At 37.7% G+C, this 144,179-nt stretch overlaps 1 protein-coding gene, 1 non-coding gene and 1 pseudogene across 2 annotated transcripts; 2 read left to right on the forward strand and 1 right to left on the reverse strand.

Annotated features, from left to right (window-relative positions):
• Nucleotides 1-15,930: 15,930 nt before the first annotated feature.
• LOC129241763 (uncharacterized) lies at nt 15,931-86,027 on the reverse strand. Its single transcript, XM_054878265.1, has 3 exons — nt 85,140-86,027; nt 31,326-31,500; nt 15,931-16,585 (listed from the first exon to the last, which is right to left on the reverse strand). The coding sequence occupies exons 1-3, from the start codon at nt 85,327-85,329 to the stop codon at nt 16,399-16,401; spliced, it is 552 nt and encodes a 183-aa protein (XP_054734240.1). The 5' UTR covers nt 85,330-86,027; the 3' UTR covers nt 15,931-16,398.
• Nucleotides 86,028-119,131: 33,104 nt separating this feature from the next.
• Nucleotides 119,132-119,332, forward strand: LOC129243220 (U2 spliceosomal RNA). The gene has a single exon (XR_008582263.1). It is a non-coding gene; the product is annotated as a U2 spliceosomal RNA (small nuclear RNA).
• Nucleotides 119,333-120,239: 907 nt separating this feature from the next.
• On the forward strand, nt 120,240-120,423 carry LOC129243199 (U2 spliceosomal RNA; annotated as a pseudogene).
• Nucleotides 120,424-144,179: the final 23,756 nt, after the last annotated feature.

Below are 144,179 nucleotides of genomic sequence, written 5' to 3' on the forward strand. Positions count from 1 at the left end.
TTTCAACTCACTTTGCGTGATGCGAGATACTGCGTGCTTCTGCTTGGAGCACAACTGAGTGCTTTCTGAAAATCAACATGCAGGATTTAAGAGAGCTCCAATTGGATGCATGACACAAACGGATTAACAAATGTTAACAGAAAAAAACACTATTTTGCATATTTAGAGATTTCCAAAATGAGATTTTACAAAGAGATTCAGTTTTCAGACAGCCTAAAGTAAGGGCGCCGTAGTCGAATCGGTTGGTGCGTGACTACCATTCAGAATTCAGAGAGAACGTAGGTTTGAGTCTCGGTGAAATGCCAAAATGAAGTGTTTTCTAATAGTGGTCGTCCCTCGGCAGGCAATGGCAAACTTCCGAGTGTATTTCTGCCATGCAAAAGCTCCTCATAATAAATATCTCCCGTTCGGAGTCGGCTTGAAACTGTAGGTCCCTCCATTTGTGGAACAACATAAAGACGCACCCCACAAATAGGAGGAGGAGCTCAGCCGAACACCCAAAAAGAATGTACGCGCAAGGTTTGGAAGCGAATGGCAGTCACGCGGAACTAACTTACTAACTAACTAACGGAACTATTTATATTTTCTTTGATATATTGTGCATTCAACAAGTGATTTTAATCGCTGATAGAAGCAGGTGTTGTTAATAAATAAAATGGAATCTTCGAACGCGTACAAGAGGCATATTTTGTATTTTTTTTATAAAAGCGGTAAAAATGCAACAGCTGCTGCTGCAGAAATAAACACGGTTCACGGAGAGAATACCGTCAGTGTAAGTACTGCGCTAAAGTGGTTTTCAAAATTCCGAAGTGGTAACTGCGCCGTGGAGGATGTCCCACGCGCTGGCCGTCCTGAAGTTCTTAATTCTGACGCCTTGCTCGAACTCGTGGAAGCTGAGCCAAATTTGACGGTCGATAGTAATAGCTCAGAGGTTAAATTCATCGCATGAAACAGTACACAGGCACCTGGTTCAGTTGGGAAGGGTTTCAAAGTTAGGAAAATGGGTTTCGCATAGGCTTTTCGTCGCCAACCTTCAGCTGAGAGTGAATGTGTGTTCTCAGCTGCTGCAGTGGCTTGAAAATGAAAGTTTTTTGAACCGTATCGTTACTGGTGATAAAAAATGGGGCCTTTGCAATAATCTTGTTCGCAAACGCCAATGGTTAGATAAAGATGAAATACCAGAACCGACCCCTAGAGATGGGCTTCACACCAAGAAGATTCTCCTGTCTATTTGGTGGGATATGACCGGTATTGTTTATTATGAACTTCTGGAACCAAACCAGACGATAACTGCTGATTATAATTCCCATCAGCTTTCAAACCTGAATGAGGTACTTAACAAAAATCGACCGTCTTTAGTGAATAGACGCAAAGTTTCGTTTCACCACAACAACCCAAGACCTCATACCGCAAGGCAAACATTAGGCAAGCTGAACGAGCTCGGATGGGAGCTAATGCCGCATCCACCATACTCTCCGGATATTGCACCTTCTGATTATCACCTTTTTCATAGATTTCAATCACATATGAGTAACAAGAACTACTCCTCAAAAGAGGCTATAAAAAGGGATATCGAAACGTATTTTGGCTCCAAGGACAAGCAATTTTTTGAGCAGGGAATTAAAAATTTGCCTAAACTATGGGAAGACATTGTAAATAATGAAGGAAAATATATTATTGATTAATAAATACTTTAAACATCTTTTTTATTAATTTTAAAATCACCATTAAAAAACGTACGAACTTATGGACTGACCTGATAGTAAATTTTATGATTCCGGAGAAAGCCGCACTTTTTTTTACTGGGGCAACTCAACGTGAGATGTATTTGTATATATGAGGAGTGCATATTTTAGAAACAGTTCGCATATTTATATATACTTATGCATATGCATTACTTTCAATAATACGCCAAACATTTTATCAATATTAATATTGTTTCTAAACCTTGCGCGTTTTTCTTCGTTTTCAATAAATGAACCAAATGACCACCATAAAGAAAATATAAAGCTTACCGTAATAAGCGATTAAAATTACATTTATTATTATTATTATTGATGACATGACGACTTTCACTGAAAAAAATTAAAGCAATCACAATAATTTCATTAAATTAACCCTTTGAATGTGCGCGTGGACGCAGGTGACCACAAATTATTCCCATGGCCAACATTAGCTGGCACGCACTCAATAAAAAAGCAAGCCTACATACTTAAATATAGGTTTTAAATATTTGTTTTTTTTTTCTGCAACTTAAATTGCCGCTTCGCTGCGCGTCGATTCGTTCACCGGCACCGCTTAACCCAATTTGTATGCAATTGTGCGAGTTGATTGTTTGATGTACTCGAACATAAAAATACTGCATACCGTCAGCGTCAAAGTAAAGTGTACACCACGTATTGGTAAATTTTGAGTACTTATTTATTTATTTTCTAATTTTAATAATTGTTTCATAAAAATATAGTTCATACTACAACCAGACAAATTTACTTCAAAACTTCAAACTTTTTACTGGGAGTTTTTAGAATATTTTTGGATATGCATTTTAAAGGGTCCCGGTGGGCTAGAATTTTCAAAAAATTAATTTTTGGTTTTATAATATTTCGAAAGTATGGGCTTCTAAGAATATACTGTCAAATTTTTGGAAGGATATTCCCAGTATTCTCGATTCTTCCGCCGTTTTAGCAGGTAGAGTCAGATTCGTCACGCGACCACTCTCAAAACTCTGGTGTTGTCACAAAAAAAAAACACTTCCACCCAATCATCTGAAATTTTTATATGTTGTTCACAACATTATGGCTATCGCCCGTACTAGAATCATATTATTATTTCAGTTATTTCGTATTTTTTTTTATTAATATAAAAAACTGGAAAACCCCTATTTTTAGAGTGTGAAATTCAAAACCGCGCCATTTTGTGATTTTTTTATTATTTTTTTCTATTAGCGGGACATAGCTACAGTCATTGTTTTTCCTTGTTCGCTCCTCTTGGGAGCATAGGGCCTCGAAAAGACTCAGTATTGCGATGGTTTCGTTAATCTGTTTTGATTTTTGACGGGGTAGGTGATTAGCCTGCCGCTAACAGCCCTAAGTAGTGGGAATGCCTGTCGTTACTTAGGAACAACGCATTCTTACTGCTTGGAGCGCCATCTGTGTCTTACATTTTTGTGGCAGAAGGATCGCACAGATGGTTGAGGACTTCGCTAAATTTCGTGTGTATGTGCTATTACCGCGGTCGCCCGCTTCTTCGTGCTGGCGCCACTAATGCAATGTGTAACTGTGTGGTTTTATTTATTTTTCGATTGTTTTAGCAGCCACAATGGAAATAATGGGCAGACTATTGTGCGGGAGTAAGAATGGGAAGGATATAGTTTTGGGGTTGAGGAATGGAATTGGAAGATGTTTTTTTTTTGTGGGAACAGGGAAAGGTAAATATGGAAAAGTGCGAGGACCGTGATTCGAACCCACAATCTCTGGGATGGCAGCAACGCTAGACTACCGAGACCGCCTACGCTACAGACATACTGATGAATAATTTTTTTGGTTTTTGTGTTTCAGATAAATAGAATAGCCAAATTGGACAACACCGTTCAGGTCCAATTTTTCGGAAGGGTCACCTTCAGCGCCATTTTTAAAATTATTAAAATTAAAATGTTTTTTTTTTTTTAATTTTTGTATGTAAAAGAAGTTAGATAGAAAGCCTAAAAATTTAAAAATCGTTTTCCATTTTTTATTGAAAACAAAAATCCTCAAAATACGCCAAAAGATCATTATAGTTTGGGATAATAACGTGGAAATTTCAATTAGGACAAAAATCACACTGATTTTTAAGAATTTTTTCTAGGCCCGGTCTCGTGCATTTTCTCTATTTCACGGATTTTCCACATTCCGTCAGCAGAAAAAATTGTAAAAACTTAACGCGATTTTTGAGCCACATAAAACTTGACTTTACTATACTAAAATTCAATGATTTATAAAACTGCATACCCGGAATTTGTCTACAAATTTTCAGTAGGGTAGGGAGTTAGGTAGGGTGGCAGTCCCAATGACACATTTAGACCTGTCGTAGATCCATTGTGATAGCAATAGAAATTACCCTTACACCGTGGGTTCCTTTTTAAATCATCCTGTAGCTTTAATAAAGGAGCATAGGTCCGTTAGTTTCAGATGCGCTATGTCCGCTACATCAGTTAAAAACGCATTACCGAGAGTTCGCAGTCTCCTTCTGACTAAGCCTTCTGGCGTGGTTTTCTATTCAACAATGACCAGTTAATACTCCTATCATGTTGTTGTTGTTGTAGCAGCAACTTTGTCCCATCAGTGTAGTGTAGTCACAGGTCGTCTTCGTCTAGTTCTTTTTACGGTAGGCCTCGGAAACTTGCTGTTTCGACAGGTTGGGTCCAGAGGGAGAGGAAGGTTAGATGAGTGGGTTTGCCTTCACATGACGGACATATGTTTAGTATGTCGAGGTCGATCCTGGATAGGTAGAAGTTTAACCTGCTACAGTATACAGAACGTAATTGTGCCAAGATTACACGGGACTCTTAGGGAAGTTGGAACTCTTCGTCTGCAATGGGTGGTGGTTTGACTCCAATGACGGCATTTGGGGGTCGGGAGCTTAAGAAGGTGGTAAGAGTCTACCGATGAATGCCGTTAATTGTTTGTATGTACACTGTCTGATCCAGTTTTGTCGGTCCTGGGTCTCGTCCGCGTAGTTAGGTGCCTCCTGACATGTCTGGGAGCTGGCTCAGGCTCAAGCAGGTGTCCGCAGGAACAGGAACAGGAGCTTGCTGAGCAGTTTATTATGCTCCTTTACAGGTAGCATATGATCCTCGTCATGTAGATGTTGTAGTGAGGAGATCAGTAGACATCCTGCCGCAGTTCTAATGGCAGTGTTTTGCCAAGTCTGTACCTTCGTCCACTGCGAATCACTGATTCCAGGGACTAGACAGGCCCAGTATAGTTTAAGCCGGCCGGCCTATTGCCTTAAATGTCGATAGCAACATTTCTTTGTCTTTGCCCGAAGTGCTGCCGGCAAGCGATTTGAGAACCTTGTTGCGATTTTGGACTTTAGTTGCAATAGCAGTCATATGAGCTGAGAAGGAGAGCAAAGGTAACTCCCAAGATTTTGGAGTTGTTAACAGTCGGAATTGGTGTGTCATAGACTTTTACTTTAAGTTGCATTTTGACTACCTTTGTCCAGGTGGTGAAGAGGGTCGCCGTGGACTTCGTAGGGGAAAGTTTTAGTCGTTTACTTGGCGCACAGGCCAACCCCTACCGTGTTTCTTGTAACTTCTCTGTTAAATCTTAACAAGCTTTTTGATCGACCGCTGTTCCATTTCGGCCATGTCTGTTTGCTTAGTGCGCATGCAGGGGAGATTTTTCCTGCTTGTTGATGGTTTCGCTATCTATAAGTAGTTTACAAGTGGCTATCCACTTGGAAATCAAGAGTTGTACCGATTCGAGAAAATTCATCTGCTTTGCAATTTCCTGCTATATCTCTGTGGGCTGGCACTCAAATAAGGTGTACTTTATATTATTGAGATACATCATTTAGTAGCTTAAAACTTCCTATGACTGTTTTTGATGAGTGCGTTTTAGATTCTAGCGCTTTTATTGCTGCTTCACTGGCTGAGTAAATGAAGACCTCATTCGTGGATAGTTCTCTCGTTTTTATTGCCGTAAGTCCATCTTTTATGGCAGGGAATTCCGAGATTTTCATAGTAAACCCCTTCACCTACTTTGTTATCTAATTGTGAGCCATCTATATGGATGTTTATTCAATTATCTTTAAGAATAAGTCCATTATCTCATTTCTCTTTCGAAGGAAATACCGCGACGAAGGATTTATGTAAGTTAATATCCGCGGTCCTACAGAAATCCGTTGTTTCTCAGTAAAAAGTATGAAAAGTTTTATTAAAAATTCAAAGCTTTGTTTCATATGGTTCTTGATGTAGAATGAACAATATTTTTTAGTAAAAAATAATTGAAATTACAAAATAAATAAATAAAAAATAAATAGTCAAAACTTACCAATATGTTGCGTATACTTTATTTTGACGCTGACTGTAGGTATGTCCACACATAATTTATGTTATTATGTTTCTCTTCAATTAAATTGTTTTGCCCGCATTATTTGTCCAATTGTGACAGCGTTTATCGCTCTTCAATCTATTTGGAATGGAAAATTTACATTTGTTATACATTTTTCTAAAGTTTTTATTTGTTTTGTTTTAACACTTAATTATGTACCAACGAATTATTCAAATGGAAATAATTTGATTTTTAGGTCTACCGCCAAATGATGACACTTAAAGCGTTCAATGATTATTTTCAATAACGCAATCGAAAGGCGGCATTAAAATTCAGTTCATTTAGGTGAATTCTGGGGCTGATTAAAGTTTCACAGTGGCACATTTTGTACTCTGCAAATTAATACCCTTTACCATACGACCTCACTGAACTTAATTGACTTACATCCAAATGTGGTAAGAGCTTCTGTAATTTAAGCCTTTGAAATTTAAACCTAGTTTTTGAAATATTCCAAGTAGGAACGAAAGTCCCACCCAACTTATTTCATATAAAGGTGGAGTACCCACAGAAGTCCTAAAGAGATCGCGGAAATGCGTCCACAAGTCTTATTAGACATGTACAACGCCTAGCTAAGAGAAGGAACTTTCGCAGAAATCTGGAAAAAGGAGCAGCTCATGCTAATAAATAAGGGGACAAGTCTACAATAGTGAAAATCGCAACTGTCATAAATAGCGTAGGAGCAGCGTAACTGGGCAGTATGCAACCCAAAAGCATGCATAGTCCTCCTCACCACCTTAGATTTAAGGAACGCTTTCAATAGCGTAAGGATCAATTCCCGGTCCCGACTTGTGAAACATTAGTAATACCAAGATATTCAATATAAAAATGCCTGGTAGTACCTTTCTAGACGGATTCGCAGACGATATCCCAGCAGTCATCACAGCACGAAACCTTGAAGTGGCTAGATTCATGTGGGCTCAAATTAGCCAAACTAACCAATAAAGCCATCCCGTTAGAAGTTAGCATGCAAACTTGCTCAAATACGCTAACCACAAAAAAAGTTCTAAAGTACCTAGGCATACGACTGAACTCAAGACTAACCTTCTGAGAGAGCAGAGAAAGCCGCTAAGATGGCTTCCCTACACAGTAGACTGTTGGCAAACATAGGGGGATCAATCCACAGGAAACCAAAAAAGAAAAAAAATTGTGGCTACTCCGTTCTCTTATATGAAGCTGAACTGAGCAAATGCGCTAAAGGTAAATCACCGATGCAGGCTCTTAGCATCGGCACAACGAACAGCAACCCTGAGAGTTGTATCCGCCTACCGCACAGCATCAGGCCCAGCTGTTAAAGTAATAAGCGGATAGATTTACTAGCTTTTGAAAGAAAAGTTTTTTGGGCATTAAAGAAAGAGGGAATAGAAGAAAGAGTTAGTAAACCTGAAGCGCGCCAAATATGGGATGAAACGCTAAAGCTATGCAAGGATTGACGAAAACACGCAGATGAGGAACGGCCAGCCTCATAATAGACGTCGCACATCGAACAGCAGGAACTTCGGTGAAGTAAATTTTTATACAAACCAAATCCTCTCGAGGCACGGGTATTTCGGAAAAGACCTGTTCAAATTAAAGAAAACCGAACACCCTACAGGCATATTTTGGGATACCTCCGCAGGTGATGCTGAACACACATTTTTTCAAGGCATGCGTTGGGAATAAGAACGGCGCAAGCTGGAGAATGCAGTTGGTCATATACTTGTATACTGAAAATGTAATAAACAAGATGCTAAGCAGCGAGGAAACGTGGGAGATCATCAGTGGTTTCGTGGAAAGAATTCTCCATATAAAACATCGGGACCTGGACACAGGCAGATAGGCATATATCTTTGTAATGAGGCAGATCGAACGCCACTCTGAAGTAATACGAAAGCGGTTCCAGGAAAGACGACGGTTCCAAACGAGTGGGAGATTTTGAGTCCCCAGACATACCATTGCAACGACGACAGCTTTGATGAGACATTTCGCATTTTCATGCTTTAGGCATTTTAAGCCCCTTCAGCCGCAAAAAAAATTTTTTATAACTTTTTTTATGTTTATTTCTGATATACTTTATTCTGTTTTTTTTATAAGAGGTGTTATTTTGTTATTCAATTGTGCATCTATTCACTGCACAAGTGTGACAGATGACTTAAAAAAATAAAAAAAATAGCGTCTAGGAATTATTCACTACTGACATATGGGCGCCACTTCTGATGTACATTTATATCAAAATTTTCTTAGTAGCGCAAAACTGGCCGAAAGGAGGTTTGTAAAAATTAGCTGACCAAATTTTGTACCATTTCAAAGGAGGACTTCTTCAACCGCATAATTGAAAAAGTTCATAAAAAAATAAGTTATCGAAGAAAATAACGCAAATTTGGCATAAGTCAGATAATTTTTATTAAGTTAATTTCGTCGAAATAAAGTAAATAAATGCTCGGCACTTTCTGAATGACCTACAGCACGCGACAAACGAAAGCACGTCATTATTTTGAACAATTTTTACTATTTTCTTCTTTTTTTCATACCAGACTTGAGAGGCTGCAGATCGACAAACCTGGTATTACCTGTCATGTCCGACCGACTGTCACAGATCCTCCGGTCATTAAGCAGAAGGGACTGTAGGTAGCTGGTTGATTTGATGACGGGCCAGTTTCTATGGACGAAACACATGGAAATGGTAGGCATCTCAGACTGTGCACTCTGCCCAGCATGTGAAGAGGAGGATGAGACCGCAGACCACTGTCTATGGGTCTGTCAGGCCTTCGCTCGAATCATGCTTGAGGTCTTTGGTACTGATATGTTAGGAAGCGACCATCTTGGCTCCTTTGCGCCACAAGATCTGCTCAGATTTCTTCGGAGGTCGGGTAGATTTAAAGAAAATTAAGAAGGGTACACGAGTGCAGTACAATGGACTTAATGTGTCTGAGTGCTGTACTTGCTAGGCGGTCCCGAAAAAAAAACCAAAAACAAAAAAGCCAAAAAAAAAAATCTGTATATATAGGTAAATAGAATTTTCAAACTTAAGAAAAAACACTAAAATTTGTATTTGAATTTGCAGCATTCCACAAACTTTTCATCACAAATCACAGTTTTAAATTTGAATTTCTAAAATGATTTTCGGTATGCTGTTTTATAGCTTATGGAGTTTGAATACAATAATGTGCAAATTTCAAGTGACTAGAAAATCGCGTTAAATTTTTAAAGTTTTCTGCATATATTTTATATATTTTTTTCCACCCTACTTACATCAGTGTAGTCTCAAATTTGGCCAAACTTCCTTGTTACGTAACACAGAAATGCATAATTCCAAAATAAAAACCAAAAATGCTGATGCTCAGAACACCCCTAATAGATCAGTTTGTGTATACACAGTACGTCTATGCCTGTTTGAGTGTAGTCATCTAATTTGCAACCAGTTTGTTCACTGCTAACTTCAAACTACTTCATCAAAGTCAACGTAGAGCATAAATATTATTGCTCAAACGTCAGCTCAATCGCTAAAAATGTCAAAAGTCATTCAATGGATGCGCTCGACGAACTAACGATCAAAAGCATATAATGGGTTTGCTACCAACAACAACGGCTATGGGTTAATAAACTAGGAAAATACAAATCACAAAAAACTACTACAAAGCCAATACAGAGAAAAAATTGTATGTGCAATACTAGCTTAAAGTACCTATAACAAAAAACACAGGTTAAAAAAAGCAATATTAAGAATTAAAAAGTTCGCTAATAATAAAATAATTCCATATTTTTAAGGTAAAGGAAAATAGAAAAAATTAATTTATTTCTTTGAATTTTAGAGAAAATTAGAATTATAATTTGCAAATAAAGCCTTTGTTATACGTTAGACCTCCGGTTGAACTTCCACTGCAAGGTAAATCAAAATACTCGATGTTGTCCCAAAACGGCGGTACCTAAAATTTTATGCCGCCTCTGAACTACCGACGGTTGCTATCAGAACCCCTTTTTCATTGTAAAAACGCCCTAGAGAGTTTTCTATTGCCCACCGCGAATCGACTCTTATTACAAAAAAAAAATTTCATTATTTGTTGCTTTGTAGTGGTCATCGAGCATGAGATCAACCGTCTGCTGGTCTCGCGCTGAGCTACTCGATCACTTTAGCGGCCTCCAAATTTTATGAATGTGAATCATAAAAACCAATTTGAAAAGGCCTCGCTGACAGCTGCTTCAATGGTATTTACATGCATTTAATTACATAGATACATAAACGCAACACATCCGCAATTTACCATTGTCAATTATTTAAATTAGTCTTTTATATTATGATATTCTATTACAAAACGGAAAAGTACAATAATAAAATTCATATTTTAGGAAGTTGGCATATTCTGTAGGTCAATTGAAGAGCATAGGAAATGCATTTGATGACTTGGCCAATTAATATAAAAACATACGTACATACTTATTTATCCCAGTGACCGCAGCTGCTGAATGAGTTTATGCTCGATGCTGAGTCAAGTTCGAAACAGACTTTTGGAATGATGAAACAGTTGTCTTCTAAGTTGCTCCTAAGTGCCTTGACCAATCTCCGAGTGAATTTATGTCAGGGAAAATCTTCTTAAATGCAAGAAATATCTGTCGTTTGGATTCGTTATAAAATTATAGGACAACATCAAGACGCACACCACAAAGCATATAAGAAGTTCGCCCAAACGTCTAACTACAAACATATCAAGAACGATAGAAACAAGATTGCGCCCATTGATAAGGTGAGAGAGCTTTAAATTGCAAACAAGAACACACGAAGAAGAAGAAGTTCGTTTCTGTGTTGAATGAAGCCCCAAGTGGGGTCAGAGATCCATGGTGTGCTGTTGATGGTCTTTATTGTGCCAAGTTTTTCCTAAGCGATTTGCCAACACTTTAGCTTCCCAATCAGTGTTTTTGTGGGTGGTGAGCAGCTTCTCGCGAAGGGCGCTAGTTGTTTCTTTTTGATCGCGGGATCGCGCAGCAGCTGGACATTGAGTCGCTTATGCCTGCTGGGGTTGTACTTTTTCTTTCTGCATTTCAGCTTGATCTTGACGTCACCGTTAATTAGCTTGTGGTCGCTGTCTATGTCGGCTCCCCATCTGTTCCTGATATCAAGTAGCGAACCTCTCCACTTACGACTCACGCAAATATGGTCTATCTGGTTACGAGTCGTCCCACTGGGTGAGGGCCAAGTGTATATATGGATTTCCTTGTGGGGGGAGATTGAGCCACCAATGACAAGCTGAAACGCCTGGCACACATCAATTAGTCTGCCGTCGTTGTTGTTACGTGATCCGCAGCCATGCGGGTCCATGATTTGTTTTAAGCCAGAGTTGTCGTTGCCTATTTTCGCATTGCAGTCACCCATGAGGAAAGTTACCATATATCGCCTTTGCGGATGGAGCTAAGTGTGGCCGTTAACTGTGCGTAGAACTCATATTTGGCAGCACAGTCAGAGTCCTCTGTCGGCACGCAGCATTGTACGATGCTAACGTGCCGATGAGCGTTACTGCAGAAGCGTGCTAGGATTATGCGGTCTAATAGTACTTACTAGTCATCATTACTTGTTCTTTCCACATACTCTAGTTCCTACCACCATAACATACTAGCTCAATAATGACGATGAAACAAGATAACACCTTCCGGATTCGCTATAATGCCATCACTTATATACTATGTCAAATTCGGGCGTACCTATTGGAAGACCCTTTTAAAATATGTATATTGACTCACCCTCAGAAGTTTATGTCGAGGAATAACTCTACGTAATTGTAACTAAGGAAACTAAAAAGTTTTCTGCATAGTTCTGTTTGAAAATCCGGGCCCAAGGCAGGCCTACTTTTCTGGCTTACACGCTTTGCTTTACTTTGAAAGCCACTATGACCAAATCATACCAAGCGTAGTAGTCCTTAAAGTCTATCAAATGGGTACCAAGGGGACTCTGCTGATCATCCGCAAGTGATGGAAGAAGATAGCCTCACAGTAGGAATGTTATCAGTGCAAGTGACGCCGTCTCTTTAACCGGACCACTTATGACGCTTATCGGGCTACTGTTCGACAGGGTGGAGAAAGATAAACTTTTGGCCTCGGAGTGCTGGAGAGGGTTATAGAGGATGAGTATTCTTCCGATAAACTCGCCAGCTTATTACTCCACCCTGAGATTGTTGGAGCTTAAATAATCTTGGTACAGAAGCCGTGGCTGAGCAGTGGCAGTATTTCTAGACTCAGAACATAAAGACATAAACTGATGCCACATGACGAGACAGCTAAACCAGGATCCTGTATTGTGCGCCTGGAAGGCACCGTCAAAAATCTATGCGTGATGTCGGCCTATATGGCGTATGAAGATGAAGTGGAGCCACCTCCGCCACTGCTAAGGGAAACTCTGGCTCGTGTGAGAGGCAGAAAAAGACGTCATTATAGGTGCCGGTGCGTATTCTCACCTCGTCTGCTGGTTTGCATATTAACGCAAGAGATAAGTAACGTTTTTTCATTTCACTTTAAACGAAAATTTGTTTATTTTTCTTTATTTCTATGGTGAAGGAAGAGTTGGTTGACCTCAATTTCACTCTTTCTCGGATCAGTTCTCTCCTACCGAAACTGGGACAAAATATCCTATCCAAACACATGACTTCTGTACAAGTTGTCTAGACGAGGAAGAGACGATGCCGCACCTTCTGTGTCACTGTCCTGCTCTATCCAGACGCCATTTTGGGTAAAAAATCATTTAGTTAATTGGAAGATCTCGGCTCTGTCGAAATTAAGGATCTTACACAATTTTTGAAAAGTGCACATTGGTCTTAGGAGGGATAAGGGCTACTTCCCCACGCGGCATCACAATGAGCCATGAGCCTGAGTGTGTCCCGCAGTGGACAACCGCTTCAACCTAACCTAACCGAACCCTATGAACCTGAAATTGGGAAGGCTAAGAGGAACTTATGTAGCCTCTAATAAAGCGTGGAGGGCTGCCATGGAGCTGACGAATTTTCTGAAAAAGTTGCATACCCTTGGCGTAGTTCAGAGACGAATGGGGATGTTGTGCGATGAGCAAGGAAAAGTCAATACATTTACTTCTCGACGCTCATTTTTCGATGAATTCGATCTCTAGTAACATCAGCTGGGAAAGCACAGCTATACCCTTTTCATAGCTGTAGCTGCTTGTTATTTAAGTACGTTTTAAACGAAGACTTTCTTACTTGTAAAAGAGGTAGAGATCCCTCTTTTAGTACTGTGGAATGAGGACTCATTTCCCGACGAAACCAGTCTACAGTAACCACAGCTGGGGAAGCACACCAATCCCTTTTAATTTATGTATCCCATTGCTAGGGCCATTGGCTCATCCAAACCCTTCAAGCCGACTGGTGCCTCTGGCAGAATACCTGCAAAACTGCAGAGTTCTTTTGTCTTTTTCTACTGCTGTACTGGAAATGAATGACAGCAAGTTTTTATTTTTTTTTTTTTTTTTTGTTTTGTTTAACTGAAGTTGTTGAGTCATGAGATTCGAATTTATTAATTTATCCGTAAGTTAAAATATATGTATTTAGTAAAAAGCGTTGCGAATTTTGTGTTTTTTCAAAAATTATTTATTTATTCATTAATATCTATTTTGTCCCCTTCAAAGTAATCCCCATGAGATATTATGCTCTTGTGCCAACGTTTTTTCCACCCTTCGAAGCACTTCAAAAAATCATTTTTTTTATCTCGTTCAGCTCCTCCTTCGATGCCGCCTTTATCTCTCCAATCGTAGCGTAGCGTCGTCCTTTCATGGGCCTCTTCAGTTTCGGCAACAAGAAAAAGTAACAGGGGGCCAGATCTGGGGAATACAATAGCTGTGGCATCATTAGTGTAATGTTTTTGGCCAAAAAGTCGCACAGAACCAACGAAGTGTGAGCGTTATCGTGATGCAAAAGCCAATTTATGGCAAGAACTAATGATCCACAACGCCCCTGCAATCGATGAAAGCGGTAAGCAAAACTTTTATATTCGACCGGACTTGGCGCGCTTTTTTCGGTCTTGGTTTGTGCGGCAACTTCCATTAAGATGACTGAGCTTTGCTTCCCACGTCATAACCATAAACCCACAATTCGTCACCAGTTATGGCTCTCTGGGGCAAATTTGGGTCGTCGCCGACAGAGTCCAACATCTCATTAGCAATGTTCATGCGATGCTGCTTTTGGTCGAAATTGGGCAGTTTTGATACGAATTTCGCGGCGACCCGTCTCATGTCCAAATCATTGAAAAAAATCGAACGGCACGAGTCTGTCGATATGTCTAGGTCCTCAGCAACTTCTCTAATGGTGATTCCACGATTGGTCAATACCATTTTCTTCACTTCATCAATTTTTTCGTCTGTTGTCGAAGTTCTCGGGCGTCCGGCACGCTTTTCGTCGTTCACATCTTCTCGGCCTTCTGAGAACATTTTGTACCACCGATAAGCGTTGCTTTGGTCCAAAGTAGCTTCTCCATATGACACAGTTAACATTCGAAATGCATCCGCGCACTTAATTTCGTTTTTCACACAAAATTTGATACAGGTTCTTTGATCCATCTTTTTGAATAGGTATAAATCGAAGACGAACCGAAACACGTGCAAGCAAAGCAGCTGTCAACATAAACTGAACATTCAAAATGACCGAACTCGTTGGGATGAGTGAGAGACATGAGTACCAACATATCTTCACAAAAGAATCGAAATTCGAATATACGTAACCTGCAAAAAATTCAAAATTCGCCATACTTTTTGAACACAGCTCGAATATACAATATATCGGCTTAAAACTGCAGCTCCCTCCATTTGTGGACCAACATTAACACGCCCAACACCAAAAGGGTACACCCCTTTTGCCATTTATAGGTATATATGGAGCGACCTTCAGTTTTAAGCCAACTCCGAACGGCAGATATTTTTTATGAGGAGCTTTCCCATGGCAGAAATATACTCGGAGGTTTTCCATTGGCTGCCGAGGGGCGACCGCTATTAGAAAAATACTTTTTCTTCATTTTGGTGTTTCTCTCCTAATTCCGAATGATAGCCACGCACCAACCCATTCGGCTACGGCGGCCGTCTCTATGTTAAAATGAGCTGAAATATTTTCCCCACAAGAAGCGATAACACCAAGTCTTGAAAAATTAATAAAAATTTAGTTATATTTATTTCGCACACAAATATTTTATTTCATTGCTTTCTTTTGTATTGTTTTTCGTAATAATCGCTATCAACAATGTCGTAACTTTAAATCTTTAAATGAGAGGAAATTAGTAATTAAGTAGCTTAAATACCTTAAAGAAAAATTCGAAAATAATACAAAAATGCACTGGCATTCTCTTCCAATAAAATTTAAAAAAAATTTAAATCACGCAGTTTTTCATTCAATTAGACAACCCGCGTTTATCGATAAAATCTTGCCTACAAATAAATAACTATTGAAAAATATTTACAAAAGTTTTTTTTTACAAATTTATCCTAGTTGCTATAGTCTAGTTTAGGCCACTAATAAAAATTATAAGACACTTATTGCTTAATATTAAATATTTTAATTTACTTAATAGTATATTTCGGCCTAAACGACAGCTGCCTAATTGGACACAATTAATGTTTTCTCAGCAAGAGCCGTAAACCTGTATGAAATCCTCACATGAACAGTTTTTCTTAAATTCTGTAATTCTAAAAATAAAAATATTTAGTCAAACAAGTATGCGAATAAAAATAAAAGTGCATTGGTGGCGCAAAATTAATCATCGAACGCCAAACACACTTGACGATTGTGAACTAAACATCCACAGTATGCAAATGGTCAAGTAATAGAGCGCGTGAAGTTTTAAATAAAGGTTTGCAACACTCAAAATCATTTAAAAATCAATCATAGTAAAAAAATTATTTAAAACCAAAATTGGATGATTAATTTTGCGCCACCTTGATCACGCAGCGCAAGAAACATAAAGACTAAGAATTACTTAATTTTAATTCATAAACATTCATATACCTTAGCAACTATTTTAAATTTCTTAAAAGTCTCACTTAAATAAGCACATGAAAATGGTTCGCCTCAAGGGCGTATTGATGACTTTACACATACAACAGCGTACGAGTATAGTCTGACAGCTTTTCTTACTTCTTATATGTAACACTACATAAATATTAACTAAAGTTAGGCGTACGCAACAATTGCTCTCCATTCATTTGACTTTGACACTCAGTGGTTGATTGCTTACACATTTTTTTGCACACCTTTGCCTTGAGTTTTCGCTTGAGCCTTTCGTTTAACTCTGCATAGACTTTTTCCATTTCTCACACATCCTTTAGTGTTCACGTGCTTTTGCAGGCACACTCCTACAGTTTCACCTTATGCGATAGCTTCATCAGTTTCTTCGAACTTATTGGACAATTCGGCCATAGATTAGCACAACCCATGGGGCCGCTCTGATCATCGCCTGTGTAACGGAGTAGTTCACCCATATGGGCAGCAAAATGCCATTTACTCGGCGCTGTGTTCATTGCCAACGACATAGTTGAGGATCTAGAAATACAAACGAAAAGAAAGCAGAAATTAAATAAATAAAGTAAATAAAGTAACTAAACAATTCCATAAATATTAGCATAATTTTTCTAATTTTTCTAAATATGTCCTCAATTGCATTAGTTTACATTTAGATTAGATTCCATAAGAGGTTTTCACTTCGATCTCATAGCTTTTTGTGCCCTCTCACAGTACCTCATCTAGACTCAATTCTCTTATTAAACACAGGATAGGGCTGGGTTGGACTGAGCGTATGTGCACTTCCATTGGCTGCAATTGGCCAAGCGCTATAGCGCAGCATTCCAGCAGAAGGTGCATTCGAGTCTCCTGAGATTGAACAACAAGAGTCCGTAGACCAAATCCCTTCGCAAGTTAAGAAGCTAACTAAAAATAGTACGTAAAAGGCCCGTAATAGGTTCCAGAGGCTTTTTAGTACCACAGAGTGTGTAAAAAAATCTCAACTTTGTAAAGCCAAGTGGTTGACTCTGCAAATCGAAGTTACTCAAGCTTCCCTAATCGGCAATTCAGACCTCTTCATGGATTGCGCCCAATGATGTTAGATAAGTGCGTCATCCTCCATATCCTAATAATTTATAGAAAAGAAAAAAAAAAAACATGTATAAAGCATGTAATCTGACCATCACGTACAACCTTGATCCAGGGTTTTCGGAGCAACCGCCAAGTGGCAACTGATTTGAGATCTGCTTCTTCTGCCTCTGTACGTGTTTTCAATTTTATTTTTTTTTACAATTTTAATATGGATTTAAACATGCAATGACGAGTTTCTATTAAATTTTGCGTTAAAAATGAATTGAATGGTGCGAAAATCTTAGAAATGTAGGAAAACTATTTCGGTAATGATGCCCCCCAAAAAACAGCCGTTTTCGAGAGGCATGAAAACTTCAGAAGAGATCGTGAGTTCATCGATTACAACGACTGGTCAGACTGTACGATACTAGCAGTTTGTCGACATCGAAATGTGATGAAAACATCAATAAAGTATAATAGAAGTTGATCTATGGAGAGCTAGCAGAAGACCTAAGCAACGCTTAGGGACCCGAAATTAATGATTTCGGTTTGCGCCGTGTTGGATCTGAATTTCATGCAAAAAAGATACCAGGTTGATATCGTTTAAACAGGATTTCCACTTCAGAATCCGACCCAACAACCAGCAAACGCATCATCAACTAAAGACGAGTCGTGGGTTTATGAGTACGACACGCAATCTAGACATCAGGCGAGTGAGTGGAGAGCTCCGCATGCACCAACGTCAAACAAATTATGTCGTTTTCAGTCAAAAAACAAAGCGCTGCTCACGGTTTTTAATGGATTTCAGCGGTATTGTGCACACAAATTTTTACCAGAAGGTCAGCCGGTTAATAACGACTATTATGTGGACGTTATAAGATGTTTATATGAAGAAATTTACCAAAACGCACCGTCGCACTGTGCCTTCACCATCAAGGAATTTTTGACCATCAACAACCACCGAAATCCCCTGGCATGACTTACTGCAATTTTTTATTTTGTTTGACCGACTCAAAACAACTACGAGGAACGCGAACAGAATAGTTGAAATGAAATTCGAGGGCGGTTCAATAAGTACCCGTGTTTGATGACAGAGGGCGTTCCTGAGGGAAGGTGGCATTAGAATCGTGTGCTGCGATCTATAAAACGACGGCAAAACTAATTTCAGACTAATTGGTAGGTTAGTTTGGATTTCGCAACTATTCGAGTAAGACGTGGTTGGTAATTTTTGCTAAGATGGGAAAAGAGCAGTACAGAGGATATAAAAGCAAAGTTGGGTGCTATATATGGTAATGCTTCGCCATCTATGACCACAGTTAGATATTGGTTCAACAAATGCAAACTTGGGCGCATGTCTGTTTCTGATGACGAGCGACCAGGACGCCCGGCAGACGTCGCTACCGAGAAAATCTCTCAAAAAGTCCACGGCATGATTTTCGCTGATCGACGAACGAAAGTGCGCGAAGTAACAGAGGTCATAGGTGTGTCGACCGGAATGGCAATTAAAATTTTACGTGATATTTTGGCGATGAAAAAGTTGTCGGTCCAATGGGTGCCGCGATTGCTCACAAGCAACTGCAAGCGGATGCGGAAGCAATTTTTGTAGCAATTAAAAGAAATCCGAAGGAATTTTCGCGTTGAGTTGTCACCGTTGATGAAACTTGGATTTATCATTTCACACTAGAAATTAAGCAATAAACAAAACAATAGGGTTCTCCCGGTGAATCTGCGCCAAAGAAGGCGAAAACAGTCCCATCGGCCGGAAAGGTCATGGCGACGATTTTTTGAGATGCGAACGGCGTCAACCTCATGGATTTTTTAGAAACAGGAAGGACGATCACTGGACACTACAGTGAAGTATTGGACGGCCTTTACAAAAAAATTAAGTAGACACGGCCGCATTTGGCGAAAAAGAAGGTGCTGTTTCACCATAATAACGCACCAGCAGATTCATCCGGAGTTGACGCCGCCAAACTGCGTGAATTGCGTTATGAACTGCTGCCGCACGCCCCGTTTTCACCCGATCTGGCTCCCTGCGACTTTTTCTTGTTCCCTAACTTGAAGAAATGGCTCGCGGGAAAAAAAACACGAGGAAGTCATCGCCGAGATCGAGGCGTATTTTGGTAAGATCGACAAATCCTATTTTTTGGAGTGGTTAAAAAAGTGGCCGGAGCGTTGCGAGAAGTGTATCTTTCTAAAAAGTGCTATGTTGAAAAAAAAAAAAAATTTTTTTTTTTTTTGGAAAAATTGTGTGTTTTTTTCTAACACGGGTACTCATTGAACCCTCCCTGGTATATAAACTTTTAATCAAATCTAACCATGTTTAATTTTGCCTGTCATCTACTTGCGTACCACTACAAGTGCAAATACATCACTAGTGAGTAGTACGCATACCACAGTTTGAGAAACACTGCTCTGGCGGACTACATGAAAATGGGAAAAATATTTATCGGGCCTAACACTGGAAATAAAAGGCGCATAATTGCGAACTTCAGACGTTGGGTGAAAGTATAGTTACCTGGCGCTCGCTTTTGACGCCTAAACTTCACCTTTAACACTTGGCTGTGACGTGACTTCCTACTACTCGGAAATCGCATGCCAGCAAGTTCATAAGCTGTGGTCGTAGCCAAGTATAATTAGATATAAAAGGCATGAAATGAATTGTTGGCCAGCGCTTAGTTGTGGCTCACAATGATACATACATACACGCCATCCATGCACACATAACACACACACACACATACATGGCTACAAAATGTTATAAATTTTCCAGCTTCTGCTTTATAGCTGCTCACCAGCACTTCAAGCTGCGCGTATAGTTACAGACTTTGTTTAACTATATGTACGTATATAGGTGTGCATGGGTATGTATTTACACTTAAATGTATGTGCATATATAGGTGTAAGTATGTATGTATGATTATATAATATGAAGTATATATATTTATTTTAAGTTGCTACAATTTATTAAATTGTTTTTTCTTCGCATTTCTGCCACTGCGCTAATTGCGCTCAAGTCAAGTGCGAGGTTACTGCTACCAGCCAGTCAACCGGTTAGTCGCTAAGTTTATTAACAGTTTTTCTTGCTACACTCTAAACTGTAGGCAAACAATACGAAACCTCGATTTTTTTTTTTTTTTTGTATTATAATACAAAATGCATTTCCAGCGTCAATGGCAGCTGCTTAGCGATTTTACAGCACCTCGCCCATACTTACATAAATACATACGTGTGTACATGTAAAATGTGTGAGCAAATGCTTTACAAAGCTTATAAATTTGTTTGCATAGTCTAATGTAAGCATAACATTGCTCGCTCACATGCTAATCGCCGCCTGTTTTGTTGCTGTGTTAAATGTTTAAAACATTTATTTACCGTAACAATTTAGAACAATTTGCATACAATTTAATAAAATCAGCAACATGTGCTCATTACTGCTTCCTTTTTACAGTTTCTTCTCTGTTGAGCATTCATTGTTGTACTCCTGCGTTTAGTGCTTTACAATTACCATTCTTTCTATGCATACCTGTTTACAGTGGCGGACGTACAAATTCGACTGCAGAAAAAAATACTTTTTTTTATAAATAAGCGAATGTTTTTATGATTATTTTCTTGCAGTTAAAAGCCAAAAGGTATAGGCCGAACAAGTCTTGTGTATTTTTAGAGAAAAAGAGGTTGTCTGTAAAGTCGGTTTACTGACGATAGTTTAACGTGACAACGTCATAAGAAAATACTGATGGAATGGTTGCATTTTTCAAAAGAAAATTTTAATTTTATTTGTTTGATAGATATTTTGTATGGATATAGAGAAGGAGGTGAATGGAATAGCAATGGAATAGGTCAAGATACATTTACACAAACGTGAAAAGTTACGAAACATTTATCAAATTCATGAAAGATATGTTCAATTTCGATTGTGCATCAGACGTTAATAAGTCAACAACACTAAGAGGCACCATCATCGATTTGACCTATTTGTCCTATTCTCAACAGAGAAATGGTTCATTACCATGCACACAGGAAGAAGGCATATGCAAATACAAATATGTGAATTTATATACATATGCGCATATACATACCTATATATGCTCACTCAAGTAGGAGAGAGCCAGATGTCGAACGTTGCCGAAGGCGGGGGCCGATTGTGCTTGTTTGTCGTTCGTTCCGCGCTCTCGCTTGCAGTTCAAGCAAGGTAACGACGCATGAGCAAGATAACGACGCATTTTTTGGTGCGTGTAGCCGGCTACATCGAATTATAAGACGTTATTACGTCAAATATTGTACATTTAAATGAAAAAATATTACATCTCGTACCGCTTTTTTCAATTTTTTCTATTGTAAAGAACCAAAGAGTAGCTTTAAATATAGAAATATGTATTGACTTCTGCGTAAGCAATCACCACTACGAGGTGGGTTTAATAACTATCCGTGTTAGAAAAAAGACACCATTATTTTTCAACATAGACCCCTTTTACAAAAATACACTTCTCCCAACGCGCCGGCCATATTTTTAACTTCTCCAAAAATAGGGTTTGTCGAACTTTCCAAAATACGCCTCTGTTTCAGGAGGATAACTTCCTCGATTGAACTAAGTTTTTTCCCGCGAGCCATTTCTTCACGTTAGGGAACGGGAAAAAGTCGAAGGGAGCCAAATCGCTTGAATGCAGGAGGTGCGGCAGCAGTTCATAACGCAATTCACGCAGTTTGGCGGCGTCAACTCCGGATGAATCTGCTGGAGTGTTATCGTGATGAAACAGCAACTTCTTCTTCGCCAAATTCGGAGGTGTCTCGTTCAATTTTTGTGAAAGTGGTCCAATAACTCACTGTAGTTTTGTCCAGTGATCATTCTTCCTTTTTTTTAAATCCATGAGGATGACGCCGTTCATACTGTCTTCGCCTTCTTAGGATCCATCCGCCTTCGCCTTCTTAGAAATCCATTGTTTTGATAGTTGCTTAGTTTCAGATGTGTAATGATGAATCAATGTTTGATAAGCGGTGACAACTCGACACAAAAACTCCTTCGCATCTCGCTTAACAGCCGCATCCGCTTGTTATTACTTCGGGGCGACAATTTTTCCATCGCCAACTTATCACGTATAATATTTATAGTAATTCCGGTCGACACACCTATGACATCTGTTACTTTGCGCACATTCGTTCGTCGATCAGCGAAAATCGCGCCGTGGACTTTTTGATTGATTTTCTCGGTCACCATGTCTGCCGGACGTCCTGTTCGCTCCTCATCCAAAACCAGATTTCACCCACATTTAAATTCATTGAACCGATATCTAACTGTGGTCATAGATGGCGAAGCGTCTCCATAGACAGCATCTAACTTTGCTTTTATCTCCTCTCAGTTGTTCCCATCCAAAAACAAAAAGCGAGTTGCCGAACGATTCTGCTCTTTTGTCATCTTAGTGAAAATCACGAAACTTCTCTTACTCGAATAGCTGCCAAATCCAATTTCCTTCTGTCATCGTTTGATAGATCGCAGCACACGATGCTAATACCATCTTCTCTCAGGAACACCCTCTGTCATGAAACACGGGTACTTATTGAACTGCCCTCATAAGTATGTATGTATATGCTTAAATATTCTATCATCTAGCAATGAAGCTAGGTGGTAGATCGCCTTAAAAACATCCAAAGGGAACAGATAAGTACTAAAAAATTTTGAAGATAACCTTAGAAAAGTTGTAAAGTGTAGCCACTGTCAGTCTTTAAACACAAACTTACTATATGTCTGAATTTTCACATACGCCACTGTATGGACGTTTGAGTATTCCAATAATGGAATTACTATAAATATCGACAATTACGTGATCAACCTCAAGTATGTTATGGCGCTCTCACCTCAGTGTTTGTACAGTGTGATAATTGTTTCGCAAAAATAAGTGAAACAAATAACGGAATGACAATTTTAAAATCAAATAGGCTCACATATACATGCATACATACATTCACACATAATTAATGTAAAAGTCGACAAATAAGTCATTTCCATTTCATTTGTTTGCGCATTTGTAAATATGTAGATACGTCTCATGTACACCCGGAGGTACTTAGAACTAATTAGGCGATAGTGAGTTGTTACTACTGTCAGTGCTAATCTTAAGTACGTAATTGCATTCGATGTAGGTGAAGGTAATGACTGTCATTAGCCATGGGGAAGGTGAGCATGCTTAAAATTATTACGACTATATTTAAAAAGCGTTTAACAACTCAATTCGTCATTGGCATTGTGGAGGGAAAAATCGTAAAATATATGCAAAATTAGAACTGGCATGCCTGGTGCGCTTGGTTGTGTCATACCGGCTGTAAAATCAGGGTTTGTGAACTTAAAATTTATTTTACGACAAAGCTGTAGGATCACCATGTCTGTGAATTAGATATATTATAAAAAAATTGCAATCGATGACGTAGGGAGTTTAATAGAATGTACTTATAAGGCCATCTTTTAAATCTTTGTCTGCCTTTTTGTGTATTTAAATACGATAAAGTCCGAATCTAGGCTCATTAACGTCGCATACAAGGTACTATCAAGCGTACGAGTATTATGTGAGAAACTGAAGCCCATCGTCAAAGAACTGATTGGACTTTTCAGTGCAGCTGCAGGCCTACTATTGACCAGATCTTCATGATACGCCAAGTCCTGCAGAAAACTCACCAACGACAAATCAACACACATCACCTCTTCGTCAATTTTACAGCTGATTTCGATAGCGCAAACAGGAACGGCCCCCGCAAAACTTATACGGCTATGTAAAATGACGTCTAGTGCTACGGTAAGCTTCGTCAGGTGAGCTTTCAGACAGGGCGATTCGCTTTCGTGTGATTTCCTTAATCTCCTACTGTAAAAAATTATACAAACTGCAGAGTTAAACCGCTTTGGCACTATTTACCACAAAAGTTTCATGCTATTGGCGTATGCTGACGATATTAATATTGTCGGCTGGAACAACTACGCCGTATGTTCAGCTTACTCCAGTCTGGAGAAGGAAGCAGAAAAAGTGGGTCTTGCGATGAACATGGGTAAAACAAAGTACCTGATGTCAACATTCAAAAAACCCTCACGTCTTGGACAACACGTCACTATTGGCAACCACGAATTTGAGATGTTAAGGGACTTTGTTTAATTAGCAACCAGTGTAAACAGCCCGAATGACGACAGCCTAGAGATTAAACGATGGATAACCATTGTCAACAGGTGATATTTTGGGCTCAACGGGCACCTGAATAGTAAATTCCTCCCTCGAAAAACGAAAACAACGCTGTACAAAAGCCTAATCATCCCTTGTATATGGCGCAGAAACTTGGACGATGACGACAACTGATCAGAGAGAGCACTGGGAGCGTTCGAGAGAAAAATTTTCCGAAAGATCTTTGGTCTTCTTCAGTTCCAATCCGATGGAACAGCGCGTTGTATGAACTATATATGGACATGGACGTAGTTAAGTGTGTAAAAATGCAGTGGCTGTTGTGGCTTGGCCATGTCTCGAGGATGAACGAAAGTGCTCCGGCACGGCAATCCTTCGAGAGAGAACCCACTGGTGGACGACGAGGAAGACGAAGACCTAATCTCCTATGAGGAGATCAAGTGAGACATGACCTGGCAGCAATCGGAGTTACCATCTGACGCCAGCAGGCAGCGAACCGAAGTTGTAGTGCCATATAATATGTCTCTCATATCTCTCCGAATATGAGGAACCCAGTTTGGCGAAACCATCATTGGCGGATAGCGGAATTCTCTCTTTCAGACAAAAATAATATATAGTAACATGTATGTGCTGGACTTTAATCCGGACTAAACTTACTACCCTCAATGTCGTCGCGATCCTCTCCCGGAAGAAGCATTAGGTAAGTAAATCGTCGGGAGGCGGTGCTGCCCTAGTATCTATGTCAGTTACTCTTCACATGCCATCCGTCAAAAGTTGCATGCACTTTAATCTTGCCACAGTTTTGTTATTTTCTAAGCAAACCACCCCAGTTGGGCCCGCTCCCCACATCCCACAATACTTGTCTCACGTTCGGAAAATATGGGCCAATGATTCCTCTAACCATGGGACGCATCAAACATTTGATCTCAATTCATGTAAAGGCTATTTTTGAATGGCTTCAAGCTGCTCTTCAGCTCAAATACGGAAAATTTGCTTATTGACGTAGCCATTAAGCCAAAAGTTGGCCTCAGCGCTGAACACCATAAGTTGGCTTGCGCGCGCGAGAAACACATTTCACAGTAAACACGATTTTCGTAATATCAGGCCAGTCCATAAGTTCGTACGTTTTTTAATGGTGATTTTAAAATTAATAAAAAAGATGTTAAAAGTGTTTAGTAATCAATAATATATTTCCCTTCATTATTTACAATGTCTTCCCAACGTTTAGGCAAATTTTTATAATAATTCCCTGCTCAAAAAATTGATTGCCCTTGGAGCCAAAATACGCTTTACGCCTTTTTATAGCTTCTTTTGAGGAGTAGTCCTTGTTACTCATATGGAATTGAAGTCCACGGAAAAGGTGATATGTACAACATGCAATATCCGGAGAGTATGGTGGATGCGGCATTAGCTCCCATCCGACCTCGTTCAGCTTGCCTAATGTTTGCCTTGCTTTATGAGGTCTTGCGTTCTCGTGGAGAAACAAAACTTTGCGTCTATTCACTAAAGACGGTCGATTTTTGTTAAGTGCCTCATTCAGGTTCGATAGCTGATGGGAATAATAATCAGCAGTTATCGGCTGTTTTGGTTCCAGAAGTTCATAATAAACAATACTGGCCGCATCCCACCAAATAGACAGGAGAATCTTCTTGGGATGAAGGCTATCTCCAGGGGTCGGTTCTGGTGTTTCGTCTTTATTTAACCATTGGCGTTTGCGAACAGAATTATTGTAAAGGACCCATTTTTCATGACCAGTAACGATACTGTTCAAAAAACTTTCATTTTCAAGCCGTTGCAGCAGCTGAGAACACACATTCACTCTCTGCTGAGGGTTGGCGACGGAAAGTCTATGCGGAACCCATTTTCCCAGCTTTGAAACCTTTCTCAACTGAACCAGGTGCCTGTGAACTGTTCCATGCGATGAATTTAGCCTCTGAGCTATCATATCGACTGTCAAATTTGGCTCAGCTTCTACGAGTTCGAGCAAGGCGTCGGAGTTAAAGACTTCAGGACGACCATCCTCCACGTCGCAGTTACCACTTCGGAATTTTGAAAACCACTTTTGCGCAGTCCTTACACTCACGGTATCCTCTGCGTGAACAGTGTTTATTTCTGCAGCAGCAGTTGTTGCATGTTTACCACTTCTTAAAAAAAAACAAAGTATGCCTCTTATACGCGTTCGAAGATTACATTTTATTTTTTAATAACACGTGCTTCTATCCGCGATTAAAATCACTTGCTGAATGCACAATATATCAAAGAAAATATTAATAGTTCCGTTATATTGCGCGAATAATTTTTTGTACGCAAAAATCGTACAAAAGTGAAATTATGGGTAAAATACGCATGAACTTATGGACTAACCTGATGTATAGAATTGTACGATTTGCAAACGATTTTGAGGCGGTAAGCCTTTCCATGATGAAATGTCAATGCATACTGACAAAAATTTTGTATTCAGTTTGACAGTAGTCACGCGTGACCTGTCAAAAGCCCATATTGGAAATAGTACCGCCAATCTGATCATCCTTCGCAAAGATAATAGCATGAAAGGAGCTTTTTCAGAAAACATACGCCTGAAGAAGACAGTCGGTTAGTTGCTTACGGCTATGCCTTGCGTGAGTTGCTGTAAAGTTTTTCAATTCGGCAGTTATGGCTTGACAAAGGCATAAAAAATCAACTGAACTCGATCTCTAATTCATACTAATTGATAAGCCTAATAAAAACTCGCACCAACACCAGAATAAAGTAATTAAGAATCAGGAAGCCTTCGCAAATAATTTCAGTAAATTTATTCGCTTTTGACAGTATCAGTAATTAAGAAGCCTATTTATTGCCTATTGTAGGCTTAATTTATCATTTTGCATATAAAAAAATACCGTATTAAAAAAAAAAGTTCTATAAGCAAAAATTCTTAATTCCATGCAAAATGAGTTAATATTTCAAGTGAAAAATTGGCAAATCTATCAACTCCTCTCGCAGCGACTCGTTTCTTAATAAGGAAGTGAATTGATAATTCTGGTTTTTTGCGCCCACTGACATGAGCAGCAAATCATCGTATGTACGTACACATCTCTGTATATTTCTACTACATTTTATATTTTGCTAGTAATTAAATATTTAACTTTCAGTTTACTCGCACGCTTATTATTATTAATAAACCAGTTTAGTTTGAAATTCTGTAGATTTTTTGCTTGGCGGGCGAAAACTTTTTTTTGTTCTTTCCATTTACTGAAAGCAGCAAACACGTGTGTATACACAACGGAGATAAAACAAGCCTCTTGTTTTGCCTTTTTCAAGTATTTTAAGTGACTTTTGGTAAGTTTGCACAATAAATTAGCTTTCTATCCAATGTCAAATGTTTACTTTAAGCCGGTTCGCACACTTTTTAATCTAACACCCTCCTACGCTGCCGGTATCAGCCAACTAAATATTGACTATGAGCCATTGCTAATAACAGAAGTTCAAGGTAGTGTAACTGAATATTAGCAGTTTTGGTATTTTTGTTATATTATTCTTATTATTTTTCTCCCTTCTTCAGGGGCGACCACGAAGCTTAACTAAACTTATTACTATTTTTTGCTTTCATGAATTATAAAGCTGTGTTAAATGTTAATATAAATATTTTGTATTTTATAGTAAATATTTTCATTTTCCAAGTGCCGCTAATGAGTGCTCGGGCTCTACAAAGTAATTTGTTGAAAATTTCAGCTAACATATTACATACGAGGGGGGTTCAATAAGTACTCGTGTTAGAAATGAAGACACCATTTTTTCAAAATTTTTTCTTTTCATTTTTCAACATAGTCACCTTTTAGAAAGATACACTTCTGCCAACGCTCCGGTCATTTTTTCGACCCCTCCATAAATAGGAGATATCGAACTCTCCGAAATACGTCTGATGCTTTCCATTTCAATTCAACCGGGCTATTCGGGTCATGTTCTTCGATTTCGATGTAACTGAAATATGTTGCTCTCTGGTCAAAATAATGAGACACGTATTTTTTTGTTCGCCCAAAAACATTTTTTTTTTTCAAGAGTTATCGGCAATTTTGTTTTTCGACTCAAACTCGATTTTTTTTAATTAAATAAAAAAAATTTTTTTTTAAATGCCCATAACTTAGTCAAAAATAAGCCGATTTGAATGATTCTGGGTTCAAAATGATCGTAATTACTTACACAAGCGACTTCATGTAGAAACAATTGCAAAAAAGAAGCTGAAAATATTTTATTTTGCAAAAAACAAAAAGTGTTTTTATTCAAAAATTCATTACTCAAAAACAACGCATTTTAGCTACTAGGCATTCAGCTCAATTAAAGTATGAGATGTCCTTTTGATTTAGAAAAAGTTATAAAAAAAATACACTTTTTGATATATTGAATTTCGAAAAAATTTAAATTTTTTTTCTTTTTTGCTAAATAAAAAATTTTACTACTTTTTTGCAATTGTTTCTACATGAAGTCGCTCGTAATTACGATCATTTTGAACCCAGAATTATTAAAATCGGTTCATTTTTGACTAAGTTATGGGCATTAAAAAAAAATGTTTTCTTATATAATTAAAAAAAATCGAGTTTGAGCCGAAAAACAAAATTGCCGATAACTCTTGAAAAAAAATGTTTTCGAGCGAACAAAAAAATACGTGTCTCATTATTTTGACCAGAGAGCAACATATTTCAGTTACATCGAAATCGAAGAACATAACCCGAATAGCCCGGTTGAACTGAAATGGAAAGCATCGTCTTTGTCTCGGCGATGACTTCCTCGTGTGAACTAAATTTTTTTCCGCGAGCCATTACTTCACGTTAGGGAACAAGAAAAAGTCGCAGTGCGCCAGATCGGGGTAATACGGCGGGAGCAGCAGCAATTCATAACGCAATCCACGCAGTTTGGCGGCGTCAACTCCTGATGTATGAACTGGTGCGTTATCGTGATGAACCAGTACTTTCTTTTTCACGAAATGCAGCCGAAGAATGCGGTAGCTGATCTTAAGCCTACGACTAACTGACTACTGCAATAACTTTCAAGCTGAGTTTTCAGCTACAAAACAGGCTATTTTTTTGATCAGAGACTTGTCCGTTGTAGCAAAATCCGTCACTACCTGCACTAACAGTTGGTTGGTTGGGTGGTTAAAGTGGTGATTCATCTAAAATCCAACTAACGCTACCGCACCATTTTGTAATCTCATCCTCGTTTCCAACTTGTTAATGGTTATTTTCAACATGACTATATACAGTCTGTGCGGCTTAAGAACCTTATTAGGTTGTTGACGTTCGAGACTCTCGAAGAGTAGTTTGCTAAGGGTTGAAATTCTCTGCTCCCATAAGGCAGGCCATTCACAGAGGATTTGGAAAATTGTTTTTCTCTGGTTCCTTAAAATTGTAACAGTGTTCTTTGGCTGTCTGCGCTCCAGAAGCCACTTATGGCCGCCATGAGGCTACAGGCATCCCTTCGTTTCATATTTGCCAGTATTGACGTTTGTTTGTGGTGGTAGGTGGGTCATAACATTCTGCTAACTTTGCATGGTGTCTGGTCTCTCCATACTTTACGGAAATGCATTCCTGATCTGCAATAATGTTATTCATGGCAGATCCCTTTCTTGCCAGTTCATCCACTTTTTCGGGGATCCGGTTTAGGGTAACTTTATGGTTAACACTAGAGATGGTAAGGCTATTCCTACTTTGTTCCACCAGTTTAAGGGATGTAGTAACTGTATCCAGTTCCCGGATTGCAGCTTGGCTATCCGAAAGAATACCGATATTACACCTGAAAGAGGAGTTTGCGATTAGCAGCCTACAAGCTTCCACTATGGTCAGTACTTCCGCCTGGAAGACGCTGCAAGTATTGGGAAGACGCACAGAATTTTCAATTTTAAGTAAATGAGGATATTCTCGTATACCAGCTCCATCACCACAACCCATTTTTATACCTGTGTAGGCTGCAGTGTAGTTGTTTAGTAAAAGTCCCTCACTCCATTCGTACCGAGTTGGAAAAAGAGTAGCAAAATTAATATTGAATGTCACCGCTGGGATGATGTAATCAGTCCTCTTCGAGGTGAACTGACTTTGTCGTAATAATAGACTGGATTGACCATAAGCATGATACTCTGACAGTGAAGCTGCCAGAAAATCTCTACAGTGCAATCAAATTTCTTTCAAAGTAGCAATTGAATGTAAAGCAGGCTAAGCGGTGAACCACGAACTTTGTTTAAGTCCCTGCAAACAGAGAAGTTGGCAAGGAAGTCAACTCAGTCAAATATGGCCAGTAACTTAGTCGATCTCATTATCCTTAAGCAATCTATGCACCAGTGCAGTCTACATCGCGCAGGCCAACAGTAGATGGGAAACGCGTCCTACTTGTGAGGTAATTAGACAGGTTTAGCCTAGAAAGATCAAACGCGGAAGTCGGTCTCTCATCAATCTAGACCGATATTTTTTTATTACATTGGTTGGCATCATCACCGGCAAGGCCTAATAGGACTACATACGTACATGGGAAACGTTTGGGATTTTCCTCGAATAACTTCTGTTGAGACGCAGAGAAAGTAGAGAATATTAAACACTTTTTCAGACAATACCCCGCTCTTGCCACAATGAGACTTCGTTGTCTAAACTCTAACTTCTTTGAATATCTGGGAGACTTGGAATCTGCCACCAGCTAGAATTTTTCCTCATTTATCAAAGAAGTAAAATGGTTTCACTCCATAGGAAATGAAAGAGCTAGACTTCTACCCAAGCAATTGATATCACAATGAGCCTTCAAGCCTAAGTGGACCCATCTACGTTCTCATTGCGAGTGGCAACCACGGTAACCAAACCTAACTTAATACTATCTCCGAATCGTTGTTCTGCAAAACCCTCCGTCCTTTTTATTTCACAAAGCCAAGCACTAATTTCAAACACTTATCTGACACAATCTGATTCAAAAAGCAATAAAGTGAGCCCTTGGTCTTTAGTGAGTTTCTTTTCAAAGAAGTCATTGAGTCAATCTAACCCCAGCCCTGCCGCTCTTTGCCACTAATACGTAAAATCACATAAATAGAACCAGTCACTCACCTTATTAAGTACAGCAGATCCTTCTCCTTTTCAGTCAGCATATAATCTTGCTTGGCAGCCATTTCACACAACATTTTTGGCAGACAAGACTCCTTGATGGCATCTGTTAACTGTGATTTAAGCGTATTCTGCTTTCGTTGAAGGGCAACGGCAGAGAACTCATTGATTTCCGTATCTGAAAAGAAAAAAATATATAAGTTTATAATAAAATAAATAAAAAGTAAATATTTAGACAATTGAAAAAATAATATAATAAAAACAAATTAAAAGGCTGCTTTTCAGATAGTAAAGATAATAAATATTTCTTGCGGCAGAAGTTGGAAAGTATTTACGCTTCGTTAAGCAATTTAGCTTATTTTTCTTGAATTTGTTTAACTAATATCGAATAAGTGGGTGAAAGAGAAATAGGTAAGATGAAAACTTGTATGCGGAGGAGGAAAGGAACTTCTTCTTCTTGATTAGCGCGATAACCGCGTACTCGTTTTTGACCGAGTTTAACAAAGCACGTCAATCGTTTCTTTCTCGTGCTAACCGGCGCCAGTTGGGCACACTAAGTGAAACCAAGTCCTTCTCCACCGGATCTTCCCACCGCAGAGGAGGCCTTCCTCGTCCACTGCTACCACCAGTTGGTACCGCTGGTGCGCTAGAAGAAAAGGAACTAATGGCGGTAAAACCTGAGAGGAAGTGAGGCATAATAAAACTAAGCCTACAACAGAAGGTGGTGCAGCGTTGCCCTCAACGCCAACGGAAACATGCGAAACATTTCTTAAACTTTTCTCTGTTGATCTTTAGTGCAAGTTTCCAGACAAGTTGTGGTGTAGTAGGGTTGATTGCATGCGTATACAAGAATAGGTTAGGTTGGGTTAGGTTGTGTTGGGTTCCGATGGCTATCACTCCCAAAGGAATGCAAATAGACTAATTTCAGGTCATGATGACATATGAGCGGACTCAAATTTCATTTCCTTAAATTCCAAGGAGTTTTATTAGCGGTTATATGCACAAGATGCTCCCACTTCAAAGTGTTAGATAAATGTATCGAACCGGACTCCTGCAGGCCAATCTTCACTTTCGCATAATGCATTTGAACACAAATCCGCTCGCGAAGCGAATTGAACGAGCTCTTAAGAGGTATGTGCGGATAACTTGAACTACTTAAAAGGTGATGCAAATTAAATCATCTACTTGTGTTTTTGAATAAATTTTTTACTAAATAAAAAAACATATTTTGAATCACAAATATCTTTATTTTGACCTTCACGCGCTCCATTGCTTGTCCGGATTGAATACTGAGCTGTCTAGCTCTCAAGCGTCAAATATGGTTGATATACGACATAAAATTTGCAAAAATAATAAATCTTCTGATAGGGGGCTTAATTTTGCTCCACCTTCTAGTCAGTTACAAAAGGTACCCTGTTTTACACCCGCAAAAACTCTCATTCAGCCTCAGTTTTCGGCTACCAGGTTGGTTAGTTGGTTGAAGTGGTGATTCACCCAGAATGCAACTAGTGCTTCCGCACCATTTTGTTGCCACATCATCGTACAAACATAGCATACGGGCTATTGCTACACGACTATATCGAGTCTGTGTGATTGAGGTTCCTGAGGGTTGTTTACGGTTACGGCATCTATGTCAGCCAGCCTACCATGGTGAAGGACACTTACAGAGGAAGTGAAAGATAGTTTTCTTTATCTCCGGTTGATTATATGAAGGCAGTATATATTTAAATGAGGCAAGAGAGAGACTGAATTGGAGGAGGATTGTTGATGAAGCAATGGTCCACCACAGACTGTGAAGCTAAAAGAGAGAAAGAGAGTATATATTGTAAGTGGTGTCCAGTTAGAAGCCAGTTATCACTGTCGTGAGTCTGCAGGCATCCCTTCGTTTCATATTTGTCTATGTTGACGTTTATTTTTAGTTGTAGGTGAGCCATGTAGGCTGCCAGACCACCGAAAGTTTTTCAAGTTGAGTTTTATTTTCGTAGACTTAAAGTATCTATGCTCTGAGTTTCTTTGAGCCCAGGAAAATGAAGGAGGTCGGCGGTCTTCACTGGCCGGCACAATTTTACTTTTTTCTGAGTTCTTGTTCATCCAGAAGTTCAATAGTCAACTATGAATACAATATAATGAAGCAGCCCAAATAGCATCGCAGAATCTTGAAAGGTGAAAAATATTCTTTTAAGTTGAAACAGATTATTTCGCCTCTAAGAAATATCGATAATCAGCGCGTATTTTCCGCACTGAACCTATCCGCGTTAGCCATGCTTTTCCACAGCCGGTGCAGCTTCAATACGGAGTTATTTGTGGATCAAATTCACTTGAAACATTTTTATATTTTATCATAAATCAGCTTTTCAATTCAATTCTTATTAATCGCTTACTTTTTATTCAAATAAAAGCTGGTTTCCTAATGTTTTTAACAAAGATCTCAATAATATTTTTCGATATCATAGAATTCTTATTAATTTCTATCTTAACGGTATTTTTTTTTATTATTTTAGCAGACGAAACATAGCAAATTCCAGCAAACAAGTAAAAAACATTCTTCCGACTAGCAACTGACTCAGTCGAATTCGCTGAAAAACATACCCAACAACAAAAAAATACTATGTATGTATGCATTCAATATCCTGACTATGCGTATTTTTTAATGAATAAAAGATATAAAACGTAATCTTATTGCCAATAAAAATTTAAAAACAATTTTTTCATATGTTTTTATTCGTTCAATTCTATTCCTACAAATACATAGATATTCACGCATGTATTTAAGTTTTTAGTGGACTGCTACTTTTGCAAGTCATCTTCACTGTGAAAAAAAAGAAAAACTAGTTTGATACCTACCTTATGCAACTAATTGTAGGCACATCATATAAGAGCATATTTTTACATAAAATATAAAAGTATGTCACGTCTATGACAGCAATAAATTTGTTTAATGATAGACAGAGTTACATGGTACGGCATTAACATCAAATATGTTGTGTCATAGCTCACCATAACTGTAGGGATTTTCAATGTTGGGCTAATGACACTTATAAAATTGCATGTATTTCTGTTAAGAAATTGAGTTTTATGTTATGACATGAACCATCACATATGTATAACATAACTTGAATGTTTCAGTTTAGGATTTATTGCAAGTATATATGTTATGACATAAAATTGTATGTTGTGCCATATTTTTAAGGTTATATGACTTTTGTATAATTCTAAGTAAATTTTTACTAATACGGTAATGTAAGTTATCACTAACAATTTTATGTTTTACCATAACTTCAGATCACAAGCTTATGTTATGCCATATTTTCACTGTTACAAGACTTTTGTATTATTCCAAGTCTACTTTCAATAATAAAGTAATAAAAGCTATCAAAAACAATTTTATGTTATGCCATAACTGCAGCTCAAAAGCTTATTTTATGCCATATTTTCACTGTTCCATGACTTGTGTATAATTCTAAATCAATTTTTTATATAAGTTATCACTGACAATTCTATGTTATGCCATAACTGCAGCACACAAGCTAATGGCATGCCATATTTCTAAGGTTCCATGACTTTTGTATAATTCCAAGGGTATTTTTGTTAACAGAGTAATAAAAGCTATCACTAACCATTTTATTTTATGCCATAACTACAGCACACAAGCTTATGTCATGCCATATTTTCACTGTTTCCTGACTTCAGTATAGTTCCAAGTGAATTTTCATTAATAAAGTAATAAAAGGTATCAATAACAATTTTATGTTATGCCATAGCTGCAGCACAGAAGCTTATGTTGTATTTTATGCCATAGCTATAGCATACAAGCGTATGTCATGCCATTTTTTCCATGTTCCATGACTTTTGTATGATTTCAAGTCTATTTTCATTAATAAAGTAATAAAAGCTATCACTAATAATTTTATGTTATGCCATAACTGCAGTACACAAGCTTATGTCATGCCATTTTTCCATGTTCCACGACTTTTGTATAATTCAAGGTGTATTTTCATTAATGCAGTAATACAAGTTATCACTGACAATTTTATGTTATGCCATAACTGCAGCTTACGAGCTTATGTTATGCCATTTTTTCAATGTTCCATGACTTTTGCACAATTCCAAATATATTTATATTAGTACAGTATTATAAGTAGGAACTAACAATTTTATGTTATACCATAATGCAGTACCCAAGCTTATGTCATGCCATATTTTTAACGTTCCATGACTTTTGTGTAATTCCAAGTTTATTCCTATTAATAAAATAATAAAAGCTATCTCTCAGAATTTTATTTTACGCCATAGCTGCAGCACACAATTTTATGTCTTGCCATATTTTCAACGTCCTATCACTTGTGTGCAATTCCAAGTTTATTTTTATTAATACAGTAAACTACGTTATCTCTAAGAATTTTATCTTATGCCATAACTGCAAAACATAATTTTATTTCTTGTTATATCTTCAATGTCTCATCATCTTAGGAATTTATAAAATTGTGTTATCTTACATTTATATTCTATATTTATCAATACGTATGTATATACATATTTAGGTGTTGTTGGGTTTGAATGATTCTTTTATAAAATTATTCATTAACCAAACTTCATTAAACGAGGTATATTGGCACATTTCCATTTTAGTTCTTCTTCTTCTCCTTCTTCTTCTTCTGCATTTAATTCATGTAATTTGTTTATTTACATTCAAAACGAGTTTTTTATTCTTTCTCACACTTTATTAAGCTCAAGGTCGCTCTTTGTATTCTTTTTACAAAATAACAAGACAACGGTACTAATTTTTTTTCTTTTTTCATTTCAAGTAACATCTGAGCAAATATTTAACTAACCAGATATGGAGATGCTGTGGCATTTGCAGTTACTCTGTCATGGCGCGCTGTTCGCTTAAACTGGTTCTAAGTAAATAGATTCTTAATCAAATCGCGTGTTAGATTGTCTCTAAATTATAAATATTATTTGGAATTTTCCACTATTGGACATATGTTAGATGTTAATACTACATTTTTACACAAAAACCATATAGGCGAACGTATTCCACAGCATAGATTAATTATTCACTATTCCAGTTCCTCTGAAACAATTTATTTTTTACCAATGAATTCAAATCGAGTGTATGGGGAACAACATTTAACCCATATTTATCCATACATATAGACCAGAATATGAACAAAATATTTAACGAATATACAAACGCCACTAGCGATAAAATTTATGCAAATTATGCACTCGATTCGGGACATTGGTTTGCCCATTTTGCCATAATCAAATTTAAAAAAAGTACAAAAGTTTGTATGTATGAAGAAGGGGATATTCAAACAAAAGTGTAAGCGATGAATCACAAAGTGAGTATAATCTTAAAAACGATATATTTGGTGAGAATATTTTTAATGCATGCAAATCCTGCTAAAAATATCATTTATGTATAAAAGTGAAAAAATGTTCAGTTTCTTGGTATTTTTCTTTTCAACGTAACAACAATTATAACGAAGTAGATTTTTTGTTGCTCATAAGCTTTCGACCTTGAATGATAAATGACGTGCCACCTTTTGCTGTACGATGAGACATCAGTATTTGTGGCATGTCATAGAAAATATTGTATAATTTCAAAATAACAAAAAATAATGCATGGCATCCCTTATCGTAGACACTGCCTTTACAAGCTGCCTACACAGATTTTCTAAGGCATTCTCGTGCATGCAAATACTCCCATTTGCGCATGAAAAATTGATGTGCTAGCGGTACCCGCACAACAAACAGTGTCGACTGAAGTGATATATATGTAAATCAAGTTATGACAGATATCATAAAAACTATAGAATTCGCATAAATTGGCCAACCACCTTACAGTCCAGTCTTGGCTTCTAAGTACCTTTTCCGTTTTTCAAATACAAAAAAGGAGTTACAAGGAGAAAGATTTTCTCACCTTAGGGAGATGAAGATGGATGTGAAAAATCAGTTTTTAACACCTCCACTCACAAATGCCGAGTAGTACGTATAATAAGCATCACATAAGTATAAGAACAGATCATCTAAGGGTATATGGACGCATGAGTTAATACCCATCCTTACGATGTGGTTAGGAAGGAAGTTTTTCCCCCTCAAATGACTTACTCAATTTGTTGCAGGGCACAGGATATTTAGAAAATACCTCGATAGATTTGGCCATGACAATTCGCCAAACTGCCCAATCTGCAGGGAGAGTGAAAAAATCGTTGATCACGTCGTATTCCGATGCCCACGCTAAGCTTCCGAAACCTCTAAAATCATAAACGGAGAAAATATTGAGGATTTTATGCTGAAGCAGCTGATAATTGGCAGGGAATCTGCGTGCATGTAAAACACATATTCATAATGATCTAAGACTCGTGGAACTTAAAGTGGGGATATAAAAGGACTTTTAAATATCCTCGAAGACTTCCTACATAATCCCATTCTTCATAGGGTCGACATACTATCACCCAAACCAATACTCTTCAGAAACTTACAAGTTATTATTAACGAACGTACCGCCTGGAGAACTAATTCTATCAATTTCAAAGCTGGATTTCAGATATGGTTCACTGATGGGTTCAAATTGGAAAATGGTAGAGCAGGGGCAGAAATCAATGGGCCTAAATTAAAAAACTTGATTCCGATGGGACTCTACCCAACAATACTCCCGGCAGAAATACATGCCATTGTAATATGTGTGAGGGAATGTCTTCACAGGAAAATTAGAGGTACTCACATTTATGAACATACTTTCAAATAGCCAAGCGGCTCTAAAAGCACTTCTATCAACAACTATCACCTCCAAATTGGCTAATGATTCCCTAAACTTTTTCAACACGTTAGGGAATCTCAACACAATAATACTAGACTGGATTCCACAAGCTACGCTCACTAAGCAGAGTAGATCTGCGTCTTTTAACAGGATATCTTACAGGTCACTGCAGCCAGTGGTATAATTTAATTAATATTGGTCCATCTGAGACCAATGTCTGTCGTCTGCATTAGGCAGGCAAAGACTTCACCACCTTATTGCTACCATAGTATCTCCATACAATCTTTGGATCAACAAACCCAAAATTGAGCTAAAATTTTTTAAAGCCTAAAACTCTAGGATTACAAAAATAGGCCTAGCACAATAGATCAACTCTGGTCGCAGTGCGTAATGGCCTTCTAATAATAATAATAATAAGACGCGCGGCGATTCGTAGGTGTTAACAATAACTAGTAGCCGTTGAGCTAACCAGCGCCGCGAGGTAATATCTTCTTGGTAGTTCCGCGGGAGAGTGGTAGATTGTGGAGAGGTGCTTAGCACGTAGACATAGCTGTAAGGCTACTAGTCGTGCATACTACTATGAGATATCGTGAGACTTTCCTCTTCACGCGCTTCATCCCAGATAAAAACATAAACGCATAAGAAGTTAAACAAATCTCCTTTTAGATAAACTCTTTTGGGATTTTAAAGTAGGTTCCATGTAAGTAGGTGCTGATATGTTATGCCGGTGTGCCTAGGTCTTTAACTTGAGTCTACTGTGTGAACTACAATTTGAACTAATGTGTGGGGTGGAAAGATCGAAGCTAGAATTGCTAGATATTTTATAATATTTCTAATAATTTCAGGAAAATCCAATCCCATGAACTGTCTTCTTCTGCAGCTTCTACAGGAGTCAATAAAACGTGCCACCAACCTTTTCACAAAACTCTACATAATTCGTATTATAAGCTTCATTTCCTTCTGCTCAGCATGAAAAATGTCTGCCACCATCGCTTTCTACTCTACTCAACTTCTACTCTGCTTAACTTCTGCTCTACTCACTTGTTCTACTCTAGTCATTTAAGCTCCCCCGTATTGCACGTAGCAAGGTATCCACTTCTTCAAAATTTCCCTTTGTTATGAGCCTGCAGCTGGCAAGGTCTGCTCTCTTAGCTGGCAAGGCCTGCTCTCTTCCATTTCCTACTGCATGAGCGACCGCCAACAGCAAATGTTTTTCTACAATATTATTTATTCTTTCATGTCGATAGTGGACATCGGATCAGAAACCGATCACTTAGCTGCCGTTCTTGCATAGAATTAACATTCAAGCGTCATTAGCTGGTAATATTTACTGAAATTCCTCCAGGTGCCTTCGCCGATTCAAGCGTAAAAATTAGATTATATTTAAGCTTGTCTTCACAATAATAACAGTGTAAAATATTGCAAAATTTTTACAATGTATTAATTTTTTATAAAATTTTTTTTTTATATATTTTTATGTTTTTTTAATTTTTTTTTAATTTTTTTGTTTTTTTTTTAATTTTTTTTCAATTAATAGGACTATGGTTAAGTTCGTGCGGTTTTTTTTTCGAAATTTGAAACTTTATTGACGTAAAATGGTTACAAATTTAATATTCAAAGTATTGTCCATCGCTTGCTACTACTTTTTCCCATCTTTCTGGCAATTCACGGATTCCCTTTGTGAAAAATTCGGTCGGTTTTGCCGCAATCCACGAATCGATCCATTTTTTGACTTCATCGTAATTACGGAAGTGCTGGTCAGCCAGGCCATGTTGCATCGATCGGAAGAGATAGTAATCGGATGGCGCAAGGTCTGGACTATACGGCGGGTGGGGTAGGACATCCCATTTGAGCGTTTCTAAGTATGTTTTGACCACTTGTGCAACATGTGGCCGAGCATTGTCATGTTGCAAAATAACTTTGTCGTGTCTATCGGCGTATTGCGGCCGTTTTTCTCGCAGTGCTCGGCTCAAACGCATCAATTGTCGTCGGTAGACATCCCCCGTAATCGTTTCATTCGGTTTCAGTAGCTCATAATACACAACACCCAGCTGGTCCCACCAGATACACAGCATAACCTTCAGACCATGAATATTCTGCGCCGACGTCGATGTTGAAGCATGGCCAGGGTATCCATACGTTGCCCGACGTTTTGGATTGTCGTAATGGACCCACTTTTCATCGCCAGTCACAATTCGATGCAAAAAACCCTTTCTTTTGTGCCGTTGAAGCAGTTGTTCGCATGCCATAAAACGGCGTTGAACGTCTCTTGGCTTCAATTCATACAGCAAACCACTTCTGGCACGTTCGCTCAGCTAGAGCATGCTCACCATAAACTTCCACCAAGATACGATGACTTTCGGCTGCTTTTTTCTTCATATTAAAAAATTCCCCGCAAAAACACATTATTTGGCACGAAATTCGACATTTTCAAGTGTGGTAAAAATATTGTTGTTTACGCTTCAAATAAAAAACTTATACTGACGTTTGTGCCTTACGACAGTAGCTCTCCAATGAATGTTTGGAAATGTGGATCGATGGAATAATAATCAAGTTACGCCATCTGTTGTAAAACCGCAAGGAACTTATTCATAGTCCTATTACTTAAAAAATTTTTTCATAATTTTTTTTTCGTTTTTATTTTTATAAAAATACGGTTATATGTTGTCATTGCACAACTTCAAACTTTTTCAAAACAAAATATAAAAAAATCAGGAAATTTCCATTACAATTTCAAACATTTTAATCAAAATGTAAAAATATAGCCCATTTTTGTATAAAAATTCCAAGGCGACCACCATAACCGCATGGGTTGGTGCGTGATTACCTTTCGGAAGTGCGCAGGTTCGAATCTCCGGGAATAAGGTAACAAATTAAATAAAAAGTAGAGGTAAAAAGTAGAGGTAACAAATTATGTATATAAAAAGCTTTTTCTGATAGCGGCTGCCCCTCGGCAAGCAATGACAAACCTGCGAATGTATTTCTGCCACGAAAAAGACCCTCATAAATAACCATCTGCCATTCGGAGCCGGCTTAAAACTATAGGTCGCTCCATTTGTGAAACAACATGAAGACGCATGCCACAAATAATAGGAGGAGCTCGATCTAACATCCAAAAAGGGTGTAAGCATCAATTATGTACTATATAAAGTCCAAATTTGAAGCGGCGTTAAAACCGCGTCATGCACTTTCTCGATGTATATTTTTATGAAAAAAAAATATAAAAAAATTAAAAAGAAATAAATAAATAAACAAAAGTTTTCAATGTACCGCTTTATCATTATTGTCAACAACGCTGCAAATTCTTGCTTCCAGTGCACTCGTGCTTGAGATACGAAACGGCTTTGATAATTCCTAAGATTTCCTTAATGTAATTCTATCTTTGCTTTGACACTATTCGTGACCATTATGGATATGGCAAAGGTGGTATGCATTTCAATCAGAAGATCTATGGTGCCCGTTCGTGACCATCGGACCGTGGCAAGAGTTGTTAACTTAACTGAATTAACACCTAAACACTAAGAGCGTGACGAAAATGCTAAAATATTATGGGAAATATTAAAAGTAAATCATGCACGCTGCGACAAGAACAAAAATATAACTGACTTTAAAATAAAAGTAAATACTAAGAATAAATAAATAAAAATAGATACTTAAACACATAAATGAAAATAAGAATATTAGAAAAATCTTGAAAAATGTTTGCTTGCAATGAGTTTGGCACTGCTGTTCATACTCGCACAACAAACATCACTCACCACCAGCCAAGGCCATGAGTTCAAAGACCACACAGCGTACAAAGTACACACACATAAACACATGCACATACACACATGTATAAAGCTTATGCAGACAGTATTTTTGCTCATGTGCAAATACATATGGACAGAAGTATGAGTGTTAAGCAAAACCATTCTTGTCTATGCAAATTGGCAAACGAAACTCCAACTTTGACTTTGAACTTTTCACGAGTATACAGTAAAATTAAAGTTTGCACGTTCGCGAACGAGAATACTTTATCATTGATTTCCATTGTGATGCGAAATGACGTAGACTCTGTAGTAGTCAAATTTTAATTCGCGAATTATTATAATTCCTTTGTGTTGACTAACGGTGGTAGTAGGATTATGTTTGATTCTATAAACAACTAATTCTTTGAATTTATTATGTCAGCGCCACATGCGTAAACTAATCTGATATGTTAAGTTTTTTTTTTTAATATATGTATTTTATAATATTATGAACTATTCCATCAGAAAGCATTTAGTTTACCCAGAAAGTATTAAATAAGTTCCTGAGGCGGGCTATAATCAAAAGAGATTCAGTCATCTCGTAACTCTCCCTAAAAACACACTGAGAATACTCGAAATTACGCACCGGCATTCTCACAGATCGCTGCAGAGAGCGCAGCCATCTGCGCAGGCTGAGGATATGGTCCGCTACTGCAGTAGTAGTAGTTTCTTCGACCAATCGCGGGCAGCTCTAACACACCTTCTTCTCGAATGTGAAGCCATAGCGAGATGAAGGAGTAGACATATCGACCATAAGAAAAGCACATACGCTCAACCCAGCACAGCTAATATACAATTCAGATTTATTGAGAGAGCTGGGTTTGTATGAATTACTGTAATGAAGTAAGATGAGTAAGAGCACAAAGTCGAAGTGTAAGCCTCCCCCTTTTCATTCGTTCATTCAAGCCAGTGGGGAATAGCCTGTTTAACCCTTTTGCATCACCGCTCGAAATGCGCGCTGCACTCAAAAATCCAATGCACTCAGCTGATCGCCTCTCCATAATACCTTGCGTCGGTAAGACTTTTACTATTTGTTCTAATGTTACAGGATTAACAAAATTATTTAAATTCCTCAAACTTTTTCCTCCAAGGATTATTCCGTTCTTGCTGATAAGAGAGAGTTTTTGTTTGCGGATTATTCCGCCCTTATGGTGCAAAAGTGTGAGGGAATTCGCAAATCTCCACGCGCACTAAACTATGAATATTCGGCTCATGCGTGATATCCGTATTATTGAATCGGAAGTGAAACATGGCTTCTCTCTAACAACATCAATAGGCTACAATTCATCAAACACCAAACACCATCAGCAAATACGAGCTGTGGAGATCAACGAATGAGGAACCCATCCTTTGGCAAATCAAACGTAGAAAGTGGCGATGGATAGATCACACAATGAGAAAACCCCCAGATAGCATCACGAGAATGGCACTGGACTGGAACCCGAAAGGGAGCAGGGATCGCGGTCGACCAAAACACACTTGGAGAAGGTCGATGTTGCAACATCTCATGGGACGGTGCAAAACCAACAACCAACAGCAGAGAACAGTACGATAGAAGAGTCCTATGATCCCGGGAGGAATGAACAAGGAAAAATAAAATGGTGCAAAATTGTTAAGATTACTGTCATTCGCATCTGTACAGAATAGGTCTCTCTACTAAGACAGAGTGCCGACTTCATTTGCTGCGCGATGGAACGAGTCAGCCAGCACGTTTTATGTGAACATTCGACCTGACCTGGAGCTAGGCTGATATGCTTTGAGAAAAATTAAGGTGATATTATGGAATATAACTACTAAGGACTCTTTAGACTTCCTTTCATTTCATTTACTGAATCTATTATTATAAAGGGTGGTTAAGTTTCAAGGTCCGGTGTTGATTTTGAATCAAATACAATTTGTTTAGGAAATTATTGTCATTTCTCTTTACTATGATAATATAAGTATAGCTCAATTACGCATAGAACAAAATATTGGCCAATCGGCCGCCGCGGTCTCGGCGGCACACCTACAACGACCACCAAATGCAAATAGCTCCTTATCTAAAGGGTGGTTAAGTTTCAAAGCCCGGTGTTGATTTTGAATAGAATACATTTTTTTTAGGAAATTATTATAATTTCTCTTTATTATGATAATATTGGTATGACTCAATTACGTATGGAATAAAATATCGGCCAAATGGCCACCTCCATCCGATGGTCCAAATTTTCGATGACGCTGAGGGATAATTGAGTTTCTATGCCGTTAATGTGCCGAATTATCTCATCCTCTAGCTCTTGAATTGTTGCTGGCTTATCGACGTACATCTTTTCTTTCAAATAACTCCAAAGAAAGAAGTCCAACGGTATCAAATCACATGATCTTGGCAGTCATTTGACATCGCCGCGACGTGAGACTATTTGGCCATCAAATTTTTCGCGCAAAAGAGCCATTGTTTCGTTAGCTGTGTAGCAAGAGGCACCGTCCTGTTGAAACCACATATTGTCCACACTCATATCTTCCAATTCGGGTGCATAAAAAGTTCGTTATCACCGGCCCATAAACCGCACCAAACAGTCACTCTTTGTAGGTGCATTGGTTTTTGGGCAATCACTCTTGGATTATCATTCGCCCAAATGCGGCAATTCCGCTTATTGACGAATCCATGCCTCATCACATAGAAATGCCAGCAGATACATATCTAGTGGGATACGCAGACGATATAGCGGTGGCCATACCAGCCCGGGACACCGAGGACGCAGGAGGAAGCTGAACCAAATTAAGATAAGGACGCAAATATTGTATAGCAGTGAAATACTTAGGTAGTCAACTTGACTGCAGGCTCACTTTCTGGGACCAGCGAGGTATGGGGAATTGTGCTAAGCTACAGAGCTAAGTGCAAAACACTGGAGACTGTGCATCGAACAGCGACACACAGAGTTTCATCAGCCTACCGCACTATCTCTGGCGCGGCAGTCTTTGTGATCAGCGTGGAGATACCCGTCGACTTCATGGCCCTGGAACGCATGGATGCGTGAGACTCCAAGAGAAAACGCGTCACTTGCGTCACGGAGCGGATATGCCTAACCCTGCTGCTGTAGCAAAGCCGATGGGACACTGAACCAAGTGCCAGATAGACGGTGAAACTTTTACCATCAATAAGCAAATGGGACCACATGAACTTCGGGGACGTGAACTAGTTCTTAACTCAGTTTTTCTCGGGCCACGGAAACTTCCGGAGATACCTACTCCGCATGGGAAAGGTAAGCGATTCCAAGTGCATATACTGCGAAGCGCCAAACGATGACGCTGAAAACACATTCTTAAATTGCGACAGATGGCTCGCGGAAAGAAATGCTCTGCGGAGTGCACAGTACAACAAAGCGAAGCTGCACAGATAGAGACACAAAAAGACGAGCCTATAGCATGAAGCGGGCTACAAGCATGGTGGACCCAGACGTGGGTGAATAGAATTGATACATTTCATGGAAATCGTTCTGGGCCCTCCAGAAGTATAGCAGAAAGAGTCCCGGGAAGGGAGTCTCCCCAGAAGAGGAGGAGAGGTTGTTTCAGTGGCAACACCACTCGATGCAGTAGGCGACAGTAGCTGTAAGTGCGAAGGCAGTTGGAATCCGACATCAACCATCAAAACAAAAAATTAATAAAAAAAGTAGTGGAAAAATTTATTTTTTTCAATGACTTGTGTCTCAACATTATTAATAGCTCGTAATACTAATGCCCCCATAAATTTGTGATTTTCTGTTGAATTTTTAAATTGTAACTTTTCTTACACCATTAAACCAGCAACTGCATATTAAAAAGGGGTTAAGATTTTTTATTTTGTGAAGCATTTTTTATTTTCATTATTCATTATGGATTTATTTAAATATTCAATAAATTTCGATAAATGTGCATGCATTATAACTGTACATATCTATAAGATGCTGACTTGACAGTTTCCGTTCATTAAAATTCATTTTATTAATTTTCAGCTTCAGCTTTATGCGGCTTACAGGCAACAACCGCCTGAGTCAAAAAGTAAATTTTCGAATGCGGACTGAGAGCAGCTGTGTCAAAATTCAAAAAAGATCTACGTAATATTTTGTTCATCTTAATCCTTTAAATATTGCATTTTTGAGATATTAGCACATATTTTAAGCAAAATATACAAAAAAAATGTTTATCGTAATTTTTATATTGGCTTAACTCCGAAAACCAACTTGAGCGGTTATTGCTTGTAAGCCACTTAAGGTTGAAGCAGAAAATTACGAAACCAAATTTTAATGAACCAAAGAGGCCAAGTCAGCGGCGTACACATACATATGTACATATATATATTCATAAGTTAAGGGTGCCCAAATTTTCGAAGATCAGCGATTTTTGCCTGTCGTGCATTCGTTGGTTGGCTGCCTTACCAGACATCTCCATTCGAAATGAGTTATTGCATGCCAGCTGTCAATTTTAAAGCATGCGGAGCATTTATCGCAGATTTTTTTGGATTATGTGGACGTTCCCTTGCATAACTTTTTAAACAAAAAAAAAAAAACACTCTAGAATTAGAGTTAATAAAGAAGCAAGAAGATAAAATTCTACAAATAAAATATAGCTCAAAGTCGATTACTGAATTTTGGAAATTTGCACCAGAATCAAAGTATCCTGAATTGAAAAAGGCTGCTTGTGAATATGTGAATCGTTTTATTCGTAAACTCCAAACACCCATCAGTATTAACCAACCAGCATCTCAAAGATTTGCTGAGAAGTGCTGTCACAAATTATTCACCAAATTTGAAAGACGTTTCGCTTAAAAACGTCATGTCATCAGAGTATTCGAACTCAGGCACTTCACTTGCAAACAAACTGTAAGTTTTCGCTCAATTTCAAATGACATGTGCATTTTAAGTAGGTATGAAAAAATGTTGTTGGTCTGTTGCGCTGTGTCTTCACGGCGTGAACCTGAGTACTACTTCTCCGAAAATTTATGCACATTTCATGGCAATGCAATTTGTATAGATTTTGAAAGCCATTTCATGTGAAACGCGAACTTAGCGCTATGTTTTAGTCATTTAAGGAAGTCATGAAATGTCAATGAATAAAAATCGGAGCAACTCAGAAATTTTCACTAAGCCTTAACCTGTCAGTGTTTTTTTTTTTGTTTTTTTTTTATACTCCATTTCTTTATTGCGATCTGCCCTTTTAATATTAAAGAATATTTTTACTTAAAGCTATTTAATTCATTCAAGGGAAATTTTTTTGTATAGAATGCACCCAGTTATGCAGCCCTTTACAAGTTTTATGATAAATATTATTATTATTATTAGAAGGTCATTACGAACTGCGACCAGAGTTAATCTATTGTGCAAGGCCTGTTTTTGTAACTGTAGAGTTTTAGACTTTTTAAAAATGTTAGCACAATTTTGGATTTGTTGTTCCAAAGATTGTATGGAGATACTACGGTACCATTAAGGTGGGGAAGCCTTTGCCTGCCTAATGCAGGACATTCACAAAGCACATGTTCTGAGCTTTCTATGTCCATTTCGCAAAAGCGGCAGACATTGGTCTCAGATAGACCAATATTATTAAAATGATTCCTCATGCTAAAGTGACCTGTAAGATATCCTGTTAAAAGACGCAGATCTACTCTGCTTAGTGAGCGTAGCTTGTGAGATATGCGTTTTCTCGGACTTAGAAATTGTTTGATTTGATGCCGACCGGCATAATTTAGCCAGTGTGCAGCAAATTTCCTTTCCTCCCATTTCCTAAGAAATTCATTAATGTGACTTTTTGAGAGTCCACAGGAAGGCTCGGGACCAGTAAGTTGCATATTTGCTCGTCGTTTTGCAAGGTTATCAGCCATTCATTTCCCTCATGCCCTTCGAGTCCCCGAATCCAGCCTAGTATTACTGTGTTGAGATTCCCTAGCGTGTTGAAAAGGTTTAGGGAATCATTTGCCAATTTGGAGGTGATAGTTGTTGATAGAAGTGCTTTTAGAGCCGCTTGGCTATCTAAAAGTATGTACATAAATATGAGTACCTCTCATTCTCCTGCAAAGGCATTCTGTCACACATATTTCAATGACATGTATTTCTGCCGGGAATATTGTTGGGTAGAGTCCCACCGGAATCGATTTTTTTAATTTAGACCCATTGATTCCTGCCCCTGCTCTACCATTTTCCTATTTGAGCCCACCAGTGAACCATAATTGCGATGCAGCTTTGAAATTGATTGAATTAGTTCTCGTTCGTTAGTACTAACTTGTAAGTTCCTGAAGAGTATTGTTTTTGGTGATCGATGGTGTCATCCCTATGCAGAGTGGGATTATGTACGAAGTCTTATAGGATCTTTAAATGTCCTTTCATATCCCTACATTTAAGTTCAGATATACCTTTTAATCTTAAGGCCCTCGAGCGAGCTTCCCTTTCAAACAAGGCTGGAAGCGGTGGTATGTTCAGGAGTACACCCAATGCATCAATCAGTCATGTTTTCATAGCCCCTGTAATACCAACACATACCAGGCGGTCCAGTTTGTTTAATTCGTTTACTGCTTTTCTTTGCTTAACTTTCGGCCACCATGCCAAGGACACATTCTTTGGGTTACATACTATGGGTTTCACAACTGTGGTGAATATCCAAAAGGTCATTCTAGGATTAGGCATTTGAGATTTATATTCCTTCTCCTAGTAAACGGTACAAGTGCTGTTTTGAATGGGTTGGAAAGCCCTTTTTCCGTGCATCATTTGTTTATTATTATAAGAGCTTGCTGCATGCGATCTGAAATGGTTACGTGATGCCAGGCTAATATATATTTACTATTAGGGCATCAGCGTAACCCTGAGTGTGAAAACCTAGGTTGTTCAGTTTGTGGAGAAGTTCATCTACAACTAGAATCCACAAAAGAGGAGAGAGTACGCCTCTTTGGGGGCAACCTCTTGTGGCTTTGATAGATTTATTCGGTTGTCCTAGATTCCAACATGAATATTATCCATCTAGTGATGTGTTCAGGCACCGCCTTTAGATATAGGGCATTATAGATTGCCTCATAGGAAATGTTATCAAAAGCTCCTGATATGTCAACAAATGCACATAGAGCTATGATAGATAATTATTTAGACCAATTTATCGTAATATGAGGTCTGTTGTAAACTTTCTCTTGAGTCTGGTGAAGGTTACCGCATTTGCAATCATTACTGTGACAAGGGGCTTTGAACGCGATTGGAGTCTAGAGTTATGTGATGTGGCATATTTTCATATTTCTTCAATTATTGTGGGTGCGAGTACTTTGCGATCACGATGAATTTGAGCATTTGTGATTTAATAAGGGGCATTTGAGATCATTCTGAGGGTTTTCGAATGGAATCTTTGAAGTACCTACTTCGATGTTGGAGTTAGCTGCAATGCCCCAAAGTTGGATGCCATATATCCATATCGGTTTCAAGATAGCTGAATAAAGTGAGAGCTTACTTTCTAGAGAAACATGAAAATTTCGATGTAGTAACCAATATGGGCTTTTGAGTTACATTCCTAGAACCTTCCGATTGGTGAGAATATGGGTTGTCCATGTAAGTTTGTTATCAAGATGGATGCCGAGATATTTTGTGATGTTGGCTTGGGGGATGATTATATTATTGAGCTGAACTGGTAGGCAAATGTTTCGATTTAATGTAAAAATGACTTGGAAAAATTTTGTCTCGATTGGCTTAATGCGCCATTCTTGCAGCCAATGAGTTAGTTTATCAAGTCTTTTCTGAAGTTTTTGGTAGGCCACATGGCGGTAGGTGCCAATTGTGAGTACGGCAGTGTCATCCGCGAACGTTCCGACTATTGTTGCTTCAGAAGCTGGTAGATCGTAAGTGTATAGCAAATACAGGCTGGGGCCCATAATACTGCCTTGGAATACACTAGCTGAACTTTCACGTAGTTCAGACTGTTCTTCGCCTTGTTATAAAGTAAATTAGGTATGACATAATAAAGATGTGATAATTTATTGGTAGAATGCCTTTTATATTATAAAGTAAGCCATCAAGCCAAACGCGGGCAAAGCTAACACTGTCAGTGACACATTTTATATATTTTGATATTTAAGTGTTTAGAAAAATCGAAAGAGTTTGAAAAAATCGAAAGAGTTTTAAAATTTTCCATGAATGCATGAATGAAAATGAGTTTTACGCTTCGACCGCATAGGCTTTTTCGCCCAAACTTTTTCTACAATTTTGGACACCCCTAATATAGAGTTATAATTTTTTTTGTGTTTGTCAATTTAATTAATGTTTTTTTCATTTTTTTTTTTTGTTTTATTAGTTTTTTATTTAGCTTAATTTTTTGTTTGTTTGTTTTGTACGTGTATTTGTATGCAAACATATGCATGCATTTTTTTCATATTTTTCCCTATCACAATACACCAATCACTTTTCTTACAGCTGACCTTTATTTAAGTCCGGCGCCAATGAAATTGCAATGAAATTTAATGTTTCGTTGATTAATTTGTTTATTTTCATTAAATATACATATGCATGTAAGTGTATGTATTGTTGTATTTGTATTATTTGTTGTTAACATAACAGTTGTTGGACAAACAAAACTTGGCGAATAGGCAATCAGATTTTTTTATTTTTTATTTCCTCAATTTTTAGCTGCATACATAAAGTTTTTATTTATTTTTTATATTTTTTTTAATACTATTTTTCATATTTATTTAAATTTTTATTTTTTATTTTCATTTTCATTTTTTATTTTAATTTTTTATTATATTTATTTTATTTTTTTTCTGAACTGTCTTTATGTGAATGGCGTATTTTTGCTGCTATGAGCTATATATTTTAGCTATGATTTGCAGTTAAAACAAAAGTCATGCCTTTGCATAATCCAGCAAAAGTCGCATCAAATTACAGACCTTAACCCATTAAACGTCATGCCTTGCGAGTGGTGAATATGCAAATATCGATTTTTTGAATATCAAATTACATGATTTAATTGTAGGTAGTGTGTGTACTACTAAAGGGTGATCAATTTAGCGGTATCGGATTTTAAATTGAAATAAAACAACGAAAATTCTATTTGATTGGGCAACCTCTACTATGAGCTATTCATGACTTTTATTTTTTAAGGATAATCACCTTCAAATGTTGGCCGCAACTACGTTGTAATTCGGCCATCCGTAACCACAAATTTGGAATGACTCGCCGGAGGACTTCGGTCTGTATCTCGTGAATAATTTTAGTAATATTGGCTTCCAATGCCTGAATCGAAGCATTTAGACTTTACATACTCCCACAAATACACAACCAAAGGTGTGACATGAAACGATCTTGGTGGCTACTCCACTGGCTCAAAACGAGATATAAATTTCTCACCGAAACGCAGTAAACGACGACTCAGTAAATCCATTGCTTCACAGACTGTATGGCGTAAGTAGTGCAGTCTTGTTGGAACCAAATGCTGTGGCGATCACGGGTTCCTATTTTCGGCATCAAACAGTCGTTTATCATGGCGCGAAAGCGTTCGACATTCACTGTTACATACGCGCCAGCCTCGTCTGTGAAAAAATATGTGCCGATGATTCCTTCAGCTCATAGGCCATACCAAACGGTTGTTTTCAATGGATGTAATGGCTGTTCTTGAATGGTTTCGGGTTGCTATTCAGCTAAAATACGGCAATTTTGCTTATTAACATAGCCTTTAAGGGGACCAGGTGGTCCAGAAATTTCCAAAAATCGATTTTTTGTTTTTGAATATTTCAAAATATAGTATCTTAAGAATATACTGTGAAATTTTCATGCGGAAATTCCCAATATTATAGCTTCTACAGGTCATTAACTAGGTAGAGAGCAGGCTACGCGTTCCAGTACCTTTTTTCGGCCTGGTGTTGTAAAAAAATCGAAAAAAAAATGAAAAAATCCGATTTTTAGAGTGTCAAATTCAAAACCGCGCAATTTTTTATATATTCTATATTCTAGTAGCGGGACAAAGCTACAGTTCTACTGATTAATAATCTTTTTGGTTTTTGTGTTTCAGATAAATTGAAGAGCCAAATTAGACCACACCGTCCGGGTCCAATATTCAGGGAGGGTCTACTTCAGCACCATTTTTAAAATTATTAATATAAAAAAAAACATTTTTTTCATTTTTGTATGAAGGTAGGTAAGTATAGTGGTTGTCCGTTGACACACCTAGACCTGCTGTAGGCTCATTGTGATACCACCAGGGCTCCTCACTCTACATTGTCCTCATTGAACCAACCTGTGGCTTTAATATATCTAACAAGCCTTGTTATTTTTATATTGGCTACTTCTGCCAAGTTATTCAGGGAACTTTTTCCTAAATTATTGAACCTTCTTCTATCTAGAACCATGCACCCGCATAGAAAATATTCTATAGTCTCTTCTTCTTCAATGTTGTTACAGCTTCTGCAATAGCCGTTATAGGATGCTCCCAATTTACTGGCATGCCTGCCAATCAGACAGTGCCCTGTTAGGATCCCAAGAAGATTTCTCATGTTCTTCCTGTTCAGTTTCAACAGCCGGTTTGTGCAGTCCGTGATCCACGTAATTCTACTTGTTGCACAGGTCAAGGACTGAGTACATAGCCTTTTGGCAATTCTGATAGACTGTTGGTCAATAAGCATCTTACAAGTTGCTAAAGGTATATGTATGTTCACTTTGTCTAGTTGAATCGGTAATGTGGTACCCAATCTCTTCATCTGCTTTATCTATGACCCGGCCCCCATAGCAGGTGTATTACTAAGTATTGTGATAGTTCTGTCAAAACGTCGATACATTCTTTTACTGTCTTCGACGTAATATTAGGCGATTTTAAAGCTTTCAAGGCCAATTGGCTATCTGAATATATGTTTATATCTTTTGTTGTGAGGACACTTTTATTTAGGGCTAGGAGGTCTTCTCTGATAGCCAGAATTTCAGCTTGAAAAACACCACAGTGATCCGATAACCGGAATGAGATGTTGGCATTCATTTCTTCAAAGTAAAGACCTCCGCCTACTTGTTCACTTAGCTTGGAACCATCAGTATAGATACTGATTCCACTTCTATTGTCCATTAACCCATTGTCCCAATCTTCTCGCGTTGGGAAAGTTGTGTTAAAGGATGAGTTTACATGCAGCTCTACTGAGTTACAAAAGTTTGTCTGTATTCGTCTAGTATTCTTGCGTTACTCCTTCTGTTAGTGGCTAAGTTAGAAGATGTATGTAAAAGAAATGAAATGAAAAGCCTAAAAAATATAAAATTCCTAAAAATACATTAAATTTTCGAGCCTTAGAGCACCGGGATCCCTAAAGCCAAAAGTGCGTCTCTTTGTTGAACTTTGGGGGCTTGGCCTGAGCGCGTGATGAATACGAGATACACAGAGCGTCAATTTTTGTAAGAAACGGAATTTTACGATTTGCAATCGTTGTTGAGGCGTAAGTCTTTCCACGATGAAATGTCAGTGAATACTGCCCAAATTATGTATTCAATTTGACAGTAGTCGCGCGCGATCTGTCAAAACAAACCTATTGGAAAAAGTACCACAAATTTGTTCACCCTTTATTATTTAATGTTTTTGTTGATTTTGTTTTAGCTATCATCATGTTTACATTAGTTTTGTAACCATAACCGTCAATTTCAGTTGGCTGCTCTGTCATGTACATGCACATGTGCGCATGTGTTTGTTTCGTGATTATATCGACTTATATTAGCACAGACAATCGCCGCGCTATTGAGGTATTGATTACCGCATTTCGGATTGCTTTTCGGTTGTGCATTCACTGTTGCGCAGACTGGTTTTTGGCGGCTTGCATGCGCATGCGCGCAATTTTTCCATTTGTTCAGCCTTTTTATGATTTTTTCGTATTTTTTTTGTACTTATTTCTGTTGTTATTTGCTATTTGTTAGTGCTCATTTTCGCATAAGTTACTTGACTAATTTTTTTTATATATTTGTGTTTTTTTTTTTCTTTTTTTGATTTTATTTGATTTTAATTTTATTTGAGGTTTTGTGTTTTTTCTTTGCCAAGCCTTTCGAAAATATGTATTTGATTACACACTCGTAACCAAATTCGATTACATAAGGTACCGGTTGCACCTTCGCTTTGAAAATTTTGTTATGCACCGCTGTTTGTGCGTATATGCTGCCATATATGCTGGGCTATGGTGTGCATACATGTAGATCCATATATAAGTAGGTACACACATGTGTGTGTGTGGTAGCGTACATTAGTCTAATACAGTGTATTTCCACATATTAGCTGCCTATCACTCCGTTGATTGGTAATTAACAAATTTTAATGCGCTTTAAAATATTCTTACCAAATATCACCTGTGTGTTGAAATCCTGTTAAAAGCTTGTTTGACGCAAAACTATTAAAAAGCGATAAACAAGAACTAACTTTGCATACAATACAGCACAATTTTAGAAACCAAATTGCACCAAAAACTCGATTTTTCTAAAAATCGCAACTTCAACGCTACCACCAGTAGGTTCAGTTCTTCCTGAAGCATTCGAAGTATGTATATATTGGGTTGGGGAAAAAGAAATGTCATATTTGTGATCGAAATTTAACTCTTTATTTAACGTACTTAGAATTATCCGATTCAAGTCAAATATGCCCCGTTTTGTTCACAAACTTGTTGCCATTTAGAAGGCAACTTCATTATCCCCCCTTTATAAAACCCCCCTCCTTATTGGCAAAAAACTCAGACAACCAGTTTTCGCAAGCCTCTTTTGAGGCCAACTTGGTATCACCAAGGGCATTTTGCACGGACCGGAAGAGATGATAGTCACTTGGTGCCAGGTCCGGACTGCATGGTGGGTGCGATAGGACATCCCATTCGAACTCCCGTAGCTTCTGGCAGGTCATCAAAGATGTGTGAGGACGAGCGTTGTCCTGGTGGAACACAACACCATTCCTATTGACCAATTCTGGCCGCTTCTGGTCAATCGCCTGCTTCAAACGGTCAAGTTGCTCACAGTAGAGGACCGAGATAAGGGTCTGGCCATAGTTGAGCAACTCATGGTGGATAATTTCCTTCCAACCCCACCAAAGACCCAGCAAAACCTTTCTGGCGGTCAATCCGGGCTTGGCGATAGTTTGGGCCGGCTCGCCGCTTCTCGATCAAGATCTTTTTCGCTTGGCCTTATCCTAGGTGATCCACTTTTCATCGCCAGTCACCATCCGCTTCAAAAATGGGTCAAGTTCATTCCGTTTTAGCAGAGAATCACAAGCGTTGATTCGGTCCAAGAGATTTTTTTGCGTCAACACGTGTGGCACCCAAGCATCCAGCTTTTTTTGGAATCCAATCTTCTGCAAATGGTTCCAAACGGGTTTGTGGTCTACACCTAGCTCCTGACTAATCGAGCGAATGCTCACATGCCGGTCCCTATGGATAATTTCAACGATTTTATCAGTCTCTACGACGATTGGCCTACCAGTACGGGGTGCATCTTCGACACCTACTGCACCAGAACGAAATCGATCGAACCAACGCTATGCTGTGCGAATCGTTACAGTATCAGGCCCATAAACTTCACAAATTTTTGCCGCCGCCTTCGCTGCATTTTTACCTATAAGGTAGTAAAAACGTAGAATATGACGAATTTCTTGCTTGGTGGACTCCATCTTTGACGCGCTATAACTTAAGACTGAAACGTACGATCACAACACTGTCAAAGAGGCACTTGTAGTACAGATTGTGGTCTTCAAATTGCCGTTTAGTGTGACCCGATGCAATAATTACAACGCAAGATATATTTAAATGTCGCGCTCAATTGACAAACTACGGCATACCTTTTTCCCCAACCCAATATAAATATTATTTCTTGGCATACTCTATGTCAGCCCATGCGCAACGAAGCACATTTCCCAGAAGAACTGGGAAATTTAATTTATGTTCTGAGTGTGAAACGGTGAATATATCGACCTATCAGCCAGTTTTTCTTACATATTGACGTAATATATTAGGTTGGGCAATAAGTTCATAGCGGTTTAGGATTTCCTTTTATTTTACAACGATTTGTAGAACTCTTTTTGCTCTTCAAAACTATGTTAATTGTATTTTTAAGTTATTTAATTTTTTATTAGCTTTGAGGCTTAGAAATGGAATACCCAAGAGGCAAAATTCAACATTTTTGGCACCTGCTGCTCTTTGCTTTTCATTCGAGTCAAAAAGCTGTTAAAGCAAACCAGGACATTTCCGACACGTATGGAGAAGGCATTTGATAGCATAGACCGAAGTAAAATAAAATACTTGTGCATTCTATACCAACAAAGCTTACTTGTTATTGTGACTCTTACAAGTGCGACAGCAAAAGTCATAGTAAAGGGTGGTTAAATTTCAAACGCCGATGTTGAATGTGAACCACACCTCCACGTCAAGCTTTTTTCTGCATTTCATTTCACATTTTTGAATTTGAACCATGGAAAGATACACAATCGAACAACGCGTTAAAGTTATTCAGTCTTATTATGAAAACGGGCGTTCAAATCAAAGTGCGTATCGCGCACATCTTCAGTGATGAGGCATATTTTTACCTCAGTGGATTCGTCAATAAGCAGAATTGCCGCATTTGGGCGAATGATAATCCAAGAGTGTTTGCCCAAAAACCAATGCACCCACAAAGAGTGACTGTTTGGTGCGGTTTATTGGCCGGCGGCATCATTGGGCCGTATTTTTTTTCAAAATGAGGACGGTCAGGCAGTTACTGTGAATAGTTGTTGACAAATGATATTTATAATTTGTAATAAGTAGAATTACAACCCTGCTTGTGAACCAAAGTTGCGCACTCATTCTTCTTCGTTCTATTCTATTTTTCATTCGCATACGATCAGTCGAAGAAGAAGGGGTGCAAAACTGCGGTAAGTTTCTATATTTTATTAAATTACAGAATGTACAATATTAAATTGAATTTCAGAATAAACCATTTTTGCAATTGAGTTAGTAGCAAACCCCTTTCATCTCATCGTAGCCGCGACATCTTTATTCGCAGTTTTATTATTTGCGATTAACTGCGTATTTTTCCCTGCCGTAAAAGAGTGAAAGTTTGGGGCCGTTTAAATGAATGATCCGGAGGAAACCATAGAGAAACGCCGCAGTCCTCGGCTCAACAAATTAGAACCAGAGTCAGGTGAAGTTCAGCCTAATTCCACCGCCATCATAAACGACGCCGCCTCCGCCGCCACCACGCATACCAACGCCACATCAGAATCCGTAAGTTTAAAAATGGAAATGCAGAATCAAATCGCCACTCTTCAAAGACAACTAGAAGAAGCACAGGTAAGATTAAGTGAACAAAACCGCCACTGCCAAAGGCTAGAGATTGCTTTGCGTAGCTCAGGTCATTTAGATAGTGCTACATCCATAGCCACGACAACAACAATACCCGTCGTTGCGTCATCGTTAGCACCCGCTATAGGTGCTCCGTTACATGAATTCCCAAATTTTTCATGTACATCACGTATGCAAAAATTGTCGGTTAACGCAACAACAAATAACATCACGCCATCGACCATAGACAGTTATGCACATTTTGCGACGTCGACTATCACGAGCAGCGCTGCCACGCTGCCAGGCCAGCAAGCCGCTGAAAACGGTGGTAGTTTTTTTTCGCTGCCGTCGTTAACTGCGAGCGCCGTCTTTGCGCCAACGTATTCAATAAAGGGCCAAACACAAGCTACACTAGGTAATTCTGGTGTGCCGTTTACATCGTCGTCGATAATTTCGCCCCCTGTTTTTAATAATTATAACAGTATTGTTCATGGTCCTATGCCAACAAATGACTTAAACAATTTTTCATTTTTAAACAATTCTGCAACAGTACCACGGAAGTTGCAAGATTTACCCGAATTTAGCGGAGAGCCAGAAGACTGGCCAATTTTTTATACAGCCTACGTCCAATCGACTTCAATGTACAACTACACTAATCTGGAAAACAATCAACGGTTGCAGAAAGCTGTTAAAGGAGAAGCGCGGGAAGTGATTAAATCGCTTTTAATTCATCCAGACAATGCCAGCGCCGCCATAGAGCAACTCCGTTTTCGCTTTGGCCGACCCGAACAATTAATTCAGAGTCAGCTACGTCAAGCGAGGGATTTGCCTAATATTTCGGAGAATGCATTGTCCAAACTGGTACCCTTTGCCACTAAAGTGAGAAACCTAGCAACATTCTTACAGTCAGCGAATGGACAACAACACATCGCCAATCCTACGCTATTAGAGGAACTATTAGCTAAGCTTCCTATGAGTAAGAAACTGGAGTGGGCCAGAGTCGCCGCCTCAATACAGCCGTATCCGACAATTGTACATTTTAGCGCTTGGGTAAGTGAACTTGCTAATCTGATATGTACAGTGCAAGACATCGACAATAAAGATCAAAAGCGTCGTGCGGTGTTACATACATCCGAAAAACAGTGTCCAGGTTATGCAGGTGTAACTCCCGTTAAGTGTCCGTTATGCCAGGAGCAACATAAACTGCAAGATTGCCGTCGTTTTTTAAATGCTGCAGTGTCTAATAGATGGGAGTTCGCGAAGAAACATCGCGCTTGTTTTTCATGCTTGAACGTGGGCCATAACACGCGTAACTGTCGCCGTAAAAAGCTTTGTTTAGAAGAAGGATGCCAGCGTAGACACCACAGTTTATTGCACGAGGCCAATGCTATTACGCCGACCCTAAGTTTATTAAAGGAAGAACAAGGTGACGTACGAGGAAACGTGTTGAGCTGCGCAAACGTTAGCAGCACTAAACCCAAGCTGCTCTTTCGTGTGCTGCCGGTAACCTTGTATGGCGATAATAAGCGCATCGATACGTACGCCCTATTGGATGAAGGTTCTTCAATTACGATGTTAGACAGTGATTTGGCCAAGGAGTTGGGAATACGCGGCCGTCGACATTCGTTAGATATACAATGGTTTGGAGGAAGAACAGCCCAAGAGTCGACTGAGGTTTTCAATATTGAAATTAGCGGTGTTGGTAAAAATAAGCGCTACCTACTGCGCGACGTGTATGCCGTAGCTAATCTAGGTTTGCCCATGCAGAGTTTAAGTCGTGATGATTTAAAGAGCAGTGACAAATCAATTTCGTCTCTGCCTCTTCAGCCATATTTTGATGCTGTGCCTCAACTTTTAATTGGAATCGATCATGCACACTTAGGCTTGCCGATTGACATAAAGGGGGTTAGTGAGCAAGGTCCGTACGCTTGCAACACTAAACTAGGGTGGGTAGTTTTTGGTCCAACCAGTCGTGCGTCGTTAGCAACCCGCTCTTGTCTTTTTTTACGTACCCAAGAAATGCAAGAAGAAGAAGACATGCGACAACTTGTGATCGACTATTTCAATATTGAAAGTCTTGGCGTTAGATCTTCGCCACCTGTCGAAAGTAATGATGACGTCAGAGCTAAGATGTTACTTGAAGGCACAACTAAACGAGTGGGAGGTCGATTTCAAACAGGGCTATTATGGAAGGACGACAGCACACAACTGCCCGATAATTATACGGCTGCTCTACATAGGCTTGAAGGGATTGAGAGAAAGATGAAACGCGACGAAACGTTCGCAACCGCGTACAAAGAGATCATTGATGGGTACCTAAGTAAAGGCTACGCTCGAAAGCTTACGCCCAAGAAATCGAGAGTAACTTCATCCAGGAAATGGTACCTCCCACACTTTGGTGTCGTCAACCCAAATAAACCTCAAAAATTACGCCTTGTTTTTGACGCAGCGTCTCGATTTGAAGGGGTATCTCTGAACTCCAAGTTATTGAAGGGACCACAGCTCTACATATCACTACCTTCGATTTTATTTAATTTTAGAACACGTGCAGTTGCAGTTTGCGGAGATATTAAAGAGATGTTCCACCAGGTAGCTATACAGCCAGTAGACAGGTGTGCACAGCGTTTTCTTTGGCGTGATGGCGAAAATACTAAGCCACCTGAGGAGTACGAGATGCGAGTGATGATTTTCGGCGCCGCGTGCTCGCCTTGCTCGGCGCAATATGTCATGAGGCTGAACGCCAAGGAGCACCACGAAAGTCATCCTCGTGCAATTAAAGCTATTTTTGATCATCATTATATTGATGATTTTGTTGACAGTTTCGATGGAATTGAAGAGGCCGTAGATATCTCAAAGCAGGTTCGTGACATTCACAGCGATGGTGGATTCGAGTTACGTGGATTCGTATCGAACTCAGAGAAGGTAGTTAAAGAATTAAATGGTAGTACGGCAACGAAACAGATCGCAGTCGGTGAGAGCACAGAGAAGGTTCTTGGGTTATATTGGGAGTCAGCAACTGATAATTTTAAATTCAACCTGAAGTTCCATCGCATTGAACAAGCAGTAATCACAGGCGAAAGGAGTCCCACAAAAAGGGAACTTCTTAGTATTATTATGTCAATATTCGATCCGTTGGGATTTTTAAGTCACTTCACTGTTGCAGCCAAATCTCTTATGCGTGAAGTATGGCGTCGTGATGTCCGTTGGGATGAGCCCATCCCAAATGATGTGAATATAATATGGGAAAGGTGGCGCCAGCAGATGCACAAAGTAACGGGATTTCGTGTGCCGAGATTCTACTTCCCACATGGTGCGCCTTCGGATTTGGAGCTGCATGTGTTCGTTGACGCTAGCGAAGAGGCCTTCGCTGCTGTCGCCTACTGGAGATCAAGAAAGTCGACTGGTGAAGTTGGTGTTACGTTAGTTTGTGCGAAGACGAAGTGCGCTCCACTAAAGGCCGTAACCATTCCACGCCTGGAATTGCAAGCAGCCGTCTTGGGTGTACGTTTACGGAAATTGATATTGGAAAATCACCAAATACGCCCTGAACGATGCTTCTTATGGAGCGACTCCAGAACTATCTTGAAGTGGATTGGAAGCGAACATCGATGCTACAAACCGTATGTGGCACACCGCGTTGCAGAGATTTTAGATGGGAGTGAAGTTCGCGAATGGCGATGGGTGCCAACGAAAGACAATGCAGCCGATGATGCGACAAGAAGCCATGGGAGTGTTGATTTCTCACTAAAATCTCGCTGGCTACAGGGACCGAATTTTCTGAGACGCGATGAAGAGACGTGGCCTGCTGAAGAAAACATCAGCAAGATCTTTGTGGAAGCAGATGAAGAGCTCCGTTCTAAATTTTCTTTAATTGCCAACAACTATATTTTTATAGATTACAATCGTTTCTCAAATTTACTTAGATTAAAAAGAGCAGTAGCGTGGGTGCTTCGATTCATAAACCGCTGCCGTAAACGGGAGCTAAAATATCTGGAATATGGACTTACTGCTGTTGAACTGGAAGCCGCGGAGCACCTATTATGCCTACGCGTTCAATCGGAATCATTTACTTCAGAACGCAACAGTATCGAAATTGGTAAAGCCATTCCAAATGACAGCGCATTAAAGCAACTTTCGCCATATCTGGACGACAGGGGGCTACTTCGTGTACAAGGGCGCATAGATGCAGCTAGCTTCTTACCGTATAACGTCAGAAGACCGATCATACTGCCGTATGGACATATATTTACGCATCTGGTCGTTAATTATCACCATTGCACAATGAAGCACCAGAATCACGAGGCGACTATAAGCAATATACGTCAGAAATACTGGATTCCCCGAATAAGGCAAATGCTACGACGTGTAATAGCCGGATGTAAATATTGTCAAGTCAGGAAGACAGAACCTCACGCGCCTATGATGGGTCCTCTACTAGAGGATCGTTTGAAGCCCTATGTACGACCATTTACTTATACGGGACTGGACTATTTTGGGCCTATTTCGGTTACTATCGGGCGGCGAACTGAAAAGCGTTGGGTCGCGTTGTTTACGTGCCTCACCGTGCGCGCAATCCACCTGGAAATCGCCCACGACTTATCAACGGATTCCTGTATAATAGTTATGCGCAACTTCATGAATCGGAGAGGGGTTCCAACGCGTCTACGATCTGACAATGGGAAAAACTTCATCGGGGCCAACGAAGAAGCGAAACGTTTTCCTGATGTTTTTGACACTGAGCGAATACAAAATGAATTGTCAACCAAGGGAGTTGAATGGTTCTTTAACTGCCCCGCCAATCCATCTGAAGGAGGAATTTGGGAAAGAATGGTGCAGAGCGTTAAAAGGGTTCTTCGACATTCATTGAAAGAAAAAGCGCCACGTGAGCATGTCTTACAAAGCTTTCTGATAGAAGCGGAAAACATAGTAAACTCACGTCCATTGACGCATCTGCCCATCTCTCCCAACGAAGACGAACCATTAACGCCTAACCACTTCCTGATTGGCGTGGGTAATATCCCTAAAACTCCAACGGCCAACTCTCCTGGTGAAAAGATACCTTTATTACGCAAGCAGTGGCTCATTGCACGAAGACTAAGAGATGCATTTTGGAAGCGATGGGTACTGGAGTATCTACCAACGCTAACCCGAAGAGTTAAGTGGTGTGAACGAACCGTGCCTCTTAAAGAGGGTGATGTAGTATTTATTTGCGATCCGAATGTGCCAAGGATTCAGTGGCGACGTGGTATTGTTGAGCGTGTGTACACTGGCGCAGATGGTGTGGCTCGGCGTGCGGACGTGCGTACGGTTGGTGGACTTCTGCAACGAGCGGTATCTAAATTGGCAGTCCTGGATCTGGAAAGTGGTGAAGCTGATCGCTCCACGGGGGTGGGGGTGTTGACAAATGATATTTATAATTTGTAATAAGTAGAATTACAACCCTGCTTGTGAACCAAAGTTGCGCACTCATTCTTCTTCGTTCTATTCTATTTTTCATTCGCATACGATCAGTCGAAGAAGAAGGGGTGCAAAACTGCGGTAAGTTTCTATATTTTATTAAATTACAGAATGTACAATATTAAATTGAATTTCAGAATAAACCATTTTTGCAATTGAGTTAGTAGCAAACCCCTTTCATCTCATCGTAGCCGCGACAATAGTGTTTGCAATTTGATGGCCGAATAATCTCACGTCGCGGCGATGTCAATTAGCCGCCACGATCATGTGATTTGACATCGTTGGACTTCTTTTTTTGGGGTTAGTGGAAAAAAAAGGTGTACGTCGATAAGCCAGCAACAATTCAAGAGCTAAAGGATGAGATAATTCGGCACATTAACGGGATAGAACCTCAATTATGCCTCAGCGTCATCGAAAATTTGGACCATCGGATGGAGGTGTGCCGCCGAAGCTGCGGCTGCCATTTAGCCGATATTTTCTTCCATAAGTAAGCCATACCAATATTATCATAATAAAGATAAATTACAATAATTTCCTAAAAAATTGCATTTTATTCAAAATCAACACCGGACCTTGAAACTTAACCACCCTTTACAAGGAGAATGTACGGAATCGTTCTCTATTGCCTCAGGAATTAAACAAGGAGATGCCCTCTCAACGCTGATATTTCGCCCGGTGCTACAAGCAATACTTAATGAAATAAGCCCGAATGGAAGCATCTACAACAAGCTATACCAAATGTATGCCTATGCAGATAATAATAGCAAAAACTAGAAAAGAGCTGTGGGCTGTGTTCCAAAAGCTGGAGGGAGGAATACATTTAGCTGGACTGATTATCAATGCAGAAAAACCGAAAGATCAAACATTGTATCCAATGATCTGGAGTGTGGGGCATACACATTCCAATGTGTAAATGAGTTCACCTACTTGGGCATTACATTATCAGCCAACCAAGGCATGTCGGTAGCAATCAATGACAGAATACGGGCAGCCAACAAAGCATAGGTATAATGCTAATCTAAAATTGCTCAGATCTAAAATAGCATCGCGGGAGGAAAAATGAAGAATGTATAAAGCTCTGATACGGCCTGTGCTTACAGATGGCTGTGAACTATGGACGCTGAAAGCTAACGAGACAAAACAGCTAATGGGCTTTGAAAGAAGAGTGCTCCGAAAGATCTGTGGTCCGCTTAGACTGGCAGATGGCGCTTATCGCACTAGGCACAATGCCGAACTGGAAGACATAGCCAAGAAAGAAACTATAATAAGATTTATTAAGTCTCAACGACTTAGATGGCTGGGACATGTCAAGCCAAGGGAGCGATCAACGAGAAAGGCACTAGATCTTCACCCAAATGGGAAAGAAAAAAGGGGACGCCCGAGAAAAAAGGTGGTTAGAAGATGTGGAAACTGATCTTAGGAAAATGCGCGTGCAATGTTGGAGGGAAGTGGCTGTAAATCGAGATCGATGGCAAGAAGCTGTGAAGGAAGCAATGGTTCACCAAGGACTGTGACGCTAAAAGAAAGAAGAAGAATGGAGAATATGTCATAAGCGAGCCTGCAGCACAGAAATGGTGTGCAAAGTTCAGAAATGGCGACTTTGACATTGTCCATGACACATCCCGCCGGAGAAAACTTTCTGAAATCGATGAAGAACGTCTCAAATTACTTTTGAAGCCAGTCGTAAATTGGCGGGAAAAGTGAATTGCGATCATAAACCGATTCTCAATCACCTTCATTCAATGGGATTTGCCGAAAATTTGGGAGCCTGGCTGCCTCACGAACTTTACAAAAAAAAAAAACAAAGAGAGTCGCCTAAGCAAATTGCTTCTCAGCATTAGTTCAATTAGTTCATGGGAGATGAGCAATGCTGTCTATACATCAACATAAAGCAAAGAAAAGAGTGGGTACCTCCAGGGGACATGTCAAAGCCGAGAGTCAAGCCGGATATTCATCCAAAGAAGAAAGTGTGGTGGGACTGAGAGGGCATGGTGCACTAGGAAATGCTTGAGAAGCAGGCCACGGTCAACAAGGAGCTCTACATTGCCCGGCTACACCGCGTACTCCTTCACGACAACACCAAGCCCCATGTTGCACAAGTCGTCAAAGCTCCAAGCGCTCGAAAGAGAGATCCTTCAGCAGCACCGACCGATTATCATCTTTTCCGCTCCCTGTCAAACCATATGAAGGGCATCGCCTTCGATAACAAAGAGGTCCTTAAAAACTGGCTCAACCACTTCTTTGATACTAGACAAAGTAATTTTTGGCGGAACGTCATCAACAAATTGGTCGAGAGTTGGGAAGAGGTTGTAAACAGCATCGACCAATATATAATTGATTGGCTCATTGACAAGTCTTTGGTAAAAACGCTACGAACTTATTCCCCAACCTAAAATATGCCAGAATGGTTCGGAACCTTCTCCTGATACATTTTTAGCAGGGACTTTGACTTTTCTCCACCTAACTTCGTTTAGTAGAAATTCAGATCAACGTATAGTGGTTAGACAAAACTATGTTTATTTAATTATTTATTTATTAAGCCAATGGATATAATAGATTCGTATAGACTAAGTGGACATATTTTAAGGTTAATAGGTAGGAAAAGAAGGAAGTACAATTAAATATTTATAATAAATATTCAAAGATTTCCATAGGTGATCTTTTGAAAATGAAAAATGTATCTCAACAAATTTAGATATTTTCTTAAACTTAATTAAGGCTCTAATAATAGGAGCATTCTGAGCATAAAGGCATTTTTATACCATTTTTATACCACCATAGAAGAACGGTCCGGAATATTAAAGAAAATCCTATCAAGAAGCACCGGGCAGTCAACAGCACCACAGATTAAGTGAAAAATGAAAGATAAATATAGGATTATTCTCCTGCTCTGCAATGATTTTAAGTTGATCAATAAGCATCGCGCTTCATAAGTAGGAATAGGATCCAAAAAGCATAAATTACATAACACGAAATATAAGAATACTTTTCGGATTCGTTCAATTCTAGCAGCATGGCACCCATAATATGGAGACCAAGTGAAGGATGCTTACTCCAGTTTGGAACGCAAATGCCTTATACAGAAGATTCAGCGTATAAGGGTCGGAGAAACCGGAGCCATGGCACCTAACAAAAGCAAGCGTGGCGTAAAATTTGGCAATAATTAAATTTGTAAAACTAGTTAAAATAAGATTCGAATCCAATATTACAACAAGCCTTAAATTTCTCTCATACGTGACAGGGGTGTTCTCGATATGTAATGAGAAGAGTCAATAACAGTGGCACGCTTGGAAAATGTCATTTGGAAGCACTTTTATTTATGTTCAGCGATAAACGATTATTAATACACCAGGTGCTCGAATTAACTAAATCAATTTCCAGCAAATCAGGTCGACATCTTGTAGACGAGAAGCAAGAGTGAATATCATTGATAAAAAGAACAAAGAGAAGAGGGCCAAGAATACTACTTCGCGGAACCCCAAAGCAAGCAACGAAAAGAAAAGACATAACATTGTCGACGACGACCAAGCAATGGCGATTTTGCAAGTAAGATGTAACTTAAGAAGGCTGAGTGGAAGGCAATGCAGTTTAATTTTGTACTAGTATTATATGAGAAACCCGATCAAAGGTCTTAGAAAAGTCGGTATAAACCGTGTCAACCTGGTGCCCTGATTGGAAGGCAGCGACACAAAATAAAGCTAAATTAAATTTTTTTCAGCGGTCCGGAAAGAAGCCATGCTGTTCCGGACGCACCATATTCTTGACAGAAAAAGCAATTAGTCCTGGACGATGCATTCAAAAAGCTTTGCAGTGGCGGACAGCTTTGAAATAGGCCTGTAGTTACTAATATCGTTTTTATTACCGCTCTTGAAAATGGGTGAAATGAAAGTTGTGTGATATAAATTTAGTTTGCACCCATATATCTCGACAGCCACTCAATATTTTCTTTCCCTACTATATACAAAGTGAAGTCAAAAATGAACAAGACTGGCGTCTGTTTGCGAAGTCCAAAATGAACAAGACTGGAATATGTTTTTGATGCCGCTATCTTTGTAATGCGTTAGTGCGTTGAAGGTTACGTCCCTAGCAGACTTCCAATGACAGCTTGATGACATTCGGTTCAGTGGAAGCAAAGTTATTGCGTCTAAAGTATCAGTATGTTTGAGTCATCGATACAAAAATGAGTTTAGAACAAAGAGCTAATATCAAATTTTGTTCTAAAATCGGTAAAACGTTTATCAACACATTTGAATTGATCAAAAAATTTTATGGCCTTGATTGTCTATCCAGAGTTCGTGCCAGAATTCATAAGTGGTTTACACGTTTCAGAGATGGTTTTGAGGACATAAATGACAATGAACGTGGTCGCCCACAATCAGTAATCACCAAAAACTCCATCAAAATTCTTCGTAAATTTATCTAAAATGAACCGAAAGCATTCTTGAAAATCATGGAATCGGAGTTGAATATCTCCAAACATCGATTTATCGCATTTTAACTGATCATTTGGGCGAAAGGTATGTGCACATTTCATTGAGCACAAGTTAATTGAGGACCAAAAATTGCTCAGAACTCAAAATTCGAAAGGCCTCATTAAAGAGGCGAGAAAAACCGAGAACTTCCTTTACAACATTGTAACTGGTGATGAAACGAAGTATTTCCAACGTGAACCTGAAACTAAGCGTCAAAGTACCGAATGGAAGGCCTCAGGTGAGCCACCCCCCATAAAAACGCGTTTGGAGAAATTAAAAACCAATTCGATGCTCATTTGTTTTTACGATTTCAAGAGAATTCTCCATAAGGATTTCGTGCCACCGGGACAAACCGTCAATGCAGCTTTCTATCTTGGCGTTTTGAAACGTTTGGTGCATCGCATTCGTCGAATTCGCCCTGAATACCACGAAAGAAGAAGATGGCGCTTATTGCATGAAAACGCACCATCTCATCGATCCATTCTTGTGACTGATTTTTTGAGTAAAAGTGGCATTTTCACCATCAATCACTCACCGTATTCGCCTGATATGGCTCCCTACCTATTCGGAAAATTGCATTTGGCCATGAAAGAAAAACGTTTTGCGTCCCTAGAGGCCATCCAAAAGGCTTGTACCGACATCGTGAAGAACATTCCGGTCAATGACCAGAAACACTCTTTCGAAAAGCTTTGAGATCGCGCACAACAGTGTATCGAGGCCAGAGGGGGACTCTTTTGAATAAATAAATTCGAAGTTATCAGAACAAAGCTGCTGTCGCTTCTATTTTAGCTCTCTCTTGTTTATTTTGGACTTCTCCTTCTTTAGTAGATTTTCTTCTTCTTTTAAGCGGGTACACTTCCATGTTTTGCCTAATACTAATTTAAATGATTTCGGAAAGTGAATTATACAACTTATGCATCTCTTACTGTCAGCAATCGTACAGCTTTCTCATAGCATTAAAGTAATGTTCCTTTTGGCTTAATAACTCTTTTAAAATAAATATTTTAATTAAAAGAAATCCGACAATTACCAAACATTTAAAAGAGCAAATTAACAAATTAGCAAAGCTTCCAAGAAAGTAGCAAATTCTCACGTCCACTTTTATTGGCTACTTAACCGTTTAGTACCACTTATCCCATGCAAATTTCACAACATTTTACTTTGTGATAAATAAAATGCATAATTTTCAATTGGTTATGCAAAATTATGGCAAACTAACTTTTTTGCAACAAACGGAGCTAATGCGCCACAGTCAAATCAGCGATAGTGGCAAAAGTTGTAGCGATAGCTATAGCGAGAGGCCAGGAAGTCAAAGCGTTTTAACGCTTCATTGCTTCATTTGCCCATTTGCACGAGAAAAACTTCATTTAAATTATTAATTTTTTTTTTTACATATTTTAGTTCAGCATTTGTGTGACCCTAAACTTTCACTTTTAACAAGCGCACCAAATAAGTGGAGGAAAATAAAAAAAACAACAAAAAATGTGGTAAAAAATTATGCTGAACTCCAAAGGTACATACTGCGACATGCCACAACAATTACAGCGCATCTGCAGCAACAAACTGCAAGTGCACTACGAAGTTGGTTTCACACAATTTTTCGAATAACGCTGCTGACAACAATGGATGAACCACAAAAGCAAGCATCACAACGGCTATTGCCACAAATGCACAGAGCAAACATAACAGTGGCGCGGGAAGTTGATTTCTGTTGTGATGTGAATACTTGTAGGTGTGTGGGAATATCGTTTTAAGTGCCTACATTTTTTTGTGCTACCGCTGCAAATGCAACTGCCTTATAGGACTTCACCTAGCGGCGCAAGCATACTTGTTCGTAGTCGACTGCAGGTGTGCCTCCTGCTGCTCTCACCATCACTTTTACTCTGTTATGTACTTTTGTTAAGTAAATCAAGAAAATTTAAAATCTGTGAATTTTTGTAAATTTCGTACGATGGGTACTGTGTTAATTGCTACAGCACAAAATATTTCTCAGCTTTTGTTTTAATTGGCCAACAATAGCCATAGCCGACCTCTCACGATCTCTTAACGCTGCACGTTTACAGCCCATCTGCTGGCAACAAAGGCAAAGCACACAACTATAACATCAACAGTTAAACCAACTTTTAACATATGTTTGTTTTTAATGTATGGCTTTTTCAATCAATCAAGATTTGTGGAGGCATTAATATGCGCATATGCAGACCCAGCTGGAATTTATCTTCACTGAGCAACGCTGAAGTCAGTTGATATGAGAGACAAATTCGTAGTTACACAGCTTAGTGAGGTATCAATAATGCAATTTTCAAACCAAAATGCAATTATGTATCGTCAATTCAAGTGGAAAACCCCGTAGCTGATAATTATGCCAAAAATGAGATTTGCTCGCCAGAAGCTTCTGGCATCTAGCCATGGATAAAAAATATTTCTTGAATATGACCAGAAATTGGGAAACGTTTTTAAATAAGACGGTTGGGCACAGAAAACCATGAGGTCGAAGTGCAAACCTCTTATGGAATCTAATCTAAATAAGATGTTTTTTTCGCTCTCCTGTAAGATTTTGATAAGCCTGCATAAGCAGTTTTGTACTTTAAACGACTATTTATGGCATAGATTTTGTTCGATTTCTAGAAAAATCTATCTGACTTCTTAAATATGAACCCAATATGTTCTATGGGAAGGGCTACACTTAAGTTGGCTAATCCAAGCGATCTCAGACCAAAACAACATGGATCAAAGTGTACTCCTCGAGCATCTCTAGCAGCTACACTTTCGAACAAAGTAGAGCAAAGATAATGCAATGTTAGTAGCTATGGTAAAGGTGTTTGGGAAAGCCTTAGCTAAACATATTTCTGCGTAGCGTTACCGCTTAAGTAAAATAATTAATGGTAAAATACTAATCAAAGTTAAGTATAACAATAATCAAAATCATAACTTGCGGTTCAAAACCACGGTATTACAAAAATGTTTGTTAATAAAAAATATATTTGAGCTGAGTTGCCAACTGAAGTTCAGAAACGCATTACAATATTTGCAACAAATGGTAATTGTTTGGCAAAGCTTAGGTCCAGTTAAATTTTTGCATAGGGTTGCCATCTTTGGAAAAAATTAATACTAATTACACAAGTTAATTAAATGATTGCATTATTATGGAATCAAACGAAAATTGATTATTTAATTTATAAAAAAATATATGCGGATTTTTTTGATAGGGTTGCCTGCTACCGTAAAACATAAATACTTGTGGGCCAAAATTTATTGCGAATTTATTTGTCAAAATTCGTGGGATTAAAATTTCGCTCTAGTTATTTTTTCATGAGTTGGCAGCACTGTTACTAACATCTGGACCAACTTTCATGTGAATGTCATTATCAGTAATATATTTACGCTTGTGTTTACCAAACGACCAAGAGTGCATTTTTCGATTTTTAAAATGTCTGATTTGATTGAGCAGAGAAGTGCCATCAAATTTTGTTTGCGGAATGAAATTTCGGCTGCGGAAACATTGAAAATGTTGCAGAAGGCATTTGGTGATTCGACCATGTCGCAGTACAAAGACTTCAAAGAGGGTCGAGAACGAGTTGATGACTTGGAGCGCTCCGGACGACCATCGACGTCAACAGATGACCAAAACGTCAATAAAGTGAAGGAGTTAGTGCTCAAAAATCATCGGTTGACTGTTAAAGACCTTACTGATATGATCGGAATATCAGAAGAATCTGTGAAAACCATTTTGAAAGACCATTTGGGCCTACGAAAAGTCAAATCTCGTTTGGTACCGAAAACTCTCAATTTCTTGGAAAAAAGTCGTCGCGTTGATGTGTGTGAAACAATGCTTTCAGACTATCAGGACAAGCTCAAATGCATCATTACGGGAGATGAGACTTGGATTTATGCTTACGACCCTGAAACAACCGACCAATCAAGCGAATATCGTGCTAAAGGCGAGGCCAGACCGAAAAGAGCACATCAAAGTCGTTCAAAAATAAAGGTCATGATGACAGTTTTTTCCGATTTTCGAGGTGTGGTGCACTATGAATTCCTTCCACCTGGCCAAACTGTTAATAAGGAATATTATTTGAGCGTTACGCGTCATTTACGTGAAGTAATTCGTCTAAAAAGACCAGAATTATGGGCCAACAACTCTTGGTTTTTGCATCACGATAATGCACCGTCTCACACTGCACTGGTTCTTCGTGACCATTTGACCATTTCGCCAAAAATTCCACGGATATCGCTCCGCAACCACCGTATTCACCTGATTTGGCTCGGTGTGACTTCTGGCTATTCCCAAAACTCAAGAGACCACTCCGGGGAACGCGTTTCGAGTCGATTGAGGAGATAAAAGCTGAATCGAAGAAGGTGCTGATGGATATACCGGAAATGGACTATTTGGCAAGTTTCGGGAATTGGAAAAATCGTTGGCATAAGTGTATTTCATCGAGAGGGGATTATTTTGAAGGGGATGAAATTGATTTACAAGAATAAATAAAGATTTTTCATTTTACAACCAAATTCACCTTACTTTTTGCCCACAGTATTATGTTGAATTAATTATTACATATGGGGAATTACTTGCGACACCGTAAACATGTCTATCAAACCGCAGAGGGTTCGCGATACATAGACGTCACATCCAAAGCGTCACAAGGATCAATTCTCGTTCCTGAATTGTGGAGCATTAGCTATGACGAGATATTCAATGTGTATAGAAATGCCCGATAGTACCTTTCTAATCGGATACGCAGACTATAATTGCAGCAATTATCAAAGCATGAAACCTTGAAGAATCTGGTAGGAAACTTAAAAACCATGGTACGGCCACAAATGTGGCTAGGCTCACGTGGCATCAAATTAGCCATACAGAAAACGAAGCTAATACTTCTAACCGAGAAGCAGATCCCCTCAGAAGTTAGTATGCACACTTGCTCAAATACGCTTACCACAAAAAATTCTCAAGTGCCTAGGCATAAGATTGGCCTCAAGACTAACCTTGTGGGTTCAAATAAAGCGCGCAGCAGAGACTGATGACAAACATAGGGGAATCAACCCACAGGGAACCAAAAATAATGATGGCTATCACGCTCTCCGTTCTCTTATACGAAGCTGAACTGTGGGCAACTTACCGGTGTAAGCTCCTAGCATCGGTACAACGAACGGCAGCTCCGAGAATTGTGTCTGCCCAGCATACAGTATCAGAGCCAGCTATTCAAGTGGTAAGCGCTTCAAAACCGATTGACTTACTAGCCTTCGAAACGATGGGATGGAGGAAAGAGATAGCAAACCTGCAGAGCGCGAAATAAAAGACGAAACACTAAGGCTATAGCAAGACCACTAGAAAAACGAAACACGCGGCAGATAGTCAGTTAGGTTAATAATAGATGGTGAAGTCTGTTTTTATACAACCCAAAAGATTTCGGCACACGAGTAGTTTTGGAAATACCTGTTCTCTCTACATGAATATACGGTGATGGAGCCGAAGATGGTGCTGAACACACCTTTTTCCAACGTACGTGTTGGGAATAAGAACGTCGAACGTCGGAGAATACAGTTGGTCACATAGCCACTGAAAATGTAATCGACAAGATGCTAAGCAGCGAGGAAACGTAGGAAATCATCAGTGGACTCACGGAAAAGTTCTCCGGTTGAAAAGGCACAAGGGCCTGGACGCAGGCACACAAGCATAGATCTAGTAATGAGGAAGATGAAACGCCACTCTCAAATAATGCGGAAACGTTTCCAGGGTGGGCGACGGGGGAGTTTTTTAGTCTCATGACATACCATTGCTGCGACGGCAGCTTTGATGGTGCTTTAGGCATTTTAAACCTCATCATCCAAAAAAAAAAATTATTACATATTCATATCAAACGAATATTGATTAGTCCAATTATATTTTTTGATAGCTACCTTAAGTGAAATATATTAGTTAAGTGAATTAAAGAAGGTATTACATATTAATAAATTCAATGAATTCAATACGGAACGTACGATTTTTTTTACTTTTTTTAATAAAGCTGCCATTTATCCAGTAAGGCCAGTTTAAGCCGGCATTGTTATTAATAGGATAATCATAAATTTTAAACAAGAATTTGGACTAAATTACTTCTAAGCTTTGAAGCTAAACTGTCTCCTCTTCTTATATGGCTCTAAAACCTTGATTTCTTCTTGATTTGTTTAAAAGATAAAAAAGCTTCCAAAGCTCGCCCTCTCTTTTGTGAAGTTGCTCTTACCCACTTGAAACCGCTGAGGATTTGTATACAGGGAGGGTGTTTAAACGATTGACTGTCTCTACTGTGAACTTGTCATGTATATACCTTATATTATATTTACAAGTATATGATATCTACTATTTGTGTAGCTAAACTTTCCAACTGGGAAGTCTACATAAATAAAAAGATTTAAGCTTGAAACAACAATTTGTTTTTATAATAAATATTTTTTTAACTTAATTCAATATTGCGTGTTTTACGGTTGTATATCAGGTTGAGTTGCCGTTTTTTACGTCCAAGTTGACTGTCGGGGTTTGTAGTATTATATTTAATAAACATTTTATTCCTATTATTATCACATCATTCAACCGTTAAGTTTCGATTTCATTGCTTCGTAGCCACTGATATTACACGTTTTGCGTTTTCTTATGTAGTATTTTATTTATTTTTTTTTTTTTGGTTTGACAATGCTTTCTGTCATTTCTATGATTTTACGCTTCATCGATTTGTATGTATGTACTCCTACTTGTAATTATATACAATACGAGTATTAATAGTATGAGTTGTTTGTTAGAGGCTTTTTTAAAAATCTTCTCTATAAATATTTATATTTTCTACTTCATTGCGTAAAATTTATGTCTGTATTGGTGTAGTGGTTCAGAATATATGTATAATTATATTAGCTAAGAAGAGGTCTGACGATTCTGCATTTGGCCATCTCAGAAGCAGTTTCGCAAACTTATAAGTATAACTTATTATAATTTTTCTACAAGAAGTTTATACACATCTGGAAAATATTATGAAGGCATCAACATTTTAGCTGTTTGCTTTTTTTTGTTTTATTCCCATATGAGGATAACGAGTCCACGACAACCTTTTTTTATACTGAGAAAATGCGAAGCATTATTGCGGGAAAAAATGATCAAAAATCGACGAAAAATTTGAACGATATGCATCTGGACACTGACAGTTAATGATATAAACCAGCTATTGCGATTTGAAAGAACCATAATGAGAAAAATCTGCGGTCTATTCGGCTTGAAAATGGCACGTAACGCATGCGTTACAGCAACGAAACCTTATTGGTGGCGAAAATGTAATATGTTTTATTACAGCGCGGCGGATTAGATGGATTGGCCACATTATAAGAATGCCCAACGAAAGAATCTAAAAAAGGGTGTTTACTTTGCGTACAATTGGAGGAAGAATGAAATGCCGCCCAAGAAAGAGATGGCTTGGTGACGTCGAAGCAGACTTTAAAAGCGATGATCGTTCGTAATTGGAGAAATGAGGTGGTGAAGAAGAGAGAGACTGAATTGGAGGAAGCTATGGTCCACCACAGATTGTGAAGCTAAGAGAGATAGAGAGAGAGAGTATCTAGGCATGCTCTATCAGCAGGCGCAGCAAAGAAATGAGAGCCAAGATGCCAAAAATTTAGCACCGCGAGGAACAAAGCAGCTATGGAGATGTGCCCAGATTTTGCCTCATCATCTAGAGAGCTACAGCAAAAGAACTCCAATTTGTGTCAGGTATCATGCATACCTTGCAGAAAATGTTCGTTAAGGGCACCCACAAAATTCGGCAGCTGAGATTGTGCTAACCTGAGGAGCGCCCACGAGCAGCTATAATCTACTTACTTACTTACTACAATCGATGATCGGTCGGTACAAAAATGTTACGATACCTCTGCATTGCGTGCGTTGACGCCAGTTAGAAACACCAAGGGCGGCAGGTCATTTTTGTGAGTTCCATCAGTACATTGCGAAAAGAGCACCTTCTTTGCTAGAGCGTTATTGTCCACTCGCTCAAGATGATCTACCCAAGTGGCTAAAAAGGATCTTGTGATTTTGTAAGTTTGTGTCCTAACCCAATGGCTCAAGTACCGATAAATAGGAGAAATAGTATAAAGTATGAAAAACTGTTCTGAGTAGCGTTATACCTAAAAATATCAAACCTTCTTTTGACATTATCAGATTTTACATATTCATGCTAGTGTTGCCATATCTTAAAATGGCGAAGTCGCAATTTTTGTATCTAATTTTTTTAAAGGGTTAAGTCAGATTTTTCAAAAAATTTTATTGTTTTGCATTTTCTTAAAGTATAATATCATAAAAATATTGTGTGAAAATTTGAAGTAAATCCGATAAATACTTTACGAGTTATTCAACAATTAACAAAGGGCGCTCGGGAGCGTTCGCAAAACTTTAAATGCGTTTTTCTCAAAACTATGTTTTTTTGAACTGGTGGTCACTGTAACTTAAAAACCGCTTAGTAGTTTTCAATAAAATTTATACTGCTTTTGAAAAACATAAAAAGCTCCTGCCTGATCGAAGGATTTTTTTTTTTCATTTTTATTAAATGTCGGTTTTTTTCTCGGACAACTGAAAAATAATTCCTGATTATTAATTTTGGAAAAAAAGGTTCGATCAGACACAAGATAATCTATTAATTCAACAAATTTCTCTTGTCCGATGGGTTTTAGATGAATCTCCAACGACTTGTGATGATCCTCGCAAGGGACTTCTGGTGAAACGGGCTCCACACAAACAGCGATAACTTTTACAAATATTTATATTTTTTTTATAATTTTGCTAAAGTCAAGTCAAAACATGATGTTCATGCTATGTTTTTATTTGTGTAAAATAAAGGAGATGACTAGCAAAAAAAATCATTGACAATCATTATTTTTTCGGGCCTCTGACTACCCCTAACCCTTTAATCCGTTATAAAACTATTAAGAATAATCACAGATATTTCGCTTTATACAACTCTATCCAAAATTTTCATCATTAAATAAATCTGAAAATTAAATTTAGCTACCTTCTCAGACAGTAAACCAGCTTTAACGCCTTAGACTCCAACTCCATTTCAGCCAAACTAGTCTTACAGTGTAGAAGGAACTAAAATTGCTTAGTCATTGACTTGAAATTACTCTGATATGGGTTCTCGGTCATAGGAACATACGGGGTAATGAGATAGCGGATGAGCTACATAGCAAGAAAAAGTTCAGCAATAGACATAGCAGAGGCGATGGCAGTCTCCACCCCACTCAACACAATAAAAGCATCCATTGCTTCACACTATCATGCTTTAGCCGAAAGGAGGTGGAAGCAATTACCTACGTGAATTACAACAAAAACCATATGGCCCTCGTACAAAATCCAAAGGACGAATCACCTGTTGGGATGTTCTCGACCAAACATTTCAAGCATCACTGCAACCCTTTCAGGTCATTGGAAGGTAGGGGATCATGCAGCCAGACTCAATCTCCCCTTCAATCCCATCTGCAGAAGCTGTCAAGCGGACGGGGCGAAGGAAAGTCTTTGCCACTATTTATGTGAATGTCCGGGGCTAGCTAGGGCACGACTCCGCCCCTTCGGTAAACCTCTCCTACAGCAAATTAAGGAGATCTCAGGCATCGAGATAAAGCATTTGCATTTATACTTCGACCTCACTAAATGGATCTGACTAGGAAACAAAAAAAACAGAAAAAGCTATCATCACACGAGACAGTGGTAGTAAAACGGTAAAACGGAAATATTCAAATACTTCAACAACAACAACAACAAGAATCAAAATTATTCAAATTTACAACAATAACCCAAATACTTGATCACTTAACATCTAATGTGCATACATATACATATATTTTAATAAACTCTAACAAATTCTTCATTTCTTTGAAAAAAATATTTTTAACAATTTTCCAAGAGGTTTTGCATATTCGAAAATAAATTCTAATTCCATAAGTGTACGCCCGAGAAATGCAATATATGTATGAATGTGTAAATACTCGTATTAAGTATTATTTGTTGTTGCACAAGTTGATATTAAAAACTGCTATACCCAAGACCAGTGAAGTGCGCATTGAAATATGTATTTGTGTGGCTATATAATCGAGCGGTTACTGTATTTCAAATCAATTTGAATCTATTTTTCGTTTACTTAGAAATAAATCATGCAATTTTGTGTATTTTAAGGTCAGATTGTGGAAAAATTCCATGGCAAGTTTAACATTTGAAAATACACACGAAGCGTGCCATGTTGCTGTAAAAACCAACAAAAAACACTACAAAGTAAATCACATTTAACCGAGAAGAGGTTAGCTGGCAAATTGTGAGCAGTCAACGTGACTCACTTTGGTAATATTTTTTCACTTTAAATTCAATCTGCTATACATTTGGTGGGTTTTATAATTTATTTTATCTCTTTTTTTAAGTTTTTTTTTATTCCCTTTTTCATCTTGAAGACCTTGTCTCTTTGCGATTTTTTCAATCATTGCGTGGGTGTAGCTTTTTTCTTTTCTCATTTTTGGGCGTTTTTTAATTGCCTCTGCGTTGGAAACAGCGCCGCCAGCGCTCGGTTAAGGTCAACTCGCATGAGGTATGACATTGAAATGTGAAATACCTATACGAGTAATACCGCAAAAACGATGTATAGGGACTTTATTTTGTTTCACATTTTGGGCTTTGCTAATTATCCAACAACACTTTAAGTGATTTTTGTGATTTTTACACTGATATCGAATTGGGCATACCTTTTTTGCCTGGTCTTAAAACGACGTTGTAGTTGATTTTTTGCATTCTAGAATTGTCATTTGTTTCCATTTGTATATTTAAAAATAAACTCAATGGCTTGACTTACGTAAAAAGGTATTGTTGGTGTTTCTGTTACGCACAATTTACATATATGTACATATGTAAGTGGATAATTATAAATTGTCAAAGTTGTTCTACAAATTTCGAAAATGCAATTTGAATTATTCAACTTGCACAACAACAACATGGTCAAGAAGAGCAAAATTGTAAATATTCAACATAAACTGCGTCATTAATTAGTAGGAGCCGACTTCGAGAAAATACAATTGAAGTGGCATATTTTAGTTCTTCGATTATATAATACGTCAGATACATCAGAGAAACTTTACGCCACTTTTACATATGCGCATAAATTTACATAAGCATGTACGTACTCTTATGCGCATTAAGTTATTGCTAACCATGTGTGTGAAGTGGCTAATGAATGGAGTTTTGGAAATATCAAAACAAAAATTCAATTAGAAAAAGAAAGAAAAACACAAAATAAGAAAGCTTAAAAGCAACATAGATATAATAAAACAAACTAACGCAAATTAAAGTAACCGAATAAAAAAATAAAAGAAGGCAAAATAGAGCAAAATATGATAAATAAAATGAAATTAAAAGTTTAAAAATTGAATAAAAAATATTTCTTTTTTAAAAAAATAAATAAGCCAAAAAACTTTGTAAAACAATATTTAACAAAAAATTAATTGAAATGAGGTTACCCAGAATTATCCGTGTTTTTTTTAGTAAATTAATAAAAAATATTAAATAATTTAACAAAAGTAAAATTGAAATGAATGCCAGTAGTTTTTTAGAAAATAAAATAAATTTGTCTAAAACAAATTTAAATAAAATAACTACATTTAGTAAACAAAATTATTTAATTAATTAATTAACCAATTCAAACTAAATAAATATAAAATAAAATCAAATTTGAGTGAGATTCATGAAGTGAAACAAAATAAGTAAAGAAACAAATAACAAAAATGTTAATTAGTATTAAAAAAATTTAGCAAAAGTAAAATTTAAATGATGTTATTACATATTGTAGTTTTTCTTTAATAAAATAAATTTGTAAAAAATATTAAAAATTATAACAAAAATAAAATTGAATCGAAGTCTTGTATAAAGTAAATTTAACTTAAACTAAATAAAAAATTTAAAAATAAATAAAAAATAAAAAAAAAAACATTAAGCGCGGTTGCCTAAATTAAATAAAAAAATACGGAAATAAATAAAAAAATATAAGCAAGGTTGTCTAACCTCATCTTATAAGTAAAATAAAATAAATAAAGAAACAAATTAAAAAAATAAGAAATTAAATTACAATTAGTATTTTGTCTAAAATTAAGTAAATAAATTAAAAAATGTATCAAAAATAAAATTGAAGTAAAGTCTCGTATAAAGTAAATTAAACTTAAAATAAATAAAAAAATTAAGCGCGGTTGCATAAGTTCATCTATTCTTTTAAATAAAATAAAATAAACAACGAAACAAATTAAAAAAATAATAATAATATTTAAAACAAAATAAATAAAAATTAAATTAAATCAAAAATTAAAACAAATTGTACAATAATAACAAAATTTTTATTTTTTCCTAAATAAAATTAATTAATTAAAAAATGTAACAAAAATAAAATTGAAGTGAAGTTTCATATAGAGTAGATATAGTGGTTGTCACTTGACACACCTAGGCCTGCTGTAGTCCCACTCTGATCGTATAAAGTAAATTAAATTTAAATTAAATTATAAAACTGACGAAAATAAATAAAAAATGTGATAAAAAATGTAAACGAATTTGCCTCAATTCATCTATTTTTTTAATAAAATAAAATAAATAGCGAAACAAATTCTTATAATAGAGCATTAAAAAGAAATTAAATAAAAAAAATTGAAGTGAAGTTACCTAAGTCCACTCGTTTTTATTTTTACAAAATAAATTAAAATTGAATAAAATGAAGTGAAATAAAATTTAGAAAAATGTATCGAAAAATATAATAAAAGAAAATTTAAGTGAGGTTACCTAACCTCATCTATTTTTAAGCAAAATAAAATAAATAAAGCAAAAGGTTTAGTAAAAAATATGAAAAACAAAAAACGTTTAAAAATAAATGGAAGTGTGGCTTTCTATTGTGGATTTTTTTACTACAATGAAACTAATACCAAATATTAAAAAGAGGGGAGGTTTTGAATCTCCGAACATACTATTGCTGTGATGATAGCTTTGATGATGCATTAGGCAATTTCAAGCCCCTTATCCGCAAACAATAAAAAATAAAATAAAAATAAAAAAAATAAAAATAAACCTGAAGTCACTTAAATTCATCTGGTTTTTTAAGTAAAATGAAATAAGAAACCTAAAAACTATTAAAACCAATTTAATAAAAATTGAATTCAAAATTGAATTGAATAAGTTTTTCAATTTTTTGTTTTGCTGCAAATAAATTAATACCAAATATAAGGTTGTCAAAAAAGTCTTGCGGTATTTCCGCAAGCATGTCTTTGCCAGCGCGTAGTTCTAGTTGTATTCGTCGCATCGGTTCACTCTAGAGCTTTTTGGAAAGCTCTTTTCACGTGCTAACACGTGTTTGATTTATTGTTGTTTGCTTTTAGTCGTTCGTGAGTTATAGCGTCGCAAACATGGAGCAAAATAAAGAGAAAATACGGCATATTTTACAGTACTACTACGATAAAGGCAAAAATGCATCTCATGCTGCCAATAAAATTTGTGCAGTTTATGGACCCGATACGGTTTCCATTTCCACCGCACAACGATGGTTTTCGTTCTGGTGCAGAGGTGATCGAAGATGCGCCACGGTCCGGAAGGCATGTGGTCAAAAATTGCGATAAAATCGCTGAATTGATCGAAAGAGACCAGCATAGTAGCAGCCGTAGCATCCGCCAAGAGCTGAGCATGAGTCATCAAACCGTTATAAACCATTTGAAGAAGCTTGGATTCAAAAAGAAGCTCGATGTATGGGTGCCACACGACTTGACGCAAAAAAACATTTTTGCCCGTATGGATGCATGCGAATCGCTTCTGAATCGCAATAAAACCGACCCGTTTTTGAAGCGGATGGTGACTGGCGATGAAAAGTGGGTCACTTACGACAACGTGAAGCGCAAACGGTCGTGGTCGAAAAGCGGTGAAGCTGCCCAGACGGTGGCCAAGCCTGGATTGACGGCCAGGAAGGTTCTTCTGTGTGTTTGGTGGGATTGGCAGGGAATCATCCACTATGAGCTGCTCCCCTATGGCCAAACGCTCAATTCGGACCTGTACTGCCAACAACTGGACCGCTTGAATGCAGCACTCATGCAGAAGAGGCCATCTTTGATCAACAGAGGCCGAATTGTCTTCCATCAGGACAACGCCAGGCCACACACATCTTTGGTGACGCGCCAGAAGCTCCGGGAGCTCGGATGGGAGGTTCTTTTGCATCCACCGTATAGTCCGGAACTCGCACCAAGTGATTACCACCTATTTCTGTCCATGGCGAACGAGCTTGGTAGTCGGAAGTTGTCCTCAAGAGAGTCCTGTGAAAATTGGCTCTCCGAGTTTTTTGACAATAGGGAAGCGAGCTTCTATAAGAGGGGCATTATGAAGTTGGCATCTCGTTGGAAACTCGTCATCGAACTAAACGGCGCATATTTGACTTAAATCGCATTATTATAACCAATTTTATGAACAATTGAAAATTCAATAAAAATACCGCAAGACTTTTTTGACAACCTTATATTAAAAAATCGTATAAGGTGAAATGAAGTTACCTAAGTTCATTTGTTTTTTTTTCTATAAAACGAAATAAAATTAATTAAGTTTAAGTAAAATAAAAGAGTTTAGTGAAACAAAATTAAAAATAACTAGTTACTGAAAAAAAAAATGAAATTAAAGATAATAAACTATAAGTTCATCTAATTTTTTTAATAAAATGAACAAAAGAAAAACCGTTTATAGAAAACATTTAAGAAAAAAATCAATAAATAACTCAAAAAATTCTACAAAAAATCGATACCAAATATTAAAAAGGCGAATAAACATAAAAGCGAAGTAAAGGTCATTAAGTTAATTCGCAATAAAATACAATTAAATTAAATTAAACTAAACTAAATTACAATAAAACGTAAAATGAAATTTAAGAAATCAATTCATTGAAACAAAATGAAGTTAAAATGAAAACAAAATTAAATAAAAAAATGTTTAAGTGAAGTTACCTTAGAACACCAATTTCTTAAAACAATTAATATAAAAACAAACAAAATCATTACAATCAAAAAATTCAAACAAAAAATACCAAATATTGAAAAACGAAATAAGTCTAAAAATGAAGCCAAGTTGCTTAAGTTAACTGTTTTTTTTTTTGTTTTTAATAAAATTATAAATTAAATAAAAATACTTTAAATAAAATAAATTACACAAATGACGTAAAATAAAACTAAAATACTCAAGATACCAAAAAAAATAATAAAAAACATTAGAAAATTTAATCAAATAAAATCTTAGTGAAGTTACCTAAATTTATTATTTTTCCCCTATTAAACAAATTAATATAAAATAAAATGAAGTGATAAATGTACGAAATCGTAGATCTTACGGATATAATAAAAAAAGTCATAGAAAAAAATTAAATGAGCTTACCTAAGTTCATCTAATAAATATAAATTAAATTCAATAATTTAAAATATTTAATTAAACGGAATTTGCTTTAAAAAAATTTAAGTGATGTTATTCAAGTTTATACGTTTTCTTTAATAAAATAAAATAATAAAAAATATTACAAAATTAAAACTGATGTGAAATTACCTAAGGTGGATTTCAACAAATTAATATAAAATCAAATAAAAAAAAAACAAGCATGAAATAAAAATATTAAGAAAAACAAAATAAAAATTGTAACGAAAATTAATTAAAAAATTAAGTAAATAAATAATAAAAATTAAGTAAAATTAAGTAAATAAAAAATAAAATAAAGGCGTATCGAAAATAAAATAACACATTAAAGCAAAGCGAAATAGAAAAAAAGAGTTAAATAGAATAAAAAACGAATTATTTAACGAAGAGTTAAATAAAATAAAAAACGAATTTAGAAACGCAAACACAATTTTTTTAAATAAAATAAAATAAAGGAAAAAAATTTTGTAAACAAATATTATCAGGAATGTAACAAAAATAAAATACGAAATGAGGTTATTCAAATTCATCTGTCTTTTTTTGTATGAAAAAATAAACTCATAAAATATATTGTTTATTTATTGTGAAGTAAAATGAAAAACCAATTAATTTAAAAAAACAAACAAAATTCTTTTAAAAATTAATTATTAAAAATTAATTAATTAAAATAAACAAAAATATAAAAAAAAACATTTAAAAAACTTATTACAAAAAATGTAATAAAAATAAAGTAAAATAATATATTAATGTATCGAAACTCATGGGCTTTGATTATTTATTTATATAAACTAATTTAATAAAATATATTAAATATTTTAATGAAAAAGTAATTAAAATAAAGTTTTGTTTTGGAAGTAAAATGAAAAACTAAATAATTCAGAACAACAAAGAAAATTCTTTTAAAAAAATTAAAATAAATGAACGATATTTAAAAAAAAATTAACAAAAAATGTAATAAAAATAAAATAAGAAATTAATGTATCTAAATTCGTGCGCTAATATTTATTTATTTATTTCTTTTGTATTAAAAACTAATTAGTAAAATACATAAAAAAAATTTAATAAAAACATTCGACATTAAAATAACTGCATTCATTCGATTTTGTTACTATAAAATAAAATAAATTAATATAAAATAAATCAATAAAATAAAGTAAACAAAAATAAAAAATTAGTTGAGCGGGCAACGGTTTTAAGATTTAAATGGATAAGAAGAAATGGTATTTGCCATAGAAATAATTATAATTAAAGTAGCCAAAAACTCAATATTTCTATAATCAAAGAAGAGAATATGCTAATATTGAGTTTGTATTCGTATAAGAGTCGATTCGAAAGAAAAGAGTACGGTGCGTACAATGGATGGAGCAACACTTACAAGCAAATGAAATATCGATGATTTAAAATTAAAGAATGATTTCTAGATTTCGCTAGATTTATTTTTTTATGTACATACAATTTTTTCCCCCATTGCAGAAGCTGTGCGAACTTTTCAGAGAAGGAGACTGTTGAGCACTTTCTCTGTAAATGTCCGAGTTTGGCAGCTAGACAATTAAGGTCACTGGGTGCTCCTTTCTTCGACAGCCTGGGGCAGTGCGCCAACCTAAATCCCATCAAATTTCTCCATTATATGATATCAAGAGCTCTGGCTAGCTGTAGATACCTGCCTGTTGGAGGTCTCATAATGGTATCAAAACGGCACTTCAGTGCTACTTGAGGAGGGTCAGACTGACACATTAACCATTTCACCTGCCTTTCTACATTCAAATTTAGACTTTTTACTTAGACTTTTACTTATTTACTATGCCTTCGAAATAAATCCAATGGTACAAAATTGTAGCCATCTTTTAGCTTCATGTTTCAATTGCATTTACGGAGTATTAGTTTATAATAAAATACGGCAAATTAATTGCAGGACATAAATTTCGCGTTAGCTTTTTAAGATCAGCAAATCTCTGAAATATTTTGTATCAAAAAGGGTAAATGCTCATACAAAACACCCAACGTTGGCATTGTTGTGAACTTTGGCGAAAGGTGAAGTGGTGAATAATTTTAATTATAATTTTACTGTTATTTATATTTTATTAGAACTTTTGTGAATTTGTAGATATTACAAATATTTTATTATTTTTCTCATTCGTATTACAAATAATATTTTATTTATTTATATATTTTACAACTAATAATATTTTATTTTTATAAAATATATAAATAAATAAAATAATAAATAAAAAATAATAATATTTTATTTTTATAAAATATATAAATAAATAAAATATTATAAGTATTTTTTTTTTGTTTTTGTACTTTATTATTATTCACCATTCCTTATTATTATTATTTATTATTATTTTATTGTGACATTTTAATCAACTTTTTCATATTCAAACTATATATTTAAAATTTTTTATAAAATATTAATACTCAATTATTTTACAACCCTTCTTCCTTAGTAATTTCAAAAAAAAAAAACAATACCAAAATCCTATTTTTCCAAGCCGATTTAATTTTAAAATATTTTTCACTCAAAAGCAAATTACACACTTATACACACACATATGATTACTTTAACGGTAGTGAATTTGCACTATTAACACATACACGCACACACACACACATGCAAAAAAAATCACAGCCGTTTTACTCACCTTCGCCAATTTCAATATCCGCATCGCTTTGTTGGAATTTGCCCGGACCAGTGGTGGCGGCCGCCGCCGCAGCCGCTTGATTTGTATCCGATTTAACGCCTCTGACACTACCATAACCGTAAAAATCGCCGAACAACATCAAGGCCAGCGCTGTGAAGATCATGATACGCAAACGCCAAGCGACATCCATTTTTGTTGCGGTGGAAGAGAGAGAGAGAGGGGATATCGAGGAGGTAGAAAGGTGACGGACGAGCAGTGGCACCAGACGGCAAATGTGCAACCAAGTCAGTGCACAAACAATTTATTATACCAGTAATTAAGATTTATTTCACACCACACTGCCAATGAATTGTTTGCAAATTAAAGTTGAAAGCAGTACAAACTAGCAAACATACATATATATCGTATAATTCTTAATTTCTCCTCGAAAACTTTTGCTTTGGCAATTCTGGGTTAATGGTGTATTTTTAACAACTTCGCACCGCCTGAATGGATCGTCAGTATGCAGCCGCGCGATCACTCATGTGTAGGTTAATGAATTCGATGAACCACTAAGATAGATTTTTAGCGACAGCCAATGCAATATGCAGTAGAAATATGGAAATGCTAGTACATTTCTTTGCTATTTTAATTTTTCAATTTTTATTTTCACTTAGTAAGCACGTTGCGCGCTAAAAAGGAAAGTTATATTATATTTATTATGTTTTAATTTTAAATTTTTGTTTATCGAGATCAAGCCACGTTCGACAGAAAAATTTTTCGAGTTATATATTTTTATTTTTTTTTTTTGTTAATTTAGCAAAGTTGGGTTTCGTTTTTGGCCATTTAGTGAAATTGATTTACTAACTGAGTTTTGAAAAATTTTTGTATTTGCGTTTTCTGAAATACAATATTATTTTTTTTTATATATCTATATATAATTTTATTTCTGAGTTATTTTTTTTTATTATTTTAGCAAATTTTTGTGCATTTAGTCAAGTTTATTTACTAACTCAGTTTTGAAAATTTTTTGTATTTGCGTTTTCAGAAATACAATATTTTTTTTTTAATCTAGAATTTTATTTCTGAGGTTTGAAATAAAAAATATATATTTTTCGCTTATTTTTATTTTTATTCTACACACTTTGGCTTAAATAATTTTTTTTAATTATTTATTTAAAAACTTTAAATTTTGCTTTTGCGTTTTTATTGCATTAATTTTTCGTATATCAAATTTCTTAGATTTTCTTCGCTCCGTTTTTGTGTATGATTATTGCTTAAACACCTCAGCGTCTACCAAGCGCGCCGCTAAATTTCGAACTAAACTTAAAATCAACCAAAATGCTACATTAAAAGCCGCTACCACTGCTGATCGTCGTCGTTTTTCGGTGGGCCGCGACTCAGTGCGTTGCGGTAAACAACACAAACAACAAAAAACACTACTTGCACAAACTCGAGCTAGAGTGGTGAACAAAAATGGCATAAACAAATGTCAAAGCACAGTGAGTGCGCTGAGTCGGTCTTGCTCTCAGGTGAACGCCAGGCAAGTAGGCAGGTGATCGCGCCAAAAACAGCTGATTACTTCGCCAATACATTCTCTGCATTTCTCTCACTCTCCGTTGTGCTCTCGTGCATGCTCTGCCTGTCCTCTGCCTGTCCTCTGCCGCTTAAACTCACTCACTGCTCATATTTGTACCTGCCTTCTCGTCTGACCATTTACGGCCAGTTTATTATATCATCGCTTCAACTTCTGCTTGAGCTTTTGCTTTTGTTGTTGCTTTCATATGTACAAATTTGTTGTATTTTTATACTCCGCAATTCAATGTACACCAAACAATACAGCTGTGCCGCAATGCCGGCGTTGGCGCACCATATAAATTTACGCTACCATAAAAAAAATTATCAACCAAGACTCCCAAACCAAACTTGCCTTACCTGTCCACTTAAAAACAAAACACAAAAAACACCACTTACCCACATACGTGTGTACCTTCTAATGGGAGTGTGTGTGTGTGTGTGTGTTTAAATGCTTTGGTTATTCGAGGAGTGCAATTTAAATATTTATCAACTAAGTACGAGTCAGTAAAAATAATTAAAAGAAGGCATGCAAATTAAAAAAACAGAACTGCATTTCCAGTTATGCCTTCTTTACTTTGGCGAATAGGAGTGGAGAATGTGCGCTTCCCCGCATTGGTGTGTACCACGAACGATGATCTTTGATTTCTCACTGCATATCTTCACACAAGTATTTGCCATTCTGTTTACCTTTTTCAGTTTTATGTGCCAACAAATAAGTATAAGTATGCAGATACTAAGTGAAATTCTCACGTTTCATAGTATAGCGCAAGACGCGTGGAAAATTTTTGCACAAACACATTTTTTTATTGTTAAAACTTTTCAAAAGGAAATCTCTCAATGGAACACAACAATTTATTCCAGCAAACAACTAAATGCAATTAACTACAATTGAATAACCTACTAGTCAAGTCAGCACAATTCTCAATGGTTCAGCCATTGGCTATGTGAACAATTCCAAGCCATATCTATTCCATGTCGTCAATGCTAAAGATCAATGGGCGTGGAATCGCTCATTTGTCTTATCTGTTTCTTGAAACTGGTCAAGCGAACTGGCAGCAATCTGTAGTGAGCGTATTAAAATCCCCTCTCAGAGGAATGCTTGCAAGGAAAAAAGTAATTCAACTGTTATTTCTAGAAATTTCCGGTAGGTAATGACCAGATGTGAAAACACGGGATATAGCAAAAATTCTGTGGTCGTATTATCTCAGAATTGTGTCTAAAAGCATACGAGTACATCAGCCTTCTAGCATCTATCATGCGAGTAAATTGTTAGAAAATATGTTGAAAGAAAATTAACGAACTAATTATAAGTATTAACACTGTTAACAAAATTGCACTCCCGATTTATAGGGTCTAGCACTCGCAGTGTAACCAACTTCAGACACCGCACGCACAGCTGATACATGGGCAAGTGTTTCTGGCGTCAAGGAAAACGTGAAATATTACGGCGAATGTATTCTGGAGATTACTTTGAAGCCATCGGCAGACAAACATTTCGGTGGTAGACCATGGACGATTCAAGAGGACTCGGCACCGTCTCGCAAAGCTCGAGTGAACCAAGAGTGGCTACAAAATAACGTTCCGAACTTGGCTCCAATGGCCACATTGGCTCTCAAATTCAGCAGACGCAAATTCAATGGATTATTCTCTTTGGGCCATTTTGGAGAGCAAGGTCCAAACTAAAAGATTCACCAGTCTCGAAGCACTGAAAAAAGCCATTATCGAGTGGTCCAAAATGCCTGCAAGTCACATTCGGGCAGCTTGCCATTCGTTTCTGAACCGTCTCAAAGCCATAGTCAAGGCAAAATTTGGTCATATCGAGCAAAAGTAAGTTGATTCTTAATTTTGATGATTTTCACAAACTTTTTACTTTAAATTGAATACATAAAAGTAATTTTCCAAACTAAATTTATGGCCTTTTTAATTGGTGACACTTCGAGTGCCGGAGCCTGTAGAATCGATATTTTTCTAGTTTTCCCTGCATTTTTTGAACATCGGAATATCTGAATTACTAGTAATTTGCTAAATCTTGGTTTCACAGACAGATTTTAGGACCAATTCATAAACATCATGACTGCAGGCGAAAAGCAGAAATTTTCTTCCTAAAGTTTGTGCCAAAATAGAAGTCATTTTCTTCCTAAAGTTTGCTTGGCCGGTATTGGAAGCCCATTATTTGTACTTTATCGTGGAGATTCCAGTCAAAGCTCTGTATTATAAGACAAGCTTTACTTGATTCTGATAGACATTTTTTCGGCAAATCTCGTAGCAGAAATAATGATAAATTTTAACGATTTTGCTATTCGATAACCCATTTCATAACGATAATCGCCAAAGCAATATCAGCTGTTTGGTTAACCTGTCGATTATCGCAAACTAAACGACAACCATTTTAGTGTGGTTAAATTAAATGAGGAAACAAGAATTAGTAGTTTAAATTAAAATTTTGGAATTACAGTAATGAGAACTTATTTAAAAATTGCGAATATGTCTTTTGAGTATTTCGTTTATGACTTACCGCGTGGAAAGGAGGTACTGAACCCTCAAGCAGGGGATCGACGTTTGCTCTGGGATATGGACAACCCTTTCCATTTGGATGCCGGGGAATTCCAAAAATTATTCCGGAATTATTACTCCAAAAGTTGCATATAAAAATTGTGAGAAAAATCTTCGGAGCAGTCAAATGCAACAACGGTGAATGGCGTATAGGATAGAACCATGACGGGACCAAGGAGTGAATGTTACGCGACGGAGAGAAGCTATGCATCAAAGACCTAATAACCAGATGTCTACGGTCTTGTCACGAGAATGCACCCAATGAGAGTTCAACGCAGATTGACGCTAAAACATTTACGACGAAAGCAAAAGATAAACCAAAATCAAGATAGATTGACAAACTGGAGGAAGACATAAGAAAACTTTATTGAAATAACTGGAAAGAATCAACAAATTATTGGATCAAATGGAGACATTTTGCGCAGCAGGCCAAAGCTCATAAAGAGGTGCCGCGCCAAACGATGATGATGATGATTTTGCTCACCAGATCTTCAATGTGAATGGTGATCATTTTTTGCAATACAATTTTCTTGTATTATCTCATACAAGCTCCCGGTTTTTTCGTGCAAAGTAATCAAGCGTCCAAGTAATCAAGTTATCCAAGGCGTAGTACGCCTACACTAAAGGCAGATCTACTGAAACTGCACTTCACTCACTTGTACTGAACATAGAAAAGGCATTAGAATATAAGGAGTGCGCTCTTGGAGTATTTCTATATATATCAGGGGCCTTTAACAACGTGACGAAAGATGCTATTTTAAATAGCATGGAGTCACTTAGTGTGCAACCCGCGGTTTCTTTATGGATAAGGCAGCTTTAGCCAGCAGAATACGACCGTCACCAAATATGCATGCAGAGGCACTCCGCAAGGTGGGGTACTATCGCCGCTATTATGATTACTTGTAGCAAATGAACTGCTCAAGAAATTTGACGAAGGGGCACAAAAACTAGTGGCATATGCAGATGACATAGCTGTAGTAGTTACGGGAAAGTACCTGGACACCATCAGTAAAGTGATGAATAACACACTTAACAACGGACAACCAATGGACATCTCACGCGGGACTAGGGATAAACGCCGGAAAAACGGACGTGGTACCAGGAAGTACAAGGCCCCGACGTGGAACCTCCCGAAGCTAGGCAACAACGAACTATTCCTCAAAGACCATGCGAGGTACCTCGGAGTAATATTGGACAGCAAACTGCTGTGGAACCACAACGTTGAGGAGAGGGTGAAAAAGGCCAATAATGCGTTGTACGCATGTAAAAGAATGCTGGGCGTTACTTGGGGTCTATCACCCTCTCTGATGCATTGGTGCTACACAGCAGTAGTCAGACCGATATTGCTGTATGGAACCTTAGTATGGTGGACTGCGACAAAAAAACTGACATACTTAATGCCGCTAGAAAGGATTCAACGACTCGCTGCTCTGTGCATAACAGGAGCGGTAAAAACCACTCCAACGGCGGCGCTGGAAATGATACTCAGCATGCCACCTATTGACCTTATGGCGGAAAACCTGGCAGCGAAATCCGCGAGGAGGTTAGTGGCTGCTGGAGTATTCACCTGCAGAACCCTCGGTCACAGCTCAATAGAAAAGTGGAGCTCAGGTTGCACAGACTACATGACTCCGTACTTTAGTTGGGAGAGAATGTTTCGCACTACAATTGAAGAGGAGGGATGGCACAAAGACATGAAGCCTGGCCATAGATCTTTCCACATATATACAGACTGCTCTAAAACTTTAGACAGAGTGGGAGCGGGTATTTACTGCTCAAAACTAGGGATATGGCAGCCTATCAAGCTGCTACACCACAGCAGTATTTTCCAAGCGGAAGTTTTTGCTATGGGCAAGGCCGCGGAGATAGCCCACACAAGAGCAAGAAAGAACTCAACAATTAATATATACATGGGCAGTCAAGCAGCAATAAAAGCAATAAGCTCATGTTGTATTAAGTCCAAAATGTTCGACGGAGCAGGGAGGCCATAAAAAGGCTAGCCGCAAACAATAGGCTGCATATCTACTTCAAACGAAATAGTAGATGAGATAGTAAAAAGTGCTGTTAGACTACCTTTGGAACAAGACAACGACATACCAATATACAATGAAATGGACGACTACATTAAAAGGCGAGTGGAAGCTAGGTGGACTAATCTGACCACATGCAAAACAGCAAAAGTCATGTGTAGAATTAACGACAAAAAACTGACTCAATTGACTGTCGCGAAAGGACTGCAGAACTATCATAGGTATGCTAACAGATCATAATCTATTGGCTGCACATGCGTACAAGATAGGGGTTGCTAACACGGACAAATGCAGGAAATGCAGAGAGGATGTTGAGGAAACTTTAGAACACCCTCTGTGCGTTTGTCCGGCATTATTAAAAACGCGTTTAAAATGCCTGAGAGCCCCATTGTTTGAGGGCCTGGAGGATGTCTCAAAAGCGGATCTCCCAGCGCTGTTTAGATTCGCCAAAAACGCTGGCATCCTAGATGATGTTTACTTTCGGTACTCATGGAGGTCGGTCTCCATCTGGTATCGCTAGGGACCAAAAGGTCTATGCGTGGCTTGTTGTCAACCAGGCTAACCTAACCTAACCTAATCAAGCGTCCAGCTAGTGCTTTATAAAACCATTTTTTTTAACATCTTTTGCCTATAGGAAATTACAATTTTAAAAATATTTCTTACAGTGTTGAAACGCAATGAAAAATGCCACCAATTAAATTCCGAAAACTTGTTGATCTTACAGAGCCAACAGCAAAAAAGCGAAGAAAAAATGATGATGCCCATCACTCGCATCTTCAATTTCCATTTTCAGAATCCAAAAATGTATGCGAAACCCACAATCACTTCACCACAGCCACAAAAAAAAACGCAAAAAATTAAAAATAAACATAAAAGCCAAAAGTAAAGAAGTTCTTACAATTACAGCTTAAAACCGCAATAAAACAGATGAAAAACGAAAAAGAATTTTTGTGAAAGGAGTTTCTGCTGCAGGTTTCTGTGCCTTTTAATGGTCACACTAGCCTACACGCATGCAGTTCTGGCCTGAGTTGTTAACCTTGTTGTTGCATATGTGTGTGTGAGTGCCAAAATATATGCGTACGCATCATAACTTTTTGAAAGAGTAAATTACACTGCACTGCTTAATGCAAGCGTGTAAGTTTACTGCACTCAACGAACTTTTCCATACATCGCCCATAAGTGTGCGTGTGTGTGTGTGTGTGGAAATATTCCATATGGAAATTATACATTAATAACAGTTGAGATTAAGTGAAACTTGAAGTGTGTGACTAAGTAGATGAATATCAATTCGCTTACGTGTTTGTATGAAAATATTGAAGTGAGTGGATGAAAGTGATGATACGTCGAATAAGTTTCTTAAAACAGGAAAATTAATTAAACATGGCGGCAAGTCAAATTTATGTTTCACGTGCATCAATCAAATTTGTATGCTTTCGAAAAAATAACAGCAATTTTCTTTTTGTTTTTCTAGTGAATACTTCCTAAAAGTTTGGAGCAATCCAGAGATTTTTTTTTATGCCACTTAATAAAAACTTGTTCATCGCAGGCGAGTGGATTTTTGGATACAATGTACGTACTAAAATTCCAAGTAATAGAAAAATTTAGTGCAAGAAGTGAAAAGTATTGAACATTTTAAAGATGGCTAGATGGTTTTAGTGAGCCATATCTCGCAGCATAAACGTGGTGCATATTGGTGCACAGGTGGCGCAAAATTAAACACCCTATTGGAAGATATATAATTTTTGCTTCATGTCATCGTACGTCAATCATATTTGCCACCTCTAAACTAAAAAACAGCTGCAGTATAGAAATATGTAGGGTTGGGGAATAAGCTCATAGCGTTTTTATATTTTTTTTTTCAACCGATTTGTTTGCTGCTTGGCAAATGGTAAGTATTAATTCGATAGAACTCTTTCTGCTTTACAAAACTATGATGTTAATTGTATTTTCGAGTTATTTAGTTTTTTACTAGTTTTGATGCTCACCAATGGAATACTCGGCAGGCCAAAATCAACATTTTCGACTCCTGCTCCTCTTTGCTTTTCATTTGCAACGTGTATGGAGAAGGTATCATAGGCGAATCTACAGTACGGAAATTGTTCTTCTTCTTAATTGGCGCAATAACCGCTTACGCGATTTTGGCCGAGTTTAACAAAGCGCGTCAGTCATTTCTTTCTCGTGGTAACCGGCGCCAATTGGACACACCAAGTGAAGCCAAGTCTTTCTCCACCTGATCTTTCCAACACAAAAGAGGCCTTCCACTTCCTCTGCTATCACCAGCTGGTACCGCATTGATTACTTTCAAAGCCGGAGCGTTTGTATCCATTCGGACGACATGACCCAGCCAACGTAGCCGCTGGATCTTTATTCGCTGTGCTATGTCTATGTCGTCGTAAAGCTCATACAGCTCATCGTTCCATCGTCTACGCTCATCGTTGCCAACGTGCAAAGGTCCAAAAAATCTTACGCAGAATCTTTCTCTCAAACACTCCAAGCGTCGCTTGATCGGATGTTGTCATCGTCAACCTTCTGCGCCGTACCATAGGACGTGCATGATGAGAGCCTTGTAGAGTGTTAATTTTGTTCGTCGGACTTTACTACTCAATCGCCTACTTAGTCCAAAGACGCACTTGTTGGCAAGAGAGATTCTACGTTGGATTTCAAGGCTGACATTGTTATCGGTGCTAATGCTGGTTCCTAAATAAACGAAGTCTTTTACAACCTCGAAATTATAACTGTCTACAGTGACGTGGGTGCCGATACGTGAGTGCACCGACTGTTTGTTTGAAGACAGGAGGTATTTCGTTTTGTCCTCGTTCACCACCAGACCCATTCGCTTTGCCTCTTTATCCAGTTTGGAGAAGGCAGAACTAACAGTGCGGTTGTTAAGGCCGATGATGTCAATATCATCGGCATACGCAAACAATTGTTCGCTCTTATAAGAAATTGTACCTGAGCGATTAACTTCTGCGGCTCGTATGATGCTCCAACATCAGGTTAAAGAAGTCACACGACAGCGAGTCACACTGTCTGAAACCTCGTTTGGTATCAAATGGCTCGGAGAGGTCCTTCCCTATTCTAAAGCCCTTCTTAAAGCGACACTGATAAGGTCCAATCAGTTGGTTGACGGTGGGCTTCAGCCTTTCACACAGAAATTGTTTGCAAAGTTCAAAAATGGCGAATTTGACGTCCCGCAGCGGAAGACCTTCTGAATTCGTTGAAGAACGCCGCAAATCACTTTTGAAGGAGAACGGTCGCCAATCCAATCGTCAATTGGCGGATAGAATGAACTGCGATCATAAAAGGATTCTCAGTCACCTTCATTCAATGGGATGCAAAAAATTGGTAGCCTGGGTGCCTATTGAGCTCAACGAATAAACCAAAGAAAGTTGTCTTCGAATTGCTTCTTAGCATCTCGCCCGCCATCGAGCAACTCGCCATCGAATCGTCACGGGAGATGAGCCTTCACATCAATATGAAACAAAGAAATGGGTGGATGACTCCAGGAGATACGCCACAGCCGAGCGTCAAGCCAGATCTTCATCCAAAGAAGATCATGAAGATATGTGTTTGGTGGGACTAGGAGGGCATGATGCACTGGGAAATGATCGAAAAGAATGTCACTGTCAACAAGGAGTTCTACATTGCCCAGCTACACCACGTGAATGAGGCTATTTGACTGAAAGACCTGATCGACGGGGTCAAACCGTACTCCTTCACGGTAACGCCAGGCCTCATGTTGCACATGTCGTTAAAGCCGCACTCCAAGAGCTCGTCTTTTCCGCTTCCTGCTAAACCTTATGAAAGGCGTTACCTTCGATAACAAAGAGGTTCTTAAAAACTCAACAACTTCGTTGATACCAGACCAGGCCATTTTTGGCGGAACGGCATCAACAAATGGGTCGAGAGTTGGGAAGTGGTTCTAAACGGCAACAGCGAATATATAATTGATTAACTTATTGATATTACTAATGTGTTTGGTTTAAATAAAAGTCTTCGGTAAAACGCTACGAACTCATTCCCCAACCTAATACATCCGATGTGGCAGACAAAATTTTAATTTTCGGTTCTGATTTCTTTAGAAAACTTGCCTATGCTGCTCGCATAGTCAAAAAAAGAGTTAACCCATTCTAATGCACATATTTATGTATATCCAGATTTAATTTCGTAAACTATTTTTCATATCGCCTTTGTCAGTTTTAAAGTATTACGGCACTTTTTTTCTTTTCTTTTCTTCGACTACTGCAAATTAACTCATTTGTGTTTCAACAAATTACGCACACCATCTCTTTCGCTCTCTCTCCCTCCCTCTCTCACTCTCGCACAGTTAAATACACCCTGCACCGCCTTGCACCGGCTGTATAGTGAGTGACGCACCACAGCACTCACACTCATGAGCGCTAATTGTCCGTCGGCAAACTGTAAATTTAAATGCCTCGTATTTGTTTGCAACTGTAAATTCTATTGCGATCGATGTTGTTGTCTTGCCGCATTGGCATTTAGTTAACCCACCTGTCTGGCGTTGCAATTTGCCAAAACGCCGTTGTTGCACGGTTGATTGACTTGTTGTTATTGCCAACGTAGTCATTGGCATCGTCGACTTTGGTCTCTGCTAGTTGGTCTTTTCAAACTTGGTCAATTCGCAGAAGCCGGTTTTTATTTAGTAGAGGCAACAATTTTTTTGAGGGTATTTCAATTACGCTGCTTACTGCGCATTGCAATTATCGGCGTGTGCGTTTTGCGTTTCAGTTCATTCGGTGCCATGTGCGGTGTGAGGTGAGCGATGTGTGGTGCACGTACCTTTGTTGCCGACTCCTTTACGTCGCCACCTTTTTTGTTATTCGGTTAATGAGTAACCATTACTGTGCGAGCAGGAAACTCGCTGGTAAAGGCCCGCTTTATGGCCATATAAACATTGTGAACAGGAAACTTCAACAGCAGGATGGTTATTTCTTTTCATGTGAGATTGGAAGAAAGATTTCCTGCAGTTTCCTATAATGCATAAAAATATTTTAATGCTTCAATGCAATATTGAATTATTGTTACATTCATTTTTTAGAAGCTTATGGCGTAATTTTTGTGTTAGAAAGAAAAGCTCCATTTGTTTGTTGGCTTAGGATGCGTAATCTGTCTCGCTAGTCAGCGGAAATGGTTGATAGCCAGTTAGTTATCGTAAGCCAACAAAATATGCAATAGCAGAAATATTTTGTAAACAGTTTTCACTAGCGCAAATTGAGCTCAAAAGCTGGTACCATAGGAGTCGATAGTCAGCCCAACGAGCGAGATAACTTGGCTTGCAGAATTTCAAAGTTCTTCTGGGTTCTGATGAATCAGGGATGGCTTCGTGGAAGCTTTTGGGTCCTGATGAATCAGCCACACACCTTATGAAGAGTGAGAGCCTTGAGTGAATTTATATAACTTCGAGCCACTCCTCCGCATCTACTCAATATCTGTATTTTTTTTTTCCTTTAACTCCTCTTTGAGCAGAGGGCGTCAACTACATATCTTTGCCAACGGACACAATTTTCAGCTATATATCCCAGTTTCTTCCACGCAAGAGCAAGGCAGTTAATTTCAGCTTCTGTCGAGCGTCTCCTGGTGGTACGCAGCCTACCCACTCTTCGGCCAGCTTGATGGAACGTGTTCCAACGCAGAACCTGCCTAGAAACCCTACTCTAATCATTAACTGCATTAGATTTGATAGGCTAGGATTCAGACTTTCTCAGTTCCCCTTGTTCAGTTTTTTCTATCGTTTTTCTTTCCCTATTCCCAACGTAGTCGAATAAATTGGTGCGTGACTACCATTCGGATGTGCCCGGGTTCAAACCTCTGGGCATGAATTATACTAATGATAGCTCCTCGGCAGGCAATGGCAAACCTCCGAGTATATTTTTGCCATGGGAAAGCTTATGGGAATCTCCCCAACTGCCATTCGTAGTCGGCTAAAGACTGAAGGTCCCTCAATTTGTCGAACAACATCAAGACACACAACACAAATAATAGGAGGAGTTCGCCAAACACCCAATAAAGAGTGTAACCGCTCAATTATAGATATATGTATGTATACATTTTCCGTTAATGATTTCCTTTAAGGACAAAGGCGGCGACCTGAACGTTGACCGGCGACCACGACTGTTGGTTCTACGTAACCGGAACGACGCGGACTTACATTCGGCCAAGGACTTTCACTTCAACAGCTTTACCCGTATATGTATGGGAATGTTCATGCTGCTACAACAACAATAACAGTAGCCTAAAAACTGGCGTTCAGAGCTCGCTTAAGCTACAGAAGAAACACTTATTCGATCTGCTGAAAACTGACACTAGTGGCAGACATAGAGACAGTGAAGACCCCAATCCACCAATCATTAACGATGGGAATGTCATTCCTTTACCCGAGCATGGGGAAGTACATACCAATCACAATAGCACGGCCAAAGAAACACAATTCACGAGGGCCAACGAACTGCCGGCTTGGCTATTCAAATATTTCGCCAAAGTGCTGGTAGGGTGCATGCCTTGGCTCTTATATTAAATACGTATGGCGATGATATTAATACTGGTCTGATGGGGAACAAAAATAAGACGAAGTAAGAATAGAACAAAAAATAGAATACTGAGAACAAAAATTAAAAAAAAAATCTTTTTTTATTTCCGTTTTACACGCTTTTAAAGAATCATCCAAAAACTCCTTTTTAAATGAGGTAAGGACCTTAAAATGAAGCTTACATCTGTTCTGGACAGCATTTTTGGGCGACCGGTTTTCTTTTTATTTTCATACGAATTAGTCTCTTCGCAGTTTTTAACAATCGTTCATACCGCTGCTCGACTTAAATTTGCTATTTTTAACACACTTTTATTAGGTCGGGTTGTATGTATGTATGTATGTATGTATGTAACGGAATCTTTGAGCTTAATTTTCACTGGCTTCTAAAAATCTGATCGACTTGGAATTTTGCACACCTATCAAGGGCCGATGACAATGCAATAATTTGATAAAAGTTTTCCATTATCCTTATTAGGATTGCCAGGATTAATATTATCTTTTTTTACCTGTGGGCAAAAAGTAAGGTGAATTTGGTTGTAAAATGAAAAATCTTTATTTATTCTTGTAAATCAATTTCATCCCCTTCAAAACAAAACAATCCCCTCTCGATGAAATACACTTATGCCAACGATTTTTCCAATCCCCGAAACATGCCAAATAGTCCATTTCCGGTATAGCCATCAGCACCTTCTTCGATTCAGCTTTTATCTCCTCAATCGACTCGAAACGCGTTCCTCGGAGTGGTCTCTTGAGTTTTGGGAATAGCCAGAAGTCACACGGAGCCAAATCAGGCGAATACGGTGGTTGCGGAACGACATGCGAGGAATTTTTGGCGAAATGGTCACGAAGAACGAGTGCAGTGTGAGACGGTGCATTATCGTGATGTAAAAACCAAGAGATGTTGGCCCATAATTCTGGTCTTTTTAGATGAATTGCTTCACGTAAACGACGCATAACGCTCAAATAATATTCCTTATTAATAGTTTGGCCAGGTGGAAGGAATTCATAGTGCACCACACCTCGAAAATCGAAAAAACTGGCCAATGGAGCGGGGTAGCCGTTTCTCAGGCTCCCTCCACGAAATAAGTTCTTCATCCCGATTACTTCTGTATCACGGTCGATAACTGCATAGCTTTAGACTCACAGTCGATAAGAAAGGAATTAAATATAACACGAATTTATCGAATCATTTATTCACTGACTGCAATGAGAACAATAATTTTCATTCACAATAAAAAATAGTTTAAAAAAAAAACTAAAAAACACGCTTTTTTGCTAATCGAACTAAAAAGTATAAAATAAATTTTAATAACAAAGAGACCTATAATGAAGTAATAGCAAATCGAACGATCAGTCATAGTCAACTACCTCAGAACAGAATTATAACAAAAATTAAGATACAAATAGAGTAATTCAAATTAGAGTTAAAAGCGTGGGATGCTTGATATAGTAAATATTACAATTATTCTATTGGCAACTACCTATGTACAGAGGGTTATGAAAGTGAGGCAAAATGCATCCCACGCTTTTAACTCTAATTTGAATTACTCTATTTGTATCTTAATTTTTGTTATAATTCTGTTCTGAGGTAGTTGACTATGACTGATCGTTCGATTTGCTTTTACTTCATTATAGGTCTCTTTGTCATTAAAATTTATTTTATACTTTTTAGTTCGATTGGCAATAAAAGCGTGTTTTTTAGTTTTTTTAAACTATTTTTTATTGCATTATTAGCCCTTTGGGGACGAGTGTCGGCATATAGCCGCCCAAGTCGTTTTACCGTTACGGACGCGTGTCGGCATATAGCCGCCCAAATTAGTTCGTAACTGCAAGACTCGCGATGTCTGTCGTTCTGAGCGATGAGATACGTATACGTATAGTAAAAGAGTCTTTTCATTCAAAGACATTAGCGCCCATTTGCGACGAAGTCTTATCTTCCTTATAATGTGAACTTACGATGTGAGATGACGGTAAAGTCAATACGAATTTCAGTTCTTCGACTCTCAGTGTCACTGCCAGAGGAACCAGCACTCTTTTTATATATTTTATATTTATGAAACGGTAGATAGTGACAGTTCTGACGAATATTACTTTGAATCTGACAAGACGAAAGATGACGGCATTACTTCGTTAAGTCGAAGTGAAATCCGTGCAATAACGAATCCAATCAGGCATTTCAACATTAGCAGTGATAGCAGTTTTTTTTTTAAACTATTTTTTGATTTTATGAAAAATATTTCTTCTGTTAAACGTAGCCTTAGTTTTTATAATGCTCCACGTATTTATTTTCTTTACTGGACACTCCAATACCTCTCGTCCTCAGCGACGCTCGCCCGTCGAACGGATCCCTCCGTGCTCAAAGGGTTAAATTTATATTATTTTCTGTACTTAACCACCAATTTTCTTAAACTAGCAGATATTTCTTTTCACGGGCTCATTATTTTGTCTACTCATATGTAATAGCAATGACGATTTATCAACTTCACAGCTAACTTTTCAGTGCTTGCTTTGCTTGGATGAACCAAAGCAGTTGGATGTATGGTGACTTTTGTCACACTGCTGTTTTTGTTAATTTGTTTGTTATAAAGCAGGTGAAATAATTTAATTTATGTAAATTTATGAATAAATATGAATTCTGAAAAAAGAAACATAAAAGGTTTTTTCAATTATTGGGGCAGTAAGAAAATTTGCTGCTGTTTGTAGTCTTAAGGCACTCACTGTATATCAACAACACAATCTCAGTTTGTGCCGCTATGCAGTTAGCATAAGAATGAAATCACTAGCGCGCTTGGTTGATCTTAGCCAAAACCGCTTATGCGGTTACACACCAAGAAGAAGAAGAAGAAAGCATGGGTAAAAAGTGCCTAGAATATTTTTCATATCTCACATATTCTTTGAAATTCACCTAGTGCTGTCGAGCATGCCGGTGGATTACAAATACATAATATACAAGAATCCTTAATTAAATGCAACCAAATTAAATTTACCCCAGCGTATTAAATAAGAATATTTGAGCAGGAAGAGAAGAAGGAGTGGCCAGCAAATCTGCGAATGAACCGTGGCATTGTTTAGTTTAATTACAGCACACAAACGTCTAAGTATACGTGTACACAAACAACAAAAACAACAACAATAATAGGTTTAAATAGAGGAACAGAGAAAATCATTTAAGCGCAACAATGACAATAACAACAAAAGCAACAATAGTGCACAACTAATGACAGCAACAATAGTAGCATAAATTTAAATTAGGCATCGATTTTGCTTGCGACGAGGAAAAGGGTACCAGAATGACGCTTAGCATCCACGTCACGTCCATTACCAAGCCCAACGGGCATATCACTTTTAATTTCCGTAGGTGTCACATGACAGACCCTAAGGTGCATAGCTTGTAATTGTAATTTTACATGAAACACATACACACATGCATAAATGCATAAATGTATAAATTCGTTAATTACATACCCGTATGTATGTGTGGGAGTGTGTGTGTGTGTGTGCAGAAGAGGAGTATGCATTTAAGATGGGCATTTGACAATTGAATGACACTCATACGACTCGGTCTTCTTACCTTCTTCAACTCACTTTAATATCCCCAAGTGCATATATTTGTGCCTGTGTGTGTGTAAATAATATGTTGTAATGTCCACAATTCCTGTGCAAATATTTGTGACACATGATAATTTTCGCAATTTCACGGCATTGCTTGCACGCCCACTGCAACTGCGATTACCCTGTCGTCAAATTTACTAATAGTAAACTATCTCAGAACTGGTAAGAGTTGCAAACCCAACAGGTCAAGGAACTCTCTTTTGTCCATACTTGGTATTGCGGAGTATTGAGGAGTGCATCAAGTCAGCAAAACTGTGGACTCTTTTCATAATGATCTGCTGGAAGTTGGACACATCCCGGCCTACGCGGACGATGTGTGCGTATTAATCTCAGGACGATCACTTGAACCTATATGCAATCAAATGCAGGTAGCTCTAAATAAGATTCAGCATTGGTGCGAATTTCATGGTCTTTCGGTGAATCCCATAAAAAGTACCTTAGTGCTTTTCACTAGGAGACGCAATATGGAAGGCCTGTTATTATCCACATTGAAAGGGGTAACACTGCAACTGTCTTCTGAGGTTAAGTACTTAGGAGTAATTCTAGATTGTGGCCTGTAAGACTGTAAGTCGAATAGAAGGTTTCTGGGACACTAAAAGTATTCTGGCAGTGTAGGGGATATGGGCGAGATATGGGGACCGGCGATAGTACACTGGTTGTACATCACTCTGATTAGACCCATTATTACACACGCCTCTGTAGTATGGTGGAAGGCTACAATGGTTAATTCCAGAGTAAAAGCCCTAAACGAACTGTGTGCTTGGGTATCACAGGTGCTATGAGTACGACATCTGGTGATGCCCTAATGCCGTTCTGAACTTGCAACCTCTAGACCTTTAAATTCGAAAAGAAGCGATGAAGGCGGCGCACAAACGGAGTCTGGAGAAATGAAGTAAGCACTGGCCACTGTCAGCTATACCACCAGTTGTCGAAGCGGTGCACACTGTTCTCGATGCCAGTGGACAATCGGGTGCTTTTCGTTAGCTTCGGTAGAAAGTATGACGTTTTGATCCCAGATAGAGATCAAGGGATAAGTCCAGAGAACCTGTTAATGGGATACCAGCACACTCTTTACACCGACGGATCTAAAACCAGTGATGGTAATGGATGTGGATGGTACTTAGACGAAGACACTAAGTACTCCTATGCCACAGGACAGATGACTATGCTATTCTTAACAGAAGTTTATGCCATCTTAAATGTAGCATACTGGCTAATTAAGAAAAAGTGGCGGGGTAGTAGTTGGGAATTTGTAGTGATAGTCAAGCTGCACTGAAAGCCCTTACAAACCCACGTTGATCTTCGAAGTTGGTCGGTGAATGTAACACAAAACTGAACAATTGCAAAACACAACAACTTAGTCTTATTTGTGTGCCTGGACATTGTGGTATTACTCGGAATGAGTTAGCTGATAAACTAGCTAATGAAGGCTCTGCAACTATATCACTAGGCCCTGAACCCTTTTTAAGTGTCAATTCCGCATCGATTCAACTATGGATTGACGACTTCATGAGGTCTACCCATAGAGGACGTTGGTCTGGGTTGAACCCGTGTAGAGGAGCCAAGTGCTTTGTGAAAGAACCAAACAGGAAAATAGTGACCTTTCTCCTAAAACTCAGCGGAAAGGACTTGGTCAGCATATGGCTGCCGTGGAGGTCATCGACAGCCCGGTAAGCCTATTTTTTTTATTATCGAAGACGGCATGCACGATTCATACTGCTTGCTAAAATACACCTCATTTGGGACCACGCCCAATTAGTAATTATCTCACTGTGCTGGACTTGAAAAAATAGTACTCCTAAGCACTGAACTCTGAACTCCGTCCCCTCCACCACTCTCACTGCGATACTGCTTCAACGTTTTACCTCGCAGGGCTGGTAAGCTATAGCGTCGTCAATTTTATCCATTGAGCTCTCTAGACTGTTCAATATATCTTAGCTCTTAGCTCTGAGTTCTTGCAAAGAATGCAACTGCTTCCTCTCACCTTTCTTCAAATTCCATCAAGTAGTCAACTATGTCGGTTGCATTTGGAAGTCTACTTCGTGCCGTCAACCGCGGACATTGGAAACTGACATGTTCCGCGTCTTCCTCAATGTTGATGCATACAGGACGGCAAGGGCTATCGTCGTGCCTAAACCTATAAAGGTATTCTCTTCCGTGCCCAGAAAAGAACTGTGTCATGTGATAGGTTGTATCACCAAATGTATCACGGTTAAGCTATGGTCTTAACTTAGAAACCAGTTTACACGTCCATCACCCTTTATTCCACCGATCTTGTTACCTTGTTAATGAGACAAGTCTTTCCTCTTCTCACACCGCTTCTTTATTTATGTCGGCATCATCGGCACATATGTCGTATACTCACTTCATTTCGCTCGCGAATATAGCTGGTATCATGCCAGCTATGAAAAATGCCGAGTCCTCCGAGGTAGGATCCTATGTTAGGTAGGATCCTTGAGAGTGCCGGTTGGTGCTCGCCGTTTTCTCTATGGCGTAGTCAATATGCGTCTTACAATTTAGTCGACAGTCGATCATGACACCTAAGTATTTCAGCGCGGATTGAGATCATATAGTTTGCTCTCCCACTCTGGTTTCCATATATTCGACTTTTTTGCGGCTTGTTATCAAAACCGCCTCCGTTTTGTGCTCTGCCAGTTTCGAGGCATCGAGTGTACTGTCCTGTCTATTGCGAATAATGCCAGACAATGGCGGCCCTAGACATAGCGAACGAATACTATACAGTAGGATAGTCAGCTCGGTTCCTTTATATGCCCCACCGAACTGGGCTGATGAAACAACTGATAGCCGTCTATCAGCCAAGCGCTTCTATCGGCTATTGAACTGGTTGTTGAATAAGTTTTGCGGTTCGATAAGAGAAACGCAATTTTATGGTTTGAAATACAGATTATTACTCTGTATAGACTCCCTGAACATCAATACGCTTGTTCCAGTGAGATTCCAATTTATGAGTTCCATACCTGAAGTGAGAATCTGGAAGGGCTGCAAACTATGCTTCCACAGCTTCTATGACCTTTTAATTTGTTGGAAAACGCTTTCTGCGCATGCATTTTTTCGGTCTGGAAACAGATAGAAGTCGTTAGGGGCCAAATCTGGTGAATACGGTTGATGCTCCAACAATTCGAACTTTAATTCATGGATTTTAGGCATTGTCAAAATGCTCTTGTGACACAGTGAAAAATAATTTATTTCTTTTGCAAACGAATTTTTTCCTTCAGTTGGTCTAAAAGGTTGGACTAATATTCATAGTTTATTGTTTTAAAAATTCGCAAGTAATCCCCAAACAAAATTTATTTCGCATCTCAAAAAACTGTGGCTAACACCTTCTTGACCGATTTCTTGACATGAACTCATTTCAAAGCCGAAGCGCCAGCTTTATACCGCTCCTTAGTCTATTGTTTTGATTTAGGCTCATGGTGGTCGACCCGAGTTTCATCCATAGTGATAAATCGACGCAGAAAATTCACTTTATCCTTTTGAAAACGCTCCAAATGTTGCTGAGAAAGTCGCATTCGAATGTGTTTTTGTTCCATTGTTAGCGAATGCGGCACCCTACAGCTTTCTGAAACCTAATGCTTTCGTCAAAATATTGCTTACACTGCAATGAGATACCCAGGGTTTCAACTAAATCTCTTTCAGTCACTTGACGATTTTTCAGTACCATTTCCAGTATTTTTGCTACGACTTCTGGTTTTGCTGCTGTGTTTGGACATCCTTGACGTGGACCGTCTTCAAGGCTTGCGCGTCCACGTTCAAATTCAGCAACCCATATGCTAATACCCATTCTTGCGACGTCATTAGAAAGAAACCAGGGAAACAAACTTCTAACTAACCCAATTCCTTTCATGGCTCGGGGTATTTCGAAAATACCTCCATAGTTCCACAAACTGCCCAATTTGCAAGGAGAGTGAAAAAGACGTTGATCACGTCGTGTTCCAATGCCCATGATAAGCTTCCGAAACCTCTAAAATCATAAACGGAGAAAATATTATAGATTCCATGCTGAAATCAGGTGATAGATAACTGGAAGCAAATCTGCACGCATGCAAAATAAATTCCAATGAAGTCATACCTTTTTGGCAGTTCCGCGGCCAGAGTGGCAGATGGCTTAGTACTCGTACGTAGGTTTGGCTGTGAGGCTGCAAGTCGTGCATTTTGAAAATAGACAAAATGTTAAAAAATTGTTTCCTAATCGGTACAAATGCAGCCCTTTTCGGACTACTTCGATTTCAGTCAGGAAATTCTCGTTGTAAGCTGGTATTTTTACTGGCTAGTTTGGTGCTTCACTACAGGGATGTATGTTAATATTCCCAACTGCATATATGCATACATACACATTTGTATGTGAGTGTTTATGTAATGCAAAGTTCTTGTCTTGCAAATGAGCGACAACAATAAATACTGGTGTTAGTTGTTTGAGGTCTATTGTGGGCCCATCAAAGTGGAAAGTTATAATTATCGTTATTATAAATTTGTATACATTATTAAGCGCACACACGCACACACACATAGGCCTCATTAAATATACCTCGTGTACACGTATTTGTGAAAATGTGCGCTTCTGTACATGTCCTTTGTGCATAATGGGTTAAATTAACACAGCAGCTGACGCCCATTGAGATATCTTTAAATATTTCGGAAAATATTCGAAATTTTGTGACTTCTTTCTTAAAAGTTTCAGGTATGCATGCATATTTCTTACGTATTTCAAGAATAATTTTATGAGTTTGTGCGAAAATTAGCCAATCAAATAAAATTAACAAAATAGAGAAATAAAGTTATAATGAATGGCGTGAGGCAAGGTGACTCACTGTCAACACTTTAAACGAAATACATCGATCAAGGTGGCACAATATTTTATAAATCTGCACATATATGCTCATACGCTGACGGCATTGTGATTCTTGCGAGACATAGGCAAGCTCTTTCGAACGTTTTAATGTGGCTAGTGCAAGCTACAAGATCAGTGCGCCTGAAGATTAATGGAGAAAAGACGAAATACATGGCGCGATCCTTTCATGATAGCCACATCAGAAACAGAAGCTCATGCAAGAGTTAAAATACTTAGTCGTAGTACTCAGCGTAAATAAGGTGCCGTTCTTATCAATACAAGACCGTATTCAGGCAGCTAACAGAGCATACTTTGGCCAAATCAAACTTATGAAGTCTTCATTAACTTTAAAGGAACAAAAGCTCCCGATGTACAAAACTACAGGGTTTTCCAATAAGAGATGTTATTCCCGTAAAATATCAATGGTTTCGTTGCTTGTGTGGCACGTAGCGCCGTCTTGTTGAAAATAAACGTTGTCCAGATCAATACCATCCAATTCCGGCCATAAAAAATCGTTAATCATCTCTCGATAGCGCAATCCATTCACCGAAACTGTTGCTCCAGCATCATTTTTGAAAAAGTAAGGTCCAATGACTCCAAACAGTCACACTTGAGGATAGAGAGGGTTTTCAACAATAACTCTTCGATTTTCTGAGCCCCAGATCCGACAATTCCGGGTCATTTTCATGCATTTCAACAACCCAACCAGCAAAGACACGACGTTGTTCATGATCGGCCGGTTTGTGTTCTTGTGCTGACCTTAAGACCCAAATCTTTATGCAAAATACGGTGCAATGGACGTTTGTGGAATGCCTAACGAAATAGAATGGACAAATTTGGGTTTTCTTTAACACTTTCGGCTACAATAGCAATATTTTCGGCTGTTCTTGAGCGACGTGCACGGGTTTTATTCTTCACATCACTAACTTGACCCAACAGCTCGAATTTTTTCACCAATTTCTGTATTCCGACAAGGTGCTTCACGATGACCACAAAATGCTCGAGTTTTACGAACCGTCTCTCCCAAATTTTCACCATTTTTATAGTGAATTTTAATAATTTCTCATGCGTTGTTTAAGCGTGTGTCGTTCCATTTTTATTAATGGCGTAGTTTCGGCTTGTCAAATATCAAAAAATGACAGCTTCAAAAGTGACATCTACCGAAATAGCGGGCTATTCAAAATAACATCTGTTGTTGGAAACCCCTTTATAATAAGGCCGACTCTCCCCTACGGCGGTGAAACATGGATCCTTAAAGTTAATAACGTGAAGTTACTGATGCGATTTGAAAGAAAAATTCCAAGAAAAATATTCAGCCCTATATGATTAGAAGGCGATACATACGGTAGATATGGTATAACCACGAACGCAGTGAATTAATCACGGGATGAAATGTAACGCGGCTTATAAATTCGCAAAGATTACGGTGGTACGAGAATGGACACATCCTGAGAATGAGCAGCGAAAGAGCGACCAAAAAAGTTTTTGAAGCAAATCCTGAAAGACCAAAAAGGAGAGGCCGGCCAAGGCGAAGATGGTTGCAAGACGCAAAAGACGACGTACGTAAAATGAGAATCTCACAACATAGAACGAAAGGAGGTTGTCGAGAAGAATGGCGACGTACTGTAGAGAAGGGACTGGTCGACCCCGGACTGTAATGCCAATATGATGGTTGATTCTATGCAGTTGTCGCTGACCGATAGAATTTTGCCAGTGTTTAATAAAATTATGCTCCTTAATGCTCTGAGAAATTCGTTAGTTTGGCCTTTTGTAAGTACACAAAAAGGCTCAGAACCAAATAGAGCCATGTTTGCTCCCTTTTTCAGCTAAATGATCAGCAATTTCATTTCCTTTATATTTCTCATGCCCAGGAGCATAATCTACTAATACCGTGATGACTTTCCCTTACGTGTTAAAAAGTTTCGGATAGTCATGTAAAATTTGTGAGGTCACTTTTTTATAACTCAAGTCTGGTTATCCAAAAAAATGTTACACCTTTTAAGATCTGATATTCGAATTCAGTGCAAATTTTACATAAAAAATTTTCACAAGTTGAATTCAGTGTAAACAACTCTTCTTTTATTCACTTCTATGGCAAGAATTCAAAACCTAAAAAAGAAAGAACTTGAAATGTAATTAGGTTAGGTTAGGTTAGGTAGTGGTGGTTGCCCAGAGATTGGGCCCATTTGGACGAAGAAGTTTGATTCATCCTTCGTGATACCATTGCAAGAGGGGGAAAAGAGGTGAAGGAAAAAAGAGGAAAGGGATGGGGTAGGTTGAGTGTTTGTGGACTACGAACGGTGACTAGTCTGCGGTTGTGTTAACCTCTTTATGTTGCTGACGAATATCAGCAGGCGCAGAAAAGAAGTGAGAACCAAGATGCTTGATTCTTAGTCCCGCGTCTCCATACAGCTGACGCAAAAAGGACTCGAAGTAATTCCGAATAAATAAATAAATAAATTTGAGAGATGAGATTTTGTCATCCTCAGAATATCCGTCGAACGCCTCCTAGCCAAACGTGACCAGAAGGACTTCGCGACCTTACACGTTCGTGTACTTGCCCAGCGCTCGCTGAGTTGGTACAAAGCCCATCCTTCCAGGAGTAGAGCGCAGGTTTTCAAGGGGATCCTGATCGTCTCCTTTCGCGGGCACATCGCCTTACAGGTCCCTTGTTTGGCCAGCTCGTCGGCTTCGCAGTTTCCAGTAATGTACCTGTGACCAGGTACCCGAATTATCTTTATATCGAAGAGTTCTGATGCAATCGAGAGAGAGACCAGGCATTCCCTGACCAGTTTCGAATGCACCATCATAGAGCCTAGGGCCCTAATTGCCGCTTGACTATCGGAGTAAATATTTACCTTCTTAACAGTTATTACGCAAGTAAGTAGCCAGTCAGCTGCTTCTTTAATTGCGGCCACCTCTGCTTGGAACACACTGCAGTGAAATGTAATTAAAGCCCATCAAAAAATTTGTGATATATGAAAATCATGGGAAGCTGAAGATTTTAAATTTTCATGCTTTATGAAATATTCTCAATATTTAAAAAATAATTAATATTATCTGCTCCATTTTCTTAGACGCATTTCAAAATCTCCTCCTAGACTTCTAAGTAAATATTCCTCAAAACGCATTTCCTTCCAATGCTCGATTATCTTGAGATGGCCTGTCAATTACCTGTCATACTTACATACATATCTATGTCTATACATATACATGCATACAATTAGCACTTGTATCCATTTCAAGCCTACTATTCTTAACAGCATCTTGCAAGTCCAATTACCTTCAGACATTGCAGATATTCCATTTTTGTTTGTGTAGGTGTATAGGTGTGAGCTTTACACTTGGATATGCCTTCATTACTGTTTGTGTTAGTGTATGTAAAATTCTGCACTAAATTGCTGCCAACACCTTGACGGGTTGTCAGTTTCCTCTGGGAGAAAATTAATAGGTGAGGCAATGGACGGCTATTCGAAAAGGAAAACTATTGTAGTGAAAAAGGAAAAGCATACAGAATTCAGTACAGACAGCAGAACTCAAAATAGAAAGCACAATTAAGTGATTTTAAAACAAATACCAAATAAGTATGTTGAAAATTTCGTTGCATAACAAAGCCTATAAATACACCAACAAATTTACCTAGCTTGAAAAAAATTAAATGCTAAGGGATTGCTTGCTGTGAGAAGCCTAAAAACGCTCATTCTTCAAAAAAAATCCCTTTTTATTGGGTGTGGGTTTAAGTTTCCGTGCTTTCTTAGCCAAAGTTACTAATTATTTTAAGAATTATTTAAACAATTAATTCCAGCTATAACCTTACCCTCATCTTTCAGGCAGCATACGGATTCCTCTGACGAAAAATTCGAGTTCTTTTGACTGGATCCATTCATTGAGCCAGTTTGCAATGCTCTCGTAAGAAGTCAACCGCTTCCATTAAGCGCTGGCTGCATTGATCGGAACAAATGGTAATCCGAAGGTGCAATGTCTGGGGAATACGGCGGGTGGAACAAAATCTCTCAATTCACTCCCTCAATGAGGCCTGGCGTTGTCAAGCAGCAATTGGGCCTCTGTTACTCAAAAACGTGGAAAATTTTGCGAAAGGATTCAGGTGGGAAGCCTTTCAAAATACAGCTGGTGCAAGAATTGAAGCAGAACGACCTACCGCAACGCAGAATTTTTGGTGAATGGCCTCTTGGAAAGTTAGCCGAAGATCCACTTTTTTTATCGAAAAATTGTGTTCAGCGACGAAGCTCATTTTTGGATCAATGGGTACGTAAATAAGCAGAATTGTCGATTTTGGACTGAAGATCAGCCAGAAGAATGGCAAGAGCTACCAATGTATCCAGAAGAGGGCACAGTTTGGTGCGGTTTATGGGCTGGAGGTATCATTGGACCGTACTTCTTCAAAGATGCTGCGAATCGTAACGTAACTGTACATGGTGAGCGCTACCGTGAAATGATATTCAACTTTTTTTTTGCCCAAAATGCAATAGCTTGACTTGCATGACGTGTGGTTTCAGCAAGACGGTGCCACATGCCACACAGCTCGCGTAACAATGGACTTGTTGAGAGGCGAATTCGGTGAACATTTTATTTCACGTTCGGGACCTGTCAATTGGCTACCCAGATTGTGCGATAGAACGCCTTTAGATTATGTTTTGTGTGGCTATGTTAAAGCTCATGTCTATTCAGACAAGCCAGCTTCAATTAACGCATTGGAGGACAACATTAAAGCATTTATATGTGAGATACCGGCCGAAACAGTGGAAAGAGTATGCCAAAATTGGACTAAGCGACTAAGCGGATGGACCATTTGAAGCGCAGTCGCGGTCAACATTTGCATGAAATAATCTTCAAACATTAATTTATATGGACTGTACTATCGATTTAAATAAAAATTTCATGCATTTTTCCAAATTTTACGTGTATTTTTTTGGAAAACTTTCCTATAGCTCTTAAAAAATCAGCCTTTAGAACCATCTTTCATCGCAAGTGGCGATGTGATGCAGAGAACCTTTTCTTTTCTGCCGTTCAAGAAATAAGGATCTCACACGTCACCAAACGTCTCTCGATATCCCTCTCCTTCATTTGATGAGGAACCCAGTTACCTGCTTTCTGGAGCATTCCCATCGCGTGCAACGTTTACTGTCGGTTCATCTGTCAACATCCAACTCTTTAGACATATCATCAAGGGTTGTACACGCGTCTTCATTTAATTGTTATAGTTAAGTATCTCCGAATTTTTTCGGAGCCCTTCTCGTTCTTTATCACTCACGTCTTAATTGCCACTTTGGAAGCGTCGAAACCACTCTTTGCAAGTTGTATTTGATGGAGCGTGATTACCGTAAATATTGATTAATATAAAACACGTTTCAGCTGCACTTTTCTTTAAAAGGTAATAATGAATCATGACTGCCCGCAAATGCTGTTTTTTCGGGACGAGCGTAGGCATTTTTGACGTGAGATAAAAGCGGATCTTTACGCTTCAAACGCATGTCAACTACTGCGATGGAGACCTCAGATATACACCTTCAAATCACCAGTATACTACTAGAGCGAACACAAAAATGGTATCAGTAGCGACACCTCTTTAACGAGGGCGGAAACTTATTCCCATACCCAATAATTTACTGCTATAAAAGCATTAAGGTGGTCTAGAGTTCGAACATTTAGGGTATTTTCAGGAATTTTTTCATAATGAAAAAATGAAAAATGATATTTAAATTTTTTCGTGTTTTTATTTAACTTCTTTTACTTAAAGGAAAAAAAAAGATTTTTTAATATTAATAATTTTAAAAATACCGCTGAAGTTGACCTCCCGAAAATTGTCACAAAACCCAAACCACAAAACCCAAAGAAATTATTAATCAGTATGACTGTAGCTACGTCCCATACTAGAATAAAAAACAAAAACAAAATTGACAAAATGCTACGGTTTTGAATTTCACACACAAAAATCGCGTTTTTTCAGTTTTTTTATTAAAAAAATTCGAAATGGTTGAAATAACAATGTGTTCCCAGTATGGGCGATAGCCATTGACGTTGTGAAAAACAAATTAAAATTTCAGATGATTCGATTGAACAGTTTTTTATTGGTTTTGACAATACCAGGCCGAAAAAAATCGTTTTGGAAAAATTGAGTTTACAGTTTTGAGAGTGGATAATGCGACCATTGATGCCGCCACGTAACGAATCTGACTCTACCTGCTAAAACGGCTGTAGAATCGAAAATACTGGAAATATCCTTCCAAAAATTTTATAGTATATTCTTAAAAGCCTATACTTTTGAAATACCAAAAATCGATTTTTTGAACATTCTAGACCGTCCTTACAAATTTTTAGTTCCATTTGGCATTTTTTGTTTCAAGGCAGTGCGTTTGAAGGCATTTTCTAGAAAGTCCTCTAAAAAACGGTTTTAGGGAGGCATTTAATCAAAAACCTAAACTAAAATCAAAACAAAAAACTGCATTAATATAAAGTACAGAGATTCTGGTACCTAATCAAAGTGCCTACTTTTTATAAATGTTGCGACTGCTCTAAAAAAAATTCTGATTTTTTATGAAAGTTGTGCCTTGCCATTGTTCACAAAATGGAATATATTTATAAAAGGTGGCGAAAATTAATCGCTCCATGTGAAGATTTATAATTTTTTTTTTTCAAATGAGCAAGACAGCTGCAGTATACAATCAGGCAAGCAAGGGTTAAGAGTTAAAGCTTAAGGTTTATAGATTAAAATAAAAATATCAACACTTTAAATATTTTTTTATTCAGTAAAAATGTTACTCAAAAACACAATTTATGATTAATTTTGTATCAGCTTATATATGTGACAAGAAAATCGTATTAATTCTTCCTCTCCCACCGAACCTGATATGCCGAAATTTGTAATATCAAATCACACTCTTTCGTTGCCACATTTGGTGGCTCCTCCTTAAATCACATTAGTTTTATTATTCCTGAGGCCGATTCCAATTTGGGCTTTTTGAGATGTTACGCACAAGACTTTAAAGATCCCTATACTTGCTAGGAAAGCGCTTTATAATTCTTTAGTGAGGTCAAAGTTGGAGTACACCTCAGTAATTTGGAACCCAACTTATGACACTTTATTCCCAAAGTATCGAAAGAGTTCTACGCAGCTTTGTCCGGGTTGCTGTACAATCTCTTCATTTAACGAGTCGCGTTTATGTTAAGAGGCCCGTAACGTAATAAATTAGAAATCACTCAAAGCGTATAATCCACTCACTGCTGGCTATTAATGACATTTTCGTTGGTATCGTAGATTGCCGAGTTCTACTGCGGCCTAAAAGCCACAATATTCCCCAACAGTTTGCATTTTCACTTTTTACACTAAATTCTTTAAATTATGCACCTATTACTCGGTCCCTTAATGAAATCAATAGAACTTGTAATAGTCTCCAGCTTGATGTCGCCCTTTCTAGATCTCTATTTTCATCTAGGCTAGAAATAAAGTACTTTCAAGTCTTATCTTTAAGTACTTTTGTACCTATAATCAACAAGACTCGTCATCATGCTCGTCCAAGCGTATGGCGCAGAAGGTTGGACGATAACAACACCAGATGAGGCGCCACTTGGAGTGTTGGAAAAAAAGATTATGTGTAAGAGTTTTGGACCTTTGCTTATTGGCGACGGCGACTATCGCAGGCGATGGAAAAATGGGAGCGAATAAAGATCTAGCGGCTTCGTTGGCTGAGTCATGTCGTCCGTTTTCGATTCGGTACCAGCTGGATGTATGTAGTAGGGGAAGTGGAAGGCCTTCTGGAAAAGGACTTGGCGCCGATTAACACGCGAAAAACCGACTCGGCCAACATCGCGTTAGCGGTTATCCCTCCGATCAAGAATAAGAAGAAGAATCTATAAAGTTTTGTAACCGGAAAAACAAAATGTTTGCTTGAAATTTTTACACATTATTAAGGAAGCATTAAGGAAATCGAAAAGCCGATATTGGTTTTTGGAAAAAAATCAATGAAGTGAGCGGTTATCGCTCCAATCAAGAAGAAGTAAAAGAATCTGTAAGATTTTCTAACCAAATAAAACAAGATTGGTTTGTGGAAAAAATCTGTAAGATGAACCTAAAATATGACAAATTCACAGTTACCCTTACTAAATTCTTGCAAATTCTAAGTTCTATATCCCCTCAAACTTTTCTTTGATTCGCTTGAAATTTTTACACAATATTAAGGAAGCGGTAAGCTTTAGAAAAAGCGTAAGAAAACATTATTAGTTTGTGAAATCAGTAAAATAAGTCTGAAATCTCATTAAAAATTAATTTCAGGTGCCTTAAGGGGTTATACAAAGTTAGAGTACAAGCGAATTTTCCAGAATTTTTTCTGAGAAAACTTTTAAATTTATTGAACAAAAAATGTGTACACATATTATGTTATATTTTAACTGTATATTAAGACTTAGTTTCAGTAAAAATATTTTTTACTATATTTATTACTAAAAAATATATTTAAGGAGCTCGTGTTAAAATTTTAAACTAATCGGTTTAGCCGTTTTCGAGTAATGTTGGTCACCGACTTTGAAAGCACCATTTTGAGAAAAATGCGCTGCCGCTCCGGCCTTGTAAAGGGTGGTTAAATTTCAAGCGCCGATGTTGAATGTGAACCACACCTAAACGTCAACGACACCGTTGAACTTCTTTATTTGGGGTTATTTGAAAGAAAAGGTGTACGTCGATAAGCCAGCAACAATTCAAGAGCTAAAGGATGAGATAATTCGGCACATTACCGGCATAGAACCTCAATTATGCCTCAGCGTCATCGAAAATTTGGACCATCGGATGGAGGTGTGCCGCCGAGACCGCGGCAGTCATTTGGCCGATATTTTACTCCATACGTAATTGAGCCATACCAATATTATCATAAAAAAGGTTGTCTGTAAAGTCGGTTTACTGACGATAGTTTAACGTGACAACCTCATAAGAAAATACTGATGTATTGGTTGCAATTTTCAAAACAAAATTTTAATTTTATTTCTTTGATAGATGTTTTGAATGGATATAGAGAAGGAGGTAAATGGAATCGCAATGGAGTAGGTCAAGTTACATTTACACAAAACGTGAAAAATGACGAAACATTTATCAAATTCATGATATTCAGATATCTTCAATTTTGATTGTGCATCAGACGTCAATAAGTCAACAACACTAAGAGGCAACATCATCGATTTGCCTTTTTCAAGACACTTTACACTCGAAACACTCCCTTTCATTTCCTACTTTTCCTATCATCGTCGTATTCTCAACAGAGAAATGGCTCATTACCATGCACACAGGAAGAAGGCATATGCAAATACAAATATGTGAATTTATATACATATGCGCATATACATACATATTTATGTATGCTCATTCAACTAGGAGACAGCCAGATGTTGAACGTTGCCGAACGCGGGGGCCGATTGTGTCTGTTTGTCGTTCGTTCCGCGCTCTCGCTTGCAGTTCAAGCAAGGTAACGACCAATGAGCAAGATAACGACGAATGAGCAAGATAACGACGAATGAATTATAAGACGTTATCACGTCAATAAAGAGAAATTACAATAATTTTCTAAAAAAAGTGTATTTTATTCAAAATCAACACCGGCCCTTGAAACTTAACCACCCTTTATAATACTTTCAAGCACTTTGCTTATAACTTCGAAACTATTCACCGGAACAATATTAAATTTTCTGTGTGCATTCTTAAATATATGCACAGTAAGAATAAATCAAATATAAAAAAATATTCGATTTTTTGAAAATTAGAATTGTATATAACCCCTTAAGTAATATAGTTTAATTAAAAACTCATCAAAATTACAAAAACTTTATTACTCGTATTCTGTGCAGAATCTGCAAAAACTTGTTTTCTGAGCAAAAATTGTTTGTAAATGTTTTATGAAAATTGTATACAAATATTAAATACTAAGTTTGCATTCAATTGTAAAAAGACTAAGGAATATCTTACTTGAAAAATTTCAATTCAAACAATCAATCGTTGAAATATTCAGTTTGAAGGATATAATTTGGAGAATAATAAATTTAAAAATTGGGGTACATATAAACCTTTTATAAGGTTCACTTAAGCACGAACTGAATTGAATTTTCAAAGCACTAAATTAGTAAATAAGCTAAGGAGAAAAATACATTTTTCAATAATCCAAGAGTGGTATTACCAGTTAAGAAGTGAGAAATTTTGATTGCAAAACCATGTAAAATAATGGGCTGCTTTACTCAACCAAAGCGACAGACATTAGGAACCAGTAAAACTAAATGTGTCAGAGTGATGTCACTAATGTTCGTTTTTCCCTATTGAAACGTTGGCACTGAATTTATGTATGTACGTTAAAATATTGAAGAGAAATTTTGAGGCATCAAAGTCATTCTAAGACTAAGACTTCCACTTTGGCTTAAGCCTCAAAATTTATGCACATGTCGACTCGATAGCGCAATGACTTTAAAACTACTTCACTTAAATAAAATTTAAGTGCACATGCACTCAGCATAAACTGTATTATCGACTACACTCAGTCTTTTTAGCGCCAAGCATATCGCACAATTACCATGAGTTGGACGGCAAGCGATCCATGTGTGTGAAATGCTAATGGGCTACGCAAGCAATAAGGGCATTAATATATACACATGTACATACATATATGTAATAACAAAAGCAAACATAAATGCAAACATGCATGAGTACATCTATGTGCGTATGTAAATATGTATGTATAATAACATGAACACCGAGTTGTTTGTATGCAAATCCGCAATTGCTACTCTTAAAGAGAGCCACACACAGCATATCATGAAAATTTACGTTGCATACCTTCCGGCGCATCAGTGTCAAAATATGCAGTGCAACTGTGGTGCATGTGCCAATTAACATTTTTCGTATTCCATATTCGCTCCGCACTCATTGCATGCGCGCTTTCACGTTGTGACCGCAACGAAAGCCACAACTTTAATATGCGAAAATTGATAGTGAAATTGGCAATGTTGAATAGGAAGGGGCTCCATATACGTATACGGGGTAAATATATATGCACAAAAATGCACATGCAAATATGCATGGGTAAAGTAAAAGCTTTGGAATTGTCCCCCTTTTATGAAGCCACTCGCTTTCAATGCTTTTGCTGCGATATTGTATTCGCTGATAAGCATTAAAATTAAAATGGAACAACGCTCATATGTGGGAGCCAACACGCACGTATGCCTTGTAGGAAAAACTGAGAAACAATTCGTGCCTGAATACGGAAATTTAGTAGGACAGAAAATATTAACACCTTAACAATTCAAAAAAGTGGGCAGCATTAGTAAAGAAGCATAGTTTCGAAACCACTTATGGTAGAGTAATAGGATTTGGCACAGCTGCAGAATATATTAATGGCTTAGTAGTTCTGAAAAGCGGGCGGTATTGGCGTGACAACTCCCATACCAACCAATTTCTTAATATTGCATGATTTCGAAACTTTGATCTTATCTTGATATCTGTTTTTTTCTTGGCAGTGAGGTTGGGTTAAAAATGCCTTCGCACCATCATATAGTAACCGGTATTACTACGTGTGTGGGCACTCCACTAAATACATCCCTTCCCTTACATTTCAGTTTCCATTTCACGCTTCTATTTTCGTATAATATCCTCAACGAATTTTTCGACGGCATTCCATTTTTCTTTGCCCACCATCATTTCCTCGATGATTTCTTCAGCTGTTCTTTCTGAGCTTCACCTCTCGTATTATCGTATTCGGTATCCGCACTAATGCAATTCGGTAGGTTGACCTTTCCCATTCGCCACAAATACTTGCGCAGCACCCGTGTCCAGACAAGCCGGTTAGCTTCACAGTGCTTTCTTTTAACCCACTTTCTAAGTCGGGTATTAGTCTCGCTTCGTCGGTTATTAGTTAGCTTCACAGTGCTTTCTTTTTATCCACTTTAGTGCCCCATCTTGTTTGCCAAAGTGCGAAAGTTTGAATTATAATGTCGAAGAGGCATGGTCCTGGAATTCCTGCGATGTTTGCCTCTCATCTCCGTTTGCGCTCTTGTGCTCTATAGGAATGATTCCGCTGATAGCTAAATCCGCTGCTTCTGGTACTGCTCTTTATAGTGAAGCCACTCTGAGTGCGCAGGTGCGTTGCACAGATTGTAAAGTTTTTCGCCGGAACTCCAGCTTTAGCGGATCTGCCCATATTTGGCATCCGTATAGAAGTATCGAGTTCGTCGTGTCCTCCAAGGTTTGCTGTGTTTTTATTGGTATTACCGAAAAGTGAGTGAAAAGTAAACAAACAAAACGTAAGTTTTAAAAGAATAAAATCCAACAATATTATTGGGTTGGCAACTAAGTAATTGCAGATTTCATTCATAGATGGCTTTAGTTGAATTTTTAAGTTTGTCGACGTGGTAAAAATATAAAACACATTTTTTTTATTTGATAGTTGACAATCCAGCTGTTAATTAATAAAATGAGTTTTTTGATCGGTTGAGTAGTTTTCGTTTGGCGTTAGTTAGGAAAACAAAAAGGAACATTTTCGTCATATTTTTTTTTGAAGTGAAAACTTCTTTAGAATCGTTGGGAGTGATTTGAGGAAAAGTGAAACGAAAAAAGCGACCAACTTGCCTACGAAGCGTTATATTATATGTTGATATAAAAGTAGCGACGAACTAAATAAAAATAACTTTTATTTTTTCTTGTGATTCGAATTCGAACCAAGGATTTTGGATCGGAAGCTCACATTGCTAGTCGTTCGGCTACCGCGCCATGCTGTTGTCGCTGGCCTAAAAGTTATTTAGTTACGAAGCGTTATATTATATGTTGATATAAATAATTTTTGTGAGCGTGTAATTCTCAAGAGTTTTATTAGGTTTATTATTTAAAATGTATTGACTAGGTAATGTGGTTATCAGTTTAACATCTGATAGATCCTTCATCGGAGGACAACAAATGTTAAACTAATTTTTGGAAATGGGCGGAGTGTTTTAGGGGCTTGCTCCTTCTCTGCCACGGGTTGACCCGGTATTGCAGTACCGCCGGGATTTCGGCTTTGAATAAATACAAGAAAAGATATACTAATACATTTAGCTTTGGTGGGAAGAGCCATAAATTTTTATATGAATACATGTAGACGAAAATGGAATTTTTTTTTTTTTTTTTGAAATTTGCATTGTAGGACATTTCTGATTATTTATTGAAAACAGTTTTTTTTGGTTTAGATACTGAAAGTCAGTTTAAGTGAATCGGTATAAATATTTCGTACATTAATTTTTGAAGTGAAAACTTCTTTAGAATCGTTGGGAGTGATTTGGGGAAAAGTGAAACGAATTACATCATATGAACGTAGCGACGAACTAAATAACTTTTAGGCCAGCACCGACAGTACGGCGCGATAGCCGAGCGGCTAGCAATGTGAGCTTCCGATCCAAAATTCTTGGTTCGAATCACAAGAAATAAAATTTTTTTTTTTTTGAAATTTGCATTGTAGGACATTTCTGATTATTTATTGAAAACAGTTTTTTGGCTTTTCTATTTTTGGTTTAGATACTGAAAGTCAGTTTAAGTGAATCGGTATAAATATTTCGTACATTAATTTTTGAAGTGAAAACTTCTTTAGAATCGTTGGGAGTGATTTGGGAAAAAGTGAAACAAATTACATCATATAAACGTAGCGACGAACTAAACAACTTTTAGGCCAACACCGACAGTACGGCGCGATAGCCGAGCGGCTAGCAATGTGATCTTCCGATCCAAAATTCTTGGTTCGAATCACAAGAAATAAAATTTTTTTTTTTTTTTGAAATTTGCATTGTAGGACATTTCTGATTATTTATTGAAAACAGTTTTTTGGCTTTTCTATTTTTGGTTTAGATACTGAAAGTCAGTTTAAGTGAATCGGTATAAATATTTCGTACATTAATTTTTTTTTTGTGAGCGTGTAATTCTCAAAAGGTTTATTAGGTTTATTATTTAAAATGTATTGACTAGGTAGTGTGTTTATCAGTTTAACATCTGATAGATCCTCCATCGGAGGACAACAAATGTTAAACTAATTTTTGGAAATGGGCTGAGTGTTTTAGGGGCTTGCTCCACCTCTGCCACGGGTTGGCCCGGTATTGCAGTACGGCCGGGATTTCGGCCTTGAATAAATACAAGAAGAAATATACTAATACATTTAGCTTTGGTGGGAAGAGACATAAATTTTTATATGAATACAAGTAGACGAAAATGGAAGAAATTTGTAAGTCTGTTTCTTCGGTCCGTTTGGGTATTTTTTTTGACAACATCGAAACCAAAGCATTTGTATCATATTTTATCTATCATAAGCCACTCGTATCATTTGTTGAAATTGAAAACATTGAAGATGAATAATGATAAAATGAAGAAAATAAAATATGAACTTTATAGCAATATTATAATGAACCTATAATTATCCCGCTCCTGATGCTGCTTTCGTCTTATTCTCTCTCAGTTTGTTTTACGGAAGGTTTCACTTCTATCGCGTCTAACCGTTAGACTGGTATTTTTTATTTCCGCAAAGCCAAAACCGCACCACAAGCTCATAAAAAGTTATGTGCTGGCGATGACGAAGCCTTAAAGAATGGCAGTGTCCAAATTGATTTGCCAAATTTCATTCTGGTGATTTTTCACTCAAAGAAGAAAAACGTCTGGTCGTCCAGTGGAAGTTGATGATGCCCTAATCCAAGCAATAATCGATGCAGATCGTCACAGTACAACTCGTGAGATTGCAGAGAAGCTTCATGTACATGCATTGAAAATCACTTAAAACAACTTGGCTGCGTTCAAAAACTCGATACATGGGTTCCTCACGAACTGAAAGGAACGCATTTAACGCAACGCATTAACAGCTACGATTTGCTGCAGAAACATAATGAAAATGAACCATTTTTAAAACGACTGATAACTGGCAATGAAAAGTGGGTACAACAAGTGGGTACAACAATATCAAGCGGAAAAGGTCGTGGAACAGGCCAGGTGAACCAACTCAAACAACATCAAAAGCTGATATTCAGCAAAAGAAGGTCTTGCTATCAGTTTGGTAGGATTACAAAGGAATTGTCTACCTTGAACTCTTACCACCCAACCGAACAATCAATTCTGATGTCCACATTGAACAACTAACGAAATTAAACAATGCAGTTGATGAAAAGTGTCCCGAATTGACAAATCGAAAAGGTACTGTATTCCATCATGACAATACAAGGCCACACACATCTTTGGCCACTCGGCAAAAATTATTGGAGCTTGGTTGGAATATTTTGCCACATCCACCATATATAGTCCTGGCCTTGCACCATCTGATTACTTTTTGTTTCGATCTTTACAAAACTCCTTGAGTGGTAAAAACTTCAATAATGATGATGATGTCAAATCGTACGTGATTCAGTTTTTTCCTAATAAAAACCCAGAAGTTTTATGAACATGCGATTATGATGCTGCCTGAAGGATGGCAAAAGATCATTGATCAAAATGGGCAATACATGACAGAATAAAGTTACTTAGTTCCACGAAAAAATTGTCTTTGATTTTCTAAAAAAAATTCGCAATTACTTAGTTGCCAACCCAATAGTTTTGACCTGCGCACTATCCTACAGATATACCAATTGATTTCAGACAACCACAGTTCCTCATTCGACTTGCGTTTTCAATGACCATCAACAAGGCACTAAGTCATTAACTTCAAGTTTGCAGGTTGAAGAGAAAATATTGTATATTTGAATAAGCACCTGATAATTCCTCCTCCATTTTTAATTTTTTTTTGTGCATTGAACTGTTTCCGGCATACTTTAAGTTGCTTTGTCAGGTAAAAATAAGAAAAATAATATATATAGTATATATTGTAATATAAATAAATAAATAATATAAATAAATAAAAATATTTAAAATAATTTTCACTTTTTATTATTTAATATAATATATGTTGGGGCAGCTTCTCAAATGGTATTGTTGTTTTTCTCGAGTTAATTTATCACAAAATATTGAATATGCAAATCTCGGGATTCTAGTAACGACATTCTGAAAATAACGGTATCGTAAAAATCTAAAAAATTGGCATCCCTAATATGTATGGTATAGAACTTGCTGAATATTTTTGTGATGCATCGACTTAGACTAAATTCCATATTTCTTACAAGACCCAAATTTCAATAATAATCGTCTTTTTACTCGTCATATTAAATAAACTTAATAAAATTTCTATAGAGTTCAATTGAGTTCTTTCATTGAGACTGTAATTAAATTCGTATTTTTGAACTTACGGTCGTTATAGCTCCGATTGTGCCAGATCTTCTGTAAACATATTTTTTTTATAATTAATATGTATTTATTTCTAAAATATCAAATATTAATGGCCCAATTTTTTCCAAAAGCATTTTTTTTTCGAAAGCTAATATATGAATATCACTGAATAATAAATAAATATGACAAAGTCGGCCATGAATCGGATAAAAATGCAACTTTTCTGTAATATTGACAATCACACCACCTAGCGGCCGCATTTTTTGCCAATACCTAATATTTAAGAATTATGAAATATTTAAGTATGAACAAAATCGCACCATAAATACAATTTTAGAATTTTTAGGGTATCAATTTTTGCAAAAAAAAAATTCTTATTATTTAAATAATATATAAAATCAACTAAATAGGGTTGTAAATATGATTTCAATAAATAACTTCCAGCGCCACCTATCAGATTCAAATGAATTCGAAAGTCTTCCCAAGACTATCCTCAACAACTCACCGAAATTTTATCGCCTACAAGATTTCACGGCGACTTCACAACCAGGTTATCAATTTGCCACCATTCACTTTTCCTACTGGGGCTCGCCTCCTATTTATGTGCGCCTGTGTGGAGTGTGTGAGTACTCTACGCATAACCGTAACTTTAAATTAAAATTTTAGTATAGGTGAGTGTGCTGGCAAAAACATTTTGACTTGGTGTTGTTCATGGCATACAAAAACAAGTGTTAATATTTCTTGTTGTTGTTGTTATTGTTGGAGTTATATTATGTTGCATGCGAAATGCACGGACAAATATTAAAATTAATGCAAATATGCCAACTGTCGCCCATTTACAAATACCAACACACACACACACACACACAGAAGTGCTGTTTTCCCCACTTGGCGTTGCTCAACGCCATTTATTTTCCCACTCATGCACTCCATGACATTCCCAGCATTTGGCGCATTTTTGGCAATCGCAAGCTCGCCACTTACTGTCGCTGCCTTACTTTGGCCGTTACTGGTGCTGCCACATTTGCATTACTGGTTCAATAAACTGGCACAGTCGTTGATTTTCATCCCACCTTTCTTCACTTGGTTATTTACTTCTGCTCTTTTTGTTGTTATTGCTTACCGTGTTTTTTTTTTGCATTGCATTTTATTTTGTAGTTTTTGTAGCTGTTAGCGAAACTTGCATTTGGTGACACCATTAACTCGAATTGGTGTGGCGACACCTGTGCTACTTCAAAGCTGTTAAGTTTCGGTGAGACGAAGTTTTTTTAGGTTTAAAATTGTATGTTTTGGATACAGACATTTTGGAATTACTTGGTGTAAAAGAAATAAATTAAATTTATGTAAATAACACATGGGCTGAAAAGTTCCGGGCCTAACAAAGAAAACACATTTTTTCCCCAAATTAATTTTATTCATCAACGTAATTGCCATCAAGAACAACGCAATCATTCCAGCGTCACTGGTACATTTCAATAACACTTTTATAGAACGATATATCTTGTGCGTCACAATAGGCCTCAGTTTCAGCAATAACCTGTTGCTTTCTGCGAAATTTCTTACCAGCGATCTTTTTTTTAGGTCTGCGAACAACCAAATCGCTGGGAGCCAAATCTAAGGTATGCGGTGGCTGTGGGAGCAATTCAAAGTCCAACTCATGTAGTTTTGCTATTGTTTTGATTGACTTGCGATTGATGGTGCGTTGCCTTGATGAAACTAAATTTTTTTCTGTGCCATATGCGAACATTTCTTTGCAATTTCGGCCCACAAACGCGTCAATAACGCTATATAATATGTTGATGGTATTTCACTTCTCAAGACGGCCGATGAATATTATACCACGCACATGCCAAAATACCGAAGTCATTACCTTTCCGATTGTTGTGCTTTCGGGCGCTTTGTACGAGGTTCACCAGTCGCTGTCCACCCATATAGGAATCGTTTTGATGCCGGAGTACAGTAATGGATCCATGTTTCATACATTGTCACATATCGACGCAAATGTTCCGGTTTATTACGTTTAAACATGGCCACACACTGTTCAGAATCATCAACAGTGAGCAAACGTGGCACTCACTTTGAACAGCGCTTTCTCATAGTCGAGTGCTCATGCAATATAAAGCCAACCCGTACAAGATCAGCTAACTCATGCAACTTGACTTTTCGATCATTCAACACGATTTTGTGGATTTGTTTGATGTTTTCTGGTGTTTCTGCCTCATTTGGACGTCCGCTGCGTGGCGCATCATCGGTATCTCTACGACCATATTTCATAATAATAATAACAATAACAATAATCGTGTTATCATTGAGTCTGATAGAGTGGAATCCCCATAACACTTTTCAAACCATTGCTTCGCCTGAACAGTATTTTCCCCCATCAAGAAGCAGTGTGAAATTAACATACTATACGAAACTCTTTTTGCTCCATTGTTTGGAAAATAACAAAAGTAGCGTCACTTTAGCAGAATAATTCACGAACTGATCAATAGCATATCATGAAATTTTAAGTTTTCTTTTTAAGGTGAATATAGTAAAACAAGTGCCATCTATGTATTGGGCGTAGGACTTTTCAACCCATGTGTTATAAGCAACTTTTTTTTATGTCTCTTATTCCAAATCTTGACTATCCAATCCAAGTGAAATTATAGATCCTGGTGTGGTATTTGACAGACGTTTATATAACACCATTGCAAAGTCATATTTGTACATTTTACATTCTGTCGAAAAAGTACCGGGAAGTATACAATAAACCGTAAAATAATTGTTTAATCATCAACGTTTATTTTGTCGAATTCAAAATAGGTTCCATTCAAAGCAATGCAATTTTTCGATTATTTAATGTATAATTACATTGCTTTTTATTAACAAAAATTAAAATTTTACAAAAATTTCCATGAGGGTCTCACCTTAATAGGTCAGCCTGTGCGTTGATCTTCTTCAATTGGCTTGGTTAGCTTGCTTGAATAGACTATGACATCATGCTGTAGAGAATACAGAAGATGGCGACATCCGAAAACCGCTACTTATATTTTTTTAATTTGACGATCTAGTGACGAATATAAACAAATGCAAAATTAATATAAATGTGTGGAAAATTATGCACGTGCACGTTATCACCGTATCAATATGGGTTCCGTAAAACATGCTCTACTACAAATGCGGTTATGGCGGCTAAATGAATCGCTCACAAAGCGATTAAAAGCTCTCGCTGGCTCTACGGAGATAAAGGGTATTGCCTAATCAAACCGTTGGACGTAAAAAATTCATTTAATACAGTTAACTGGCGCAAAATCCTAAGCGCGCTGGACAATTTCCGTGTCCCAGAATACATTCGGAAAATGGTTGCAAACTACTTCTCTTCCTGCAATATAAAACTAACGAGGGAATCAAAAGGTACAGAGTAACGAGAATAGTCCCACAGGGATTAGTGCTGGGCACACTCCTCGGGAATATAATGTACGATGAAGTCTTGCGTCTCAAACTACCTACAGCATCCCAAATCATATTATCATAGAATCAAAAGATTAGCTGCGTAGTAGTGGTTTAAGCCTTGCAAACCATAAAACAGAAGCAGTTCTCATCAGTAGTAGAAAAATAGTTGAGACAGCAAATCTCACAGTAGGTGACCACGTCAAATATGTACATAAACATCAAATATTTTTAGTAATTAAGTAATATAATTAAGTAATTATTGACCACAGGTTGAGCTTTAAGCAGCAAAAGGCTATAACGACATTAACACGTATTATGATGAATACCAGAGGCCCTAGGCAGGCTTCTAAGAAGCTACTTATCTATCTTTCTTTGCGCTGCACCAGCCTAGGTCGAAGCAACAAACTGCAGCTCATACATGAAAGGCATTAAATTGGTATACCTCAGGGTGTGCTGCGCATTCCGCACAGTGTCGGAGGATACTGTATTAGTCCTTACGGGTATGCTACCGGTTAAGCTGACTGCACTCGAATTCGCCGAAATAAAAAAACATCGAGCGAATCCGGCGCGGCTGAATAACCGAAAGCGAAGCACCCGCACGTGGCAGGAGGAATGGAGGAACTCCATGAACGGACGATAGATAGACGTATTGATTGATTCCGAATATCACCAAATGCATAAATTGAAAACATGGACAGATAGATTTCTACCTGACCCAAGTACTTAGTGGGCATGAATGCTTTAAGGGGGTCTTCTAGTCTAGAGGCCCGAATTTCGAGCATTTTTTGACGATGAATAAAAAAAAAACTATTGATATTTTTGAGATGCATTTTTTTATCATTTATTTATTTATATTTTAGGAGCACACAAAATAAATTTGAAAAAAAAAATGAATTTTGATAGAGTTATGCGTCCTTGAAGTGGAAGGGGGGAAAAAAAGGCAGTGCCCTCGTCGTCACGATTTCTACCCTTGTGGTCATCTGAAAAAAAAAAAAAATACAAATTCTTAATTAATATGAATGTCGTTATCGTATGAACCAGAAAAAACGGAAAAAAAAAATGTTTCCATAAAATGGCGGCTACTCAAAAAATTGAGGTCGATTTTTCTCTTATTTTTAAGCTTTCTCGAATTGTTTACACATATTAAAAAATTGAAATTTCCAGTTTTTCGAGGTTCATACGATAGAGATATATTTAAGGAATATTCATGACAAATTTCAAGCAAATCGGTTGATTAGAACTTGAGATATCGTGACAACCGTATCGAACGAAGTAGTTTCGAGAAACACGCGTTTAAAGTTTTACCGTCCCCTCAAATCAGTTTAGCTGCCACGTCACTAAAATCGTTGTAGCTTCGAAAATAATTCGAATTTTGAAAAATCCTTTTAGGGAGATATTTTTGAATAGTTAAGCTATCAAATTATGAAAAAAAAAAATTTTCGATTTTTTCAAATTTCTAGACTAGAAGACCCCCTTAAGGCTTATCTGCATAGATTTAAACATGAAGACGACCCGTACTGCACCTTTTATGATGGTCTAGTTGAAGATGCAGAGCATGTCTGGGGCATGTAGTGTGTGAGTCGAAAGACAAGTCCGACACTTTCGGCTTTTAATGCTTTTTGCCACCTTTAGAAAAAAAAGCACGTGCACATGTTGATGTGTACGATGTATTCTATATTCTTGGCTTTCCATTCACTTTTGTTTATTCTTCCATTTCCTTAGGTTTATTGATTTTCTGTACTAACGTCACGGCACTTGGGAAGGCGCTGTCTTGCATTTTACCATTTTTGCTATGCCATCAATAAAATGTTATTCCCGACTGACTTGTTTATTTGGCGATATACCAAAGATTATTGAACTGATTTAGATGAAAGTTCATATTTATGTTTTGTTGGTACAGTAGTCCTAAGTAAAATAAATCCCACCTCCGCTTTCCAGTCGCTCCACTCAGCGAACTTCCTGACCTTCCTTCCTAAATGTCTATATTTATCACTTCTATTTCTCAGTAGGGGTCATCGCATAAACCCCTCATCCGAGAATTTCCCGAATTTTGTTTCTTAAATCTTTCATTTTGCTCTAAATCTATGCTTTTATATAATTTTCCTCTAACTTTTCATATATTTTTATTTTATTTTTTTAATTTAAATATCAATAATTGTCGCGTACTTTATGCTAAAATAGCTTCCCCGCAGCGTCTTTTAATTAATTTGTCATAGTAAATTGCATTAGCAGGCATTCAATTTCGTTATCGCAAGGTAATTAACTTGCATTACCAATTAACGCATACATTTGACGGCAGCGTTCCACATGCAGCGGAAGGAAACTTTCGTCCCTAACCTCAATTCACACGCCGCCACCAAACAATGTGGAGCCTATAAATATCTACCCTGTGGTTGGGCGCGCACTAATCAAATGCAATAATATGCACAACAACAACTGCAGATGCAGTTAAAGATATATGGGTATGTGCATATGTTGATATATATAATATATCAGTACATTAGAGTGGACATTGGAAAAAAAAAATTTTAAATTTTTTTTAAATTATCCATGTTTTTTTATGGTTTTTTGATAAATAATGTTTCTCACTTTCATAGATTTGTTTAACAAGATTTTAAGTCATTTTTGCTCAAATAAAAAAAAATAGTACCTGTGTTTGATAACAGAGGGCACTCTTGAGAGAAGTTGGTGCTAGCATCGTGTGCGGCCATCTATCAAACGACGGCAAAACAAATTTCAGACTGATTGATAGGTTAGTTTGGATTTGGCAGCTATTCTAGTACGTGTTTCGTGATTTTCGCTAAAATGGAAAAATAGCAGAATCGTTCGGCAACTCGCTTTTTGTTTTTGGATGGGAAAAACGGCGAGGAGATAAAAGCAACGTCGGGAGCTGTCTATGGGGATGCTTTGCCATCTATAACCACAGTTAGGTTTATCGGTTTAACGAATTTAAATCCTATTTATAGCATTGGGCGTCAACCACTCCTCTTCGCCAACGGACACGGTTTTGTGCTACGGATCTTCGTTCCACGATATACCAAGAGACTTCATTTTGACTTCCGTTGAGTGCCGCCAGGTGGTACGTGGTCTGCCAATTCCTCTACCAGTTTGTTGAAGTGGATTCCAGCGCTTGTTTAGCGACATTGTCATCATTTTTCCTTAGCGCATGGCTCATCCATTGCCATTTCCTCTCTTCCTTTTTTTATAGGTTTGGAAGATTATAAATCTGCAAAACCATATTTACTGACCTGAAATATATTATTACGACTTCTATGAAATCGTACATATCAAATGGGTACTTCAGAGTAAAGCAAAAACGAGCGTATTCGAAAATAGCGGCCGAAGTACTACAAGGCAGTATACTCGGACCGGTACTGCACTTACTCTATATTTGACTTATTATATTGAATGAAACCAAATCAGTTCACGTGGATTGCACTAAGAAGAAAATTAGGATATAAACTTGTATATATTCCGACAGCCATAGAAGCTGATAAAGAAAACATAATTTAGGAAAGGACGGAAAAGACAAGAATTTTCAGTAGGGTCCTAAATAACTGGTGACTTGAACCAGTTATTTTGGCTAAAAAAGCTGGGAAGCGTCGGGCTGTATAAACCATAGTAAACTGCGATGAGCCACAACAGGAAAGGGAAGAATTCCAGGAAGCAGGAATAAAAACCCCCGACTTCATAAGGACTCGGTTACATGAAGTGAGAGGGCTAAAGAAAATGAAAGCTAAGAGATTGCTGCAGAAACACGACTCCATATTCAACGGCGATTTTGGAAATCTAAGAAGAACTACCATCGTGAAACGTTGACTAAACACAGGAGATGCAAGGCCACTTTGCGAAGTTCCACATTGAATTCCCTTAGGAAGTATCTGGGCATGACTTTGGATGCAAAGCTCAAGTAGAAAGAGCGCATCGACATCAAGGCTGTTGAATTCATTCTCAAAATGCAACGCCTTCGATGGTTATTTAGGAGAAATTCTGAGCTATCAACTCAAAATAAGCTCTTCATTCACCACCAAGTGCTAAAACCGGTGTGGACTTACGATCTTCAATTATGGGGATGCACCGTAAAGGCCAACATTGATGTTATACAGCGTTTCCAAAACAAGGCAATTAGGGGAATAGTTAGTGGAAGATCCATAATAAAGATATATAGCAGGATTTAGCTATAAAAAGTGTATCAGATTCATTAAATCCCTCTGCCATGAAACATGCCAAAAAGGATAAAACACACATTAAGGCCCTCGCCTCAATTGTAATGGTATTTTCATGGCTGTTTCTTTAAAAGCGTGAGAAACGGAAACGAAAAAAAATTTTTTTTTTGTCAGTATTCTATTTTTTGATTCATTGTGAAAAATATTAGATGCACAGCTAAGTTCCCGCTATATGTCACTAGATGCCGGCACCAGTGTGTGCTAGTCGATTCTAATATAACCTAAACATCAAAACCAAGCTTAGACATATGGTAAACAAACTACTTCGACACATTAGTGATTTTGTTTTTGTATCATACAACATTTTTTTGATTTTGTGAAAATATCTGATTTTGTGCCAAATAGTCGTCATTTGCGGGAAGTGTTGATTTTCCTCTTTCATTCGAAAAAACCCGAAAAACGGCGGCTGAAGCGCATCGAGAACTACAAAAAGTTTATGGAGATGCTGCTTTAAGTGAAACAACGTGCCGAGATTGGTTCTATCGCTTCAAAGACGGCGATTATAATGTTGACGATCGTTCGCGTGAAGAAAGGCCAAAAATCTTCGAAGACGCTGAATTGGAGGCATTGCTCAATGAGGATCCATGTCAAACGCAAGAAGAGCTTGCTTTAGTATTAATATTTACCCGCTAAACCATTTTCAAGCGATTGCATGTTTTGAGAATGATTCAGAAACAGGGGACTTGGGCTCCTTATGAGTTAAAACCAAGGAATGTCGAACATTGTTTTTTCGCATGTGAAGAACTGCTCCAGCGGCAAAAAAGGAAGGGTTTTCGTCATCGCATCGTGACCGGTGATGAAAAATGGGTTCATTACAGCAATCCAAAGAAAATAAAGTTTTGGAGACTGCCCGGTCATACTTCTAGGTCGTCGCCTCGGCCGAATATTCACGCTGCGAAGGTTACGCTGTGTATTTGGTAAGACCAAGTTGGTGGTATTTATTATGAACTGTTAAAACCAATCGAAACCATCACTGGGGATCGGTGTCGACTTCAATTGATGCGACTGAGCTGAGCAGTGCCCGAGAAGTGGCCGCAATACGCGGAGAGGCATGAAAAAGTGATTCTACAGCATGACAACGCTCGGCCTCTCATTGCCAAACCCGTTAAAACCTACCTGGAAACACTGAAATGGTACCTATCCTACACCACCCGCCATATTCTCCATATATTGCGCCGTCCGATTATCACCTGTTTCGATCGATGGCACATAGTCGACGTGACCAGCAGTTCCATTCATATAAAGACATCAAAAAATGGCTTGATCCGTGGATAGCCTCAAAAGATGAACAGTTTTACCGCGACGGTATACGAGATCAACCAGAAAGATGGGCAAAAGTAGTAGCCAGCGATGGGCAATACTTTCAATGATTCACTTGTAACCAGTTTTTGCAGAATAAAGTTGTATTTTCATTCAAAAAACAGCGAGAACTTAGTTGTGCGCCTAATACAATTTTTTTTTGCCCTTTTTTTTTACTTTAATGGTCTGAAAACAATACTAAAAAACTTTTTTCAGTAGTTCACACGATAACGACATCAATTCTACGTCGTTTAAATTTGATTTTATCAAAATCGGCTTAGTAGAATCGGCAATATCTGTGCCCATGATCCATGTGAAGACCATTTTTTAAAGGCTGACAACTTTTTGAAAAAACCTCACATGAGCAAAAAAAATTTGTATTTGTTTTAAATAGATGAAAAAGTCAAATATTTAAAACCGAAATAAAAAATACTATTCCGTTTCAATTCTACATGGTTTTCAAGAAACACCAAAAAAACACCACTTCAAATGAAGCGAGGGCTTTAAGGGGGTTTCAAAGGGCTGTGTGTATTCAAAAGCTTCCGTACTAAGTGATGAAGAAACTGCCACAAGAAGGGTAAAGAGAAAAAAAACCTCAAGACTTAAATGTTGATTTGAACTTCAATTTTGTTAACTGAAAGCTTCTTACTAATTTTACACTATAGTGTAATATTATGGATGTTAATAATTTCAATAAATATTATACAAAACAAATAACTTCCAAAAATCTTTAAAAATGGAAAAAATATTTCTCACAAAAGGAAAGAGAAGAAAATATTAGAGAGCATTGTTTTGAAGAACTCCAATTTCCAATTTTTTTTAGATATGCACCCTAATGTATTTACCCACTGTACATAAAATAATAGGCACTAAATGTGGTTCGCGGCATTTTGCAATTGATGGCCAAATGAAATTAGTTGTACTTAACGCTGACAAAACATGCGATTAAATGACACACTACGCTGTGCTTCGTCAAAAACACCGTCAATCGGAGTGTCGGTCAACCGCAACTATGCTAGTGAAGTGTGCGCGCAACCGGAAAGAATGTGAGCCCATGGAATTCTGTAGTAATAATCGCAAAAATATGCCTTAACATATGGGCATATGTATGTATGTATGTGTGTCTGTATGAATTTGTTGTGCAAACGCTTTTATTTATAGTCTCATTGGCTTTGTTGTTCTTCGGTTGCATCAATTTACGGTGTAGTCAATTGTCACATACGAAAAATGGCAACCAACTATTAATACGCCACAAACACGTCGGTAATTAACTGCTTGCCACACATCAATTGCACACATCCCTTGCGGCTGCATGCATGTACATACATATATATTTAGTATTATGCGATATCTGCTTTATTAGATTGACTCATATGCAATTAAGTTATTAGAGGGAAGACAAGAAAAGACATGGGAATTTGGTTTGTGTAAGGAGAAAGAGAAGAAATTTGCTATTCTAAGTGTTATTATGAGTTGGTAAGATCGATAAATGATTATGCCAGGAGGCGCAAAATTAATCATCCCATCGTCAATCGTATTTGACACTTGTGAACTAGGCAGCTGCAATATGCATAAAGACAAGCAATGGAGTGCATAAAGATTAAAAGACAAAGATTTCTATCACTCAAAATCTTTTTTTTTACTTAGTAAAAAAGTTATTCAAAAACGAAATTGGATGATTAATTTTGCGCCACTTTGTATATCAAATAGACAAGCAATGGAGCGCACAAACAATTTGATGTTCATCACTTAAAGTAATTTTTGTTTTTTATTTAGTAAAAAAGTTATTCAAAAACAGAATTAGATGAATAATTTTGTGCCACCGTGTATATGAAACAGATAAGCAATGGAGCGCAAAAACCTCAAAATAAAGATTTTCATCACTTCAAACCATTTTGTTTTATTTAGTAAAAAAGTTATTCAAGAACAGAATCAGATGAATAATTTTGCGCCACCTTGTATATGAAACAGACAACCAATAGAGCGCAAAATAAAGATTGACGTAACTTAAAGTAATTTTTTTTTTTTATTTAGTAAAAAGTGATTCAAAAACAAAATTAGATGATTAATTTTGCGCCATGTACCATTTTTGATTTATTCAAGAAAAACTTCATCATCATCATCATTATTTCCTTGAATTCCAACACCTACGCACCATTTCATCCAACCTGCGTTTCACCTGCTTCCAGCTTAACCCAAGTTAAGCCGTCTCTAGACGCACAAGCTTCCCTTGTACTGTCGTTCGCCTCCGGACGACAAATGGTTTTCCATAAGAAGTTTTTTCATGGCAGTAATACACTCGGAGTGGAGGGGCGATCGCTCTTAGAAAAAGGCTTTCTAAAATTTAGTGTTCCATGCCCGAAGATTTGAACCTGGCCACTGGTAGTCCGATACATAGAAGGATTGCCTTGAAATACTACAAAAATAATCAGTTTTGGTAGCCTACTGTAACTTAAACTTGATTACAATATAATCACATTGGTTTCTTGCTTGACCTGTGCAAAATAATTCGGGCGTTAGTGCACCAATCAAGAAGGAAGCAGCGAAATGATTCATTTCGTGCTCGCATTCGTATCTAGTTCCGTTAAGGTGGGATTGATACTCAATGTGCTGTGTTTTCGCCCAATTTTTCGCTACTAGCCCCAAACGTTAAATGGTTTGATTTTCTTAAAGATGGGTTCCTCGTTCGTTAATCTCCACAGAGCTTCGGTGCTGATGGTTTTTGGCCAGAATATTCTGCAGATGATGCGGAGGCATTTATTGATGAAGGATTCTAGCCTCTGCGTGATGGTGTTAGAGACCAGCCATGCTTCGCTTCCGTACGAGTACAACAATAAGAACATCACGCATGAGCCGAATATTCGCAGTTTAGTGCGCCTGGAGATTTGCGAACTGTATGCATTCGCCCGAATGCCGCCCTGGCTTTGTTTAGACTGGAGTTGACTTCTTCATTTGCTCCACCATCTGCCGTGATGATGCAGCGAAGGTAGCAGAAGCTTTCGAGGAATGCCACCGGGCATCCGTCTCCTGCCATACATGGGAATAATTCAGGAATGGGCTACGCGAAAAGTAGGGGTGAGTAGTTGCTGCTCCAGTCTGTCCTGATACGGATATTTGTGTGATAAAAGACAATTCTTTCAAGAACCAAGATCAGCGTACTGAGATCGTTGCTGCATATGTAGAAATCTAGACATTTTTAATTCGTGCAAGTACCCTCATATTTCGTGTCTTTCGCTGCAAAGAATCAAGGGAATCATGGCGGAAACCTTCGAGGAGCACAAGTTTCAGTTGATGTGATTCTAAGGGGACTTTAGAAATTAGGTTGAAGAGTTAATCGCTATTTACAATAATATCAGGCATAACGCCATAAAATACCCTATGATCTGAAAGTAGCGGGAATGTTTAAATAAAACAAAACAGAGTTAAATTTCAGACAAATTTATTTTATCTACTTCAAAATATGACCCATCTGAAGCAACACACATGTGCCAACGTTTAACCCAGTCCTCCATGCACCCATGGTAGGCCAACAAAGGTATGGCCTTCAGCTTCTTCGTCGCATTCTCTTTGATCTCCTCTATCGACTGAAATCTCCTTCCACGAAGTGGTAACTTCAACTTGGGAAAAAAAAGAAGTCGCACGGGGTCATATCAGGTGAATACGGTACTTGCACTATGGTATTTGGTCAAATAATCCAGCACAATTTGGACTCGGTGCGATTAAACATTCCCGGCACTTTCTGATCATAGGGTAGGCTAACTTTAAGGATGGCGGGCACTCATAACCACCTACATATTTCCTCAAGATGGCACTCCGGGGTATCTGGATCTGCACAGACCAAAGTGCGGTACAAATGATTACTAGCGAGTGGCTCGCTTATTGAGAACTGCTAATTTAACTGAATATGCTGAAAGAATAATTTAAGACTACAAATGCGGATTTCGTAGAGGCAGGTCTACAATCGACCAATGTTTTGTTCTTAGCCTAATGTTTGAAAAACACTATAATAGGGCTAGATGTTCACTGCCTGTTCATTGATTTCAAACAAGCCTTAGACAGTGTTAAAAGAAATAGGATCCAGCACATATTGCTTATTCTTGGAATACCTGCCAATCTAATAAGGCTCGTTAGCGCAACGCTCACAAATACACAAGCAAAAGTGATCATTCAAGGGAAGCTCACAGAGTCGTTCCCTATTGAAGCAGGTGTAAAATAAGGTGATGCCTTATCAACAGTCATATTCAATTTGATGCTGCACTTTGTCGTAAGGGAAGTCAACAACTTGATTACTAAAATAACCCAAGTATGTGGTTATGCAGATGACATCGCTATTCTCTCAAGAAATAGGAGTGACTTAAAAGAAATTTTCTTATAATAAAAATTAAAAAAATTTCGAACGATATTGGCCTTTTTGTAAATGATGGCAAAACCAAATATCTGTTGAAATCGAGGCAGCCTGCACAGATGCCAAATTTCCATGTGGGAGCCCATACTTTTGAAGCAGTGCAGCATTTTAAGTACCTAGGAGTTATGTTCGCATATAGCGGTGATTCAAATTTCACCGTCAGGGATCGCATCAACGCCGCCAACCAAGCGCCCACCTTAACTTGTTCAAGTCCCGACATTTGTCTAAAGCTACAAAGTTCACTATGCACAAGACCCTTATTCGACCAATCCTAACATATGGTTGTGAGGTATGGACTCTTAAGGTTGATGATTGTGCTCAGACTGCTCGCATGGAAAGAAAAATTTTAAGAAAGATCTTTGGCCCAATTAGAATGGATGATGGTACCTATAGAATCCGATTGAACTCTGACCTGAACGATCTAACTCAGAACGAGACAGCTGTGCGTTTTGTTAAAGCGCAGCGCATAAGATGGCTAGGTCATGTGATCCGTATGCTTGTTGACTGTACCGTGAAGAAAGCCTTGACAGGAAAGCTAATGGGCGTGAAGGCCAAAGGCAGACCGAGGAACCGTTGGATAGACGCAGTGGAACACGATCTTAAGAAGCTGGGAATACGTAACTACGAAGCAACAGCTCAAGATAGACCGCTTTGGAGGAGCATTTTGAAGAAAGCTTTGACGCACCCCGCGTTGTAACGCTATGAAAGAAAAAGAATTTAACTGGTTTTTTCTGGTTTACTCTACCGAGTATTTGCAATATGCTTACGAGCTTACGATTGGCATTTATTTTCATTAAATCACTATACACCATGAATTTTTATGATTAATGTTCGCGCACATGCACGCATCGACATTCATTTCACAGAATTGTAAGTAATTATTTTTATTGCAACGCAGCTACTTATTTACCTACTTTGTGCAAATGATGCTTTCATGTGAATGCCCAGCGAATGCACTTTTGAGCTGTAAAATATTTTTAATAATTTTTAATTTGCCACCATAATGGACGCCAATGAAATTAAATACACAGTCGTGCATAAAAGTGGTGAAACGGATTTATTTTTTCGATATCAATTTTTAACTGCTGATAAAGGATATTTTTTGCATTGCTTTCATGGATTTTTCAATAGAGGCAGATTACATTGTTATATTATAGTACAGGGTGTTGAGCGCATGAGTTGCTTCATTACATTGAAATTTAAAAATATGTATTGAATGGAAAATCATTACCTGCTTATTGGTATATATTAAGTAGAGGGTCGACCATTTATGAGTCTAAATATACTTTTGGTTCTATAGGCTAAAGTTCTTCAAAACGTATTAGCATACTAGAGGTTCTACCGCGATAGTTTAACGCCGCATATTATTTCTGAAAGCTTCACCGAAACTCCTTTTTAGATGGCCAAAGAAAATGGAAAAATTCTAGAATGGTGTTGCGCTGGACGATTTTAGCGCTTAAATTGCTACAGAAAGATTGTGTCCGAGAATTTCGCTTGTGATAATTTATTGTTCTATTAGCTGAATGGAATTTTATAACATTTCATTGAAGTCTCATATAACCAATATTCGTATCATTAAAAAAAACATTGTTTTAACTTCTCAATATAAAGCCTTTATTTTTTTCCTTATATTTATTTTGGGCCCAATAATGGAAACACACTAAAATAATAATAAAAATGTCTTTTATGTTTTTCAAAATATTTTACTTGGAAGTCAATACACTCTGCATTCGCCTGAACCATGTTTCGAGGCACATTTGCCACTCAGAAGTGAATACCTCCAAAACGCAGCTCCTAAAGATTTCAACAGCTTCTCCAGGCGTTCAAAAATGTCGATCTCGTATTTTAGTTTTGATATTCGGGAAGAAAAAGAAATCATGAGCTACCAAGTCATTAAGGACTGTAAGGCAGATGACTCATCGCTTCGATGTTTTGAGTGCTCAAAAACTCTCTTGTGTGAACTGATAGGGGATAGTTCGCATTGACTTGGTGAAGTGGTGAAGGCTGATTTATCTTCGTCGGTTGGTTTTATTTAATTTTCCGAAATTTTCTGGCAAGTAAATGGCTGTGTACTAGTCAAAATTTACTGTTTTGAGTTTCTCTAGAGGTACAGTTGCAACATGACCAGCTGTTCCAAAAAAACCAACCGACCATTCACTTTGAGGTACTTCCTCCGTGAACAACTTTTGTTGGATGAAGTTCAACTTGGAACATCCATATCGTCGATTGCCGGCTCATATACATAGATTCAAGAATCGTCACCTTTTATGATATCATAGACGTGCTTTAAACTGCCGAGACTGAATGTCTTCAACATTCCTTCAAGTGTTCTTTTTTAAGGTATCCTACAAGAACAAATCTTATTGCCGACCAAATATTCTTGTAGCATTGAAAATATGCTGGCTCCACTAATACCCATGGATGCCTCTATCTCGTGATGTGGTGTCATAGACGATATTGCCTTATCAATTGACGCACAACATCGATTGTTTCTCGCACAACAATCGTTTTTGAATGACCTTCGCGAAAATCATCCAGCAACCATCGACGGCCACTTTGGAACTGGTTGTGCCAGCGCTTGACAGTAGTTAAATGAGATGCTTCAATGCTTAAAATAGCAATAAGTTTATCAGTGCACTCCTATATTGATAATCCACATTGAAAATCATAATAAATCAACGCACGAAAATTTTCACGATTTAATTCCATCTTTTGGGCGAGATGAATTTTTCAACTCAATGACAAAAGAACAAATAAAGCGCTTAAGTAAAAACGTTATATGTAAGTTGGGCTAAAAAATACTAAACTTTTTGTTAAAAATATTGAATTACAGCTCATTACATGCAGTCGTGCCAAGGCGCCCCTATTAAAAAGCAACCAACGTAGGATATCTTTAATGGTACATTTAAAAGCTACATTTTCTATATTTTTTTTCAAATTGAAGCAGAAAAGCAAAGCTTCCCGCAAATTGCGTTTCGACGGCACGAAAGTTGACACACTCGGAGCACGAAAACACTGCGTTGTTTATACTTCAGCGAAATGACAGATACTGATAAACAAAGCCAGGGATGAGGCTTTGTCACGAATATATATTCAGTATTGCCAACGCGATAAAGTGATAAATAGCGCCATCTGTGTGTCACCTTTAAAACTAATTCAACCTCCTATATTACATTTCAGTCAATAAACTAAATAAAAATAGTTTTGACTTTCCATTTTTTTAACAATTCGAAAGCAGTAAAGTCATCGATGCAAAAGAACTTTAGTTTGAAATCGCGATCAAAGTCGTTTCGTTTGAGAAAATTTCATTAAAGTTCGGTAATAATCTCAGTACCAGTACTATTATCGTCAATAGTTTCCATGTCTTCATCAGTACAACAAAACCTAACCCAAAATCTAGGTCCACATATTTTTATCTATTTTTATAAATTCATCAGAATTTAAATTAGATTCCTCAAGAGTTTTTTATAACGTAAGCAGGTCATGGCAAGTCATCGTCGAGCACAAATTCAGTCGCCATATTTCAATTTTTGCCAAGCCCTGCGTTTTTGAAACAGTTTTTTATGGTTTCCGTTTGAACCTTTGCGCAGGCTTCTTTTACGAAATATATTGCCTGAAAGACATTTAAAATTTTTTTAGTCGAGGCAGTGTCTAAGCTTAACAAGATGTATTTCAATTTTTTATATTTTGTCCGCCTATGAGGAGTTCAATAAAAGTTTTCCTTTCAATTTTATGAAAAATTACTGTCTGCGTCCGGCCAGGAAAGTGTTCTTTAAAAAACAAAAAATTTACAAAATGGCGGAGGTTCCAAGAAGAAAAACCGTTTTTGACCCTTTTTTTTACTTTAAAAGTCCGAAAAAAAAACTAAAATGTTTTTTCCAAATGAAAGTAGTTCACCGGCAACGACATTCATACTGAACAACAACCTTTTTGTTTTTATTTTATTTTAGGCACCTTTGAGTGCCGGAATCCATGTCGCCAGTGACATACCTATTTGGAAGACCATTTTTTGAAGGCTGATAACTTTTTAAACGAACCTCGTATGGGCAAAACAAAATTTTTCTCTTCTTACAGAAGATCAAAAACAAAAAATTTTTTTATTTTTTAACAATATATCAAGAAATAAAATACTGAAAACAAAAATAAATAATCTTTTTTCGTTTCCATTTTACACACTTTTAAAGAAACACCCAAAAAACACCATTTCACATAAGGCGAGAGAGAGTAATTTGTTCCGAAATTCATTCTCAAAACTTGGTGTAGGACAATGGTATATGGAAGCAAGAATACACACTTAGACCCTTTATAGATCCATTGTGATAGTTATCCTTACACTGTGGAAGTTATCCTTACACTGTGGGTTCCTTTTTAAATCATCCGGTCGCTTTAATAAACGAGCAAAGCTTCATTAGTTCCAGATGCTCTATATTCGCTATATCATTTAAAAATGCAGCACCAAGAGTGCGAAGCCTCCTTCTGGTTAAGCCACTCACATTGAAGGCGTCTGATTGTTTCCTCTCCTTCTGTATTGAGACAGCTTGTCCAGAAATCGCAGTATGGTAGTCCTAACCTTCTGGTATGGTTTTCTAAAAAATGACCAGTTAATACCCTTATCATTTTTCTTATATTTAACAGAGAAAATCTTAACAAGATTTTCGATCGACCGCTGTTCCATTTCGGCCGTGTCTGTCTGATTGGTGCGCATGCTGTGAGGTTTTGCCTTCTTGCATTTACCTTGTTGATGGTTTCCCTATCTATTAGTAGTTTACAAGTGGCTATAGGCATAAGTATCCGCAACTTGTCCCCTTGTAAATCAAGAGTTGTGCCGATTCAAGCAAGTTCATCTGCCTTGCAGTTTCCTACTCTATACCTGTGGCCTGACACCCAAATAAGGTGTACTTTGTAGTGTTGAGATACATCATTTAGTAGTTTAAAATATTCTATGCCTCTTTTTGATGAGTGCGTCTTAGATTCTAGCGCATTTATAGCTACTTGACTGTCTGAATAAATGAAGACTTCATTTGTGGATAATACTCCAGTTTTTATTACCGTAAGTCCCTTTTTTATGGCAGTGGCTTCCACCTGAAATACACTGCAATGATCAAGTAGGCGAATCCGAGTTTATCGGAGTACACCCCTCCACCTACTCTGTTGCCTAGTTTTGAGCCATCTGTATAGATGTTTATATTATTTTCCCTAACAATAATCCCATTATCCCATTCCTCTTTGGAAGGAAATGCTGTGACGAAGGATTTATCTAAGTCGATATCCTTGGTCTTACATAAATCCATTGTACCAGGGATGCAGGGGAAGTTTTCCAAAATTGAAGAGTGTTCTCTCTGGTTTGTTCTGAGTAGACCGATTTGTCTTAATCTGAGAGCTGCCTTGGCCGCTGTTTACTGTATTGGTAATAGGTTAAGCATAATGTTTAGTGCCTCTGTGGGTGTAGTCCCGGGGCCCGCAGATGCAAAGACTGGCGATTCTTTGTACATGTACCATGGTTGTTTTAATATATATCTTATCTACAACTGGCCACTATACTATGTAGTATACCGTATGTTAGGATTGGTCTTACAATTGCTGTGTAAAGTCAATTTACAAAAGATGGGTAAAGACTCATTTTCTGTCTAGTATTAGACCTAAGTAGCGAGCCTCATCACTAAATGATAGTGCCGTTCCATCTAGAGTCGGAGGAGTGATTTTTGGTATTTTATGTTTCCTGGTAAATAGATGAGTTCAGTTTTGTTAGGATTGACGCTTAGCCCATTTGTTTTTGGACCAGTTTTCAACCATGTATAATTAATCTTGCATGATTTCACAAAGTGAGGCAGTGAGGGATTAATGCCATAAAATTACGTGTCGAACAAAGACAATTTCATCCATATTAAAAAAGGATTTCTGCCATTTAAATTTCTGCACCGCCAAAAAATACACGAACTTGGACTAGTGGTTATAAGTCTTATGCCGAACCAGTCGACTTAAATTTTTCGATTAACTTTTTAATTCAGGGCTTTTATTGGATCATTACACGGATTGAGTATACCCATATTTCTACAGCTTTACTATTTTCGTAGTGAACTTTAATTATTTTTATATTCTTCTTTTAAATTTTTATATTTTCCCTATCGAAATCGGATTAGTTCAATAAATTGTACTCTTCTACTTAACATCTGTCAAAAGAGACCTGTGAGCTATGGCTGAGAACTATCACACTGCGGCTGCTATAAAAACAAAATACTGCCAAAAAAGTTATTTGAACTTAATGGACCCTGTTTGCAATGTAAATGTATGTATATATTTGCTTGTGTGTGCATGAGATCTGCGCATAATTATGATAACAGGCGAAAAAAGCTATAATTATTTAACAAGTTCATTGTGCTCTATTTATGCGATGTAAGAGTAATAAAACTAAAGCAGAAAATGAGAATAAAAACAGCAAACTGCAAAAAAAATAAAAATTAAAGGCACAAAAAGTTAATAAAAAGGTGTATTGCCTACATATAAATTCGAGATAAAAAAAAATGAGGCGCGAAAAAGTTGATAACTGCGGTTGCCGTTGAAAAATGGCATTAATTAAAATAACTGTAATTCTAATTAAAAAACAATCACTGCATTAACTGTATGCTGGTGGAAAAGTTAATTTCAGATCCGCTCAGAAACGATAATTATTTACTACATAAAAATTTTGTGAAACAGATATGTGCACACTTTTTATGGCATTTTAATTGAAATTTATAGTTATCGTTGGCGCCAGCAACAAACACTCGTTCGACAAAAAGCAAGTGGCGAAAAATAAATTGCAAATTGTTAGCGAAATCCCAAGCAGAAAGCTGAAAATCGCTTGAAAAGTGAGTGCAATAAATATTAGAAACGGCTGCATTCGTTCGCACATACAAATGTGTAGTAAATCCTGCTGGTTAAAAAATGAATTGCGGAAAAACAATTTAAAAAAGTGCTAAAAGCAAGGAAAGATTTCCATGTTTTGTAGTGACTGCTGAAATCCCCCGAGCAACACATGTTTCACGTCCTGTCTTGTCTCACTTGTCTTGTCGACACGAGTTGCGACAATTGTCTGTGAAAGCTGGCAAATGATTACCAACCCATAGAAGAGCTCAGAAAAGTAAAAATAAATAAGTCAGAGGAGGCAGAGAAAGCGAGCAAAATGCAGTTAAATACACTGAGGGAAAAGTATTTGTACAACGAAGATGTTTTAGAGAGTAGTGTACGATTTTTTTCTCACCCGAAAGTATGCAGCAGTTCTAAGTTGATTGAATTACATAAAAAAACAATCAATAAATATTCTGCGAAATTTTAATTTTTTAGAAAAATTCTGGGGATGCATTTAATTTTGGTATTGTGAAGTGCAAGTTTGAAGGGGCTCAAAAATCGCATTGTTGTTCGACAATTTTATTTGCTAACGATTTTTTAAGTTTTTTTCACATAAAAAAATTATATACATCCATATAAACAAGCATAAAAATACATAATATGGAGAAAATGCATCTAAAAATTTCCTTTAAAAAGCTTCAAATTTTTGTGAAAGTTTGTAAATTTATTATTATTTGTAAAAAATTTCGATCTTTATGTGGTTTCTATAGTAAAGGGTTTTCCAATAACGGGTGTTATTGGTGAATGGATTGCGCTATCGAGAGATGATTAAAAATTTTTTATGGCCGGAATTGGATCGTATTGATCTGAACAACGTTTATTCTCAACAAGACGGCGCTACGTGCCACACAAGCAACGAAACCATTGATCTTTTACGGGAGAATTTTCCGGGCCGTGTTATCTCTCGAAGAGGTGATCACAATTGGCCACCGAGGTCTTGAGATATAACACCTTGTGACTTTTGGGCCACGTGAAAGAGAAGATCTGCGCCAAAAGCCCAGGGTCGATTCAAGACCTTAAAGATGGAATTTGTGAGGCTATCGAGGATATAGGACAGCCACTTTGCAATTATTCTTCTTCTTAATTGGCACTATAACCGCTAACACGATTTTGACCGAGTTTAACAAAGCGCACCAGTCGTTTCTCGTGCTAACCAGCGCCAATTGGACGTACCAAGTGAAGCCAAGTCCTTCTTCACCTGATGTTTTCAACGCAAAGGAGGCCTTTTTCTTCCTCTGGTACCGCATCGAATACCTTCAGCGTTTGTATCCATTGGGATGACATGACCCAGCCAACGTAGCCGCTACATCTTTATTCGCTGCCTATGTCAATGTCACCGCAAAGCTCATACAGCACATCGTTCAATCGCCTGCGATATTCGCCGTTGCCAACG

Source organism: Anastrepha obliqua, chromosome 3, assembly GCF_027943255.1.
Source record: "Anastrepha obliqua isolate idAnaObli1 chromosome 3, idAnaObli1_1.0, whole genome shotgun sequence".
NCBI classification, from domain to species: Eukaryota; Metazoa; Arthropoda; class Insecta; order Diptera; family Tephritidae; genus Anastrepha; species Anastrepha obliqua.

Excerpts from the sequence above, each read along its gene's own strand:
- LOC129241763 (XM_054878265.1), bottom strand. The coding sequence starts at position 85,329 with ATGGATGTCGCTTGGCGTTTGCGTATCATGATCTTCACAGCGCTGGCC. Across the intron at positions 31,501-85,139 it reads GGATATTGAAATTGGCGAAG|ATACGGAAATCAATGAGTTC; the intron begins GTGAGTAAAACG and ends TTTTCTTTTCAG. Across the intron at positions 16,586-31,325 it reads GATCTGCTGTACTTAATAAG|ATCCTCAACTATGTCGTTGG; the intron begins GTGAGTGACTGG and ends TTGTATTTCTAG.